The 144,179-nt window shown below is 43.3% G+C and overlaps 1 protein-coding gene across 1 annotated transcript; it reads left to right on the forward strand.

The window, feature by feature from the left end:
- Positions 1 to 2,363: 2,363 nt before the first annotated feature.
- Positions 2,364 to 49,560, forward strand: CDH26 (cadherin 26). Its single transcript, XM_032218618.1, has 17 exons — positions 2,364 to 2,420; positions 13,676 to 13,756; positions 17,554 to 17,670; positions 18,854 to 19,015; positions 23,241 to 23,388; positions 26,892 to 27,058; positions 28,066 to 28,194; positions 30,809 to 30,994; positions 31,158 to 31,429; positions 33,362 to 33,504; positions 35,445 to 35,678; positions 37,576 to 37,806; positions 39,097 to 39,221; positions 40,805 to 40,885; positions 43,303 to 43,401; positions 44,402 to 44,491; positions 48,758 to 49,560. Exons 1-17 carry the CDS (start codon positions 2,364 to 2,366, stop codon positions 48,956 to 48,958), a joined length of 2,523 nt encoding a protein of 840 aa, XP_032074509.1. The 3' UTR covers positions 48,959 to 49,560.
- Positions 49,561 to 144,179: the final 94,619 nt, after the last annotated feature.

The raw sequence follows: 144,179 nt of genomic DNA on the forward strand, positions 1-144,179 counted from the left end.
CTGTGTTATCTCCCTCATGGACAAAAATCATTCTACTTAGTTCAAATTCCCAGTTTCATCTAAAGAATGATGCAAGATATTTTTTAAAAAACTATTCAAAACAAGGTATTTTTCGAGAGAATTATTTATTATATGACATTACAGTAATGTGCACTGTCACTGTAATGAGATACTAATGTTTATAATTAAGATCAACCACCAACATTGAAGGAACCAGCAGTCAAGAAATACACTGCAGAGGAGCACCCAAAACAGCAGGCCTTGGAAAAGATATTCAAACACTGTGACGCATTTATGCTTCCAAAGATCAGAATTGCGCAAGCCATCAGTGTAACAGTGGATGGAAGCCAAAGTCAGAATATCGTATTCACGTTTTTGAACTTGGTTCTGCAGAAGACCCGGTTCTCTGAAAAAGTCTGTAATGATGCCAAAGATGTAGGAAAGAGGAGAAGTTGGCTGCAGCAACATTCATTTTATTTTATTTTATTTATTTATTTGATTTTGGTTTGTCAAGCATATATGAGAAACAAGTATAAGTATGAATATAACATATAAACATATAAGTATAACAGGTATTCGTATATACATAAGAAATGAGTACAAATAGATAGGAACAGGGACAGTAGGCACGCTGGTGTGCTTAGGCATGCCTCCTTACAGACCTCTTAGGAATGGGGTGAGTAGACAGTTTGAGGTTGAAGCTGTGAGGGTTAGAGGATGTAACAATGGAGTCAGGTAGAGCATTCCAGGCGTTGACCACTCTGTTGCTGAAGTCGTATTTTCTGCAATCGAGTTTGGAGCGGTTTACTTTGAGTTTGCATCTATTGCAGTGTTTTTCAACCTTTTTTGTGCAAAGGCACACTTTTTTCATGAAAAAAATCACGAGGCACACCACCATTAGAAAATGTTAAAAAAAAATTAACTCTGTGCCTATATTGACTATATATAACACAAGATGTTATATAGCGAATCAGATACTAAGGCCTAATGCCACAGAGGGGAGAGAAATTCATAAGTTTTCAAGATTTCCTGCACTGCTTCAAACATATACACTTAATACCAATGAATCCACAGCTATTATTTGATACAAGAAGATGGGTATGGAGAACGGAAAGAAATTTAAATTAATAAAAAAAGATGCCACTGAAATCATCTGTTTTAAATTATAATCCCTCTTCCTGACAGTGGATCAATAAAAAAAGATTATGCCCAATTCAAACTGGAAAAATACATTTAGCTCAAAAAAATAAGATCACCATGGTGATGAAAGAACATGGCAAGTATCCCTAGGAATTATCTATCTCCATTTTTTATCAAAGGGCTACCAGCGGCTGTGTGTGCGTGTACGTTACTCCACGTTATAAAGCTGTATAAAACCCCATCCAATAGGCAAATAAGGAAATACCTGTTGCTCTGGTCTTTATTGCAATTCTTGCTTAAGACAACAATAGATTCTATTGTTTCCCCGCGTATTATTATGGCTGAAGCTGAAGTAGTCATTGACAGGTAGGATGTTGTAGTAGATAATTTTATGTACTAAGCTTAGGTCAGAGCATAGGTGGTGCAGTTCTAGGTTGTCCTGGTCCAAAATTTCAAGCCTGGATAAACATGGACAAACCTGAATAAACTGTTACAGTGGCAATGAACACACCACTGGAAGACATGCAAAACCAGATTAGCAATGGAACATATTGGGAGAAAATCTGTATTTTATGTGGTCGCTAGGAGTCGACAAAGGACTCCATGACACATCATTAATCCCCCCCCCAAAAAAATGTTTAGTCTTGCATGGATAAGTACCAGAGAACAAAATTACTACTGGTAAATAGTATGGAAGAACTGTCTGCTCATTATGCTTTTTTTTCCCCTGTAAAAAAACCCAAAAGTTGTTCCCAATGATTTGCTAATTTCTAAATCGGTTTTACTTTTTGATTTTGTCTCCCCTTCCTTATTTTCAAATTTTACTTTTATTGTTGCTTTAAACACAGCAGGCAACAACAAGAGCCTGCCAAGTGGCTGAAGTAGTGGATTCCTCAGTGGGAAGGCGGAGTAAAAAGAAGCCGTGTAACTTTATTTCCTTAAACCGTAACCGATGTCAGGGCAATCCGGCAAAAGGACGGGGTGGGGTTACACACGATCCTTCAGCCCTGGAAACAGCCTTTGCTCTCGCTCTCCCCCGCCAGCTCTGTAGCAGGTGGCCGGTTGATAATCTCAGCGCACCTTCGTTGATCCTCCAGTCTAGCGCGCTGCCCCGGAGTATCTGCCAGCCTCTCTGGGGAAGAAGGCGGCGGGATCGTCCTCCGAGGCTCCGTTAAGAGACTGGCGGGAACCTCAGCAGCCAGCCGAAGCCCGGCGGTACCACGATGCCGGCTTCGCCCCGTCGCAAGTGGGGCTCCACCGCCGCGGGTTTCCTCCTGGCGGTATGGAAGGGGAAGGGATTGGATGGAGGGGAAAGGCGGGGAGGGAATCGGGGACCAGACCCTGATGCTGGAGCCCCGTGATTGACAGTTTGCCCACCGCAGCCGGTTGTGTTCTGGGCAACGCCAGCCAGGGGGTTCCCTGGTGGGTTGCGCCAGGCTCTGGACTGAGAATCTCCTTTTCCAGGCAAAGCCTGAGCTGGCTACAGGTGGCTTTTCTTCATTCCCTTTGTGTGCTGTTGACCTTGGCAAAACTTGGGGTGAGAATGTGTAGAGAGTCCCAAAGGTGCTTTTCCAGGGAGGAACTGGACTATCTTGGTTTTTCTTTCTTTTGAAGGCTTTTAGTTTTACAATTTGGAATGAGCCCGCTTTGAAGGGTTGTGGGAGTAGGAATGGATTTCCAGAGGGAAAAAAATTGCAGACTACAGGAAGCAGAAGCACTACTCTGGTGACCTGAGATAAACACAGATCTGGCCACAGATAAACCTCCAAGTGCTTCAACTACCCTCTTTTGTTGTTGTTAGTTGCAAAGTCAGGTCCAACCCATCGCAACCCCATGGATAACGTTCCTCCAGGCCTTCCTGTCCTCTACCATCCTCTGGAGTCCATTTAAGCTCACACCAACTCTTCTGTGACTCCATCCAGCCACCTCATTCTCTGTCTTCCCCTTCTTCTTTTGCCCTCCATCTTTCCCAGCATGAGGCTCTTCTCCAGGGTGTCCTTCCTTCTCATTAGGTACAAATGTCCCACTGTCTGCAAGGAAGTTAAATCCTTCCATTCCCCACTATCCTGTCCGAAGCTTCTTGGATGAGAAGTGAAATGTTTTCAAAAGAAAAAGACAAAAAAGGCCACTTGCCTCTTGGAAAAGCACTTTGGGACTGGGATGAGAGTATTTGATACGGTGCTTTTCCGGTTACTGTTTCTAGCAACATATTTTTTCCTGGTTATCAAACTTAGTCTGCACTTTTTGTGACAGAGGTCAAAGCTGGCAAATTTGGACGATGTGGTGATGCTCAAAATAAATGCATCCCCTTTGAGGCATTATATATTTAAAGCAACGAATGATAGTAAATCTTGCAAGCTTTCAGTCTCAGGATACTGATGTAAGGAAATACTTTCAATGGATTTTTTTCAATGGATGCAATGGATTTAGGCGTGACCACCTAAGGTAGTCTTATGCAGGTAATCCTCAATTTACAACCACATTTGAGCCCAAAATTTATATTGCTGAGAAATGTGTTAAGTGAGTTTTGCCCCATTTTACGACTTTCCTGTTAAGTGAATCACTTGCACTGATGTTAAGTAAATAACACTGTCATTAAGTGAATCTGGTTTCCCCCATGGACTTTGCTTGTCAGAAGGTTACAAAAGGGGATTGCGTGACCCGGGGACATTACATCTGTCATAAATGTGGGTCAGTGGTCAAGCATCCGAATGTAAATTATGTGACCATAAGGATACTGCATTGGTCCGAAGTCTGAAAAATGGTCATAAGTCACTTTTTTTCAGTGCTGTTGTAACTTTCAATGATCATTAAGCGAACTGTTGTAAGTCAAGGGCTATCTGTACGTTCTTTGTATTTAGTGAAGTCTACATTTCCCCACAGTGGTGGGTTTCTAACCGGTTTACTACCAGTTCGCTGAGAGGGTGTTTTGCACGCACACTGCTTGCTTCGCTTGCTCACTCGCGCACCCCCTACACTTTCCTGTGCATGCACAGTTGACTGAAAACTGTTCTGTGCATGTGTAGAAACATGCTGGCGATGGCAGAGGAGACCTAGGAATCGGTTTGGGTGTTTGTGTGTGGTAGGCCTGGGTCGCTGCTGGTTCCAGTGACCCAGACCGCCATACCACTACTGGCTCGGCCGAACTGGTCCGATCCGGTAGGAACCCATCACTGATTCCCCCCATTAAATTGTTTCAAAGCGTTTTGTCATATCTAATCAGGGGTAAGATTTCTGTCATGAGAGGAGCCTCCTGTTTGCCAAGTTATGGTTTGAGTACAGCAAGCATATTATGTGTATGAGATGGCCAAGTAAGCTATTATTTTTGAGAAGAATGTTTTGTTTAGTAAAACCCTTGGTCAGAATGTGTCTCTGTAATATGGAGCCCTTGAGGTCAGGAGTTCATCTTAAGCTGAAGGAATCACAGGTAGTAACTCAACGTACAACAGCAATCGAGCCCAAGATTTCTTCTGCTACGCAAGACAGTTAAGCGAGTTTTGCCCCATTTTATCACCTTTCTTGCCACGGTTGTTACATGAATCATTGCAGTTGTTAAATGAGTATCACGGTTGTTAAGTGAATCTGTCTTCCCCTTCGACCTTGCTTGTCGAAAGGTTGTAAGAGGTGATCACATGACTTTGGGGAATACTGAAACCGTTATAAATGTGAGTCAGTTGCTAAGCATCCAAATTTTGACCACGTGGCCTTGGGAGTGCTGCATTAGTTGCAAAGGTAAAAATAGTCGTAAGTCACTTTTTCAAGGCTGTTCTAACTTTGAATGGTCACTAAATGAATGATTGTAAGGCGAGGATTGCCTGTAGATTATTTGGTGTCCTAAGCAAGGAGACCAGCTCTTTCTTTACGTCTTCATGCACACGTCTTTATTTCCATCATAAATCAGTGCAAAACAACATTAATAAAAAGTATGATGACGATGTTCCTCCATCGTGTTCGAAGAGGACCTTGGCATCTAACAGGTTGTGGGCTGTCCACGTTGCGTCTGCGGATGTCTGGTAAAGCCTATATGGACACAAAACATTCTGCCAGATGTCGGGCAGATGTGGGTGGGCACTATTGTTGCAGCATTTGCACCTCTGGCTTTGCGGAGTGCTCGCTTCTCTTGTGCTACAGTTGTTCTGCTGCCTCAGATGTCTGGCAGCCTTGGTGGGTCAGCGTGAGCCATGATCTTGTGCCAGGGTTTCCCAGGAGGTGCTGTCGATATTCAGGGACTTGAAGGAGGCTTTCAGCGTGTCTTTGTATTACTTCCTTTGTCCCCCATGCAATTGCTTTCCTTGGGACAGCTAACTATAGAGGAGCTGTTTAGGGATCCAATGGTCCGGAGTCCTTCGGGATTGGGCGGCATATAAATGTGTCTAATAAATAAATAAATAAAAATAAATCCTTGCAACATGGCCTGCCCACCACTGGAACAGTGGTGGGATCCGGAATCTGTTGCCACCGGTACACTGCAACGGGGCTGGGCATCCACCACGTGCATGCGTGCAGTGTATAACCACCGCCCGTGATGCTCCAGCTGCTCGGCGGAGCGTCACACAGGAGCTGTAGGATCGGTGCGCATGCGCAAATGGCCTGGTTGGGTCAAATACAGGTAAGGAGAGCGGGCGGGCCCTCTGGAGCACCGTACCGGAACGGTACCTGGTGCTCCCAGCAGGCATTGGTACGCTCGTACCTGGGTGTACCGGGCGTAACCCACCACTGCATTGGATCCTTGGGATTCTATGGAGGCAGGTGGTGTGGAAGTAGTTCAATTGCCTGGAGTGCCTCCTGTATACAGTTCAAGTCTCACTGGCATACATCAGGCTATGAGAATTATAGCTATTTCAATAATATCCATGAAACAAATCTATGAAACGATGAATGTTCCATAGATTTAAAAATACCCCAAAGTATTTGCCAATAGAATACTGTAATACTAGAATACTGATTTCTTTCTACAAGATTTCTTCATATTAAAACAGAGATCTTAAACAAGAAATGAAAATATTCCTTTACCTCCCCAGCTCAACTAAGAGCAGGGAGATTTCCTCTTTTTATTTTTGGATCGATTATACAGCATGAAGGCAATATCTGAACTGAGCAACGATACAAGTAGACGTGACCATTATTGTATTACGCATCAGTGAGCTCAGATTTTGCAAGCTATATCAAGAAGTTGCCATTAAGTAATTTTGCATTCTTTCTTGGGATAGGACAGATGCTTGGATTAAGGTGCAGGAAGTTTGTCATGCAGTTTTCTGTTCTGTTTCTGTTTGGCATGATGAAATCTTAGATTCCTAAGGTTTGAAATGTGCCATAGCAGTTCATTTCATCGTTTGGTATCAACCTAGGATTTCTCTCATATAAACAACCATTCCTTTGCAAAAGTGAGAAAAAAGAACATTGTAGAGGGTGTCTAAAGTACAGGGCATACAGGTATTGAGTGTTATGGCACAACTATGGAAATAATGGGCATAACTATGTTGTACAATATGATGTATTTAAAAAGAGATTATACATTACCTCTGACCTTCCAGAGGCCCTCCGGGAGCCAGAAACAGATAGTTTCCGAACTTCCAGTTGGCCTGTTTGGGGGCGTTTTTTGCCCTCCCCAACCTCCGGAGGCTTTCCTAAAGCCTGGGGAGGGCGAAAAACACCCCCAATGGGCCAACTGGAAATTCGGAAACAATCCATTATCATCATAATTCTTATTGATGTTGTTTTGTACTGATTTATGATGGAAACAATATCTCCAGCTTCCGGAGGGCCTCTGGGGGGCTGGGGGCAGTGGTGGGTTCCAGATCCTGTTGCAACCGATACGGTGCAACAGGGCCAGGTGTCAACCACATGAATGCATGCACATGCGCGTACATGCATACTTGCCACCCGCGACACTCCGCAAAGCCTTTGCAATGCTTCAGCTGCTCAGCGGAGCGTTGCACAAGCGCCATACACTCCGTGACCGTGTGCGGAAGCCCCGAACAGCTCAAATACCGGTAAGGAGGATGGGCGGGTCGGCAGGCCCTCTGGAGCACCGTACTGGAACGGTACCTGTTGCTCCCAGAAGGCACCAGTACACCCGTACCTGGGGGTACCGGTCATATCCCACCACTGCCCGGGGGAGGCTGTTTTTGTCCTCCCCTGGCTTCAGAACCTGGGGGTGGGTGTGTATGCAGGCGTGGGGTGTGTGTTGCATGTGCATGCGCAGGTGGGCGGGGAGCATTAATTGGTGTGGACATGTGCACACACAATTTTGGCACTCCATAAGAAAAAGGTTCACCATCACTGACCTAGGGGAAAAGACTGTTGTTGGGAGATAAATGTAATTTTATGGAGTAAGTTATCACCACTGTTTTAGTTGGGGGTAGTCCTCTATTCTTTTCCGTGGACTTTCAGAAAACATAATGAATGGAATTGTGGTAGGACTCTTGCCTCCTTAAATTGTTAGATCTGTGAGGTGGTACAGTACTTAAATGACTAAGTCACAAAGAACACCTCTATTTATATAAAAAAATGATTCAAATAATTTCCTTGCTAGTGGCTTATAGCCACTATTTTAGTCCTCAGTAATGGTGATAGGCTTTATAAAATGTCAACAATGGTTGGATGTTGTGTGAAGTTTCTATAAGTTACAAGTGGGAAAATGACTGAAGGAGAATACATCCCAATTGGCAACTGGGGAAAAAACATATGGAAAGTAGAAATGTAGCATACATTTTTCATAAAAAATATGACCTAATCAGTGGTGGGTTCCTAACCAGTTTACTACTGGTTTTCTGAGAGGGCATTTTGTGTGTGTGCTGCTCGCTTCATTCATGCGTATGCATGTTGTGCATTGTTGCTGAAAAGTGTTCTGCGCTTGTGCAGAAAATTGCCAGTGACAGCAGAAAAGTCCCGGGAACTGGTTTAGGGATGTGGCAGGCATGGGTCGCTGCCGGTTCCAGTGACCCAGGCCGCCGTACCACTACCGGTTCGCCCGAACTGGTCCAAACTGATAGGAGCAACCACTGGATCTAATATAGGAGCAACCCAAAATACATTAAATAATTATTCTTAGCCTTTCCGCCGCCATTGGAATGGGAGCCGAATAACCTCTTTCCTAAATTGTGTTATGTCTTTCTTTCTTAGTAATATTTTAGAAACATGTAGATAAGTGCTTCAAGACCTGATTTAGAAATACAAGATCAACAGTGTAGTAATACAACAAGTTAAGCAAGCTTATTGTGCTCAGTTAGACAGAGTTCGTTGCAAATTGACAATTACATTGTAGTTTATATAATCCTTTTAAGAAATGTATAGTCCTAACTAAGCCTTTCTTGCGAAGGGAGATGATTGGGGGACTGACGCAGAACAGGAAAAGCTGGTAATGTGAACAGACCTGACGCTACTTGCTAAAATCACAGAAACACAATAAATGTCACAAATATCGAGGAGGAAGTAAATAAATGGGTTTTGTCCTAATTCACGGTTGAGAAAACCAGGAGCCCATCCTTTAAACATCACTTCTACTTTGAGTTTTCAAACCAACAACTAAATCGGTTGACTCAGGTTTTTTTTCCCCTCAACAAGCAAAATACCATCTCTGTTGTGTCCTGATGTTAAGTCCTGTTGGGTAACACAATACTTGATTATAGGTTATTTCTAAAACAATTTCTTTTCCTGTGAAGCGCTGAAGGCTACATTTACAAGGAAGCTGAATATCAATTTATACTGCATTCAAATTTAGGGAAATAGAACGAATCACCTTGCTTCTTCTATCTTCTACCTCTTTTCCTTTCTCATCTTATGCATCTCCTCTTATGCATTCATTTGATGGCGGTATAACATGGTAATAAATAAATAAAGAAACAAATAAATAAGATGGTAGTATAAGTCTTCAATAGTACAAATTAAAATTAACCATATCCTTGTAATGAGGATTTTAAGCCAAAGTTTGAAAGCTTTTAAGCATGCATCATGGTTAGTAGACATGGTGAAGGCCATCAAAGGTTACGGATTTCCCCTCAAGTCAACCTTGAATCCAAATCAAGGTTGACTCAACCTTCCATCCTTCTGAGGACTGTAAAATGAGGACCCAGATGGTTGGGGACAATCGGCTGTCTCTGTAAACCACTGAGAGAGGGCTGTAAAGCATTGTGAAGTGGTATATAAGTCTAAGGGCTATTGTTATTAGAGCTATAGGCTAGACTGGGAATTCTGAAAGACATCCTGGCAATCAAACAAACTCCATAATATTGCCAAGCATACTATATGGTCTAATTCAATCAGTGGTGGGTTTCAAAAATTGTTCGAACTTATTCTGTGGGTGTGGCTCCTTTGTGGGAGTGGCTTGCCACCCATGTGACCGGATGGGAATGGCTTGCTGCCCATATGACCGGATATGAAGATGCCGACGACACTAGTCAGAACCACCTTAAATTACCACAGCACTGGCATGCATAAGAATATGATGTAAACTTGTTTTTTAAAAGGCATCTTTGGTTTGCATTAAAACAACTTCAACACACGCAATGTTCTGATTGCGCCACAAACGCAGTAATCATCCTTACCTTTCACAGAGGCACTGAGTTTTATAAATATGAGCATGATAGTGTAGAATAATCATATCCAAGGACCAGTGGTGGGTTTCAAAAAATTTTGGAAGCTCTTCTGTAGGTGTGGCCTGCTTTCCGGGTCCACTGGTGGAACCTCTTCTAACCGGTTCGGTAGATTTGACGAACCGGTTCTACCGAATAGGTGCGAATTGGTAGGAACACACCTCTGAATTCAACTCAATAGTGATCTTTATATCTTTATTAAATGAATATTTTATCAAACACTAGCCAACTGTGGGTTACAGGTTTGTGGTTGAATTCTCATGTAATATTTAGCCGGGAGTTTTAGTCTTCATTTAACCAGCATGGTGCTAAATGATAATATAGTTTGTTTTGATGATAATTTCCTTTTGTTTTACTATGCATGAAAGCTGTATTATGTTTAACTTTATATGGTGATGAGTTACTAGAACGTTTCCAACAAATTACAATTAAAATAACCTTGGTTGGCTCAGTAAGGAGACTCAATTGAAGAGAGACTTGTGGTGTGGTGTATAGACCTGGTATCAGCCCTGGAGCCATTTTCCCCTTTGGCACTTCAGGGCTGCCACAGTGGAAAAGGTCAAGCTGAGAAGGAGGAGATAATTGGAGGATAGTAGGCATAATAAAATTCTTTCCCCTGAGAACCAAGAGTTTTCCCACCAGGTCTGTTGTCCACAAAGCTCCCCTCGTCCGGGACTTAATTTTAGACGAGGGGGCAGACCTGGCGTGTATTACTGAAACCTGGCTGGGCCCGGAGGGAGGAGTCCCCCTCGTAGAAATGTGCCCAGAAGGATTTCAGGTGCTTCATCAGCCGAGAGCTCAGAGAAGGGGTGGGGGTGTGGCTATTGTTATTCGGGAGTCTTTTGTTCCTCGTAGGATCCCTGCTCCGGAGCTTGTCGGGTGTGAGTCCCTGCTGCTGAAGTTGGACCTCAAGGGTCAAGTGGGCCTGCTGTTAACGTACCTGCCTCCCAACTGCGTTGCAGCAGCCCTCCCCTCGCTCCTCGAGTCGATAGCCGAGCTGGCAGTTGAGTTCCCCAGGCTTATGGTCCTGGGGGATTTCAACTTGCCTACGCTCGGTGAACACTCTGATGGGGCGCGGGAGTTCATGGCTTCCATGACAGCCATGGGCTTGACCCAGATAATTCGGGGCCCTACCCACTCAGCGGGTCACACGCTCGACCTCGTATTTCTCTCGGAGCAGTGGAGTTGTGATCTTGGTCTGAGGGGTAATGAGATCATACCCCTGTCGTGGTCAGACCACTGCCTACTGAGGCTTGACTTCCGGAGACCAAACCCCCACTGTAGGGAGGAGGAACCGACCAAGTGGTTCCGCCCCAAGCGACTTATGGACCCCTTGAGGTTCCAGACGGAGCTTGGGGTTATTCCTGACACTCTCGCCCACAATCCGGTAGAAACTCTGGTTGCTGCCTGGCACTCGGCAGCATCGGAGTCCCTTGACCGGATTGCGCCACTACGGCCACTCCGAGGTGGTGGATCCCGGAGGCCTCCTTGGTTCACCGAGGAGCTCCGGGAGAGGAAACGCCGAAGGAGACGCCTAGAGCACCTGTGGAGGTCCGATAGATCCGAATCGAACCGAGCACTTTTAACAACCTGCACCAAGGAATATATCAGGGCACTTAGGGCAACAAAAAGAGCATACATTGCCTCCTTGGTTGCGTCCGCCGAGTCCCGTCCAGCCGCCCTGTTTAGGATAACCCATTCCCTCTTAAATAAGAGGGATACGGGGGACCTCTTGCAGGGTAGGGCTGAAGACTATGCCCAGTTCTTGGCGGACAAAGTTGCTCGGTTTCGGTCGGATCTGGACTCCACCCTTGCAGATCCAGCCGAGGTACACGTGGACGACTTGGTAGACCAGCGCTGGGTTGAGTTTCAGGACGTTACCCCCGGGGACGTGGACAAGGCCATGAGGGCTGTGAGTGCCTCCACCTGTGTACTGGACCCGTGCCCCTCCTGGCTGGTAGCTAACAGCAGGGAGGTGACACGGAGCTGGATCCAAGCGGTTATTACCGCCTCGCTTCGGGAGGAGCACTTCCCCGCCGCACTTAAAACGGCGGTGGTGAGACCCCTCCTGAAGAAACCATCTCTGGATCCAGCTGTACTTAACAACTATCGTCCAGTCTCCAACCTCCCCTTTATCGGGAAGGTTGTTGAGAAGGTGGTGGCCTACCAGCTTCAGCGGTCCTTGGAGGAAGCCGATTACCTGGACCCCTTCCAGTCCGGCTTCAGACCTGGTTACAGCACAGAAACCGCTTTGGTCGCTTTGACCGATGATCTCTGGAGAGCCAGGGATGGAGGTCATCCCTCCATCTTGGTTCTTCTTGACCTCTCAGCGGCTTTCGATACCATCGACCATGGTATCCTTCTGCGACGACTGCGGGAGGTGGGGGTGGGAGGCACTGTTCTGCAGTGGTTCTCCTCCTACCTCTCGGACAGGTCGCAGTCGGTGTTGGTCGGGGGACAGAGATCGACCATGAGGCCCCTAACATATGGGGTGCCGCAGGGGTCGGTCCTGTCCCCCGTACTATTTAACATCTACATGAAACCGCTGGGCGAGATCATTCGGAGGCACGGGATAAGATACCATCAATATGCGGACGATACACAGTTGTATCTGTCCACCCCGTGCCAACTCAATGAAGCGGTGGACGTGATGAACCAGGGTCTTGAGGCCGTTAGAGACTGGATGCGGGCTAACAAGCTTGTACTCAACCCAGAAAAGACCGAGTGGCTGTTGTGTTTCCCTCCCAACAATTTGGCTAGCATTCCATCACTCAGGCTGGGGGGCCAAATTTTACACCCCTCAGACAGGGTCCGCAACTTGGGAGTCCTCCTGGATCCACAGCTGACTTTTGATCACCACCTGTCAGCTGTGACCAGGGGGGCATTCGCCCAGGTTCGCCTGGTGCGCCAGTTGCGACCCTACCTGAATCGGGAGGCACTCACAACAGTCACTCGTGCCCTCGTGACCTCTAGGCTGGAATACTGCAATGTGCTCTACATGGGGCTGCCCTTGAAGAGCATCCGGCGACTTCAGCTAGTCCAGAATGCGGCCACGCGAGTGATTGTGGGTGCACCTCGGTTCACCCACATAACACCTATCCTCCGCGAGCTGCACTGGCTACCTGTTGATCTCCGTGTGCGCTTCAAGGTGCTTCTTACCACCTATAAAGCCCTCCATGGTAGTGGATCTGGGTACTTGGGAGACCGCCTCCTGCCGATTACCTCCTCGAGACCGATCAGATCTCATAGATTAGGCCTCCTCCGAGTGCCATCTGCCAGCCAGTGCCGGCTGGCTACTACGCGGAGGAGAGCCTTTTCAGTGGCAGCTCCGACCCTCTGGAACGAGCTCCCCATGGGGATCCGTACCCTCACCACCCTTCAGACCTTCCGCGCAGCCCTCAAGAACTGGCTATCCTGCCAGGCCTGGGGGTAGAGATTGATCTGCGCCCACCCGAATGTTGGATGAATGTTGTTTACTTTTTAATTATATGTAATGTTATATGTTATTGTCTGTATCCCCTTCCCTATGAGTTGTTAGCCGCCCTGAGTCCCCTCAGGGAAAAGGGCGGCCTATAAATAAACCTATTCAATTCAATTCAATTCAATTCAGGTGCAAGAAGGTGGAGTCTGAGGCTGAGTGACCTGGAGACTGTGACCTGATTGGACCATGGGATGAATAGTTCGGTCAAGGGGAGGGAAACCTTTACTTTGAATTAGGGGGAAACCTGAGGGATGGCCAGAATCGGGTTTCCCCAGATGTGCCAATATGATGTGCCTAATGGATCTATTCTTTGAGGAACTCGTTTGCCTTGGAGTTTTGATTCTGTTGAGCTTGTTACTTAGAATCCTGGCTTGTTTATTTTCTCATGAGAGGTCTTAATGTTAGACTCACTTTTGCAATATTTGCATTTTTACCTTAGTGCTTTTTCCTGTCCATTAAGGTTCTTGCCATCCATAACTTCCATTATGCCCTGGGCAATGACATCATTGTACATAAGGATCCACCCAAGAAGAGCAAACAGGTGGGTACACTATTAAATTCTTCAGTGAAGCACATTCATTTGAAATGTAAATACAAGTCATAGTAAAATTATGTTTCATTCGTGAATCTTTGAATTGGGATGCTCATTGTATTCCGAAGTGAAATATGGATTAGATTCACTCAAAGATGAACTTAATCAGAAACCTGGATCAATAAAGTGCAGTTGTTCTATTCTTCTGAAACAGACATGATGGCTTATTCTCTAATCATACCTGGTTTTCTCATGACTTTCTCAACTACCTGTTTTAGCATGACAGTGACTACAGCCAGCAAATCTCTGGGAGCATGATGTTAATTTAAGAAGACTTCAGTTCTGTGATCTATGATTTGCACCCAACCCTCTAAATTTTATTCCCAAAATTCAGGGTCCCAAACCCAGTGGTGGGATTCAGCCAGTTTGCACCTATTCGGGAGAACCAGTTATTAACTTTCTAGGAAGTTCGGAGAACTGGTTGTTGGAAGAAATCTTTTGTTTTTTCCCCCTTTACAGGGCTAAACCTGTAAGGAAGGCAGGAAGGAAACATTCTGATGTTGTTTCTAGCCTAATCTTTATTGCCCTGCATACAGAAACTGCCTCTCTGGTTAACCCTTATTACATTGTAAGAGCTAAGGCAAAGCGCCCATTGACATGAGTGACGTTGAGTTGACCACACCCAATCAGTCACATGACCATCGAGCCATGCTTACCCAGCTGGTCATTAAGGCAGAGAACTGGTTGTTAAATTATTTGAATCCCACCATTGGTCAAACCCCATTGATTTGGGGGAGTTTTATTAATTTTTTGGGGTCCTCATTTCATCCCATCTGCTCTCTGACAAAAGAGAGAAAAAAATGGAGGCTTAGCTGATTTCACATATCTATTTTGCATTTTAAAACTTCATGGGTTTATTTTTTAAATTAGAATGCTGCTAGCTCCATTCCTCAGTTATGTCATCTTACTGAAGGACATGCCCTCTTACCACTCTCGAAAGGTGTTTTTAAATTCCTTTACTTCATCAGAGAGAACAATACCAGTTTTTCTTCTGCCTTAGGAGGTGGTTGCACTTGGCTGATCTTGTTTGGGCTTCAGTGGTTAGAAGAGTTTGACCTAGTTAATCAACAGGGAATCCCAAGATTAGGCTAGCCAAGGGAGTCAAGAACTATCCTAGAAGAAGGCAATAACAGAGGCCTTCTTCACTATTGCCTGGAAAACTGCTTGAATGATGTGGCCAAGTTCAACTTGAAAGAGACCATCCATATCTGCTCTTGTTTTAGGTCCCAAGTTATACATGCACACATCAATTAGAGTATATCAGGAAAAGGTGACTGTGTACCAGTGTGGAAATGAATGAATTGTTCTGTCTAAGTCAGTTACTGTGACACTATTGGAAATATTTCTGCAGGTTTGCAGGCAGAATCCTTCCCATCCTTACCTGGTGATGTTGAGGATCTATCCTGCAACCTTTCTTCTGAGAAGCAGACTTTCTGTCCAGAGTTGTATCTGTTTGTGATTCTGTGTTCCCTATAGCTTAGAATAGAATAGAGTAGAGTAGGGTAGGGTAGGGTAGGGTAGAAGAGAAGAGAAATCTTTATTGGCCAAGTGTGATTGGACATATAAGAAATTTGTCTCTGGTGCATAAGCTTTCAGTGTACATACAAGCAACAAGTGATAAATCATGATCATAATCATAAAATACAATAATCATAAATCCTAAGACAAAAGCAGTCAGTGATAGTCATAGGATACAAAATAAAAGCAAACCTACATAAATCATAAGATACAAACAACAAGGTTATAGTTATAACTTATAGTCATAAGATGCTAAAGGAATAGGTAATAGGAGAGATGAGAATAGTAATAGAGACCTTTTACATGGTTTGACATCTTAGAATATAAGACATCTCACAGTATAAGACAGAGTATAAGTTGTGGGAATTAGTTCTTTAGCAGAGTGATGGCATGGGGAAAAAACTGTCCTTGTGTATACTTGTTTTGGCATGCAATGCCCTATAGGCACAGGTGGCATGCGGCGCCCTCTCTGTGGGCAAGCGAGCCGTCACCCGGCTCAGCTCCACCACGCATGTGCATGTGCCTCCTGCCAGCCAGCTGATTTTTGGGTCTCTGCCGCACATGCGGGAGACGTGCACACATATGGGGGGCATGTGGGGTCACACACACACGCATGGGTGTGGGGGGAGTGCGGTGCGTGCAGGGCCCCCCTCATGCCTTCTTTTTGGTCCCCAAAACAGGAGAAAAAGGTTAGCCATCACTGCCCTATAGTATCATCTTGAGGGAAGAAGTGGAAACAGTTTTAGGTTCAGATGTGAGGGGTCTGTAAATATTTTCACAGCCCTTTTTCTGGCTCGTGCAGTATGCAGATCCTCAATGGAAGGCAGGCTGGTTGCAATGGTTTTTATCTGTAGTCCTAACTATGCATTGAAATCTGTGTCTGTCTTGTTTAGTTGCTGTCCCAAACTGGACAGTTATAGAAATACAATGACAGACTCAATAATTCCTCTGTAGGGATAATGATGACTGTGTGTGTGTGTGTGTGTGTGTGTGTGTGTGTGTATGTGTGTACAATATAAGGAAACTGGATGAAAATTGCAAACAGTGATCTGGAAAGGAGGATTAGAAAAGTTTGTTACTAAATATTATGGATGTTTAGCTAGAAGAGGACATAAGGATTCAGTGCTATTGCAGGATTTTAGAAATATTAAAAGAAATGCTAGTATGTGGTCATGTATTAAATCTTGGTATATTTTATGATGAAGGACGTTTAAACAATTATAGTCCAATAAAAATGGAGATATAAGGGTAACATGTATAAATATCTGAGTTAAAATACTATGGCAGAAGATATAAGTTTGTTTTATTGGAAAGATATAGGTTGATAGATGGAAGAATATAACTTAAAACTAGTTAAACTTAGTGAAATTTAGTAATAATAGATATAATTAAATAAATAATTGATAATGATAGTAATGTATACAATGTGTAGTGTTATGATAAGTAATAATTGGATATGAATATTGAATGGAAGGAAGATTAGAAATCCTTTTGGATTATATACAAAAGTTAGTAAAAAAGAATTAAGTTAGATACAGTTAAGTTTTGATTATTACGGGTAAAATGTTATAATACAGGATATAGTCAAATAAAGGAGGGATAATGATGACTATGTATGTATGTATGTATGTATGTATGTATGTATGTATGTATGTATGTATGTATGATATAAGGAAAGTAGATGAAAATTGCCAACAGCGATTTGGAAAGGAGGATTAGAAAAGTTTGTTATTAAATATTATGGCTGTTTAGCTAGAATAGAACATAAGGATTCAGTGTTATTGGAGGATTTTAGAAATATTAAATGAAATGCCAGTATGTAGTTATGTATTAAATTTCAGTATATTTTATGATGAAGGACGTTTAAATAATTATAGTCAAATGAAAATGAAGATATGATGATGGTGACATGTATAAATATTTGAGTTAAAATACTTGAGTTAATATGAATTATGCTTGATGACTGTGGAAGAGATGCACGAAAACCTTTTGTAACCAACTGATACACTTTCTACAGTATGTAAAGAAGGAAGATTTTATGTGTTGTGTTTGTTTTGAAAATAAAAAAAATCTATTTAAAAAAAAATTAATTCCTCTGTAGAACGGTATCACAGATGGCTTTCAGAATGCTTCAGAACATGAGGTGAACATCTCCTGCTCAGTAGTTGTTTATAGAGGACATGTCACAAGAGATGGCATTTCATATAATTGAATCCTTTCATTCATAGGATTGGGATCCTTCCAGTAGCCTGCGTCCATTGCGTCGCACCAAACGGAGATGGGTGATTACTACTATTGAACTTGAAGAAGAAGGCAAAGGTCCCTTCCCCAAATTGATTGGAGAGGTAAAAACGAAAATGCTGACTTCTTAGCATTACCAACATTTTTTCTCTACTATTGAACATTGCTGATAGTGAGGCCAAAGTACCATATTTTTCAGAGTATAAGACCCTCCAGAGTATAAGACGCACCTTTTTTTTGGGGGGGGGGGGGGAGGAAAATAAGAAAAATAAATTCTGCCTTTGACTACTGGCATCCATGGTATTCATCTGGCTAGTGTCCTGTCAGTATGTGAGAGAGTTGAGTGCTGTTTGGAAACTGAAACAGTATTTGCTGTGTGAGCAACAAGGAAGGAGACAGCAAGGAGCCTGGCTGTGACTTGTTCTGTACTAAAGCTACATACTGTGCTGATCTCTGCAACTAAAACTGAATCTCCTCTCCTCTGCTTGTGTTTTGCCTATATTTACCACATTGGAACTATCACGTTGGAAAACCTGCTTTTGGTATTGTATATTTACTTCATATGTTATATTATATATGAAGAGAAATTATTGAATCCTGCTGAATCAGTTATTTGTGTGTGCTTTCTGGATGTGATTGCTGCTGGAAGTTCTGACACCTCCTTGCAGCAAATAGCGAACAGCCAGGTCATCTTCAGCACATTATTGCAGCCTGATTCAGCATGAGCAGCTGATTGGTGGGTGGATCGACCTCCTGGAATACCACCAATCAGCTGTTCCAGGCTGCAGGGATTGCCACAGATCATCACCTCCTCCATGCCTTGCATTTTTGGCTACATTCGGTGTATAAGATGCACCCAAATTTTCACCCTCTTTTAGAGGGGGAAAAGTGTGTCTTATACTTCCAAAAATATGATAATTAAGCAGCAACATAGGAATTTATGACTTGATCCCACATGTGGGATCTATTATCTCCAGCACATTTGTGGACATTTTCTTCATGACCACGAGGCTCACCCAATTTATACACTTATTTTACACATTTTCAATTAAAAATAAATAAATAAACAAAAAGGTAACAAGCTGCAAAGCAAAAAGCCAGCTTGAGGTATAATCTTTATTGCCAAAAATATTTCTGTGTCCTATATCTGCCTGGAGGTGGTAGTAACAGTAATAGTAGTAATAGTAGTAGTAGGTTATATTAATAATAATAATGATGATTTTTAACTAGAGGAGTTAAGAATACTTAGAAATCTTACCTAATATTTCCAATCTGTTTTGTTTGTAGCTCTTCAACAATGCATCCCCAAATTCATCCATAAAATATTCAATTAGTGGACCTGGTGTGGATGAACATCCGGAATATGGATTGTTTTCTATCAAGGATGATGCCAACGGACTTGTATATGTGCATGATTCTATAGATCGCGAGAGGACACCCTCTTTTCCAGTACTTATTTATTTTATAGCATTTTTCATCTTTTTCAGTCTAACCCATCACAACATGCCCAATAAAGTTTGATGAAAGCTGTAACTGATGATCTGCTTCTGAAAAGCAAGGAGGGAAGGAGTCACACATACCTCTGAATGAATGATGAGTCTAGAGCCGTGATAGCGAAGCTTTAGCACACGTGCCTGAGGTGTCATGCAGAGACATGTTGCCTGGCATATGCAGTGTCACTGGTTCCTCTTCCGGGTTTTTGGTGTGCAGGCATGCGCGAGAGAGGTGGTATTCAGCAGGTTCTGACCACGTCTGGAGAACCGGTAGTGGAATTTTTGAATAGTTCGGAGTACCGGTAAATGCCGCCTCTGGCTGGCCTCGCCCCCATCTATTCTCTGCCACCCGAGTCCCAGCTGATTGAGAGGAAATGGGGATTTCACAGTAACCTTCCCCTGGAGTGAGGTGGGAATGGAGATTTTACAGTATCCTTCCCCTGCCACACCCACCAAGCCTCGTCCATCAAGCCATGCCCACAGAATCAGTAGTAACCCCATTTTGAACCCTACCACTGGCGTGCAATGACCAGTTGGCCTTCATGCGTGCAGCAGTGCTGGAAACGGGAAGCGCTGGTCTTCCATTTTCTGGCGTGAGCATACATGCCAGTCAGCTGATCGTCACACGAGCATGCACGATGGTAACCAGAAGACTAGCTGGCCACTGCACATGCATGCGCCGGAAACTAGAAGTTCATTTTCTGGCACGCGGATTGCCGTTTGGGCAGCTCCTCTTCTAGGTTGCGTCCCAGACAAGTGCATGCTTGTCTGGGACACTCGGTGCCAAAAAGGTTCACCATCACTAATCTATAGAATGGAAACTATTATTGGAAAGTCTTGCTAGTTTGTCCATAGCTTTCTATATCACGTTCCATATGCAGTGTGTGGCATAAAAGGGGTATTCTCAGGAGGCCTTCGTATGATAGCAATAGCAATAGCAGTTAGACTTATATACCGCTTCATAGGACTTTCAGCCCTCTCTAAGCGGTTTACAGAATCAGCATATCGCCCCCACAGTCTGGGTCCTCATTTCACCCACCTCGGAAGGATGGAAGGCTGAGTCAACCTTGAGCCGGTGAGATTAGAACCGCTGAACTGCAGATAACAGTCAGCTGAAGTGGCCTGCAGTACTGCACCCTAACCACTGTGCCACCTCGGCTCTATGATGATAGTTCAGGGTAGGGAGATTCTGTTTTGTCAGTATGTTGCCTGATGTAACCCAGCATTGCATTATGTGAGTCTTTAAAGGTAGAGGTCAACATGATTTGGACCTAAAAATCCATTAATAGCGATGCAGCAACTTCTGTATTGAAATGAATGGCCAGAGCTTTAGCCACTGCGTAGCAGCCCCTGTGATTGTGTTAGAATAGTCCAATTCAGTAATCACTATGGTATGAGTTAGTGTTGCCAGATCAATTTGGGCTAAGTAGGGCCATCATGAAGCATAGGTAGTCCTTGAGTTATGGCAATTCATTTAGTTGTTTTGCCAGTTTCAGGCATGGCTCAGTAGGAATAAAGACAGAGTCCAGATACTTGTCTCGATAAGCTATATGCCTTTATTCAGCTGAATATTATTATTGTTGATTGCAAGTGAGATTAAAACTTTAAAAGAGAAATGTTTGTCAACTTCTAGACAAGTTATGGCTAACCTATTTGTTGCCGTGCACTAAAAGCATGTGTGTGCGCGCACACACCCATTATGCAATGCATGCATGACCCCATGTGTGCTCCACCTCTCTGAGCATGCATGCGCAACCCCTCTGCTCCCTTGCCCACCGCGCATGTGTGCACGACCCCCCTGTGCCCCATTTGGGACCTAGCAGGCCTCCCTGAAGCCTCCTAGGACAAAAAAGGGACACGGGAACATGCACGCTGCACCCCACCCCTGCATGTATACACATGTACCGTTTGCACCCCATCCATGCGCACGCATGGAAGAGACCTGAAAACCAGCTGGTTGATGGGAAGTGCACGGGCATGCATCCTGGAGCTGAGCTGGGGCAAGAGCTTGCATGCCCACAGTGAGGGCTCTGCATGCCACCTGTGGCACACATGCCATAGGTTTGCCATCACAGTTCTAGAGGATCATTTTCTATCTAAGATAGTTACTAATTGTTCATGAAAAAAGGATATATCGTGTTTCCCCGACCCCTGAAATAGCAATAGCAATAGCAGTTAGACTTATATACCGCTTCATAGGGCTTTCATCCCTCTCTAAGCGGTTTAAAGAGTCAGCATATTGCCCCCACAGTCTGGGTCCTCATTTCACCCACCTCGGAAGGATGGAAGGCTGAGTCAACCCTGAGCCGGTGAGATTTGAACCGCTGAACTGCAGATAACAGTCAGCTGCAGTACAGCACTCTAACCACTGCGCCACCTCGGCTCTGCATGACCCCATGCACTTGGCCTTATTTTCAGGGAGGTCTTATTATGTTTGAGGTGCAGGAGGTCCCCTAACCTTGGCCTGTGGCCCGCAGATCAGCTGATCCAGAGAGGCTCGGACGTTCTGCCCCTGTTTCTGGCCAACTCTTGCCAGCCACTCTTTTTGCAGTTGTCCCTAAGAAAAGAGGCATGGTAGCTAAGATTTGCAGGAGCGGCCTCCCTGAGGCCATTCCACATGGATGGCAGGTGCATGTGGAGCACCTGGGGGATTTCTTTCTTCACCAGGAAATGGTGGGGACCGGCTGCACATGCATTTAAATATTTTAGAAGAGGCCTTATTTTGGGGGGAAGGCTTATTTTAGCACATTTGCTCAAAAGTCCAATCGGGCTTATTATCCAGGGAGTTCTTATTTTTGGGGAAACAGGGTTATTTTCCATAGTTAATTTCATAATTATATAACAAGGCTATATCTTAGTACATAACAGTGGTGGGTTCCAGATCCCGTTGCAACCAGTACGGTGCAACGGGACTGGGCGCCCACCACATGAATGCGCGCAGCATGCGTACCTACCACCTGCAACGCCTCCGCGATGCCTCTGTAACGCTCCAGCTGCTCGGCAAAGCATCGCGCAGGCACTGTACACTTCGTGCGCCTGCGCGGAAGCCCCCAAAACTTCAAATGCTGGTAAGGAGCACGGGCGGGCAGGTGGACCCCCTGGAGCACCATACTGGAACAGTACCTGGTGCTCCCAGAAAGCACCGGTATGCTTATACCAGGGCATACCGGTCAAAATCCACCACCAATTTGTTTGCATATCCTACTGTCCAGCTGCTAAGTTACGCATGGGATATTATTGGCCTGTTCTGTTCTTAATTTCATTTGTATCTATTATGTTGTGGGTAACCTCTTAAACTAGATTTTTAAGGGTAGCATAGTTCGTAAGGGTAGTTGAAAAAAGAGCCAATTCTTTGCAGACAACCCGCCCTCCTCCTTTCAGAGGTATTTTCTGACCAGATTCCCCAGTGCCTTTTACAGTGGCAGAGATTTTAAAGTATTTGAAACTTCTTAAAAATTCAGGGAGACCTTTAGAAATGTATCTGCCATGAAAGTACTCCATGGTTGACTGGATAGCACAATCGAACACCAGGAGTTGACCAAGGAAATGTTTAATCACAGTTTGTATTAGATCATAAAATGCATTATAGTAATGTTTATGTCATAAAATTTGCCAAATTTCAATTCCATGGGAGTTGTGGTTCAAAAAGATTTCCTTTGTGATGCACTGTTTCTCCCAGCTGAAGGTTACAGACAAGAGAGTTTACACGGTAGAAAGATGGTGAGCCTTGAGAGGCTAAACTGAAGAGGCTACATTTCATATATAGCAAAAAGGATGATAATTCTCATCTGATTTCATCTAAACTCATCTAAAACCCAGCCCTTGTTTGCTGAACTTTTAAACTCATAGTTTTCTCCAAGCTAATGGCTTTAAGGTATTTAAGATTGAAAACCTAATTATGAGGCCAAGGACTGGTTAGTTCAATTAATTTATTGATTATATTTTAAAATACAGTTCCCTGATATACCTTAAAAGCCTAAAAGGGGGGGGGGACCCCTATAAATCTCTCCTCTGAATTCAACATTTGATCAAGGCCATGCCCACATATATGGCTCTATTTGAACTATTTAGTAAGGCTCCCAGTGATCAAAAGCTTGTCTGTCTTTATTATCAAGAAAAATAATTTTTGCTTTGTCTCAACACTTTTAACCTAGTTTTTTTATTGACTGTTTACTATTTAGATACGTTTTGATGTTCACGATAGAATGACTGGAGTGATACTAGACAATTCCTTGTTCTTCAACATTCGGATTAAGGATATAAATGACAATGCTCCTGAATTTCCCCAAAAGGAATTTAACATTAATATAAAAGAAAACCACAACAAAAGTGAGTATCCTTGAAAATCTGGGCAGTATCAGGCAAAACTGGATCCATTGTTTTCAGTTTTATATAGAAACCAATTTTGTTGTATATAAGTACAATGACAATAAATATTATACTTATTTTACACGTTTTTCTTTTCTTGCCTATGTTGGGATCTAAATACATAACAAAATCTGATGAGATATCTCACAATATACATAAATAAATACATCCACCCTCACACACATTGCATATACTTTCCTGTTTCATTATTTTTTAAGACTAAGCCTAACCCTGTATTATGTCATGCCACTGCCCTGAGAAAGGTTTGAACAAAGTTTTCCCTTTTAGAACCAAAATATGTTATTTTTGACACCTTAGTTCATCTCACCTCACTTCACCTCACCTGACATTATCTCAATTTGAACCTCTCTTCTCCTTCCCCCTCCCCCTCCGCTTCTCTCCTCTCCTTTCCTCCCCTCGCATCCCTTCCCCTCTCCTCCTCACTCTCCTCTACTCCAGGGGTGGGTTCTGGCAGGCACTACTGTTGGTTTGCTTGTGGGTACTCTGCGTGCGCATGCACACTGCAATAAAAATTGTTCTATGCCTGCGCAGAAGTGAAAAACAAGATGGCACTGCCCAGAGAACCGGTTCAGGGGTGTGGCAAGGCTTGGGTCACTGCTGGTTCCAGCGACTCAGACAGCTAAACCACTACTGGTTCGCCCAAACTGGTGTGAACCAGTAGGAACCCACCACTACTTTACTCCACTTTGGAAGGAGACCTTGGAAGAGGAATTCTACTGTCCTACATTGTCCATTGTATAAACCATGTGGTTTCTTGAACCTTTCTTGCTGCTTCAATCTTTATTTTTTTAAAAACTTTCCAGGATTTTTTTTCACTGTCATAGTACAATTTAAAGTCCCTTTTGATAAAGTCTACATTTTTCTTTTTTTCATTTCCACTTACAAATGCAACAATAATACATGATCAGTACTGACAGACCCACAGGAAATATGCAATTGAATGCATCATTTAGGTGCATGCTTCAAGATACATCTTATTTATTTCCTGGTATAAGAACAGTGGTGGGCTACAACTGGTACACCCCGGTACGGGCATACTGGTGCCTTCTGGGAGCACTAGAGGTACCATTCTGGTACGGTACTCCGGAGGGCCCACTCACCCGCTCTCCTTACCTGCATTTGACCCAACCGGGCCATTTGCGCATGCAAATGGAGCGTATAGCCCCTGCGCGACGCTCCACCGAGCAGCTGCAGCGTTGTAGGCGGTGGGTACACATGTGCGTGCACATGGTGGACGCCCGGCCCCGCTGCACTGTACCGGTTGCAATGGGATGTGGAACCCACCGCTGAAGGAAGCAGAACCACGTTGCTTTCCACAATCAACAACGCATCTGTTTTAGTACTGAATCTCAATTTCAAACCTTTATTGTGAGAGTACAACATGTGTACAATGAGATTGGATGAGCCTCCCTTTGTGCACCCCCACAACACAATACAACTCACAGTGAAAGGCAAAAAAAATCCCTAGCCCAATGAATCCTACTAAAAAACACCCCGTCCTATTTTACCACGTGATCTTATTGCATGTTGTGTTGGCCCCGCACGTCAATCGTACTATTGTTGTTGTAGAGTTATGTTTCATTCAGGAGTCTGACAGCCCACGGATAAAAACTGTTCTTCAGCCTGTTTGTATGGCTGCCTATGCTTCTATATGTCCTTCCCGCTGGTAGGAGGATAAAGAAGTGCTGACCAGGGTGTGAGTTGTCCCTGAGGATTTTCCTCAATCTTCTAAGGCAGCGAGCCCTAGAGATGCTGTCTAGTGATATCACCACAATGTTTTGTGCTGTGCTCACCACCCTCTGTAATGTCTTTCTATCCACGGCTGTCAAGCCAGCGTACCACCCTGTAATGCAATGAGTGTGGATGCTTTCTGAGCTATCTGTATATGAGTAGCTCTCTGAGATAGCTACTCATATACGTCCATACCAGTGGTGGGTTTCAAATTTTTTTAGAACTCTTCTGTAGGTGTGATCTGCTTTGTGGGAGTGGCTTGCTGGCCATGTGACCGGGTGGTAGTGGCTTGCAGGCCATGTGACTGGGTGGGAGTGGCTTGGTGCTTAGCAACTAAAATGTTGGCTCAGAAACTCTGGCATTTGAAGCACGCACATCTTAAAGCTGTCAAGTTAGAAGACCCTTGTACCCCTAACCCTTTAGAAAAACAACCCAGGGGTGTTCAAACTTGACAGCTTTAAGACTTGTGGACTTCAACTCCCAGAATTCCTCCTCTTGCTCTTCATCTTGATGATGTGCGGACGGACGGGGGGAGGGAGCTGGAACCGGTTCTAAATGGCACTATAGATTTGTGGAACCTCTTCTATAGAAGAGGTCAGAACTGGCAGGAACCCACCCCTGGTCCAATCTATCATCCCTGGAGAGCAGAATTGAATAAACCCTTTGATAGCAAATTATTCATATTGCCACCAACAAACAACAATGCACTTTTTAACAAGGGTTCAGTACACTTAACATTTCCAGGAAAATAGCTGAAATAGCTAACCCTGTTTCAGTTGGTATCAAATACCACTAGAATTAGCTGGAATTTTCATACTCTCAATTTATCATCTTCAATTATTGTACCTTACTCCCATCTGTTTTTTTTCTTTTCAGGTATTAATTAAATGAATTATAATTAATGTTATTGTACATTGTATATGGACCATTAGTCCATATACAGTATTTTAAGCTGTTGGGCTTTTGCTGTAATAAAGGCCACCTATTTGGCCTTGCAGCCTTCTCTAAAGATGGGGAAAAGGATATTTGTGTTTTATTTTCCTCACATCATATGGAGACTCTAGAAAGAGTGCAGAGAAGAGCAAAAAAGATGATTAGGGGACTGGAGGCTAAAACATAGGAAGAACGGTTGCAGGAACTGGGCATGGCTCGTCTAGTGAAGAGAAGGACCAGAGGCCACATGATGGCAGTCTTCCAATATCTCAGGGGCTGCCACAAAGAAGAGGGAGTCAAGCTATTCTCCAAAGCACCTGAGGGTAGGACTAGAAGTAATGGGTGGAAACTAATCACAGAGAGAAGCAACCTAGAACTAAGGAGAAATTTCTTGACAGTTAGGACAATGAACCAGTATAACAAATTGAAGTTGTGAATGCTCCAACACTGGAAGTTTTTAAGAAGATGTTGGATAACCCTTTGTCTGAAGTGGTGTAGGATTTCCTGCCTAAGCAGGGGGTTGGACTAGAAGACCTCCAAGGTCCCTTCCAACTCTGTTATTATATTATTCTATATTATATTATATCCTTGTCTAGTAAAATTTAAGACTAGATGATCGTATAGTTGGCATTTATGGGTGGAGAGTGACCTTTTCTGCACAGAAACACTAGGTATGGGTAATGTCCTTGCGATGTACACTTGAAAATACATATTCTGTCCATAGATCTCAGTGACACACACAATATTGTTGTAATGTGCTTTAATTTTCCCTGTTGTAGAGGAACCTGTTTTCAAAGTCCCAGCAGTGGATAAGGACCAAGAAGGCACTGAAAATTCTCAAGTGGTATTTTGCCTGGTCTCACAAACCCCTGACCTAAAGCCTCTTCTCTTCACCATTGATTCCACTAGTGGCTTAATACACATTACACAATGCTTGGATTATGAGGTACAGTCCTTACAAACAAAGTTAATATGATGCTTACCTGAGATCTGTATCTTGGCATGCATACTTTCAAGTAAAACCATCCAATAAAATTTGTCTGTCGCCAATGCTTATTGATTCTGTCTTTCAGTCCTGTGGGTGAATTGCTAACCTTAATCCATCACCTTAAACTAAATGCTCATCTTGGCTTTTCGGAGTATTGCGAATGAACAGTTTAGCGACATGGTTAAGTTGAAGGAATGTGGATAGAACTGGTATTTGGAGCCAGGGAATTGCTAAATTTAACTACGTATTAGCAAATCGTTATATTGATCTATTTTCTCCTAGCTGAGCCAACTTCAGAACATGTGAGTTGGAAGATAAAATAAGAAGTTAACACCAATGTCTGGCACACAAATCCTCTTGCAAGATAAGAGACTAAAAATGCTTATTATTTGTATAGACGTTACAAGATAACATTTCAATTTGCCTAACAAAATAGTTCTTCACCAGAGTTTTAACTTATGGCTATAGAATATCATGCAGATACAGAATATGTTTACAGAATGAATGCATGAAACAGATACTTTGATAGATGAATCAAAGCTATTCTTAGCTATCTTTAATCCCTTGTAGAGTGGAGTCTGGGCAACTGAATGGAGCTAGCAGAGTGTTTTAATTGCCGGATGCCCTTCCTGACGCCAATGCAGAGTTTTTGTTCAGCTGATATATTCTCAGTGTGCCCAGAGAGAGAAATATCTGCCTTTACCCAGGATCGAACTCACAGCCTCCTGATTGTGAGATGAGAGCTGTATCTCTAGGCCACCGCATCACTCCAAACTCTGGCATCTTATATAGTCTACATAATCATGAGCTCATATTTTGCCACTCTTATCATTATTATTCAGATGGCTGCATTTTTATGGAGGAATTACACAAACCTTACCCTTTACAATTTCCCCAAAGAATAAGGATAATGTCAAATTTATTTTGATAAAAAGATCCTTTTCTTAAACGTTCGTATTATTTAGGCCAACAGGAATTTCAAACTTGTGATCAGGGCTTCAGACCGCGGATCTCCATCCTTGTCGTCAACTGCAACAATCAATATTGCCGTGGAAGATTCTAACAACAATTTGCCTGTGTTCATTCAAGAAAATGTAAGTTGCTTAAGATTACTACTGACAACATGAAAAACTACTTGGCCCAGGCACAGAAAATAAAAGCATCTTCCTTTAACTCTTATCTGCAGCACAGAGAACAAGTTTTTTTTTAAAGTAATAAAGCATGCTTTCTTTTTGAAATCCTCCTTTTTGCGATGGTTAAGGGCACTTGCATTTTTTGAAATGTTGCTGAAGCGTCGTTTCCATCAATTCAGCCAATATGGTGAAGGGGGAAAGATCCTGGGATCTGTAATTCAGCAACATTTTTAGGCGATATATTGCCCAATTTTGTAAGCCATGTAAGTAGAATAGAATCAGTTTAATTGGAAAGAACAAATTAAGAAGGGCAACCCTGTTCTTGTCTTAAAAGTGCTTTTTTCTTATATATAAATTTTTATTTTTATTACACAGGCAACACATACACAAAGAAACAACAACAACAACAACAAAAGCATCATCACATACAGCATGTCGTTTGGTTACAGGTGTTTTAACATCCATATTCTCGAATAACATTTACCATCACAGATTTTTCATCTAGTATAACTAAATACCTCACTTTCATTGATCAGTATATGTTCAATTACGATTAGTATTATTTTTTCCCAATAATTCATAGTTCCCTTACATTCTTGATTATCTATTTGATAACAATATACCTTTATATAATCCCCATGTGAAAGAAAAGATTTTTTTAACCAACCATTTATATTTATATATCACTATTTTCCATTATACATAATTCCACCAATCAACTATCAGGTATGCTTATGTTCATTGTTATCCTTGTACCTCATGCCTTCAAACAGAAATCTTATTCCTTCATTTTTCAACAAAATATTCTAAATAGTCGCTGCATATATATACCATTTTTTAATTCTTCCCTTATTAAAATTATTTATCAACAACAAGATATCATTGTAATATGTTCTTAAGGTTATACATTATATCACCAATCCTCTATCAAGTATACATAAAATCATTGTTATCCTTATCCTTTTTAAAGTATTTCAATTCTAAAGTATTCAATTCATAGATGAATCAGTTTTTCATTATATTGTTGTTAATCTATTTCACAGCATGATTGTGTTATCATTTAACTCCTTCAGTTAAAACATGAGTAAAACATTTTTCATTTCCAAGTTTTTTCCCCCAGCCACTGATAAAACAAATCCCATATCTTATAAAATTGTTCGTCCTCTTGTTCTCTAATTTCAAGTGTCAATTTACTCATTTCAGCACAGTCCATTATTTTCCGAATAACTTTTTCCTGTTTTGGTATTGTTTCATTTTTCCAGTTTTTTGCAAATACGATTCTGGCTGCTGTTAACACATTTACAATCAGATATTTTAAGTCTTTGTTATAGATTTCTGGTATGATTCCTAATAAAAAGACCTCTGGTTTAAAGTCTAAAAGTGCTTTTTTCAAAGAGGCCACTGGACTTCCTACTTTTTCTTTGAAGGCATTTCGCTTCTCATCCAAGAAGCCTCCTCATTTGAAGAGGGTGCTTTTTTTCAAGAGGCAACGGCCTTCAAAAGTCCAGCTGCCTTTTGAAAAAAATACCTGAAGAAGCTTCTTGGATGAGAAGTGAAACGTCTTCAAAGAAAAACCAGAAAGTCCAGCGGCCTCTTGAAAAAAAAAAAGCATCTTTGGGACAACCATGACTGTGACTATGGAGACTGAGAATCTCCGTAAACATTTAACCCCATTATTGCTTCCTTCAGCAGAATAAGAATTCTGCCGTGACAACTTTCTGAGACCTCATTAACTTATTCGTCCAAATGTGAAGGTTTAGAGCCGGGATGGCGAACCTATGGCACGTGTGCCACAGGTGTCATATGGAGCCCTAGCCCTCTCTCCTGGCACATGAGCCATTGCTCAGCTCAGCTCCAAAGGGCATACGTGCGCACGTCCCGCGAGCCAGCTGATTTTGGGTCTCTGCTGCACATGCAAGAGATGTGTGTGTGTGTGGGGGGGCCTAGGGTTTGGTCCCAGAGGCTTCAGGGAGGTCTGCCAGGCCCAAAACAGGGGGGGGGGAAAGCTGTACCCCCCATGGCCCATTTGTGGTCCCAGGAGGCTTCAGGGAGGCCTGCTAGGCCCAAAATGGGGCATGGGAGGGGGGTCATATCCATATGCGGGGGAGCACAGGGGGGGTATCGCGTGCATGCACATGGAGCAGTGGAGTGTGGGGGGTAATCCACGTATATGCAGGGGTGCGGAGCGCATTGCATTATGGATGAGGGGACACGATTTCGGCATGCCTGGACAAAAAGGTTAGCCATCACTGGTTTAGAGCAAAGAGGTCCTTTTGATTTCTCTCACTGGGGATAGGCCCGTGGTAAAATTATTCTCATCTACGTGGTTTTCCTGAATTGGAAGAATGCATGCATTTCATTCAGAAAGGAAAGCTGACATTTCCCCATGTCAGAAAAGAAAAGGGGTGAATGTTATTGGAATAGAAGGGAACTTACTTTTTTTGCTTCTGATCATTTTAGAGAAGATCCATGTATCTCCTGCCCGCGTAACCCAGAGTCTCTTGGTCATGCTGTTGCAAGACAATGCCAGAAATTATATTTTAGGTGTCAGAGAATTCTTCCTTTGTTTTCCAAGTATCATGCGGACGTCCCGGAAGGTAAAACCCAAGATGATATCCTTCGCCTCAAGGTGGAAGATAAAGATAGTCCTCAAACGCCTGCTTGGAGAGTCAAGTATATCATAAAGAAAGGAAACGAAAGAGGAAATTTTGCCATTGTGACAGATCCTAAAACCAATGAAGGCGTTTTAAGTGTTATCAAGGTAAGTTAGCCTGACAAATATGGAGAGAAGATTTCTAGAGTCACTTCATTGGCTATATGGACAGTGGACATGCAATGCCACTCTTTCGGATAGTATCCGATTTGGAAAGATGGAAGAGAAGTCAGAATATTTCAATGGAAACTTGTGTCTGTGTGTTTTTCAGCCTTTGATTTATAGTACACCTTCTGACAGAAGACTTCTCATTGTTGTGAAGAATGAAGAGTCCTTCTTTATATGCCAGAGAGGCTTTGTGAGCGCGATTGATTCTCCAAAATTGTCTGAAATGTCAGTGAGCATTAATATCACTGATGAAAACGATGCCCCTCAGTTCAATCCTCCAATTCTTAAGCTTTCTCGACAAGAAGGGATGATGCCAGGAACCAGGCTTGTACAATACGAAGCTCGGGATCCAGACACAGGACAACACAAGATGAAGTAAGTGTTGGTGTTCTCCAGAGAACGTTGCTGGAGATCTCTTGAAGTAGCTTTCTTACTTTTACTCCTTAGCAGGGGTGGGTTCTGGCTTGTGTTACTGCTGGTTTGTTCAGGGGCGTGCAGCGTGCCTGATGCGTGCCTGATGCATGCTTGATGCATGCTTGATGCATGCTTGATGCATGCTTGATGCATGCTTGATGCATGCTTGATGCGTGTTTCATGCACGCTCGTGCACACACACAGTAGTTAAAAATTGCTTCTGTGCATGCGCAGAAGCAAAAAACAAGATGGCGCCACCTACGGCACCACCGATAGAACCAGTTCGGGGGGCATGTCCGACTGAGGTACTACTTACTCGGGTGAACTGGTCCGAACTGGTAGAAACCTGCCTCTGCTCTTTAGCAACAAACACCTTCTAGATCAGGGGTGTCAAACTCGATTTCATTGCTGGCTGCATCAGGGTTCTGTTTGACTTCCAGTGGCTGGGGTGGGTTGTGGGCAGGGTGGGTGTAGGCAGCTCGACGTCCCTTGTGTCGAGGGTGCCTGTCGTGGCCTGAGTGCTCTGCCAGCGAAAACGGGCTCCTGGGCTCTGTTTTTGGCTGCCACTGCCTCCTGCAACCCTCTGCCAGCAGCCCTCCTCAGCTCCGTTTTTGATGGCAGAAGCACCGCAGGCCAGTCCTTCGCTGTTTCCAAGATGGCCCCTGTGCCAGATCTAAGTATTCTGTGGACTTGAGAGACCGCCTGCTGCCAATTACCTCCACTAGACCGATTAGATCCCACAGATTAGGCCTCCTCCGAATTCCATCTGCCGGCCAGTGTCGACTGGCGACCACTCGGAGGAGAGCCTTCTCTGTGGCTGCTCCGACCCTCTGGAACGAACTCCCCGTGGAGATTCGGACCCTCACCACCCTCCAGGCTTTCCGCAAAGCCCTTAAAACCTGGCTGTTCCGACAGGCCTAGGGCTAAAGAGCTGTTGCCCCCGTCTTGAATGGTATGACTGTTGTGTGTTTTAAATTATGTATTGTTATGCTTTGTTTTTTTAATTTTTGTCTGTATTCCCCTTCCCTGGTTTGAGTTGTGAGCTGCCCTGAGTCCCCTTCGGGGGAAAAGGGCAGCATATAAATGTAATAAATTGAATTGAATTGAATCTAAGTATCCTGTGGGCTAGATCTGGCCCCCGGGCCTTGAGTTTGACATCCCTGTTCTAGATCATAGCTTTTTCAGTGGAAGTATCCACGCACAGAATTCATTTTTCAGGTAGTTTTGCCAAACTTATTTTTGTTACTTTTTGACAGAAGGAATATCAATCATTACCACCACCATCACTTTTTAAATAAAGTATCAAAACAACATGCATTTGAGGTGGGTGGGGGGGAGTTAGTAATACCCAACTTTTCAAAGCAAATCATCTGGACCTAATGATTTAAAAGTGGGATGAATTTGGCCAATTCCACCTTGTGAGGCTGATCAGTTTTATATTTGAGTAAGATGTAAGGATCTGTTATAATCTCACTAAAAATTTCAGATTTGAATAGGTCAGGAAACATTCTAATCTAGTCTAGAAAGGCTCATGCTGTTGCTAGAATCCATTCCCCTAATTCTTGTCTATGGATATTCTCAGTTGCTAAAAGAACACAAACAACCAGCTGCCTGCAAGGAATATTAACCCTTCAATTCCCCATCATCCAGTCAGAGCTGAAGAAGCTTCTTGGATGAGAAGCGAAACGTCTTTAAAAGAAAAACCAGAAAATCCAGTTGCCCCTTGAAAAAAGCACCTTGGGGGTCCCTTAATTCTTGTGTGGGAAATTAAATCTCATAATTACACAGTTCAGAGGAACTTTCATCTGTTCTTTTTAAGATTAAAAATTTATTGATCTGTTCTTCATATTCTTTGTTTGTCACACATGTTTAAAATGTTTGCTTTTTAAAAAGATATAAAATAGTGTCAGATCCAGCTGGCTGGGTAACGATCGATGAAAATTCTGGAATTGTGACAGCTGAAAAAATTATTGACAGAGAATCCCCATTTGTGAACAACAACACGTACACCATTGTGATTCACGCCACTGATGATGGTAAGTTCATTCTCTTTGTTTAGAATAGAATAACAGAGTTGAAAGGGACCTTGGAGGTTCTCTAGTCCAACCCCCTGCTTAGTCAGGAAACCCTACACCACTTCAGACAAATGGATATCCAACATCTTCTTAAAAACTTCCAGTGTTGGAGCATTCACAATTCTGGAACCAAGTTGTTCCATTGATTAATTGTTCTGTCAGGAAATTTCTCCTTAGTCCTAAGTTGTCTCTCTCCTTGATTAGTTTCCACCCATGGCTTCTTGTCCTTCTGTCAGAGTCTTTGGAGGATAGCTTGACCCCCTCTTCTTTGTGGCATCCCCTGAAATATTGGAACACTGCTATCATGTCTCCCCTAGTCCTTCTTTTCATTAAACAAGATATACCCAGTTCTTGCAACCGTTCTTCATATTGTATGTTTTAGTCTTCAGTCCCCTAATCATCTTTGTTGCACTTCTCTGCACTCTTTCTAGAGTCTCCATTCCTTTTATTTGTGAGTTCTTGAGCTTGGGCAAGGTAAAAACTCAGCAAGAATTCAAAGTAATCTTAATACAGTTTTGGAACTGGTTTTTCTCTATGTGTGTTGTAGAAGTTGTAATGCTAGTATCTTTTTCAGAGGTAGCCTTTTCTAGGTATGGTACAAGTGTTGACACAGTTCCCTAGCACATAGGTATGGTACAATTTTGACGCAGTTCCCCTAGCACATAGGAAACTTCACTAAATTTCTGATGTTTGCATTCCTATTTGTAGAATTTATGCTTCACTATGTAATGCATGTAATAGCTCAAGAAATTTAAATTTTAGCCTATTTGGATGTGAATAATTTTGACTTTTTTATGATGATGGAGGATTTTTATTGCTGTTGTTAAAAATAATAGGATGCTTTAAATACCTACAAAGGAAAATATGAACAAAACGATAAGGGTTTCTTCCATATATTTTTAAGATCAGAAACTGTCTTAAAATACTTTTCTGGTCATAAACCATTTTTTGAAACTAGTTCAACTCTGGCCACTGATCTGTCCATTTATTTTGAAAGATGCCCAGTTGGGATGATGGATGAGGACTTCAAGTTTAGAACACATAGGATTTCTATATTGATAATAGAGGTGGCCTCTCAAAGACAGCGATGTGGAAAGTTTGTTGAGGAGGTCAAATGTCTACCGTAATAGTTAAAATCCATCATTATGGATTTTGGGGCATTACATTTTTTTCAGAACTATTTTTACCTTTCAGGTTTTGTGGTGGGTTGTGCTTCAAAAGACAGATAAGAGCCAGGGGTGGGCTGCTGGGAGTTCGCAGGGGTTTGGGAGAACCTCTAGCTAAGATTCTGTGCAGTTTGGAGAACCCCCAAATCCCACTCCTGGCTGGCCCCACCCACCCTGCACCTCTCCTCCCAGAAATCCCCACGTGGTGCCCATTTTAGATGCAGATAAGTGCAGGGTGCACGCAGAGGCTCAAGGAAAATGAAAAACGGGTCTACCGTTTTCAGCCTCTGGAGGGCCTCTGCAGCACGGTGAGGTCGTTTTTGCCCTCCCAGAGGCTTGAGGAAAGCCTCTGGAGCCCTGGGAGGGCACCCCCCCTCCACTGTGGTGCAGGAGACCAACTAGGCCATGCCTACCATGGCCACACCCACCCAGCAACAGGGCAGAGAATGCCTTGCTAAAACCCTGGATAAGACCAAAAGAGGAAAAACAAGTGGATAGATAATGGCTAGAATGATGATGATGATTAATGTCTCCATATATTTGACTGTTTTCTTCTTGTATTTTATTTTAACTAGGAGGCAATTTACAGCTTCTTCTAGAATTTTTCAGAATTGCATGCAAGCCAAATTACGTAGTCTAAATTATGTAGTTCTCTCTAAATTTGAAGATTCTGTCCTACGTCTGTATTTTTTTCCTTTTAAAATAATAAAATCAAATTATTATTTTTTCTCCCAGGTGTTCCACCATTAACTGGCACGGGTACCATTCAACTTTATCTTTCTGACTTGAATGACAATGCTCCAATGCTAGTTACAACATCTTTGACCATCTGTGAGGGAGATGAAATGGGTCCTTTCCATATAAAGGCTGAGGACAAAGACTCCTATCCATTTGCAGAACCTTTTATGTTCAAATTGGAAGATGCCTTAGAGGGTACTGAAAAGTTCTGGACGCTGGGAGAGAGCTCTGGTAAGTGACTGCTAATTGGGGATTATCATATTCTTTTATTTTACCTCTTGGCAATGTTTCTTCTGGGAATGGAGAAGAAGCATTGAAGTCTCAAGGATCATCAGTCCTTTAAGGAAGGCTGAATCAAAAAGCTAAAGCTACTATACATAATTGATACTTTATCGTTTGGCCCCTAAATCTTTTGGGTGCCAGGGATAGGTTCCATTGAGGGCAATTTGTCCATGAACCAGCGAGAGCGTGGTTTTGCATGTGGCCTGGATCCCATGTGTACACGGATAAAGGCTTTGCTTGCTTGCATGACCTAGTTCCTGGCATGCCGTAAACTGGTGCTGGTTCTTAGTCTGGGGATTGTGGACCTCTGGTTTAAGCCATAATAACAGAATCTTGAAGGCCTGTTTTGAGTTTCTCGGTCTGCCATTTTAGAATAAAACCAAGGTGGGTTTATTTTGAGTTTCTTTCTCATATTCAGTTCAATTTCCGGACTGTGCAATCATTTCTCTACAACTTCCCTAACAGATCCATTCCATTCCATTCTATTTCCATTCTATTCTATTCCATTCCCATTCCCATTCCCATTCCCATTCCCATTCCCATTCCCATTCCCATTCCCTATTCTATTCTATTCTATTCTATTCCATTCCATTCCATTCCATTCCATTCCATTCCATTCCATTCCATTCCATTCCATTCCCATTCCATTTTATTCTATTCCATTCTATTTCCATTCTATTCTATTCCATTTCCATTCTATTTCCATTCCATTCCATTTTTCTATTCTATTCTATTCTATTCTATTCTATTCTATTCTATTCTATTCTATTCTATTCTATTCTATTCTATTCTATTCTATTCCATTCCATTCCATTCCCATTCCATTTTATTCTATTCCATTCTATTTCCATTCTATTCTATTCCATTTCCATTCTATTTCCATTCCATTCCATTTTTATATTCTATTCTATTCTATTCTATTCCCATTCCCATTCCATTTTATTCTATTCCATTCTATTCTATTCCATTTCCATTCTATTTCCATTCCATTCCATTTTTCTATTCTATTCTATTCTATTCTATTCTATTCTATTCCATTCCATTCCATTCCATTCCATTCTATTACCCTTCTATTCTAAGGTCATATGACACCTTCTGCAACCTTCTGACAAGCAAAGTCAATGGGGAAGCCAGGTTCATTTAACTGTGTTGCTAACTTAACAGCTGCAGTGCTTTACTTAACAACTGTGGCAAGAAAGGTCATAACAAGCCAGAAGCAGAGTCTGGGTCCCAGCAAAACCCCTTTTATTTACATGACGGTGAATTCCTTACATTCACAGTCCACAAGGCTTAGCAAGCAGTCTTTCAAAGGATTGTTTAACAAATACAAACCTTATCTCGTTTGGCAAGCTGTCAAATAACTAGTTCCAAACCATGGGTTGGTTCTGACTAGCGTTACTGCTGGTTTGATCATGGACGCGCTTTGCACGTGTTCTGGATGCGCACTAGATGCACACTGGATGCATTCTGGATGTACGCTGGATGTGCGCTGGATGTGCTTGCGCAGTTCAATGGAAATGGTTCTGCACATGCACAGAACTCCCAAAAAAGATGGCGGCAGCAGCGACTGGGGAGCCAGTTCATGGGCATGGCCAACCTGGGTTGCTGCCGGTGTGACCCAGGCCAGCATACCACTACCAGTTCACTGTCCGACTCTGCTGTCTTAACAGTTAATAGTTAACTTAACAGTTAAGGGCAAAATTCCTTAACTATTTCACTTAGCAACAGAAATTTTGGTCAATTGAGGTTGTAAGTCAAGGACCACCTATAGTACCGTAATGAACTTAGCAAGGACATAATAGTTGACCTTTGGTATCCATTTCTCTTTCTTCTCTCTGTTTTATAGATAATTCTGTTGAGCTTTTAATCCTGAAAAGTCTCCCTCCGGGCGAATACTTTGTGCCACTCCTTATACAAGATTTACAAGGGTTTTCCAGGCAACAGACTCTGGATCTCCAGATCTGCTCTTGTCCTGATGGGATTACTTGCGAGCAACGCACTTCATTGGAAACTGCATCACTGGGTATCAACGGAGGAGCAATTGGCGCAATTGTGGCTGCATTTCTATTACTGTTATGTGAGTAATGTTGTCTTGTTATTTTGACTTGTGGAAGAGCAATAAGCCAAGGATCGCAATTTGTGTGAAGTCTAGATTAAGTACTTCTACTTAAGCCATTTAGCCATTTCCACTGTTAGGATTTACCAGTTGGGAAGGATCAGTCATCATCTGCTATCAAATGTAATCTTAGTTAAGCCAGATTTCAGAAGAATTATAATTGGTTATGATGTGTAAAGTAGACCACATCTTTTATTTAATTATAATTTATTGTCACATTCTAATCATATATACCGTTTGTATTTTAGTTCTTAAAATCATTTTATAGTCTGCTTTTGGGTTGTTGAAGATGTAGTATAAAATCTATCTATCTATCTATCTATCTATCTATCTATCTATCTATCTATCTATCTATCTATCTATCTATCTATCTACCTACCTACCTACCTACCTACCTACCTACCTACCTACCTACCTACCTACCTACCTACCTATGGTACTCGCTCTGTGCCATGTAAAAGCAGCTAGTCCTCTTTTTCTTAGATGCAACTATTGGCAAAGACTCTCATCCTGAATTAAAAAGTATCCTGTCCCATCTCCTTATGAAATAATTTGGTCTTCTTTCTTCTGTGGTTCCAAGAATTCTTAGAATTAGGAGCCAAAACACAAAATCACTGCACCACCTTGTGATGACCCAAGAAAAAAACTTTCACTGAAACAGTTCTACTAGGCAGAGCTCCAACTAAAATGTGAGCAACTAATAAGATGCTTGAGAAGGGTGTTGAAGAGATGAGGGTCCTTAGTGCTCTCTGAATTGGCTTGTTTTCTTGCAGATGTTTCATTACTCAAACTGAGTGGTGCAGTGGCCTAGAGGTGGAGCTCTCTCCTCACAATCAGGAGGCTGTGAGTTCGATCCTAGGTAGAGGCAGATATTTCTCGCTATTGAGAATATATCGGCTGGAAAAAACCTCCGCATTGGTGACAAGAAGAGCATCTGGCCAGTAAACACTCAGCTCCATTCAGTTGCATAGACTCCAGCCTGCAAGGGATTATGGGGCCATTAAAAGAGGATGATGTTTCATTATTCAAACTAGGTAACATCATCAGTGCTAGTAAGGGGTACGGTTTGCTGTTCTGTACTGTGACACTGATGTTGTTACCTAGTTAGGGTAATGAAATGTCTACAAGAAAACAAGGAAGCTCAGAGAGCACCAAGGTCCCCTCATTTCAACCCTGAGCTACAAATATTCTCCTTTATTGGTGTTGAAGAGAGTTGTCAACATTGCTTGTTTCCCCTTTCCTTTTATATAGTGGGCCTGGCTCTTCTGGTATTATGTTCCTGCCTCTCTAAAGTGAAGAAAGCACCTACATTGATTCCATACGAAGCAGGCATCCAAACCCTGATCCACTACAATGAGGAGAGTGAACATATTTTGGTGAGAAATAATATCATTGGCTACTTTCCTTGACATTTTAGGGATTGATGCCATATTTCTAGTATAATAAGCCTGTGCATCATAGTAAATTGTAAATTTAATGAATTTATATGCCGCCCAATCATGAAGGACTCCGGGCGGCTTACAAAATACAAGACTAAAAAAATAAAAAGTTAAAAATAGGGAAAGAGAGAACAGATTAAAAAGCAACACATCATACACTCAATCTAGGTGGGGCTGGACTTCATTCATGAGGTCAACAGCCCCAGGCCTGCCGGAATAGCCAGGTTTTAGTGGCCTTTCGGAAGGCCAAGAGAGTGGGGAGGGTCTGGATCTCAGGGGGTAGATCGTTCCACAGGGCCGGAGCAGCTACAGAGAAGGCCCTCCTCCAAGGAGCTGCCAGCCGGCATTGTCCGGTCGACGGCACCCGGAGAAGGCCCATCCTGTGAGATCTTGTCAGCCGTTGGGAGGTATGTGGCAGAAGGCGGTCTCGCAGATATCCGGGTCCTAGGCCATGTAGGGCTTTAAAGGTGATAACCAGCACCTTGAAGCACGTTCGGAGACCGATAGGGAGCCAGTGCAGCTCGCGGAGGATAGGTGTAACATGGGTGTATCTAGGTACACCCGATATCACTCACGCGGCTGCATTCTGGACCAATTGTAGTCTCCGAACACTTTTCAGGGGCAGCCCCACATAGAGCGCGTTACAGTAATCAAGCCTTGAGGTGGCGAGGGCGTGAGTGACCATTTGAAGTGCCTCCCGGTCCAGGTAGGGCCGCAACTGGTGCACCAGGCGAACCTGGGCAAAAGCCCCCTTGGTCACAGCTGACAGATGATGTTCTAGTGTCAGCTGCGAGTCTAGGAGGACACCCAAGTTGCGGACCCTCTCTGAGGGGTGTAAAATTTCACCCCGCAGGCTAAGGGATGGAATATCTGGACTATCCTTGGGGGGCAACATCAATAGCCACTCGGTCTTGTCAGGATTGAGTGCAAGCTTGTTCACTCCCATCCAGGCCCTGACAGCTTCCAGCTTTCTGATAGTCTAAAGGAGATTTCATTGAGTTCATTGGAACATATGTGAAGACAAGTATTAGTACTCCAATGGCAGGGTTCCGACTGATGGCCTAATAAAAGCAGGCACCCTAAGCCATTTAGCAAGAAAAATCCAGTTATTTATCAGGAGCGCCATGTTAGCACGAACTAAGTGAAGCCAGCCCTGACTTTACCCAGTTCGCACTTTGCCTCTGACCCTGTTGGCCCCCTCCCCTGAAAGGGTCTCACCCCTCACATTCCCCAGCGAAGCAATTTCGCGAGCTGTAGAAGTCACTCCCTCCGGCCCGTTGTGAGTCTCCGTGGAGACGGCCTTGACTTTGGCCAGCTAGGATGTGTTTTGTTTTATCTGAGGTACGAATTCCTTGGTGCAGTTGGGAGACATGATTTCCCATCCTCCTGCCTATGGCAACTCGGGAGCAGGTCAAGAAAGCTTTGCGAGTTGACAGACAGATTTTGAAGTTTTAGACAATAGCAGGTCTTCCGAAAGGCTTTCTTTTACTTTATCCATCTGACTTGTTTGTCACTTATAGAATGCACCTGACTCGGGAAACCAAGCAACACCATCCTCAGTGCATGGGCAAAATGTGAAGCAAACGCAGCACGTTTGTGAGGTAATTGGAATGAAGGTTCCCCCTTCAATGCTTACAGAAATTATCCAATAAGGAGCCAGAATAAAAGGACTAAGATGATTTCCACTCCAACATTAGTGTCTCCTTCCCACCCATGTCTGAGGCACCTATAATCTTACTTTAAAAATGGATTGGTGGATATAATGTATAACTCTAAGCATATATTATAAAGATATTTTGTTGTTGATAAATAAGTTTAATAAGGAAGTAATTAAAAATTGGTATATATATATGAAGTGATTATTATTTAGAATACCTTGTTGAAAAATGAAGGAATAACATCTTTGTTCGAATGTATGATGTACAAAGACAATAATGAACATAAGCATACTCAATAGATGATTGGTGGGATTAAATACAATTGATATATAAATATAAATAGTTGGTAAATCTTTTTTATATTGTAAAAATATTCAGAATGGGATAAGTGGTTATATAAAGGCATATTGTTATTAAACAGACAATCAAGAACGTAGGGGAATTAGGATTATTGAAAAGAAAAATAATAATCGTAATTGAATATGATTGATTGATTGATTTTGATTTTTTTTTTTTGATTTAGTTTATTTGTATGCCGCCCTTCTCCGGGAGGGACTCAGGGTGGCGAACAACTCAGGGGGGAAAAGGGGACATAAAACACAATACACGTAATTAAAATACACGAGAATCACACAGCCATACAAGCCGAGAGGGGAGGGGAACTCATCTACCCCAGGCCTGCCGGCACAGCCAGGTTTTGACGGCTTTCCGGAAGGCCTGGAGAGAGGTGAGGGTCCGGATCTCCGCGGGGAATTCATTCCAATATACGTTGTACAATGAAAGTGAGGTATTTAGTTATATTAGACGGAAAATCTGTGATTGTATATGTAATTGAGAATATGGATGCAAAAACACTTGTAACCAAACAACATGCTGTATGTAATGGATGAGAATTTTTTTAATGTTTTTTTTTTTTTAATGTTTAAAAATAAAATAAAAAAATTGCAAAAAAAATGGATTGATGTCAGGGGTGGCTCTCAAATTTTTTTTACTACTGGTTCCATGGGCATGGCTAGATGGGGGGACATGTGACTGAGTGGGCATAACCAACTTGACATCACTCACGAACACTCAGTCATATGCCCCCCTCACCAAGCCATGCCCACCAAAACGGTGGCGAAAAAGTTTTGACATGGGGGTGGGTGGGTTTCCAGTCTCATCGGAGCTAAGGGACTCATTTTCGGACAGCGATGGCTCTTCGGCTTTGAAACGGAGATGAGCACCGCCCCCTAGAGTAGGGAACGATTAGCACATATGTGCAAGGGAAACCTTTACCTTTAATCTTTTTGAAAGACATAGTAGTACATATTAGTATAGGGATCTGAGTCAGATGCTTTAATTCACCTATCATTGGGCACAATTGTATGAGAATTAGGATTATTTCATATAGAATAATTCCTTTAATCCTGCAGTTGTATCTAAAAATGGTCTCCAGAATTCCTTCTATACTTTCCCTCTTTTTTAACTACCAAGAAGAGGTAGGACAGTTTAGTGTCAAGCAGAATTTCTTTGGCTTTCAGCAGTAACAACCATAGAAGTGGTCAGAGAGGGCAAAAAGGCAAAACTGGGATTGTGCCATTATGACGCAAGACACACCCCTTTGGTATTTATATTCGGACATCACTTGTATGCATCAAAGTGGTGGAGTGTGGGATGATGTGGTGTGTTGCTGCTTCTAACATTTGCTATACAATACAATAGCAGAGTTGGAAGGGACCTTGGAGGTCTTCTAGTCCAACCCCCTGCCTAGGCAGGAAACCCTATACCGTTTCAGACAAATGGCTATCCAACATCTTCTTAAAGACTTCCAGTGTTGGAGCATTCACAATCTCTGGAGGCAAGTTGTTCCACTAATTAATTGTTCTATCAAGAAATTTCTCCTCAGTTCTAAGTTGCTTCTCTCCTTGATTAGTTTCCACCCATTGCTTCTTGTTCTACCCTCAGGTGCCTTGGAGAATAGTTTGACTCCCTTCTCTTTGTGGCAACCCCTGAGATATTGGAACACTGCTATCATGTCTCCCCTAGTCCTTCTTTTCATTAAACTAGACATACCCATTTCCTGCAACCGTTCTTCATATGTTTTAGTCTCCAGTCCCCTAATATGACTGGTAGGATTAAGAGGTATCATCTGCAGATATCCACGTCCTTTCCTCTGACTGGCCATGACTGGGGCAAGAAGAAGACAAATCTCATAGGTATTCAGCTGCCAGAAAGGACTAACTTAGAGCAGATAGTCTTCGGGAAGATAAAGATTTTATTGGGAATTCTAAAGATTCTAGATCCTAAAATATCCAAAACACAAAAAATGAGGTGTAACTTGATTATTTTATAAGTTCCGTTTACCCTTTTGTTCTCTAAAGAATGTCCCTGCAGTGATACAGATGAAACATATAGAAAACCACCAAAATCGTAATGGAAATGTAACTTCACCCTTCAACACTATCAAAGCTTGGAATCAGGTTAGATACATCATGTGAATTGGGATTAGAAATTTATTGGTAAAGGGGGAGGCAATTAATGGTTTTCTGAGTCTTTCTGAACTGCAGAGTAGGCGGGAATGTATTACAAGCAGGAACCAAGGCTGACAATACCTCTTTGTGGAATGGTTGTGTAGATTCTTTGTTTTAATAACAGAATACAGAATAACAGAGTTGGAAGGGACCTTAGAGGTCTTCTATTCCCACCCCCTGCTCAAGCATGATACCCTATAACATTTCAGGCAAGTGGTTTGTCCAATCTCTTCTTAAAAACCAATCTCTTTTAAAACGGCTGTAAGCCTATGTTACAAATTCAAATATTTTCTGCCTCAAAATGACCCATAATTGGTGAAACTGGAATTTGGCTGTCAAGTTGGAGCAGATTCTGGAGGTGTTGGACAAATGACCAAGAAATTGCCCAGTTCTGTATTATACAATTAATGAAATCCTTCCTCTCACTGTTTCTAATAATAGCTTTGGATTCATCAGCTTAGACAAAAGATATACCGTATTTTTCGGAGTATAAGATGCACCTTTTTCCCTCAAAAAAGAGGCTGAAAATCTGGGTGCATTTTATATACTGAATACAGCACTTTTTGCCTCCTGAAACCCCGCCCTTCACCAAAATGACCTTTAGGAGGCTTCCAAAGTGATCCTGGGGGCTGGGGAAGGCAGAAATGAGCCAAAAAATGGGCCGTTTTATGCTCAATTTTGCCCCTCCCCAGCCTCCAGGAGCACCCTACAAGCTCTTTAAAAAAAACGAGCCCGTTTTCACAAAAAAACGGGCCGTTTCTGAGAGATCTGCAGAGTGCAAAAACTTTTTTTAAAAAAATTTGCCTCTTCAAAATCTTGGTGTATCTTATACTCCAGTGCGTCTTATACTCTGAAAAATACAATATTTGAAAGCAAAGTGATAAAATGAACAGATGGATTTTAAGTTGGAATTGATTGTGAAGGTCCTTTTTTTCTCTTCTTTCCATAGCTGGAGCCTTTGAATCATCAGAACATTCAAACATACCAGAGAAATCTACACGAGAAGATTTCAGAAATAGTAGCTGTTGTCTTAAAACAAGTAAGCCAACCGCAGGGCAAACAGAGGCTTCTTTTTTCCAACGATGTAGAATGACAAAACATGGGATATGTTTTGAGCATGGGTTCAACCACCAGATTTAAGGTTTCCTAGGGGTTTCCCTGCTCAATCAAATTGCCTGTGATTTTTTTTCAGGTTGCGAAAGATAAAAATAGATACCTATTTTGGAAGTGAAGTGCTTATTTGTCACATGAAGAAATCTGAGGCTTGAAGGTTAGGATCGCAGCTGCTATATAGGAAAATTTCTATAGAGCTCATTCCTTTCCATCTGCCATTCTCCATATGAAATGTCACTCAACACCGTCCCTGATCCCACTCTTAAAGCATTTTTTTTTCTTTTTATGACCCTTTGTTTCGGGATGGATGACTGGAACTCAGCATTTACTGGCCGGTTGCCCTTCCTGACATCTATGCAGAGTTCGCAGCAGATATTTTCTCTTTGTGCCCTGATGGAGAATTTACAATCAATTCCTTTTTTGTTTCATCTATATCCCATTTTTCCACCAGCAACAGTAATGCAATTCTTGATGACATGTTTAAATTTACATTCAAGTGCTCTAATTTCTCCAAACACCATGCCCCATATTTTTTGTGCACTATCACAATCCCACCACAACCTCTTTCTTACACCTCCAACAAATATTTGTATATTGACCATTTAAATGCATTTCAAATGTTATGTGCCTGGTGCCATTTTTCCAAAATCAACAATAGAATCAAGGCTAATAAAGACTTTTTCACTCCACAGTGGAAAAAAGTTAATTTTTTCATACTTGCCACCATGAAGATTTTAAAACTAAAACTATATTCCGGTGCTCTGTACAGGTAGTCCTCGACTTATGACCACAATTGACCCCGAATGTTGTTACTTAGCAAGACAGTTAAGTGAGTTTTGCCCTATTTTATGACCTTTCTTGTCACAGTTGTTAAGTGAATTACTGCCATTGTTAAGTTAGTGAAACGGTTATAAAGCGAATCTGGCTTCTCCATTGATTTTGCTTATCAGAAGGTCGCAAAAAGGGGATCACTTGACTCTGGGGGACTGCAACAGTCATAAATACATTCCAGTGGCCAAGCATCTGAATTTTGAGCATGTGACCAGGGGGATGCTGCAATGATCGTAAGTGCAACCCCCCCCAGTCATTAGCCCCTTTTTCCTTGTATCAAAGATTCTTTTATTACATTTTAATTTTCCTTTATACAATCACTTAAATACTGTTCAGTTAAAAAAAAAAGAAGCAATAAACAACTCATAACACTTCTATCCTACATACACCCTTCCTTCTACCCCTCCAACTTTCATTTCTCCCTTCCAACAATCCCCTCTTCTACTTCCCCTCCCCCTCAGCCATTCCTTTCTCCCCTTCCCACCATCTCACCCTCCTTACATTCCCTTCTCACTCCCTCTTAATTCCCCACTCTTCTTTCCCTCTACACCTCGCTTCGGTGTATTTCTAGTATTCATTGGTCTATTTGTTTTGTACTAAAACAAAAGAAAAATAAAAGGAAAAGAAAGAAGAAAAGAAAAGAAAGAAAAAAAAGCAACAGTATCCAAGTGCATTCATTGTTCTGAAAATTGAGTCTATATTTCCACCCTCCCCCCCTCCCACCCCCTGAACCCCCCTCCCTGACCCCCTTCCGATTTCCCAGGTCCCATTCCCGGCATCGTTCTTTATCAAGCAAAGTCTGGAGTATATTGAAACCAAATAGATTAGAAGTTACAAAAAAAATAAAAATAAATAAAGAACAAAAAAGAAAAAAATAATAAAAAGAAAAAAAAGGGGGGAAACCCCCCCCCAAGAAAGAGAAGTCAATATACTCTCTAACATTAAACACAGCTTCTCATTATTTTTAAAATCTTAAACAATGTCTTTACCTGCTTCCGCATATAAATTCTATACCTCCCATCCTGCCTTTACCCGTGTCCGCATATATATTTTATCCTCATCCATTGCTCCTCTCATATTTACTCCACCCTCATGTAGACTCTCCAGATAATCTTTCTTAACCTTGTATTCAAATAACAATTTATACAAAAATCAGCTTACATTCTGGATCAAGGTAATCTAATTGAACTTTCACTACCCTTCCATCTACCCCACGCCACCCGACTCCATTCATCCCAAACCACAATCCAAGAAAACTATGATCTCCGCTCTCCTCGCCCCAAAGAATAGATCATGCGCAGTTTAAATTAAGATTCAAACAAGTCTTATATAAGTCCCATACAATATATGACCAAATTCAGCACCGCTTCTTTCAGTCTCAATATCTCTTCATCGGTATACAGCTTTGTCATTTTATACCAGACAGGAGTCCTGAAATTTTATTCAAATTAAAGATTTAAGAAGTATTTTAAAGGCATAGCTGGATCTTTATTCTTTACTCTTCTGCCCTTCCGGAAGGGGAAAGCAACACCCTCCGCCTTGTAGCCACGTGTCCCGCTGCTTATCTTCTCCTTCTCCTTGTCTTTCTCCAAGTCCGGGTGAATCAGGAAGTCCCGCCTTCAGAGTTTTGTAGTAAAAATCTCGGGCTTCGCAAACAGAATTGAGACGATATTTTTGGTTCTCAAATGTGACTGTGATACCAGATGGCACTTCCCATTTATATTGTATCTGAGAATCTCTGAGTTTTTCAGTTAAGAAAGTGTAGTCTCTCCTTGCTCTTAATATTTGAGATGGTATTTCTTTAAAAACAATCAAGTCCTGTCCATCGATTCGCAGCCTGTTATTGTAGAACTTCTGTATTATCGCATTTCTGGATTCTCTTGTGGTGAAATATATAATTATGTCCCTCGGAAGCTGTCGTTGTTTTGCTACACACGAGTTCTGGCGATAAATTTTTTGAATCTGCCAATCAAAGTTAAATCCCGGACTTCCCACCGAACGTCTGAAAGCCTCAAAAAAGGTCTGTTTCAAATTCTCCTGTTCCTTTTCACGCAGTCCTCTGACTCTTATTGCAAACGCAGTCTTATTGTAATTTATCATAACGAGTTGTTTTTGAGCATTTTCAACTTCCTGTTGTAACGTTTGAATTTTAGATGTCAGATTAGAATTAGTTTTTTCCAAAAGTTCCAATTTGTCCTCCATTTCAGAAACAGTCTGTCATAACAGTCATAACTCTGATCGTATCTTCCCTTGTTTGAGCAATCTTGGCGTCCAGTTTATCATATAAGTCCGATAAAAGTTGTTTAATTTCCTGTCTGAACTCTTTAAGGGTTTAGCCCCTTTTTCCCATGCGGTTGTAACTTCAAATGATCACCCAACGAATGGCTCTAAGTCGAGGACTACCTGTAGGGCACAGCTTTGTGATTAGTCTAAATCAGAGATGGTATTCAGCCGGTTCAGGTGAACTGGTAGCAGCAGCTGTGGGAGGCTCCGCCCACTAGTGGTGGGATTCAGCCAGTCCGCACCTATTCGGGAGAACCGATTGTTAACTTTCTAAGTAGTTTGGAGAGCAGGTTGTTGGAAGAAATCTTTTGTTTTTTCCCATTTTACAGGGCTAATCCTGTAAGGAAGGAAGGAAACATTCTGGTGTTGTTTCTAGCCTAATCTTTATTGCCCTGCCTATAGAAATTGCCTCTCTGGTTAACCCTTGCTACATTGTAACAGCTAAGGCGACCAGAGCAATGTTGAGTTGGCCATGCCCACCAGAGGTGGGTTCCTACCAGTTTGCACCTATTCGGTAGAACCGGTTCGTCAAATCTACCGAACCGGTTAGAAGAGGTTCCACCAGTGGACCCGGAAAGCAGGCCACACCTACAGAAGAGGTTCCAAAAATTTTTGAAACCCACCATGTGGATCTTGTAACTTGACAGCTTTAAGACTTGCATGCTTCAATGCCAGAGTTTCTGAATAGCTACTTGGACCGACCTAAGTACTAATTCATAATTTCATATCTGGTCACATGGGTGGCAAGCCACTCCCACAAAGGAGGCCACACTCACAGAGTAGGTTCCAACAATTTTTGAAACCTACCACTGATGCCCACCCAGACACATGACCACCGAGCCATGCCTACCCAGCTGGTCATTCGGGCAGAGAACTGGTTGTTAAATTATTTGAATCCCACCACTGCCGCCCATCCACCCTCACTTAATGTGGGACCTTCTGCGCATGTGCAGATGGTGGCATGTGCGAGCGAAGCGACAGCACACAGACACACATTCACATTTGCGAACCAGTAGAGGAGGTAAGTAAGTGGATGCCACTGCTGTTCTAAATGTTTGCTTTCTTTCTTTCTTTGCAGAAATGTGAAGACATGGCCAACCTGGAGGATGATAGAGTTTCTTATGTCCCACGTGTTTATGCAAGGGAAGGAGCATTGGAAAAAAACGAATCTTCATGGTCCCTTTTCATCCTAGAAGATGACAAAAACAGCTTGCCTGAGGATTTCCTGGGTGTCTTGGAACCCAGATTTATTCCCCTTGCGAAAATATGCAGTGAATGATTGTTGTTTTGGGCCTCTCCTTAGCAAAAGTTTTCTAAATTAATTTAGAAAATGGGACTTCTTTTATATGATAAAAAGTGCCCTAGAACAGGTGTTTACAACCTGTGGGCTGCAGCTGTTAGGGTCCCGACAGATGCCCTAATTAAATCATGAGCTTCGAGCCAAGCTTCAAAAGAAATCATTTATTAGGAGCTTCATGTTGGCACATACCCAAGTGAAGCCAACTCTGACCCCACGTAATTTACAACCCCAATCATGGCCCTGTTTCCCCTTCCCAGGGTGTATCATCAATCACATTGGCCAATGGGACAATTTCACAGGTTGTAGAGCCCACTCCCCTCTGGCTGCTGCAAGTAACCCTGGGATACAGCCTTAAGAAAGATAAGTCTGGAATGTGCATCTGTCTGTGCTGTTGTGCCGTTTCATTGATTTCCCATCTCCCCTTTCCTATGGCAACTCGAGAGCAGGCCAGGAATGCTTTGTGAGTTGACATTGGCCTACTACCGGATTGCAGGCTATTTGCCGCTAGGCCACATGAGTGTACAGCCCCACTCATGCAAACCTCATCCCACATCAGGGGTGGGTTCCTGCCAGTTCTAACATCTTCTATAGAAGAGGTTCCACAAATCTACAGTGCCGTTTAGAACCAGTTCCAGCTCCCCCCCGCCTGTCTACACATCATCAAGATGAAGAGCGAGAGAAGGAATTCTGGGAGTTGAAGTCCACAAGTCTTAAAGCTGTCAAGTTTCAACACCCCTGAGGTTTTTTTTCTAAAGGGTTAGGGGTGCAAGGGTCTTGTAACTTGACAGCTTTAAGACTTGCACACTTCAATGCCAGAGTTCCTGAGCCAACATGACTGGAGGAGGAATTCTGGGAGTTGAAGTCCAAAAGTCTTAAAGCTATCAAGTTTGAACACCCCTGGGGTTTTTTTTCCTAAAGGGTTAGGGATGCAAGGGTCTTGTAACTTGACAGCTTTAAGACTTGCATGCTTCAAATGCCAGAGTTTCTGAGTCAACATTTTGGTTGCTAAGCAAGAGCGTTGTTAAGTGAGTTTCACCACATTTTACAAGTTAGCCACGCCCACCCAGTCACATGGCTGGCAAGCCACTGCCACCTGGTCACATGGCTGGCAAGCCACTCCCACAAAGCAGGCCACACCTATAGAAGAGGTTCTAAAAAATTTTGAAACCCACCACTGTCACAGGTGCCCATGTCCCCACTTATGCTATCCTTGCAGCAGGCATCTGCGGCACCACTCCTGCTATCCTCATTATGGGAGCTTCCTGCCCCATTCACACAAGTGTCTCCATGAACGTTGCAGGTGCACACATACACACACAAACCCACACATGGACATGCACTTGCCCCTCCCATAAAATCATCCCCTCTTTCCTCCCTCTCCTGCTCCGTGTCACCCACCCAGTAAGGTTGGGGACTAGAAAGGTTAATATTGTATGCCTATTGCTCCTGTGAGAGAATAAGCATGTTCTGAAGTCTCATCTTCAGGTCATTAGAAAAAGTTTTCTTTGAGACTAGATAAGTGTCCGTGGACGTCTATATAAAATAATTTCCAGTTTTGAGTTACTCAGCTCAGTTACTGCATCCTTCATTTCTCCTCTACAATTGATAGCAATAGCAATAGCAGTTAGACTTATATACCGCTTCATAGGGCTTTCAGCCCTCTCTAAGCGGTTTACAGAGTCAGCATATTGCCCCCAACAACAATCCGGGTCCTCATTTTACCCACCTCGGAAGGATGGAAGGCTGAGTCAACCCTGAGCCAGTGAGATTTGAACAGCCGAACTGCAGAACTGCAGTCATTTGAAGTACCCTGCAGTGCTGCATTTAACCACTGCGCCACCTCGGCTCTGTGATTGACCACTTCCCCATAGCCATCCTACGTCATTATTCATGTGCGGTGAGAATCTTGTATGCAAAAAGATGGAAGCATACTAATTCCCACCATGGAAGAATGAATGGTAAAGATGGAGTTGGCAGAGGCAGCAAATCTGATTGTATTAACTAGAATTTATTTACTTTCATTCTACTCGGAAAGCATTTCTGGATTCCCCCCCCCTCCGATTCTGAAAAAAAGTATACTTTGATTTTAGGTTTTGAAGGTGGGAATGATTTTGTTGTTATAAAAATGACTTGAAATGTTGAGAAATGTAAAGCAAAAAGTTGAGGTTGTAATTTTTTATTTTTGTATTTTACTGTCCGGAAACGTCAGAAATTACTATTTTTTCCTTCCTTTCTCTCAGCACCCTTCTTCCTTCTCCTAGCTTTCTATTGTTTTGTGATCTAGTCTTTCGTTTTGTACTTTTGTCTTATAATAAACGATAATATTTTTTTTTAAAAAAAATGTGCTGTCAAAAGACAAATAATTCTGGATTTTAAAACATAAAGGGCAAATGTGGCTGAATTCTTGAGAAGAGGGGATCATGCCCATTCTGTGATTTGTTCTAATTTATGCAGAAGACTTTCTTGATGAGAAGTTTCTTTAGAAAACTGGCTGGATGACTTTGGACCAATCATACCCTCTTTCTCAGCCCATCCCACCTCACAGGGTTGTAGTTGTAGGGCAAATAGTATTAGGGATGTTTGCTGCTTTGAGTTACTTATAAAGTAATAAAGGAAAAATGAAAATCAAATGAATGAATGATTGTGGCCTTCCAGCAGCCAGTGGAGCTGGCAGCAGATTCAGATAGTGAGGAGGTTGGGGAGGAATATGGGCCAGTCCTGGAGGCTGGGGAAGGCTCGGACAAGGGCTCTGTGTCAGAGGCAGAGAGGGGGCCAGAGCCGTATGCCAGTTATCAGCTGCCTTCAGAGTCAGACATCAGTGAGGCAGAAGAACAGTTGGAGCCTGCGCAGAGTTGCCAGACGAAGGGAACAGCTAAAGAACAGGGGTCAACTTGGGAATAAGGTCACAGGTGGATGATGAATGGCCCCTCCCAGAGGAAATAAAAGAGGAGCGAAAGGGGAGTGGAGATTGCAGGAGACAATAGTTTGCTTAATTGATTCGTGACTCTCCGAGCCTCCTTGCCAAGTTTTGAAGATATCAGCCTGTCAGCTCTCCAAGCCAGATAAGGTCTGTGACTCCCTTGAAAGACTTTGCTGGATGTGAATGAGCAGAATTCACAGTAAATTAATAAAAGGGATTTTTGCGGGACAAGGAGTTTGTTTCATGCTCTTGGGAAGCCTAGGCCAGAACAGGAATATCTTATTCTAGCATGCAGGCAGAAAATCATGGATTGATATTACAGGAAGACAAAACCTAGTTGAACAACAAGAGCAGATTGGAGAAGAAGAAAGAAACCAGAGAATTGGAAGGCTTTCCCGTTGCATATTCAGGCTGGCGCTAAACAGCCATCTGTCTGGAATCCCTTGATTTGGATTTAACATTGAGCAAGGATTGGATCCAATGGCTTAACTGACCCTTCCAATGTTACGCTTCTATGATTTGGGTTGTTGCATTTTGTGGATGGACTCACTTGTTTTGGCCATGTCATGTGAGTGAATTCACTGGGGAAAGCAATTATGTTTGGAAGAATTAATGGCAAAAGGAAATCAGGATGCCAAAGAACGCAGTAGCTGGACACCATCGAAGCTGACATCAACCTGAGCATAGAACAACTCAAAGAAACAGTCCAAGACTGGAAGATGTGGAGAGACTAGGACAGTGGGATTCAACTGGTTCGGACTGGCTTGGGTGGACCGGTTGTTAAATTACTCCCCCTTTCCACTATCAAAGTGGATCCTGGGCACTGCGCTGCAATGGAGAAAAGGGCAACGGAACAGCCAGCATGAGGGAAGGAGAGGGCACTTTCCCTTTTCTCCCTGCTCCTCCTCCCCACGTGTCGGCTGGTCCATTGCCCATTTCTCCATTGCAGCGCAACACAGCATCCAGGATCCAATTTGATAGTGTGTGTTTAACAATCGATTCGCCCAGGGAGTTGGCCATTGTGGGAGGCTCATCTCACATGTGCAGCGGGAGCTGGTGGATGGAGGTGGATGGCGCCACCCACAACAGCCAACCTGACCCTGGGTGAACCAATTGTTAAATTATCTGAATCCCATCACCTGGTCCTGGCCCATAGTATCACCAAGAGTTGGACATGATGGAAGGAACAACCCATGATCAATCATCATGGGTTGTTCCTAATTTTACATCATTGCGGGAATGTGTAAAAGCGCACCTGGTTTTATGGCAAGCAAGTAATCTTTTCCATGGCACCGTTCTCAAGTTTCACAGCATACTTACTTATGATGAGCAGCTGCCTGCACCAGATTTTAAGCAGCAGAATGTGTGTTTGTAAAATAAGCAAATGTGTTGCTGGTATGGATTGGTATAATTTGCACAAAAGGTAAATGTTCTGAAACTCAGCTGTCATCCTTCCAAGAAGAATAAACAAAACGACAATTAAAAAAAAACCCATCCTAACAAATCATTTTTAGAAAGATTTAATGTTGGATGAATCATTCATTCCCGTAGTTTATTTGAAAAAAAAAAAAAAACATACTCCCACAATTGTAAGGATGGCAAGCTAGCAGTGTATTATGCTGCCTCCATGTGGCACATTTAGCTAATCCACTTTAAAAAAATAATAATATTCTGTTGCTTTTAAATAATAACAGAAAACCAAAAAGGAACAAACACAGCTGCATACATGATCACAAAACACATACCTGCTTAAAAGGTGAAAAATACAAAAGAAAAAATGTATAATGTAAACAGTTACAATTCTATATCTAATTATCTAACACAAACATATCTCTATCCATCCATCCATGTCTGTCTGTCTGTCTGTCTATCTATCTATCTATCTACCTGTCTGTCTGTCTGTTTATCATCTATCATCTATCTATCATCTTTCTATCATATATCATCTATCATCATATCACTATCTCTCTCATCATCATCTCTATCTCTCTATCATCTATCATCTATCTATCTATCTATCTATCTATCTATCTATCTATCATCTATCTATCATCTATCTATCTATCATCATGTCACTCTATCTCTCTCATCATCATATCTGTCTATCTATCTATCTATCTATCTATCTATCTATCTATCTATCTATCTATCTATCATCTATCTATCTATCTATCTATCTATCTATCTCTATCATCATATCACTATCTCTCTCATCATTCTATCTATCTATCTATCTATCTATCTATCTATCATCTATCTATCATCTATCTATCTATCATCATGTCACTCTATCTCTCTCATCATCATATCTGTCTGTCTGTCTGTCTGTCTGTCTATCTATCTATCTATCTATCTATCTATCTATCTATCTATCTATCTATCTATCTATCTATCTATCTCTATCATCATATCACTATCTCTCTCATCATTCTATCTATCTATCTATCTATCTATCTATCTATCTATCTATCTATCTATCTATCTATCTATCTATCTATCTATCATCTATCTATCTATCTATCTATCTATCATCTATCTATCATCTATCTATCTATCATCATGTCACTCTATCTCTCTCATCATCATATCTGTCTGTCTATCTATCTATCTATCTATCTATCTATCTATCTATCTATCTATCTATCTATCTATCTATCTCTATCATCATATCACTATCTCTCTCATCATTCTATCTATCTATCTATCTATCTATCTATCTATCTATCTATCTATCTATCTATCTATCTATCTATCTATCTATCTATCTATCTCTATCTAGCATCATCCTATCTATCTATCTATCTATCTATCTATCTATCTATCTATCTATCTATCTATCTATCTATCTATCATCTATCTATCATCTATATCATCATATCACTATCTCTCTCATCATCCTATCTATCTATCTATCTATCTATCTATCTATCTATCTATCTATCTATCTATCTATATCATATCACCCTATCTCTCTCATCATCATATCTGTCTGTCTCTCTGTCTGTCCGTCCATCCGTCCATCCATCCATCCATCCATCCATCCATCCATCCATCCATCCATCCATCCATCACCTCTATATCACATATAACAATCAAAAACTGTGCTTCAGGAACCATTTGAGCTTCAGTTGAGATGCAGATAACCCAGACTCCTCCTCAAGAAGCCTGCACCCATTTTCAATAGTGAAGGCACACAGGGCAGAAAACCACCTGAGCCAAGAAGGTCCACACCCATTTGCACTATTCAGGTGAACCTGAGGACACAGATAAACCTCCAAGTGGCCTCAACGACCCTCTAAAAGAATGCAAACAACCAGCTGCCTGCAAGGAATATAAATCCTTCCATTCCCCACCATCCAGTCAGAGCTGAAGAATCTTCTTGGATGAGAAGCAAAACATCTTCAAAGAAAAACAAGGAAGCCCAGTTGCCTCTTGAAAAAGCTCCTTTGGGACAGCCATGACCTGGATGACTGGGAAGCTCCATAGATGTAGTGTCTGGAGTCTTGTTGTTGAAAAATATCTCAATGTCCCGTTTGATAGATCGTTCTGTGGATCAATTCCATTTGTGCCTCATTCACTGGGGAGATGCAGCATGGCTAAGCTATTGAGTTGAGACCAGGGATGGGTTCATGAGCTTCCCTGAAGCCCCCGGAGTGCAAACGAAATGGCCCTATGGGCAAACCGGAAGTTCAGGAATTCACTTCTGGTTTGCTCGGAGGGTCCGAAGGATTCAGGGAAGCCTCCTGAAGGTCCTTGAAGCCTTTGGAGCTCTTAAAATGACCCTCCGAGCAAACCGGAAGGGACTTTCAGTTTGCTCAGAAGGTCATTTTGACTTATCCAGAGGCTTCAGGGAAGGTCCCTGAAGCCTCCGGAGGGCCTCCGGGGGGCGGGGGCGGCTGTTTCACCCTCCCCAGGCTCCTATAAAGCCTCTGGAGCTTGGGGAAGGTGAAAAAAGGATGCAAAAAATGGGGGGGGGGTCGCACCTGTAGTGCACATTGCATTATGGGTGTGGCATGCCCACACATGACCCCCCCTGCGTTCCCCCACTTATGGCACATGAGCCAAATAAGGTTCACCATCACTGGTGTAGGGTCTCCTGTTTGGGTTGGGGGATTGAATTAGAACAGTGGTGGCTAACCTTTTTCCCATTGCATGCCAAAAGCGGGAGGAGCACAGGTGGATTGTGCGCAGGTGTGCCCACACCCATAATTATATGCACAAGAATCCACCCCGTATTCGTGTGTGACCCCCCCACCTTCCCTCTGCTTTTAACGCATTATGGACCCATTTTTCACCCTCCCCAGGCTCCAGAGGCTTTCTAGGAGCCTAGGGAGGGCAAAATTGGCCTCCTCTGCCCTCTGGAGGCCCTCTGGAGGCTTCAAGAGGCTTCCCTGAGCCTCCAGAGGGAGAAAAATGGCCCAACGCGCAAACTGGAAGTCCGTTCCCAAACTTACAGTTTACGTGTTGGGTTGTTTTTCACCCTCTGGAGGCTTCAGGGAAACCCCCTGAAGTATCCAGAGGGTGAAAAGTGGCCCTACAGGTTACCCGGAAGTTCAGAAACAGACTTCCGGGTTGCCCATAGGGCTGTTTTTCAGCCTCCAGAGTCTTCTGGGAAGCCTCCTGAAGCTTCCAGAGGGCGAAAAATTGCCCAACAGGGAGAAAAACAGTCCAATGTGCAAACCGGAAGTCCGTTCCCGAACTTATAGTTTGTGTATGGGGTTGTTTTTTGCCCTTTGGAGGCTTCAGGGAAAAACGGTCAAAAATGAAGTTCGAAATCAGCTGGAGCTCGCGTGCCCTAACAAATTGCTCCTCATGCCACCTGTGGCACACATACCATAGGTTCGCCATCCTGGGACTAGAAGGCCTACAAGATTCCTTCCAACACTATTAATCTGTTAGGGGAGAAATTATCAGCCTCGGTTTGTTTATTTTATAGTTTATATAAACTATATGTTTATATTTTATATTGAGCACATGTTATGGGATAAATGGGATAGATTCATAGCAAGCAATTCAGGATACCAGACGAATCTACCTTGAAAATCCAGACTCAGCAGTGCTAGGAGGAATATCTGAACTGGTTGGTGGAGAAGGACAGTAGGGCATCTAGCAGGCAGATATTTAGAGGTGGAGAAAACCCTCCCATGATATTTATAACGTTCCTTCACTTGAGCATGTAATGAGAAAACACAGGCTAGACTTATAAGGATTGTGATAGCAACTGCTTGAATTTAGACAATGCTACAATTAGACCAGAAGATGGCACCCATTAGTTTACTAAAGATGGAAGGGAAGGGAGCTAGAGCTATATGGAAATTCAACTATTTTTTCTCTCTGCTTTTCTAAATGACAGTCATTTTCAAAGAGCTCCTCTGACGATTGTCCCATTCACTGTCAACCGCCTTGTTGCACCTGATGAGAAATGAACAGGTACGCTGTTGCCTCCGCAGGCAGTTTTGCTGGAAGGAAGAATCTTCGCAGGGAAACGTGGCTGAGAAGAGGAGCTGCAGGAGAAGATGGATCTCAATTGAGGCAGACAATCTGCTACCTTACAGCAATTCTCCACCCGCTCCACCTTCAGGAGTTCTGCTGAAGTTGCCTCCAAAGACTCATTTGCGAAGCGATAGAAAGAAGGGATTATTAAATGCATGGGATTTTAATTGCGTAATCTGCATTTAATGACTGCAACTTGATTTTAAATAATTTAAGATTAAATTCAGCAGGGGATATTTTGGGAACCGAAGTTCTGCATGGCTAAGAGTGGAACTAGAAACGGATGCAAATGGTTGAACTTCAGTAAACTCAGAATGAATTCTCAGCCACTCGTGACTGGGGTTGCATCTCGAGAGTAGGTTTGGGCTGGCTACTTCAAACCAAAGTATTAAGATTTGCAAAAGCCCCCCCCTCCCCCCATGCTGGGCCAGATAATTTCCAGTGAGGATTAGTCTCTGCAGTTCCTTGTGTTAGCAAGCCCCTTGTGGTGCTGATGGATTAATCCGATTTTTGAAGGAGACAGTTATGTGAGCATGTTCTGAGAGAGGTTTGGGTAGCCTACAGTTCAAAGGCTGGACATTGATTGTGTCTGAACATATGAATGCTGTCTTTCTTCTCTTCAGAATATAGCTGTGGTGCTCCCAAGTAGACAGTGTGACAGGGCCAGTGGTGGGGTCTGGATCCTGTTGCAACCCGTATGGTGCAATGGGGCGCGGAGTCCACCACATGAATGAGTGCAGCACGCGCAATCATACTTACCATCTGCGACACTCCATGATGCCTCCGTGATGCTCCAGCTGCTTGGCGGAGCATTGCACAGGCGCCGTAAGCTCTATGCGCATGCGTGGAAGCCCTGAAGAGTCAGTGGTGGATTTCAAAATTTTTTAGAACCTCTTCTGTAGGTGCGGCCTGCTTTGTTGAAGTGGCTTGCCGGCCATGTGACCGGGTGGGGGTGGCTTGCTAGCCATGTAACTGTGTGGGCATGGCCAACTTGTAAAATGTGGTGAAACTCACTTAACAAATGCTCTTGCTTAGCAACCAAATGTTGGCTCAGGAACTCTGGCATTGAAGCACACAAGTCTTAAAGCTGTCAAGTTACAAGACTCTTGCACCCCAAACCCTTTAGAAAAAAAACGCAGGGGTGTTCAAACTTGCTAGCTTTAAGACTTGTGGACTTCAACTTCAACAATTCCTCCTCTCGCTCTTCATCTTGATGATGTGCAGATGGGCGGGGGGAAGGAACTGGAACCGGTTCTAAACGGCATGATAGATTTGTGGAACCTCTTCTATAGAAGAGGTTAGAACTGGCAGGAACCCACCCCTGCGAAGAGCTCAAATACAGGTAAAGACGGTGGGCAGGTGGGTGGGCCCTCCAGAGCACCGTACTGGAACGGTACCCCGTGCTCCTGGCAGGCATTGGTATGCTCATACCAAGCCGTACCGGTCATAACCCACTACTGGACAGGGTACTCTGACTCCATATCAGGGAAAACAAGAGGCTTTTTGTGTGCAACTCCATCATGTCTGTCTGTCTGTCTGTCTATCTATCTATCTATCTATCTATCTATCTATCTATCTATCTATCTATCTATCTATCTATCTATCTATCTATCTATCATCTATCTATTTCTGTTTGTCTGTCTGTCTGTCTGTCTGTCTTTCTGTCTTTCCGTCCATCCATCCATCCATCCATCCATCCATCCATCCATCCATCCATCCATCCATCCATCTATCTATCTATCTATCTATCTATCTATCTATCTATCTATCTATCTATCTATCTATCTATAAATGGCTGTGTGTCTGTGTGTGTGTGTGTGTGTTTGTGTGTGTGTGTATTCCAGTATAACTCTGGAACGCCTTGAGCAATTTCAGCCAAACTTGGTACACAGATTACTTACTCTCTGGAAACAAATACTGTGAGGGTAAGATACCCCTAGCACCCCTCAGGATGTGTGTGTTCTGTTGTGCCTTAAAATGGCTTCTACCGTACTGCCTTGAAATGACTTTTACTGTACAATGCTCGCTGTGGAGTTGCCATGGTAACAACTTTCATAGTACTCCACAAGGGGGATTCCTCTGCTAAGGGGGAAAATCCAACATTAAAAATTGTGGCAACGTTCATGGAAGATGGGGTTGGGATAAATAAATACCCAGGCAGCACTGAGTAATCAGCTAGTTGACTATATAAATCGTCTCCCTTTGAATTTGTAAATAGAGTAAATAGTTTCATATTTGCCAATTGATGATGTAATTGTGATTGTGCTTTTAAACATTTCACCCCACACTGAATAAGCATAGATTTAAAAAGCTACGGAAGCGTAAAGGAAAAAGTAGTGAAAAGAAAGAAGACGCAAAAAGAGAACAAAAAAGAAAGAAAAAAAATATCTAAAGAAAGTGTCTTCCAATCTTTGCAGCAGTTACAAACACAGTAATTGCCATCTTCACCCTCTCAAATTGCATATCTTGGTTCCCTTCTTTTCACAAACAAACCTTTTAAAACAATAAAGCCTGAAATTTCCAGATGATTTTTGCCCTTTTCCAGCAAAAAATTCCATAAAGACTTTCCAGATTTTTATAAAAGTAATTACAGTTCCTTAATCAAGCGATCAATCACATTAATTTAGGCATTTCTGCAAACTTAACCATCTTCACGATCCATTCCTCACAACATTCCCCAGAACAAATATTTGTGTTTCCCTGTTCTAAAACCTGCACTTCACTTGTGAAACCTGTTCCTCGGAGCCTAGTTGGGAGGCATTTGCTTTTCTGATCTTGTTATGGTAAAAACATCAGTAAAAAGCCAAAAACAATAATTTTGCTACTTCTGAAAATATCCTGTTTACTTCTGTATGTTGTTCTGTTCTTTAGCTAACCATATGCTTAGACACTATGTGGCAAAAAAACGAGGCTTCCTCAATCTGTTCTCCCTGGTGGGATGCTTGCTCTTAAATCAAGGCCAGAGCCATACTCTGGGGTGAGAGAGAGGTCTCCTAGTCTCCTGGCAACCGTATAAAAACTTCTCAAGAAGTTTCTCCACACACACTGCCTTGCTGGGGGCAACTCAGTTCAAAGTACTGATTCTGCATGTTCTTGGAATATTAATGTTTATGAAGCAAATGAAACGATAGACCCAGTTTTCTCCAGATGCCGAATATATATTGTAGAACGTTAGCACCCACCCCCCTCCTAGAAGAATGAAATATTTTTTGAGGAATATTAAAAAAAAAGCAGGATAAAATAGTTCCCCTAAAAGAGAAATAAAAAATATTAAGGGAGACAGAAACTCAGAGCCTCAGTTCCCCCCTCCCCCCCGCCAGCAGATATTTTGTGCCCATTGAGGATGATTGGTCCAGCCTATCTTCAAAACAAAGGACGTTCAGCTCCAGGATGATGGGATTAAGACATGACCCTTCAGGACATTAATAGGATTAACCCACTAATCCACAGAGCTCACTACCTTGCACAATCTCCTAAGGACATTGCATCAGCCGTCCAACCTTCAACCAAACTTAGCTCAGACAAACATGACCCCCTACAAGGCCCCATGGGAATCTGACAACAGCCAATAGAATACATGTTCTTGCACAGGCACAGGAACAGAAAGCTCCAGGTCAAAGCCCAAGAGAAGGTATAAAAACCCCTCAGTCTCAAATCCATGTGATCAGCTGTCCAGAATCACAAATCCATGGGGTTCTGCTTAAGTGAGCCGAGGTGGCGCAGTGGTTAAATGCAGCACTGCAGGCTCTGCAGTTTGGCTGTTCAAATCTCACTGGCTCAGGGTTGACTCAGCCTTCCATCCTTCCGAGGTGGGTAAAATGAGGACCTGGATTGTTATTAGGGGCAATATGCTGACTCGGTAAACCGCTTAGAGAGGGCTGAAAGCCCCATGAAGCAGTATATAAGTCTAACTGCTATTGCTATTGCTATTAATCATTAAACCATATTTCCAATCAGCCTCCAGCCTCCATTTTGTCACCAGTGTTTTTCTCCAGGCTTGGAACGGAACCAGATGGATGTTTCTTCCAATGATATTATGGATGTTGGCTGTTTTCAAATGGAAAAGATATGTGATTTTTTTTAAAGCACAGGAAAGACAAGGAAGCAGGCCGCTGCCGCTGCTATGTTATAAAGCAGAGAGGAAAACTCATAAAGAGGAACAGCTGGATTGAAGTTCAAAATCCCACTTGCTCAATTCCCTTTGATCTCTTTTAAACCACACCCAGCTGCAGGAGGAAAGATGCACAAGTCAATATTTGCAGTACTCAGCTAGTTGGAAAACCTCCAGCCCAATCAAATTCCTCCTTTAACCCACTGGCTCCCCACTGGGAAACACGACGGGTCACCTAAGCGCTGGATTACCATGGATCTGGTTCCATTGACTTCAACGATCTGTGGTTTCAAGTTTCTCAGGATGGAATGGAGTCCTTTGTGAATTGCATCGGGCCCGGCAGCTCGGCGAGTTCAAAGACAGTTCACCTGCCTTACATATCGTGAAAGAGTTACCAGGCTATTAACTTGAAGCTTCGACTTCAAACAAACCATTTTGTATCATTTGGGAACAAGATGACCTTAGGGAAAGAAGAGAAGAAATGGGATGTGTTCTCTGTTGCTAAGGAGATCAGCTTGGGGAAGAGAGAAAAAAAAGATGCAATTGTATATTGAATTGGTGAGCTGATGCTGCTTCATCCCCTTTTCTGCTATTATTTTAATTGCCTGAACCCTAACATTTAAGCTGTTATTTATACAGACTTCTTGCTTTCAGCCATTATAGGCATCCCACTGCTAAATCTTCAACCTCACCCCCTATGGGTCCACAGGATGGTACTAATTTATTTGACTTCCAGATGAAGTCCAGAATTTCGTGGACTCCAGGGGCGTTTCTGCCCTCCTGGTAACCTTTTGCGATTCTCCAGAATGCTTTGTAAAGTCTCCCAGGGAAGACAGAGGGAAGAAGACATTCTCTCCCCCACCCCCATCCCTAGTTGATGTCTCCCTGGTTGTTTGGAAGCCTCTGCAAAATGAAATTGCAGATGAGGATATTTTGGGGATGAGACCAGGGGGACGAGATTGGAGAGAGACAGGATGCAGGAGACGTTCATGTGAAATCCTAGAGCAGGCAACCAACCCATCCTTCTGCCTGTTGCCAGAAGCAAATCATTTAACTGGAAGACAAAATACTTCCCACCTACAAATAGCAGCTGAAGTTGAAAGCTGAAAATGAGAATGTAATTACAGGAATGTGATTACTTTTAATTTTATCTATGGAGAGAGGTGGGAGGGGAGAAGGGAAGAGAGAGATGGAGAGGGAGAGGGAGAGAAGGAAGGAGAGAGGGAGGGAGGGAGAGCAGGGAGAGAGGGAAAGAGAGAGATTGGGAGGGGAGAGGGGGAGAGGGGGAGAGAGAGGGAGTGAGAGGGAGAGAGGGAGGGAGGGGGGGGAGAGAGAGAAAGAGAGTGGGAGAGGGAGAGAGTGGGAGAGGGAGAGGGAGGGAGAGAGGGGAAGAGAGAGAGGGAGGGAGAGAGAAAGGGAGAGAGAGATTGGGAGGGGAGAGGGGGAGAGAGAGATGGACACGGAGGGGGAGAGAAGGTGAGAGGATGAGAGAGGGAGAGGGATAGAGGGAGAGGGAGGGAGAGAGAGGGGGGAGAGTGGGAGAGGGAGGGAGAGAGGGAGAATGGGAGAGGGAGAGAGGGAGAGAGAGAGAATAAGAATAAGAAGAAAAAGAAGGAGAAGGAGAAGGAGGAGAAGAAGAAGAAATATATTAATGCACATTCATAGGTTTATTTGAAAAATTAATACAATTAAATCAATTTGAGATTAGGAAGTGTAGGCTGCATCTTGTGGAATTTAGGAAATGTGCCTTTTCCTTATCACTTAGCACTTGCCCTGTGGGACACTCATCTTTTTGAGATCCAGCAGGTTGCTAGACTTTTAACCCTCCAGAAATCTGTGAAGAGCCAACTCTTCCCTCAAGTGCTGGGCAGAGGTGGCATTCTGCTGGTTCGCACCGATTCGGGTAAACCATTAGTGGTGGTGGCACTAGGCTCCGCCCACCCACCCTGATGTCATCACGCACGCTCTGTGCAGGTTCACACGCTCCTGCTACCGAATTGGTACTGAAGATAACAGGATTTCATGCCTGGTGCTGGGGTAGGGCATATATGTATGTATGTATTAAGAGTGTGTGTGTGTGTGTGTGTGTGTGTGTGTGTGTGTGTGTACCCAGAGTTGTTGTTCTAAGATAGAGAACAATTCAAGTCGAATGAATGAATGAATGAATGAATGAATCAGTGTGCTGGAATATGCCTTTTGATTTTGCACAATTTCCTCCCCCCCCCCAGCTCTTTGTTGCCCTACCTTATTTTCAGGAGGCTTGTAAAGTTCTAATTTATTCTAAATTTTTGAAGTAGGACTGCCCTGTGTAACGATGAAAGGATCATGTGCTGCCCCCTGCTGGTCAATATCACAGACAGGTGCAGCAAGCAGAGAAGCGGGAGGAAACAATGAGTGGCGAGGAACCCATTATAGGCAGGCTGGTTTCTTGTCATGCAAATTATAGCAATTAGCTCACTCCACCGTTATCATGCAGGAGTTCATTTCAATCACCCTCATTCATATGCAAGGCCAGGATTTACTAGGTGGGATTGTTTGATCAATTTTTAATGACTTAATTGAGAAATGCAGGATCAATCTTCTACTGTATTTCTAACCTTTATAGAGGGTGGAAAGTACTGTGGATGTAGGCCCCATCACTTTCAAAGAGGGGGCACTATAAACCCATTATTAGATGGGCCTGTTCTCACACTTGAGTTACACATTACATATACTGTATGAATGACAATAGGAAACACAATATTTTAATTCTGACATTACAACCTACCTTCCTTCCTTCCTTCCTTCCTTCCTTCCTTCCTTCTGTAGGAAGTTATCACCCAGCCCTCTCCCAGAAAAATGAACTATCCTAGGAAATATTGAAAAGGCAGAATATTTCTCTGGATGTGAAAAGAAAGAAGCATGTTTTAAAAGACAGAGTAGCTTCCTGTAGCTTCCTGCCCATCCCCACTTTTGTCAATGGGCCATTAAGAAGGCCAAGCTAGTCCACTTTACATAATAAAGGCTTCTCCACTGCAGCTGCAGGGGGATGGGAGTAAAAGCATGATAATATTGGCCCTTTACTCAACTGACCACATGGCATCTGAGAACTCAACCAAACCTGGATTCAAAACACAGCCTAGAGAGTTGCCCCTGCATGGCCCCATGGGAGTCTGACAACCAATCAGAATACATTTCTTACACAGGAACAAGAAACAGAGAGGTGGGACTGAACAGGTTATAAAAAGCCTAGCAAGCCCCTCCCTCAGCCCTTCTCTTCTTCTCTACCAACATTGAAGCATGTTATCACCTTTTCTGTTCAGGACTCAAGCCATGTGGTCCTGTCCAACAATAAACCATCTTTCCAAGCAGCCTCCATGTCTCCAGTGTCTTTTTCCCCACTTGGACCTGAACCCAGAAGGACATTTTTTTCACTCCTTCCTTCCTTCCTTCCTTCCTTCCTTCCTTCCTTCCTTCCTTCCTTCCTTCCTTCCTTCCTTCCTTCCTTCCTTCCTTCCTTCCTATCTATCTATCTATCTATCTATCTATCTATCTATCTATCTATCTATCTATCTTTCTCCCTCCTTTCCCCTCCCTCCCTCCCTCCCTCCCTCCCTCCCTCCCTCCCTCCTTTCTTTCTTTCTTTCTTTCTTTCTTTCTTTCTTTCTTTCTTTCTTTCTTTGCTATCATCTGGATTCTGGGAAATATGAGCTAAACCTTCTTTTCTGAAATGTTTTCTGTGTGGGTTGACATTTTGAATATATAATGTTCACAGCAATTGATGGGAGGTCATTGCACTCCGATTGGGAACATGGCTCTGCAATATGTAGTAAACTTCCTCACTGCATAATCTGGGACTAGTAAAATAACTAGAAACAGATGAGCAGCTGATGAGGGAAACATGAACTAGAGAATGAAAATGCATCTCAAAATTCCTACCATAGATTATTCAGTGCAGTTAAACTTGAAATAGTATATTTCCAGTTCTAGGAGATTCTAATAAATCATGGAGTTCATTCCCCAGTTTATTGTTATTTCCCTACTAGTAGTTTATGGTCAGATGTCTTTTGAATCATCTGGCCCCCATTGTGCCAAAATAATTTTGTGAAGGCAGGTTTTACAGCACTTCAGTAATGGCTGGCTGATGTCACTTCTTCTGAGATAGACAAGATCAGGCAACAGAAGTTGCTAGAAGTTTTGGAAAGTAATTTAATGTGGTTAAGATAGCGCAGATAGTGAATCTTGAAAGCTTGTCAAAGTCCTTTCTATTTCATCTTATTTCTAGAGGAAGTTGCTTTCAGTTTCTCATGCTTTCTACTTTTCCAAGGCTGACATTTCTTTTTCTACAAGTTCCACATTCTTTTGACATTCCGTTAAGATACTCTAAATCACCGATGGAGAACTTCCCTTTCAGCCTCAGCACTGAACAAACACTTCCAAATTCACATAAAGCAACATTCTTTAATTGAAGAGATCTGGAGCATGCCCATTTAGTTGGACCTTGTGAGATGGGTAGAAACCAGTGGTGGCTGAAATGGTAGTGGTTTGGCGGCCTGGGTCACTGGAACCAGCAGCGACCCAGGCCTGCCACAGCCCCTCCCCCAAACTGGTTCTCTGGGTGGCGCCAAAGGAGCCACCATCTTGTTTTTTGCTTCTATGCATGAGCAGAACAATTTTTATTGCACTGCACATGCGTGTGGGGTACACCCATAAGCAAACCAGCAGTAGTGACTGCCTGAATCCACCCCTGGTAGAACCAACTGGGGAGAAGTGGTCCCATAAAGAACCCCCACCCCCTTGCAATAGTTTTATAGGTGACAACCAGCACTAAATGAATAAATTTTACATTGTTGCTTGCATTTTTTTTAAAAAAAGCAAGAAACAGCTTAGATATAAAAAGGCCTATATATTCTAGAGTTCCTTCCTAATTACCCCTTTTGGGGAGTTTTATATTTTTCTATTGCATTGCCCAATTTGCAAACACATTTTTGTATTTTGTTTTCAGGAACACAGGCATTTTTTGCCAGCCTTTCTTTATAATGCAGGCATTTGTCATACTCCCCCCCACCCAATGGGGAATGACAATTGCACAATTTAGAAAATGGCAACTATTGAAGCATCACTCTATATCCACTTCGAAAGCGTCAATTGGGCAAGTTTGCATTACAATGCAAAGAAAAGACACATCTCTGTTATTCCTAATATTTTGTGTTTCTGCTATATGAGCCCCTGAAATCCATTTAGAAGCAGCAGCTAGAATTTCTATTGCCTCTAAGAGTAAAATTATTAGTGACAGCCAAATGATGCCATCTTCCTTCTACATTCTGGTGTCTCCTTTTCACCCTCCCCAGCTAATTTCTATGCTAACTGGGAATTAGGGAGTTTTGCAACTCCACATATCTGGGAAAGGAGGTTGGAGAAGGCAGATCTGAACCCACTGAAATCCTAATGATTGTGCATTTTTCCCAATATTGCCTCTGAATGTTTATACACTGGAATTATTGTCCCAAAGGTGTTTCCTTGGTTTCTTCCTTGTCAAAGTTTAGCCACATTGGCGGTTTATCTGTTGGCAACTTTAGGAATTTGACTAGTTTTCTTTTGAAACCTGGCTCAAGACTCATTGATCAATTAGGGCGTCTTTCGGAAACCTGACATCTGTATCCTCAGGGTCATCTGAATCAGAGTGCAAATTGGTCTGGAACCTTCTTGGTACTGTTGAAAGGTCTGTGTTGTAGATAAGAGATAAGTGGTGTCGTATCCCACCCCCTCTTTTGAGAGAAGTCCGTTCAATTTTAATGGACTCTTGGACCCCTCTTTCAAACCAGTGGTCTCCGTCCACAATGTGGATTTTGCTGTCTTCAAAAAAGGGACCATGGCTGAATCCTGTCCTGATGGGTTTGTTGTCTGATGGGTTTGTTTTAACGGCGCCTTTGGGACATCCATGACCTGGATGACCAACAATCTCCATAGATATTGGAATGATTCTATCAGCAACACATAGTCCATGACTTAGAATAACTTAGAATGAAACATTTGCAAGAAAATGTCTATGGAGGTTTTCAGTCATCTAGGTCATGGGGATGGGACATTTAGACATTTTTCAACAACAAGACTCCAGACACTACATCTATGGAGCTTCTCAGCAAAGGAGCTTTTTCAAGAGGCAACTGGATTTTCTGGTTTTTCTTTGAAGTCGTTTTGCTTCTCATCCAAGAAGCTTCTTCAGCTCTGACTGGATGGTGGGGAATGGAAGGCTTTGTATTCCTTGTAGGCAGCTGGTTGTTTGCATTCTTTTAGAGAGTTGTTGAGGCCACTTGAAGGTTTATCTGTGTCCTCAGGGTCACCTGAGTAGTGCAAATGGGTGTGGAGCTTCTTGGCTCAGGTGGTTTTCTGCCCTGTGTGCCTTCACTGTTGAAAACAGGTGCAGGCTTCTTGAGGAGGAGTCTATGTTTTCTGCATCTCAAACTGAAGTTCAAATGATTCCTGAAACAGTTTTTGATTGTTATATGTGATATAGAGATGATAGATAGACAGACAGACAGACAGACAGACAGTCTGTCAGCCTTCCAAGTATCATGTAGAATTAAATCAGAGTCCAAGGCAAAATGATCCTTAAAGTTCCAAGTTAATAAATCAGACATCTTAGCACATCTATGGAATCCCAATTCTGGAAGTTACATTGGATTCCCACCCAGTTGAAAGTTTATGATCTTGTCCCCAAACCCACAAATCCATCACATGGTCCAATCTTCTTTTTCCATGCTGGCATCTCCACCCAGCTGGTTCCGGTCAGGAGCAGAGGTGCAGAGACAAAAGATGACCTTGAGCTTCTAGAAAAGAATGACAAGAACACATTCCACAATTCTACTCCTTTCTATTCCCCCCTCCCAACTGCTACACTAATGAAATAGCATAATGAAATAAGAGAGAGTATGGCAGGCCAAAGATCCTAAAAGGGATATAACTGCAGGCCTGACACAGACAGACAGACAGACAGACAGACAGACAGACAGACAGACAGACTATTGGTTTTTCTTTGGAGAAGTTTCATTTCTCAACCAAGAAGCTTCTTCAGCTCTGACTGGATAGTGGGGAATGGAAGGATTTATACTCTTTGCAGACAGCTGGTCATTTGCATTCTTTTAGCAAGTCATTAAGGTCACCTGGAAGTTTATCTGTGTCCTCAACTTACAACCTTGAAGAGGAGGGGGAGGAGCTGCCTCCCATGGTGGATCTCAGAGCACACAGGGTAGAGAACTGCCTGTATTCTACTCCTCGATTCAGCTTTCCTTTGTTCTAATATAGTCTATTTCATGGCTCACGTGGGAACCTGGAGCATTTTTCAGCACCAGGTGTCCAAAGGACAGGCAGAGAATGAAAAGCACATGATTTCTAGCTCTCTGCTATTGCTAATGGGAATTTCACAGATAACGCTCTACTGAAGATTTACTCCTAGAGGGTGGCTTCAATTCAGCAGGTAGACCGAAGGAACAATAAACAGGAAGCGAGTTACTTTCCTCCAGGAACATCTGGAGGTCATTACTCAAGTCCTCGCTATTGAATATGTGATTCCATGGTGCTTCCCAACCACAACAAACATGTGCAAACAGGATAGCAAATTGCAGGGTAAGAAGAGTGAAGGACTCATCGGTTACAACGCTCAGTTGTTGTGCAGCGAAATGCCTCCTGTTGAATTAGGAGGTGGGGAAGCCTACACAGAGCCAGCGACATTAGTCACCGAAGCACTGTTATTTGGAAGAAATTCTTCCTGGGTGTGTCTCTTAACCTTCCTTTCCAGCCCTCTCCAATTTGGTGCCATCACCTATGAATTGATAGAGGAAGAAGAGAGAGCTGAGCCTCAACTCCGGTTTCCACTCAGCTGCTGACGTGGGAGAAATTCATTTAATTTACATTTGAATACCAGCTTATTGCATTTGACATTTTGAACTACATGTAGTCTGCCACCTATGGCCGGTTGCTTAGCAACCGCTCAAAGTTATGGGGGATCCCTCCAAAGGTACTTACGGCCTAGTTTTGAAGTGGCAATGTTGGCCCTCACCCCATGCTCCTCTGACCACATTTTGGGCACTTGTAAGTGATTGGGATTTATGGCCATTTCCGACACTCTGCAGTCATGGGAAATGGGATGTTAGATACCTTAACATCCAAGAAGATCAATCAGCTGTTCTATGGCACAGCCATCTCGTTTTGCAAAATTTATTTACCATATTTTTCAGAGTATAAGACACACTGGAGTAAAAGATGCACTAAGATTTTGAAGAGGCAAATTAAAAAAAAAGGTTTTGCACTCTGCAGACCTCCTAAAAACAGTGCGTTTTTCACAAAAAATGGGCCCGTTATTTTTTTTAAAAAAAGGCATGAATAGCCTTTAGGAGTCTTGTAGAGTGCTCCTGGGCGGGGGGCAAAATTGAGCAAAAAACAGCCCATTTTTCACTCATTTCTGCCCTCCCCAGCCCCCAGGAGCACTCTGGAAGTGTTCTAAAGGCTATGCACGGCCATTTTGGTGAATGGGTGAGGTTTCAGGAGGCATAAAAATCCTGTATTCAGTGTATAAGACGCACCCAGATTTTCACCCTCTTTTTTGAGGGAAAAGGGTGCGTCTTAGACTCCGATAAATAGTTTACTAAATTGACGAATATTTGCTTCCCAGTAGATGGCACTCACTCCTTGCAGATTCACAAGGCTTTCCCCGGTGTTTCTTTTTTCTTTTTTCTTTTTGTTTAATAAAAGCATCTTTTCAACTCTTGCAAAATTAGCCATTCCAAACTGGTAATGACAAAGTGTGGATGCATATAATTAGTGTCCTGTCAACGTAGGCAGGTGGCCTTTCTGACCAGTGTCCAGATGCCGGGATCCAACATGCTTTAGTAGTGGGTAAAGATTGAAACCAGGTGTGAGAAGGGACTCTTGCTGGCTCTGCAGGAACAGCAGGAACTGACTTGCATTCGAGCTTTCTCCCTGCTGCAAATGGTTCAAAGTTTAGCTGCACATATACCAGAGGGTGTAATGGTGGTGTACACCCTCATCGGCTCTAGAATGAATTACTCTATTGTGCTTGTTCTGACTGAGGCATCCCAAGAGCATGAAGCAAACTCCTTGTCCCGACAAAAACCCCTTTTATTAATTTACTGTGAATTCTGCTCATTCACATCCAGCAAAGTCTTTCAAGGGAGGATTTACAGTCACAGACCTTCTCTGGCTTGGAAAGCTGACAGCAGATATCTGCAAAACTTGGCAAGGAGTCTCAGAGAGTCACAAACAAAATAGGTGAACTAATTGTCTCCTGCAAACTCCACTCCCCTTTTGCTCCTCTTTTATTTCCTCTGGGAGGGGCCATTCATCGTCCACCTCTGGCCTAACTCCCAACTCGAAACCTGTTCTTTAGCTTCATCTGGCAACTCTGCACATGTGCACACTGGGAACAGGCTCCAGCTGTTTGTCTGCCTCACTGATGTCTGACTCTGAAGGCAGCTAATAACTGGCATATGGCCCTGACCCCCTTTCTGCCTCCGACACAGAGCCTTTCAGTTGGGTGACTCTGGGCCAATCACCAGGAGATTGTAAATTCTAGTTCTGATTTAGGCATGGGTGAGTACTATTTTGTACCCAAGCCTTCCCCAGACTCCAGGACTGGCCCATGTTCTTCCCCAACCTCCTCACTATCCCCCAATACCTTCACAACTGTATTGTGTAATGGTCTGAAGTTGCAACTGTGCAAAATAGAACTAGTTTGGTCTAATGATTAAGAGACCAGGCTATACATCAGGAAACTGTGGTTCAGGGGTGGGTTTCAACCGGTTCGCGGCGGTCCCTGCGAACCGGTTGGTTGGTGAACCCGGAAGTAAGTAACTTCCGGGAACAGCAACTGGCCCACCCGCCCGCCCGCGCTCCTTACCCAGTTTTGACGAGTTCTGCACTTCCACACATGCGCAGGACGCATACAGTGCCTGCGCGATCCTCCAGGAGCAGCTGGAGCATCGCACAGATGCTAGTATGCATGCGTGCACCACGCGCGTGCATGAGGACGCCGCCGGCCCCGTTCCAAGTGAACCGGTTGGAACAGGGCGAGAAACCCACCCCTGCTGTGGTTAGTCCTGCCTTAGGCATGAGAGCCAGTTGGGTGACTTTGGGCCAATCACCAGGAGGTTGTAAATTCTAGTTCTGATTTAGGCATGGTTGAGTACTATCTGTACCCATCCAAAAGCCGACAAGATTGAGTAACGCTGCTCTACATGCTCCACCTCTTTTTTGCACATCCCAAATGGGTGGAGCTTGCATCCAAATTCCTGGGAGTGCCACTACTTCATACAGGTTTCCAAGTCTAATTCAGGATGTTGGTTTTTAACCCTCAAAGCTTTTTATAGTTTAGTTCTGGTGTTCTTACAACACCATCTCCCAGGACCATCTAGTCCAGGGGTATCAAATTCGATTTCATTGAGGGCCTCATCAGAATTGTCTTTGACCTGGGGTGGGTGGGCAGGGGGGGTGTTGTGGACTCAGAAAGTCCTCGACTTTACGACCTAGTGGCTAGCAACTAGCCAAGCCGCGCCCTGATTGGCTAAGACGCGGCTTGGCTAAGCGTGGGCCTCTAGGGGCACGCTTATTGGCTTTCCCTGCTTGACAGCTCCATATAAATAGCTGTCAAGCAGGGAAGGTGCAAAATCGCCTGTAAATAGTTCTGACCTGTTAATAAACACTTCTGCGTTTCTCCAGTCCTGGCTCCTGCCTCATCCTTCCTGCCGATCCTCTAAACGGGGCATGGCAGAGGTGGGTTCCTACCAGTTCGTACCTATTTGGTAGAACCGGTTCGTCAAATCTACTGAACCGGTTAGAAGAGGTTCCACCAGTGGACCCAGAAACCAGGCCACACCTACAGAAGAGGTTCCAAAAATTTTTGAAACCCACCACTGGTCCTTGTATATGATTATTCTACACTATCATGCTCATATTTATAAAACTCAGTGCCTCTGTGAAAGGTAAGGATGACTACTGCGTTTGTGGTGCACTCAGAACATTGCGTGTGTTGAAGTTGTTTTAACGCAAACCAAAGATGCCTTTTAAAAAACAAGGTTACATCATATTCTTATGCATGCCAGTGCTGTGTGTGAGGTAATTTAAGGTGGTTCTGACAAGTGTCGTCGGCATCTTCATATCCAGTCACATGGGTGACAAGCCACTCCCATCTGGTCACATGGGCGGCAAGCCACTCCCACAAAGGAGGCCACACCCACAGAGTAGGTTCGAACAATTTTTGAAACCCACCACTGGGGCATGGCCAGAGTGTGTGTGGCAAAGTCAAAACCTTGTGGTGGCCCGAGCACTCTGCCAGTGAAAAACACATTTCTGAGCTTGATTTTTGGCTCTGACAGCTTCCTGCCAGTGAAAACAGAGGTCTGGAGGACTGCACATAGCCTTTCTGAGCTCCATTTTCACTGACAGAGGCACTGCAGGCCGGTCCTTTGCTATTTCCAGAGTAGCCCCGCAGGCCAGATCTAAGCACCCCGTGGGCTGGATCGGGCCCCCGGGCCTTGGGTTTGACACCCCTAATCTAGTCAAACAAACTACTTTCTTCTGGAATGCACTTCAGATTTCCCTATCTGGCCTACAGCCCTCCTTGGTTCCTCCCATCCAAGTATTAACCAGCCCTTTCCCTGTTTAATTTTCAAGTCCAGGCAAAGCCACACCATTTCTGCCACTCCCAGGAGTGGTCATACTGCATTCAGACAGATAAAGTGGCAGGTTCCTACCAGTTCGGCTGAACCGGTAGTAACTTGGCGGCCTGGGTAGCTGGAACCGGCAGTGACCCAGGCCTGCCACGCCCCTGAACCAGTTCTCCTGGCAGTGCTGTAGATGCCGCCATCTTGATTTTTGCTTCTGCGCATGCCCAGAGTGATTTTAGTTGTACTACCCATGCATGCGCAGTGTGCATCAAGTGTACGCGCGCCTGGTGCGTCCCTGAGCGAACTGGCAGTATTCTCTGCCAGAATCCACTCCTGAAATAAACCATATAGCTGTAGAGTACTGTGTGCTTTCTGAACTTGGTTTTCTCACAGACATTTCATTACCCAACTAGGTAACATCATCAGTGCTAGAAGGCAGTGGAATTTGCTCTTTTTTATATGTATATATATATGTATGTATGTGTGTGTGTGTGTGTGTGTGTGTGTGTGTGTGTATGTATGTATGTATGTATGTATGTATGTATGTGTGTATATATATATATATATATATATATATATATATATATATATACACACACACACACACACACACATATATATATATATGTGTGTGTGTGTGTGTGTGTGCGTGCATGCGTACGTACACACACACACACACACACATAAAGAGCCGAGGTGGCGCAGTGGTTAAATGCAGCACTGCAGGCTACTTCGGCTGTTCAAATCCCACCAGGCTCAAGATTGACTCAGGCTTCCATCCTTCCGAGGTGGGTACAATGAGGACCCGGATTGTTGTTGGGGGCGATATGCTGACTCTGTAAACCGCTTAGAGAGGGCTGAAAGCCCTATGAAGCGGTATATAAGTCTAACTATTGATATTGATACACACACACACACACACAGTTGCCCTGTCAGGGTTTGCGGGAGTGTTGCTTTCTTCTTGGCAGTTCCTTGGTTAGGCTGTTGTTTACAAGGACCCCACAATTCAACCCTGAGCTACAAATACGATCTTCGGTTGAAACCACATAACTGCTTAATGTGACATCCTGCGCCTGCAACTTGCTGAACTACAAATCATCCAACTTTACATCAGTGTAATCTTGCATGGAGAGCAATCTCTTTCTGTACGCACAGCAGTGGGATACCATCGCTTTATTTTCCTTTCCCCTTCAAGAGTTGAGTTTCTCGCAATCATATATATTTCGTATCGAGCAGAGAGGGAAAATACAGTGAATCTTCTTAGCTTCTCTGCTGTGCTCAATGCTCAAGCCAACCATCAATAATTCAACTTAGGTCAGTTTGGATTTCTGAGAGGCTGTGTGTATTTTCTGGCTCCAATTTTGTCTTCAGTTGCTTTTGTAGTGAGGTTGCACAGGCTAGAGATACAACTGGGAGCCTGCCTCGGGAGCGCACCACTTCAAAGCAGAGAGGAGTAATTCTACAGCATGCAGTAAATGCCTGTATATTTCTGTTCAGAATAAATTAGTCCGGGATATCCTACTGAGTAAATCTTGCACACTTGGACAAATCCAAAGTTTTCTCCCGTGTGTGGTGGGGCTTTTGCACACCTTTTTTCATAGTTAGACTCTCACAAAATCTGCTTTAGCATATTACACTCTTTTGCTTGTGGGAAAATCCATGATGGATTTCTCTTGACATCCCGAATATGTACTGAATATTATGTATTTCTCCCCCACCCCCTTTTTATTGATTTGCTATTAACTACATTTCTTAGTGCTTTATAAACATTGTGTTGTCTGGGTATTTAATTTGCTTAACAATACAAATTACATTCTTAATCTACATCCTGTTTTCCCCAACCATTGGTAAAATAAATTCCATGTTTGATAATATTCTATGTCCTCTTTCTGCTTAATTTTAAATGTCAATCTATCCATTTCTGCACAAGCTAGTATCTTCTTAATTATTTCTTCATCTTGTGGTATATTTTTCCAGTATACAATACAATGCAATACTGAATATTATGTATTTCTGTGCACAGGGATTTCCCCCCTCCCTCCCTGATTAGGCAAAAGGGGCATTCTGTTGTGACATGGCTGTACTCTGGTGGCCTAAAGTAACACAATCCACAAACAGCTATCCTTCTTGCAGCTTCCATGGCTGTTTTGAGAAGATCTAATACCTCCAGGCTAAAAGCTACTGAGAAGACAAAGTGCATGACTGGGGAAGAGACAATTCTCTCAACCTTATCTCATTTTCTTCTCTTTTATCTTGGAGGAATAAACCCCATCCTTCTAAACAAAGCAGTCAAGCCAAACACACCTTTGTTATAAAAGTTTGAATGGAATCCGCCTGTCAAAGTAATGAAACTGAGAAAGGGAGGGTTTTTTTTTTTGCCAGACAGGTATATATCATAATAATCAGTGCATTATGAATGTCCTCTGTGCCTGGTGCACTTTATCACATCAATAAGAGCCGCAACATCATCTGGAATGGCTGAATGTTCAAACTGTTCCATGTAAAATGATGCCATTACTATACCAGCCAGGAAAACAAACCTTTGAGAAGGCATAAATTCCACCCAGGAGATATTTTTTCACTTTGGTGGCTTCCAATTTTTCAGAGTAGTTCCTCGGGGTTCCAAATGCTGCCCTTTGGAAGAAATATATTTCAGCACTCTTTGGCAGAGACGGCCCGCATCCATCCCTTCCTTAAACCTGGCTGTCTTACACACGCTCCCAGATTTCCATCACTGGAGGTTTTTAAGAAGAGATTGGACAGGCATTTGTACAGAATGGTACAGAGCAGGGGTGAAATTCAGCAGGTTCTGACAGGTTCTGGAGAACTGGTAGCGGAGATTTTGAGTAGTTTGGAGAACCGGCAAATGCCACCTCTGGCTCGCCCCAGGAGTGGGGTGGGAATGGAGATTTTGCAGTATCCTTCCCCTGCCACGCCCACCAAGCCATGCCCACAAAACCAGGAATAATTTTTTTTGAATTTCACTACTGGTATACATTCTCCTCCTTGTGCAGGAGGTTGGATTAGAACAGGGGTATCAAACTCCAGGCCTGGGGGCCAGATCTGGCCTGTGTGGTGCTTAGATCTGCCCCGCGTGGCCACCCTGGAAATAGCGAAGGATTGGCCCATGGCGCTTCTGCCAGCCAAAACAGGCTCCCAAGCTCCGTTTTCAACTGTCACAACCTCCTGCAACCCTCTGCCAATGAAAATGGAGCTCGGGAGCTGGCCGAGTACTCGGGCCACCACAGGCACCCTGAGCCAATCAGGCGCGGCCTGGCTGTTGCTGGCTGTCATTCGTAACTGCGAGGACTAAACATACCCCTGACACAAGTGACGTCGAGTTGGCCACTCCCATCCTGGCCACACCCATCCCAGCTCTCCAAGGTTAAACACAGCCCTGATGCGGCCCTCAATGGAATCGAGTTTGACACCCCTGGATTAGAAGATCTCCAATAACTCTGATTCTTGTTCTGATCTCTGTCTCTCTCTCTTTCTGTCTCTCTCTCTCTCTCACACACACATTTTGATCACATGATCACTGGGATGCTGCAATCGTCCTAAGTGTGAAAAATGGTCCTAAGTCACTTTTTTTCAGCGCCGTTGTAACTTTGGACACCCACTAAACAAACTGTTATAAGTTGAAGACTACCTGTAGATGAGTTTGCACTTAAAAGTTAAATAATTCAGTGGATTAAAAGGCCTCCTCCCACCTTCAAACATCTTTTTATTTTTATTTATTTATTTGTCAAGGCAACAGGTATTCTTGTAGACATGGACATTTTCACATCTACAAATAGATGGATGTAAATAAATGTAACATGGCCATGAACCCACAAAATGAGCACATATCTTGCCATTTCCAACATGCATTCAAAAGCTGTGTCATCCTCACTTAATGCAGGAAAGCAATCACAACTACACAGCTTAAGTTGTGTTTTGCACCCAAAATCCTTGGGTCAAAGCAAGCTGGCATCCTGGAAGACCCATTGGAGCTTATTTTGCTAAAACCACAATGTCTAATTGAGTTTTGTTTGCATCTGGCCCACCTCCCAGTCGATCCTCAGATCCAGAGCAAGTGCATCCATCACTCAGTGCAGCGAGCAAAAACCCCCCGTACAGTTTGATGTTTATTTATTGAACATGAACAAACATCAAAAACAGTTAATTGGGAAAATGGGACGAAAAACAGATGAAAGCAAGCAGGGAGGGAGACGGGAACAACAGGCAGGAGATAAAAGGTGTGAGGCTTAATTAACAATGATCCACCTCCTCAATATATCTCTATCAGAAGACTCAGAATTTTCCAGAGCTGCTAGAAACAAAACTGAAGGTAATTAACAGGCACAGGCCCCAAAGGAAGGTCTTTTGGCTTCTCCAGCTTTAACAGACAATAGAGATGACACCAGTTGTTCCCATCTCTGTTCTGGACCTGAGAACGGAATAATTTGATGGATGGGGAATGAGGCACCCAACACTAAATAGTGCAATCTGGAATTCTATATATATAAAAGCCAAATACCACTCACTCATCACTGAATTTCCACAACCGTAAAGCCTACAAACTTGAAATTTGGCACGTATGTTCCTCTCAGCTTCTAGGTGCTTCCTAAGAAAGGATTTTTCAAAATTAGTATCAGACCATTAGTATTTCTTATACAGTAATTAACACGCTCTGATGCTAAGGAGTTCTACTCCCCCTCCCCACCTGAAAAGAACTCTGTTCCAACTGCCAGTTGCCTCACATTCCATTACCTCAGTTCAAACTGGCAGGCATTCCACTCCTTCACTCAGGAGCGGTTTGGGCTCCTTACAGAACTAAATGTCGGTACCTCACAAAAATGTCTATGCCTTCCACCTATGAAACTGCTTTCAGACTCATGGTGGCAGGAATGATATTCCTTTATGTGTTTCAATCACCAACCACCACAGAGCCAACGGATTGAACTGGAGTGAACTGGATTTCTCCTGCATTGCCCAATCACATAGTTTTGTTGTGAAGCACAGGTATCCAGCTAGTAATAAATAACTGCAAAACAAGGCTCAGTGTCCCTAGGTGTCACTGGAACATAAAAACATACAGGGGGTCATTGACTCATGACTGCAATTGGGACCCAAATTTCAGCCCTAAGTCGTGATGATAATATGTCGAGGCACCCATGTGACTGGACCCAATTGTATGACCTTTGGTGGTTGTTAATAGCAATAGCACTTAGACTTATATATCGCTTCACAGTGTTTTACAGCCCTCTCTAAGCTGTTTACAGAGTCAGCCTATTGTCCCCAACAATCTGGGTCCTCATTTTACCCACCTCAGAAGGATGGAAGGCTGAGTTCCACCTTGAGCCTGGTAAGATTTGAATTGCCAAATTGCAGGTAGCCGGCAGTAAGCCGAAGTAGCCTGTAGTACTCCATTCTAACCACTGCAACACCACAGCTCTTAAGTGAATAGGTCTGAATCATAAGGTTGTTAAGTGAATCGTGCGGTTGTAAGGTTCGCACCCATTCTCCCAAGTTGGCAGTGGTTTCTTTTGCCTAAAAATGACCAAAAGGTAAAAAATGTCACAAATTGTAGTCATATCACCACAGGATGCCGCGAACAATTGTAAATGTGAGCTGGTTGATAAGCTTCTGAAATGCAGTCATTTGAACACAATGGGAGGAACATTGCAACATTAGGAGTTGTGGTGGCGCAGTGGTTAGAATGCAGTACTGCAGGCTAATTCTGCTGACAACCGGCTGCCTGCAATCCCACCCAGCTCAAGGTTGAACTCAGCTTTCCCTCCTTCCGAGGCTGGTAAAATCAGGAACCAGATTCTTGGAGGCAACAGGCTGGCTCTGTAAACCGCTTAGAGAGGGCTGTAGAGCACTGTGAAGCGGTATATAAGTGCTAAGTGCTATTGCTATTTTGTAAAGTCTGGAACTGCTTCATGGGTTGTAGACAGTGGTGGATTGCAGGTGGTACGCCCCGGTACGAGCGTACCAGAGCCTGCCTGGAGCACCGGGTACTGTTCCATTATGGTGCTCCAGAGGGCCCACCCGTGTTCCTTACCTGTCTTTAAACCCTTTGGCGCTTCCGCACATGCGCATGGCATGTACAGCATCTGCACAATGCTCGGCCAAGCAGCTGGAGTGTCTCAAAGGCTCGCAGAGGCATTGCTAGATGGTAAGACGCATGCACGCCTGCACACATTCATGTGGAGGATGCTGGCCCCCTGTTGCAACCGTATCGGTTGCAACGGGATCTGGAACCCACTACTGGTTGTAGAGCACCCTTTCCAAGGCTATCAGAACTCCAACAGTTCGAGTTAGCTGCAACCTCACATTCCAAGCCCCATTCAGGCACAGCCAGCATCTTGATCTTTTGATTCCCCACCCCGTTGCTGATTCCCTGGGTCAGGGTTCAACACTATAGTCAAAGATCTGGAACTCAACTTCATAAACCGAGGACCATCTTCTACATTCATAAGGTGCTAAAATCCTGGGCTATGGAATGATGGCTTTATATACTGAGGGCATCACTGAAGACAAATGAATTTTGCTTAAGAATGAAGATGAATATACATGTCCAAGGATAATGCTGCAGGATCTAATCAGGATCGGTCACCAGAGGTTTTGTCTTCTGAGTGTTCAGGCTCATGCAGGAGTCCATCTTCAGGGAACTTGTCCCTAGTCAGCTAAAGAAGCTAGCTCTCTTCCTTTACTAGGACTGGAGGCTAAAATATATAAAGAATTGTTGCAGGATTTGGGTATGTCTAGTTTAATGAAAAGAAGGATTAGGAGTGACATGATAGCAGTCTTCCAATATCTCAGGAGCTGCCACAAAGAAGAGGGAGTCAAGCTATTTTCCAAAGCACTTGAGGGTAGGACAAGAAGCAATGAATGTAAACTAATTAAGGGGAGAGGCAACCTAGAACTAAGGAGAAATTTCCTGACAATGAGAACAATTAACCCGTGGAATGGCTTGCCTTTAGAAGTTGTGTTTGCTTCAACACTGGAAGTTTTAAAGAAGAGATTGGACAACCATTTGTCTGAAATGGTATAGAGAATTTCTTTCCTGAGCAGGGGGTTGGACTAGAAGACCTACAAGGTCCCTTCCAACTCTTCTATTCCATTCTACTCCATTCCATATTCCATATTCCATATTCCATATTCCATATTCCATATTCCATATTCCATATTCCATTCCATTCCATTCCATTCCATTCCATTCCATTCCATTCCATTCTATTCTATTCTATTCTATTCTATTCTATTCTATTCTATTCTATTCTATTCTATTCTATTCTATTCTATTCTACCCTACCCTACCTTTCCCTTCCCTTCCCTTCAATACCCTACCCTACCCTACCTACCCTACCCTACCCTACCCTACCCTACCCTATCCTATCCTACCCTACCCTACCCTACCCTACCCTACCCTACCCTACCCTATCCTATCCTATCCTATCCTATCCTATCCTATCCTATCCTATCCTATCCTATAATATAGTTTTGCTTAAGACCTGGCTTTTTTTGTCCACTGTGTTTTGCATCGCTTGGTATTCTACTCTAAAGGCAGGCAAGCATTTTGCATCAGTGGACAAGTTCGGGAGTTTTGAGAGCTTGTTACGGGCACATTACAATATGACAGGCTTGTGCATTCACAAAACGACTGCCACAAGTCTCCATGCCTGAATGGAAAACACTCTTTGATGAGAAGGCAAGCTTTGGCCCCTGATGGATGTGCATAATAGATGCACATAAATATTGAATATAAATAGATTTTTTAAAATCCCTACACTTTATAAATGCTCACCCCTTTAAGGATCCCAAACCTTGAACTTTTCCTCGGGAATTTATTTGATCTCATTTTGCAGAGGAAACAAAAGTATATATTTTATTTTAAAAAAGTAGAGCACCGTTGGGTAGAGGTGGGGGTAACGCAGCTCGCTGACGCATAAAGAGCTCAGCCTTGGCAGGCTGTGAGTCTGCACTTGGCAGATGGTAACTACGTCCTTGTGCCGAAATAGAAGAGGCGGCTGATGCTACGGTTGTAAATAAACAGGCCTCGTAGGTGTTGCTGTGTAAAAGATCAGAAGGGTTACACTGCTTAGAAGGAACAGGGATGCGCACTAATGCACACACACACACACATATTTAGGCTAGCCTTTAACAAAAAGATTAGACATCTGAATACTTATGGTATCGGTGAATTTATTATTCCCGCTTGCAATTTGTATACATACATACATACATACATACATACATACATACATACATACATACATATATATATATATATATATATATATATATATATATATATATATATGCACCAGTGGTGGGATTCAAATTTTTTACTATTGGTTCTGTGGATGTGGCTTTCTGGGCATGGCTTGGTGGGCACGGCAGGGGAAGGATACTGTAAAACCTCCATTCTCTCCCCACTCCTGGGGGAAGGTTACTGTAAAATCCCCATTCCTCCCTACCCCACTAACCTGCTTTCCTGTTCAGGGCAACAAAAGAAGATCAGCTGGGAGGCTGGGAGGTGGGGGGGGGCAGCCTATTTGCCGGTTCTCCAAACTACTCAAAATTTCCGCTACTGGTTCTCCAGAACCTGTCAGAACTGGCTGAATACTCCTTGTGATGTGGACGTTTACAAAGAGAGGTATCTACTTTCCACCCTGAATGTTTACTCAGAAAAGGTAACTTCGTGCTTACGACGCTTCATCCTGAGCCAGGAAGTTAAATACAGCAGAATTCTGGGATTTGAAATCTACAAGTCTTAAAGTTGCCAAGATTGACATCCCTGAGGAAAATCATACTAGGATGTCAGAGTTAATATTACAATTAGTATCAGTGCTAATACTACTCTAAAAACTTTCTTTTTTATGACCCTGTAATCCCCTAATTCGGGGTAGAGTTGGGGCAACTGGATGGAGCTGAGCATTCTATTGGCTGGATGCCCTTCCTGATGCCTACAGAGAGTTAGCAGCAAATATTTTTGCTTTGGTCCCCAGCAGACAGAAATATCTGTCTCTACCTAGGACTGAACTCTCAAGCTTTTGAGTGGGAAGCGAGCATCTTCACCTCTAGGCCACCATGACACTCTAACTCTAATACCATTCTATTGTAAGGTTATAGTATTGGAATCTTCCAAGTCTGCATGCGCTTCTCCCCTCCTTTGCTTTATCTATGAGGACTAGGGAGGGTTTTGTCTGTCTTTCTTAGGTTACTTTTTTGTCTCAGATTCAGATTCCTTTATCTGATTGATGCCTTGATTGCAGCTCTTCCGCCTGTTCCTTAGGGTTATTCCTGCTTCCTTTTACGAGATAGCAGTCTCAATCATACAATCACACCCTGAGTACTTTTTTATGTGCAATACAAATAAGAACAAGCGAGGACTTGAATCATGTGATTGCGGACACAATCTTGATTTTTTTTTTGACCCCTTTCCCTTGGAGGCTTCGGGAATGGAAGCCACAGCCAATTCACCATGGTCAACTCACCACAATCAATTCACCACATTCAATTCGCTGTGGCCAACTTTCTACCGCCAATTCGCTGCAGCCAAGTCACCACAGTCAACTTGTTATGGCCAATTTTCTGTAGGACAACTCGCCACGGTCAACTTGCCGCAGGACAACTTCCTGTGGGACAATTCAACAATTCAGTTTAATTATTTAAAATAATTTTAAAAACATTTTATTTTTTGTCATTCACTTTTTCCATCCTTTCTTTAATGATTCTATTCCACTGTTTCTTCAATATTAGAGTAACTCTTGTCCTGCGATGAGTTGTCTCATGTTGAGTTGGCCATGGCAAGATGTTCTTTTTTTAGAAGTTTTATTTGTTTTATTTATATTATTTTCCATTTCCATCAAACAGTGTGTGATCTGGGTACATTTATTTTAACAATCATAATCCACATATTTGTTGTTGTATTCATTACAATAATATTAATAATATAACTATGACAATAATACATAATTGCATCATCTTTAAGTTATCTCAACATTAATATTTCCTCTTTTTATATCTCCTCCTTTCTAACTTCTGTTTCTAATGTCTAAGCATTGATCAAATAGATCCCACATCAAAAAAGTATTGAGTCTCTTCTTTATCTTTAATAATAAGTGTTAGCTTGTCCATTTCTGTGCATTCTAATATTTTATTAATTACTTTCTCATCTGACGGGATCTCATCGTTTTTCCATTGTTGTGCAAATACAATTCTGGCTGCAGTTAGCAGTTGTAAAACCAAATAAATAGTCTTTTTATCGTATTTTTTTCTGGTAGGATGCCCCCCAAAATGTCTCTGGTTTCAAGTCTATATGCTGCTTTGTCATTTTTTCCAACCAAATATGTATTTTCATGCAGTATTTTTTTTAACTTTTGGGCAAGTTCACCACATATGATAGTATGAACCCAATGGTTGATTACATTTCCAACATTTAGTAGATCTATCTGTATACATTTTAGTCAATCTTGCCAGTGTGAAATGCCATTTATAAAACATTTTTTACAGATTTTCTTTATATGCAGTTGACATAGTCAATTTAACATTTCTATCCCATACTTTCTGGCATGGCAAGATGTTCTGTGGTGAGTTGGCCATGGCAAGTTGGCTGTGGTGAATTGGCTGTGGCGAGTTGTCATAGATGCCAGGGTTCCAAATAGCATCCCAAAGTAAATCAGAGTCCAAGGCAAAGTATTGCTCAAAGTTCCAATTTATTAAGTGAGTCACGTTGGCATATCTGAGAAAACCTGAATCTGAAAGCTTCCCAGTTTTTCTCACCTACTTGATCTTGCCCCCACAAGTCCATCATACGCTCCAATCTTCCACTGCCATGCTGGCAGTCCCACCCATCCAGTTCCGGTCAGTTGCAGAGGTGCCAAGACAAAGGATGACCTTGGCTTTCTAGAAAGAATTCTATTATGGCTTCATATCATCTAACTCCATACAATCCCCCTCCCATTTTCTCACAATAGAAAATGCATAGTAGAATCATAGAAAGTGTGGCAGGCCAAAGATCCAAAAGAAAAGATGGCTGCAGGCCTGACAATAGGCCTTTCTGGAAAGGGGTTCTCTCCCCAATTTGCTTTCCTTCGAGTTATCCTCTTTACCAAAGAAGGAAGAAAGTCATGGCCAGATGTAATACACTTGATTTTGTCTTTGGTATGAGAACAGCTGCTAATTTGAAGCATTTCATTTAACAGGGGAAAAAAAGAGGATTTTTTTTTTGGCATATTGGATTAACTCCTGCCTAGAATGATGCATTGACTTGGAATAACATTGTTATAAAAAAAAATCACCCAAAGTGAAATTTGATAGGATCAGGGGTGGGTTTCTCGCCCCGTTCCAACCGGTTCGGTTGGAACGGGGCCGGCGGCGTCCTCGTGCACGTGCGCGGTGCACGCATGCGTACTAGCGTCTGTGCGACGCTCCAGCTGCTCCTGGAGGATCGCTCAGGCGCTGTATGCGTCCTGCGCATGCGTGGAAGCGCAGAACTTGTCAAAACCGGGTAAGGACCGTGGGCGGGTGGGCGGGCGCGCCCTTCGCCATTCCCAGAAGTTACTTACTTCCGGGTTCGCCGACCAACAGGTTCGCAGGGACCGCCGCGAACTGGTTGAAACCCACCCCTGGATAGGATCCAATTTTGAGGAGGTGAACAGAAAAGGCCTCCTTGGGCAAAACACCTGTGAACTTTCAAGGAAAGCCAATTTTTTTCCTAAAATCTACTCTTCTCACAACTGCTTTGGTCCATCCTTGGACTGTCAGTGAATTATGCCCGAAGCTAACACTGAAGCACATTTGAAAATCTTCCTTGGGTGATAAACATTGATAAATTAGGATTTCCCTGGAATGTACTAATGCACCTATAGATACAAGGGATATAGATATATAGATTGGAAAAAGTTGATTTGGGGCCCTGTTTGATTTCTGACCTGAAGAGATTATTACTGCTCCTTCAGTTTTAATTGAACATATTTAATAGGACTCCTAGATTGCTATGCAAACATGTAAATTATTTAGCAGAATCAACAAACCTATCGATATTTGTGATGTAACTCTTGATTAGAAAGCTGAGTGGAAGGAGTTGGGAATTAAAGAATGTTGTGCACAAAAATATTTTCTGTCCTCAAATACATAGGTAAAGGTAAAGGTTCCCCTCGCACATATGTGCTAGTTGTTCCTGACTCTAGGGGGCAGTGAGCATCTCCGTTTCAAAGCCAAAAGGCAGCACTGTCCAAAGACGTCTCCATGGTCATGTGGCCAGCATGACTAAATGCCGAAGGCACACAGAACGCTGTTACCTTCCCACCAAGATGGTCCCTATTTTTCTACTTGCATTTTTATATACTTTGGAACTGCTAGCTTGGCAGAAGCTGGGACAATTATTGGGAGCTCACTCTGTTACACGGCGCTAGGAATTCGAACTGCCGAATTGCCAACGTTTTTGATTGACAAGCTCAGCGTTTTACCCACTGAGGCACCGTGTCCCTTTCAAATGCATATATTTGGTTAATTAGTGTACAGTGCAAATACCAAGGAACTAAATTGGCTGAGAATATATAAAAGCAGGAGAGTCTCTTAGCATTATCTAGCATTACAAAGTTAGGTAATATTATGTTTGTTACCCTATCTGCCTCTGAAAATGGTGTCCAAAAGAAGAACAATGGGCAGCAAAAGCATCTATTGTAAATCAAAACAATTACATATTAACAGAGTTGTAGGTCATCTAGTCCAATCTCCTGTTCCAGCAGGAGACCCTACACCATTTCTGACAAATGGCGGTCCAATATCTTCTTGAAAGCTTCTAGTGATGAAGCTCCCACAACTTCTGAAGACAACTTCTGTTCCATTGGTTGATTGTTCTCACTATCAGAAAATTTCTCCTTATTTCCATGTTGAATCTCTCCTTGTTCAATTTCAATCCATTAATCCTTGTCTGGTCTTCAGGTGCTTTGGAAAATAGATGGATCTCTCTGTGGCAGCTCTTCAAATATTGGAAGACCACTATCATGTCTCCCCTGGTCCGTCTCTTCACTAGACTAGTCATGCCCAGTTCCTGTAACCGTTCTTCATATGTTTTAAGTTAAATTAAATTCATTAAATTAATCATACAATTAAAATAATCATACAAATATCAAAAGAAGGAGGATTTACAATGCAGTCTGAAAGCAGGTTGTGCATGGAGCAATTTGTTAAGCTACAAAGCATTTTTTTTTCTGGATGGAAAAGAATGTTTTCAGTTGTTTATATGGAATAGCACAGGAAATACTTATCCTTTTCTCCAGAAAATAAATGCAAATATTTTATGCCTATCTTTGGATTTGCAGACAGATGCAATGGTTGGACAGAACAGGCTTTTGATGGAAAACACTGTATGTGAAGCTGACAAGGATCCAAAATATTCTGCTTTGCCCAGACCTATTCTTTATCCATGAAGTCCATTCCTTTCTTTTTCTGCCCTACAGTGCAATAATAAAAAAAAACAATAGAGAGTTCATACTGAAATACACACATCAAAAACACTTTCTCTCAAAATAATACATCTATAGCTATTGTCGTTTGTAAAACAAGCATTTGAAAACATAACCTCCTGCATCTCTTAGGCAGAATACACCGTCAGCGCATTCAGGAAAACTACAGTAGCCTAAATTATTTCTGATTTCCCTGTTAGTTCAAGAGAGTATATATTTGGTTTGCATAGTTTATATCAGCGTTTGCAGAGACTGGATTTCTCAAGCACCCTTAATGCAGTGTAGAGTCACATAATACTCTTTCTGACACATTGGAAGCAAGCAAGCCAGGGGTTGGCACTAAAGCCGCCATCATCATCATCATCATCATCATCATCATCATCTCCTCCTCCTCCTCCTCCTCCTCCTCCTCCTCCTCCTCCTCCTCCTCCTCCATATTTGGGAGGTTATATATCTGCAGCATGGGAGACTGCACTACTGTTATACTGTAGATTCCCAGGCAAATGCACACTTTGGGGACATAATAATTTCATTGTGGTATTTGGGATGAGGGTTATTTATCTGTTTTAGCAAAAGAAATGCCACTGGGACAATGTATGTTTTTTTTCCCTTGATGCATCCTGCACAGCAAAATTGTTGAGCTAATTGAATAATGATCTTCTCCAGAGTATAAGCGCAGTCAGACTGAAGCGTAGAGCTATTCCTTAATTCCTTCATCTGCTTCTTAAGTAAACATAATAGCTTTTCAGGACCATGCTTACTGACCTCATGAGGGTTTTACTTAATGACTGTTTTCTTATCTACTTGTCACTGTTCTGTACCATAAAGGTTGAGATTTTTCAGGCTTAGGTGGAGAATCTCTTAAGTAGAACATGAATCTTCTTTTTCTGAATTCCAATGCAGTCTGGACAGGTAGGAAATTTCATGTATGGAGGCATCCTCATTTTGATTGATATTTTGTAAGAACATCTATAGCCTTGTTCCTCTTCACTTCCTCTATGAGTAATAGATGACCCAACTGTCAGAACTTTGCAGAGATGCTACTTCTAGTTAGGTCAGTGAGAGAGACAGCTACAGAATGGTGAAGGCTAGATTTGAGACCCAGTTGCTATAAAGACTGGAAGGAGAAGAGAGGTGCTGATCTTACCATTTGGCCAAAAGTGTTTCGGCAGTAGAGGAGGAACTGAAAAGCAAGTTTGGAGACCCCTGCTCTAGGGCATATTTCTCAACCTTGGCAACTTTGAGATGTGTGGACTTCAACTCCCAAAATTCCTCAGTCATCATGGATGGCTGGGGAATTCTGGGAATTGAAGTCCACAAGTCTTAAAGTTGTCAAGTTTGGAGATCCCTGCCCTGGAGCTTTCCTAAAAGGCATAAAATCCATTTCCATGTATCATCTTGTCTGGTTTGCCAGGAATATTTCTTTTGTTCTTCTGGCCACTCTGACTTGTTCAGCAGTGTCCCAATTTTTCTGTGATTTTGATGCTTCAGGTAAAGGTAAAGGTTCCCCTTGCACATATGTGCTAGTTGTTCCCGACTCTAGGGGCCGGTACTCATCTCTGTTTCAAAGCCGAAGAGCCAACACTGTCGAAAGACATCTCCGTGGTCATGTGGCTGGCATGACTAAACGCCAAAGGGGCACAGAATGCTGTTACCTTCCCACCAAAGGTGGTCCCTATTTTTTGCTTTGCATTTTTACATGCTTCTGAACTGCTAGGTTGGCTGGGACAAGTAATGGGAGCTCACTCCGTACGCAATGCTAGGGATTCAAACCGCCAAACTACTGACCTTTCTGATCAACAAGCTCAGCCTCTTAGCCACTGAGCCACCCTTTGGATGTTTAGGTTTATCCAACTTAAGCAAGAGCATCTGATACTCAACTTTGGTATGCTCAGTGAGCAGATTCTAAGGAGTTTCTAGGAGGTGCCTTGCACCAGACAGGTGTGAAAGGAAACAAAATAAAACAAAAGCACAACGGACATCGGAATAGGAGAAGACATTAAGGGAGCAGTCTGAATTGACAGACTTTCTAGTTTTCTTCAGGAAAGATCTTTCATCTGCAAATCTCCTGCTGTGGCTTGGACTGCTAGCTTGAGCCAAGGCGGATGGAAAGTTTACTAACAATGTGTAAGCAACTGGTATCTCTGAGAGCAGAGTACAAAAGCATCTTTTTTTCCAAAGAAAAAGAATGTGTTCTTTGTTATTTACACATTTTTTCCCCTGAGTTGAGATAGTGATCTCTGTTGCACAGGGGTGGGCTTCAAAAATTTCACCAACTGGTTCTCTGCCCAGTTGCTGGGCGGGCGTGGCCATGGTGGGTGTGGCCTAGTCAGTCTCCTGCACCATGACAGGGTAGCCATTTTTGCCCTCCCTGGGCTCCAGAGGTTTTCCTCGAGCCTCTGGGAGGCTGAAAACGGGCTCACCCAGGCTCCAGAGGCTCCCTGGAGGCTGGAAACGGGCCTGTTGTTTTGCCCTCACCAAGCCTCCGTGCAGGCACTGCACTTCCTTGGCATCCAAAATGGGCTGTGTGAAGATTCCTGGGAGGAGCGGGGTGGGCGGGGCCATCCAGGAGTGGGATTTGGGGGTTCGCCAAACTGTATAGAATCTTTGCTAGAGGATCGCCCGAACCCAGGCAAACCTGAAGCAGCCTATACCATTGCAGAATCTTACACCCCCAGTCTCAGGCTCCTCCCGGAAGTCAAGCTCTTCTCCTCCTTTCCCTCCACCGATGCAGGAGACACAGGCAGACCAGTCTGAGGAACAGAGACTATAGCTGTTTTTTTCCTAGCTCCTCAGCCTGCCTGCAGTCAAATTCAGAAGCCTCTCCTGCAGAAGGCAGATTCAACACAGTCACTCCAGGATCTTCCATGAAGAGGGAAAGGTCCACACATACCCTCCGCCGCATCTCCCAAAAAAGACAGGATCTGGAAAGTCTAAGAAGCCAGACAAAGCTGGCAGGGCCTCCTCTATGACTCAGCAGAACCAGGAAAAATGGCTACCTGTCCTGTCAAGGCAATAGAAGTCCGATCCAGAATGGAACAAAAGCCCAAACTCAGACAAAGAAGCTCATAGGACCCCCCCCCCCTTGCACCAAGGGGTGCCCCCTTCTTTTAACATATGGCGCCACGCAAAAAGACTGCCCAGCAAGGTTTCCTACCTTGGGCAGTTCCAGGCACCAGGGATCAGCAGTGGCAGCCTGCCAAAAACTAAGGTGTATCTTATACTCCAGAGTGTCTTATTCTCTGAAAAATATGGTAAATGCATTGTCCATCATCCTAACAGTCCATCATACAATGTAAATATTTTGGGTGAATAACAGTTTTTAAGAGCAATGAGGTTTAGCCATCACTCATTCATGAAACTACAAAGAATATAATTCTTGCTTCCCCTGTGTGTAAAAGAGAGTGTCAACTTGCAAAGCATCCCTGGCCTGCTCTCGAGTTGCCATAGGCAAGGGGGATGGGGAACTTTTGATGCAGCACGGCAGCAGTGGTGGGTTCCGGATCTCATTGCAACCAGTATAGTTGCAATGGGGCCCGGTGTCGTGTGCGCGTGCACGTGTCTTACCATCCAGCAATGCCTCCACAAGCCTCCACGGCACTCCAGGTGTTCGGTGGAGCATCACACAGGTGCTGTATGTGCCATGTGTGCGCAGGGAAGCATCGAAGGGTTTAAAAACAGGTAAGGAGCATGGGCAGGTCCCCCAGAGCACCGTACCCGAATGGTACCCGGTGCTCCGGGCAGGCTCCAGTACACCCGTACTGGGGCGTACCACCTGCAACCCACCACTGCATGGCAGCCACAAACAGAAGCACATTCCACACATATCTTTCTCAAGGCTGTGTTCCAGGTTACCCGCAGCAGCTGGATGGGCATGATCTCTACAGCTCACAAAAGCCCTCCTTTGGAGAATGTGATTTATGACACACCCTGGGGGGAGGGGGGGAAACAGAGTCATAATTGGTTCATAAATTATGTGGGGTCAGAATTGGCTTCACTTGGGTACATGCCAACATGCTGCTTCTAATAAATAACTGGATTTCTTTTGAAGCTTGGCTCGCGACTCATGGTTTAATTAGGGCACCTGTCGGAATCCTGACAGAGAGATCTCTTTCCCCGAATTTGGCATGGACATGCAGAAAGGAAAAATAAAAGTTGCAGGTTCTTGCTTAAAGCTTCTGGAAGGAAAGGTACTTAGAGGATCTTAGTTCTGTACTGGCTGTTGCTCACACAAGGAAGATCAAGGTGAGGTAAGCCTCAAGTATACTCAGGTAAGAAAGGGGCAAATTTAAATGACCAGAATTTTACCTAGAATTGGGAAATCAGGGTTTAATCCACCACCCAAGTAATGATATGAGCCACGGTGGCTCAGTGGTTAGAATGCAGTACTGCAGGCTACTTCTGCTAACTGCCAGCTGCCTGCAATTTGGCAGTTCATATCTCACCAGGCTCAAGGTTGACTCATCCTTCCATCCTTCCAAGGTGGGTAAAATGAGGATGCAAATTGTTGGGGGGCATATACTGACTCTGTAAACAGCATATGAAGTGGTATATAAGTCTAAGTGCTATTGCTAAGTGCTATTGCTATATGATCTTAAATGTGCTAGTGAGATAAAATCCTGGAATGATAGAAGCAACATACCATACTTTTTGGAGTATAATATGCACTGGAGTATAAGACGCACCAAAATTTTGAAGAGGCAAATTTTTAAAAAAGTTTTTGCACACTGCAGACCTCCCAAAAATGGCCTGTTTTTTTTGCAAAAAACAGGCCTTTTTTGTCAAAATAAAAAAGGGCATGTATAACCTTTAGGAGGCTTGTAGAGTGCTCCGGGGGGCTGGGGGGGAAATGAGCAAAAAACACCCCATTTTTTGTGAAAACAGCCTATTTCTTGCTCATTTTTGCCCTCCCCAGCCCCCAAGAGCACCCCGGAAGCCTCCTAAAGGCCATGCACAGCCATTTTTGCAAAGGGGGCGGGGTTTCAGGAGGCACAAAATGCTATATTCAGTGTATAAGACACACACATATTTTTACCCTCTTTTTTGAGGGAAAAAGGTGCATCTTATACTCTGAAAAATACGGTATCTCAAGATAACCCCATTTCTGCAATAACTGTCATCCTTTTGGACAACCTCACTAACTAGTGATGGAGCTTTTAGTATGAAGGGTGTTGACATTACCAATGCATATCCTGTTTTCTTGCTTCCATTCCATGTTACTCTGATCCCCTGATTTCCTTCCAAGGAAATGAGTGACAAAGCCTAATGAATCATATACATCTTGATATCCAAACAAGGAGAAAAATGGTACATCAACATTAGAAGATCTTATAAGACTCAAAAGCTCACATGAAGTTCAACGGTTCCTTCTTCCAGATTCCCTAGAAGTCCTGCTCTGTCTATTAAATGAGTAGGCCATACTGTCTGTCTGTGATTCTCTTATTTACCCGGGTGGGAAATATGGACCCTAAGGAAGTTCCTGCTTCCCTACAATTTCTTTCAGCCAGATCATATCCCTCTGTACAACTAAAGATGCCTTAAACCCAGTGGTGGGTTTCAAATTTTTTTAGAACCTCTTCTGTAGGTGTGGCCTGCTTTGTGGGCGTGGCTTGCCAGCCATGTGACTGGGTGGGCATGGCTTGCCAGCCATGTGACTGGGTGGGCGTGGCCAACTTGTAAAATGTGGTGAAATTCACTTAACAACACTCTTGCTTAGCTCAGAAACTCTGGCATTTGACGCATACAAATCTTAAAGCTGTCAAGTTACAAGATCTTTGCACTCCTAACCCTTCAGGGCTAGGAGCTAGGAACCCTTCAGGGCTAGAATCCAGGGGCATTCAAATTTGACAGCTTTAAGACTTGTGGACTTCAACTCCCAGAATTCCTCCTCCAGTCATGTTGGCTCAGGAACTCTGGCATTGAAGTGTGCAAGTCTTAAAGCTGTCAAGTTACAAGTCCCTTGCAACCCTTTAGAAAAAAAAAACCCAGGGGTGTTCAAACTTGACAGCTTTAAGACTTGTGGACTTCAACTCCCAGAATTCCTCCTCTCGCTCTTCATCTTGATGATGTGAGGACGGGCGAGGGGAGAGAGCTGGAACTGGTTCTAAAGGGCACTGTAGATTTGTGGAACCTCTTCTCTAGAAGAGGTTAGAACTGGCAGGAACCCACCCCTGCTTAAACCTGTTTCATTTGCAGGTTGGAATGAGATAGAAGCAAAATCCGAGGGCCCAGCAGAGAAAAAAAAAGTCAAAGGCAAGTATGTGCCATGTTTAGGAAAGACTTTCAGAGTAAGATAACCTCCGAAGTTCCAAAAGAAGTCCAAAGTAATTACAATCAGCACAGGCAGCAGCAGCTTTCAAACTTTCTGTCCTTGAAGATCAACTTGACACAACTATTTAAAAGACGAGTGTTTGTCTTGAGGTCTGACACCAACTGAGTTTAAGAGAAGCTGGCTCGCCCTTCCTGATCTTAGCATCAGGGGGTCCACGGAGTATGTTTGCAGGATCCGCTTCCTCTGAATTTTGGCTCTGGGTCAAGGTGAGTATATGCCAACTTTGCTTCTTCCCTAGGCCTCCAAACTCATACTTAATGGCTCAGGTATGATGGCCCCCTGCTGAAGGATAATGTTGTTCATCATCAAACAACATTTGCCATGAATCTGCCCTTGTTTGATGTGTTTGGAAAGAATGAAACCAAGGCCTTACTGATTCTTGAAGACAAGGTAGAATCTTCTCAGGAGGCTTTGAAGTGAACATTTATGCTCTATTATTCATGATGCTTGAAGCAGTATTTTTAGCAATGCTTATTATTGTTGCTTTGCTTTACATTGCTCTTAGACTTACTTCTATTTACTCTCATCTATACTGTACTTTCTCTTGCTTTGTTCAGATGTTAGGTGACACTAAAGAATGCTAAATCAAAGCCTTGAGTGAGTTAAAACATTTTACAATCTGTTCCCTCCATTCCAAGTCCATTCTGACAAGATGCAAACAGCTGCATAATTTTCTGACTTAATTGCTTCCAATCAAAAGTATCAAAGAGCTCATTATTTCCACGTTTTTGTCTTCTTCGCCCCAATTAACAGGTAAAGGCAACAGATGTCCAACCAGAACTCGAGGAAGTTGAAGCTCTTCTGACAATCACTGATTTATTACATCTGGTGTCTTCTCCTTTTTTTCTCCTAACAACAATCTTGCTGTTAGATATAGCATTTCCATCCACCGAATTGTTTCTTTAATGGTTCAGAATAGAGACCAAATCACCTGGTGCCCTTCTTTCCATCTCTATTATGATGCCATTCTGTACATAAAAGGATTAAGGTTGAAAATAACTGAAGACCACACCTTTTGAGGCTCATGCCAGTGTTTCTCACCATTGGCAACTTTAAGTTGTGTGAACTTCAACTCTTAGACTTCCCCAGTCAGCAATGTTGACTGAGAAATTCTGGGAGCTTCTCAACCTTGACAATTTAAAATTGTCACGGTTGAGAAACTCTGCTCCATGCTAATTACCCACAACATTTGCATGGGAAGTTCTGTAATTTTCGAGGTAGACCAGGGTTGTCAAACTCGATTTCATTGAGGGTCGCATCAAAGTTGTGCTTGACCTTGGAGGACTGGGGTGGGCATGGCCAGGCTGGGGGTGGCCAGCTTGACATTACTCGTGTTGGGGGTACCGGTCTCCTGTTTTTGGCTGCAACTGTTTCCTGCAATCCTCTCCCAATGAAAATGGAGCTCAGGTAGGGCTGCTCCCTGCCATCCCAAGCTCCGTTTTCATTGGCAGAGGACCCTGGGCCAGTCCTTAACTGTTTCTTGGTTGGCCCCAGAGGCCAGATCTAAGCATCTCATGGGTTGGATGCAGTGGTGGGTTCTGGATCTCATTGTAACTGGTACGGTGCAATGGGGCCGGGCGTCCATCACATGAACCTCATAGCAGATGCGCACACGAGTGCACACACGTGCAGTATGCACATTTGTACTTACCACCATGATTCTCTGTGATACCTCCGCGACACTCCAGCTGCTCGACGCAGCGTCGCGCAGGCGCCATATGCTTCGTGCATGTGCGCAGAAGCCCCAAACAGCTCAAATACAGGTAAGGAGCATGGGTGGGTGAGTGAGCCCTCTGGAGCACTGTACTGGAGCGGTACCTGGTGCTCCCAGCAGGCACCAGTACGCCCCTACCAGGGCGTACCAGTCGTATCCCACCACTGGTTGGGTGCAGCCCACGGACCTTGAGTTTGACGCCCCTAATGTAGACAGATACATAGAAATACATAGAAAATATACATTGTGGACTGTTGTTCATGTCTCTTGTTTTTGCCTGCTTTTTGTCCCAATTTGTCAATTAACTTTTTTGTTGCTTGCTGATGTTTAATAAATAAATACCAAGCTTTACTTTGGCTAGCAGTAGTAAGCAGTATTCATGCTTTCTCTAATCTGTGATGCAGACTGTTTGTGTCTATGTAAGATGCAAACTAAAGAGGAAATTACTCAGAATAATTTTAAGTACCTGTTGGACAGAAAAGGAGTGTGGTTGAACGGGGACTTGAAAGCGGAATGTCCCCGATCCAACTGGAACATCTTAATCATTCCTGCACACTGGTTAACCCCATTTTCTGGACTGTACAATAGACTGAAGCATAAAATATCCATATGGTGTCTTTGGATACTTTAGGCTGAAATGCGATTGACTAATTCATGGTTCATTATGTCGTATTACCATCACCTCTGCCTGATAAATTTTCCAAATCTACAAAATTGTACAGAACACAGCTTGACAGGCTTTTGTTTGTAAGCGCAGGTGTCCTTCCACTGACCATCTTTAGAATCTTAGCTCTCCAAACGTGGTCCTTTCTTTGTGTATTCTACAGTTTTCTTTTCCTGTCGAATAAATCTGTTTCTGATAAAACCCACTCTTTTGATAGCATTAGTTGCTTTGGACAGCAATCCCCCCTGCCCCCTATTTCATTTCACGGACCTTAACATTTTTGAACTGAGCTGAATTAACATGGGATGGAAAAGGGTTGAAGCCCAGATAAAGGGTTATATGTTAGGCATGAAGAATCAGGAACACAAGTTAAGTTGCAGTTCAACTGATTTATTGCTCGTGCCTAGACTGTACATACAAGCATCTAATCAACTAAAAGTCAGTACTAAATTGGGGCTAGATTGGTGCTAGAGTTAACAGAATTATAGAAGAGCTGGACTTGGACTATTTCTGGAAATATAATATTTTCAGGATGATTCCTCAGAATCAGAATAGGGTTGGAAGGGACCTTGGAGATCAGCTAGTCCAGCCCCCTGCTCAAGCAAGAGATCTTATACCATTTCAGACAAGTGGCTGTCCAGTCTCTTCTTAAAAATCTCAGTGATGAAGCACCCACAATACCTGAAAGCAACTTCTGTTCCATTGGTTAATTGTCCTCAGTATTAGGAAGTTTCTCCTCAATTCCAGGTTACTTACCCTCCAGTGGTGAAATTCAAAATTTCTGTGGGCGTGGCTTGGGCATGGCTTGGTGGTAGTGGGTCATGTGACTGGGTGGGCATGGCCAACTTTTTAAAAACTTTTTTTAAGCATTTTTTAATCACCGGTTCTCCTGTTCATGTTGTGCAAATGTTTATAAGATGAATTGACTAGCTTTGGCTACATCGTACAAATAGAATCTATATAAAATGTTCTATAGGTGGCATTGGGGGTGAAATCCAGCAAGTTCTGACAGGTTCTGGAGAACTGGTAGCAGAAATTTTGAGTAATTCGGAGTACCAGTAGTGGAAATTTTGAGTAGAATTTGAATTTGAATTTCCTTTATTTGTATGCCGCCCTTTTTCCCTGGGGGGACTCAGGGCGGCTCACAATTCAAAAAGGGAGGGGGGGAAAGACAAACAGTATTCCAGTATGGAAACAATACAACATATTAAAAGAGAGCACAACAGTCACACAATTCGGGTGGGGTTGGGTTTGAGTAGTTCGGAGAACCGGCAAATGCCACATCTGGCTGGTCCCAGAGTGGGGTGGGAATGGAGATTTTGCAGGATCCTTCCTCTGCCACACCCACCATGCCATGCCCACCAAGCCACACCACGCCCACAGAACTGGTTGTAAAAAAAATTGAATTTCACCACTGGGTGGCATCTACCTCCAGCCAGGCTAGCCAAAATGTATAAAAAATTATCACCTAAATGCTGGAAATGTGATGAAACACCGGGCATGTACTACCACATGTGGTGGTCATATAGCAAAGCAAAAGAATATTGGCAAAGGATTCGAAGGTGTTTGGAAGAAATGACTGGGCAGAGATTGGAATTCAAACCAGAAATGTTCCTGTTAGGAATTATCAAAGAGGATTTAAGCAGAGGGTTAACATATTTAACACTACATATCATAACAGCCACAAGAATAGTTTATGTCCAAAAATGGAAGAGTGGGAACATACCTAAAGAAAGAGAAATAATAAAAAAAATACTTGACTGTGCAGAATGTGATAGACTGACACTAGAACTGAAAAATAAAGGAGAGAGATTATGAGATTTGGAGTCGATTTTATCAGTGGTTGGATTTAAGGAAGTGAAGTCGGAGCGAATAAGCACAAAAATACATAGATTGAAATAAGAGGCAATATAGGTAAATGTTCTGTCCCCCTTTCATGGCTTGTTAACAAACGGCAAGACAAATAAACTTAAAAGGAACTTTCTTTATCAGTTCTCACTTCAAACTGGCTTCGAGCCCAAAATAACATAAATACAGTCTCTGACCAAATAACGGAATGAAACAAAACAACTCTTACAAGTAATGCACTTCTCCAAGTGTAGCCTTAAATCAGGGTTACAGGAAACACGAAAGCACTTATCCAAGTGTAACAAGCAATGTTGTACACACGAAGGAACGTTGACTCCTGCGACTAGGGCGTGGCAGCATCCGTCCTTTTATCTCCAAACCTGCCTCTAACAAGCCCCAGCTGCATAATGAATCTTGTATCCCGAAAAGACTCACAGCAGACATCTGCTGAGTCACAACAGGTAAGATATTATATAATTGTAACTGTAATCGCAAGCATGTAGAAGAGATTAAGTATGTATATAGACCCATACTTTTCAGACTATAAGATGCACTGGAATATGACACACAAGATTTTGAAGAGGTAAACTTAAAAAAAAAGCTTTTGCACTCTGCAGGCCTCCCAAACCCTCTGCATGCCTCATTTTTTGTGAAAAACGGAGCATGCAGAGAGTTTGAGAGGCCTGCACAGTGATCCTGGGGGCTGGGGGGAAGGGCAAAAATGAGCAAAAAAGGCCCGTTTTAGGGGGGAAAGGAATATGCATATGCTTTGGGAGGCTTGTAGAGTGCTCCTGGGGGATGGCAGGCAAAACGGGCAAAAAAACGGCTCATTTTCACTTGTTTCTGCCCTCCCCAGCACCCAGGAGCACTCTGGAAGCCTTCCAAAGCCTATGTATGTCCATTTTTGCTAAGGGGGCGGGGTTTGGGGAGGCCAAAAAATGCTATATTCAGTGTATAAGATGCACAAAGATTTTCACCCTCTTTTTGGGAGGAAAAAGGTGCGTCTTATACTCCAAAAATAGGGTAATAGTAAGTAGTAATGTGTATTGAATACACAAGAGACTTGTATGGTGGAGAGATCACCAAGATGGTTTCACCATGTCCAACTTTTTTTTTTCTTTAACACTAAAAGTTTTAATTTTTTTTAAAAAAGATGAATGGACAATTGTTTTTTATTTCTTTCGTATTAAATCCTCTGATTGTTCCTTAGAAGATTCAACTCCGTCTGCCTTTGTACAAGTGATGAACATTAATGGCCAGTTCTTGTTTCGCTTTTTATTTCAAAGCCTTGCTTTGGCTTGGGGGAAAAAAAATCACTGGGAGATCTAAAAGATTGAAAAAGATTGTAATCCTTCCTGCGAACAAAAAATGGTGACAGTCACAAGGATTTGATTCATATTCCAGAAATGAAACCTGTAGAAACTGTTTGAAGATTTGAGTTCACTAGGAGCTTGGTTAGCGAATGTGCTTCTGAGATCATGAAAAATACTGGGTGATTAAGTAGCAGAAAGTACTGTTAAAAATAATGTGGTGCTCTTAATATAATTGCCTTACATGTGGAACGTGGCTTAGCTGAGCTATCAATGAATGCCAGCAGATATTCATTATAACGGAAGTAAAAATTAGATTTAACTACATAGCATAGGAAAGCTTATCTAAGCTATGCCTTAAGGAAAAGGAACCATGAGAGAAATCAGAAATATCCTTGCTTCTTCGAACCATGTTTAACTGACAATAGGCCAGGTTGACAGGGGCAGTGTGAAGATCCTTTCTCTTATATTTACTCTTAAATTCAAAATGGCTGATACTGTAGATGTAAGGAAGTGATAGAGGCTCCAACAAAACCCTCCTTATTTGGAAGGCAGACATGAACCGGACAAAAAATGGTTGAGGAGGTAGTATGGTTTCCTTTAGAAGCATAGGTAAAGGTAAAGATCCCCTCGCACATGCATGCTAGTCGTTCCCGACTCTAGGGGGCGGTGCCCATCTCCGTTTCAAAGCCAAAGAGCCAGTGCTGTCCGAAGATGTCTCTATGGTCATGTGGCCGGCATGACTAAATGCCGAAGGTGCACAGAGTGCTATTGCCTTCCCACCAAAGTGGTTCCTATTTTTCTACTTGCATTTTTACGTGCTTTTGAACTGCTAGGTTGGCAGAAACTGGGACAAGTAACAGGAGCTCACCCTGTTATATGGCACTAGGGATTCAAACCGCTGAACTGCCTGATCGACAAGCTCAGTGTCTTAGCCACTGAGCCACCATTAGAAGCATACTTGATATCAAACCAAGAAGGGTGGTAATATCATCCTAGTGAGGCTTAATTTCCCCCTTCTCCTTAAAACCAGGTCATAATGGTTTTCTTGCACTCTAGGCAATTTGGCAACAGTCTCAAGTCAGGAAGATCCTATTCAAAGAAGTAGGGAAGCCACTACCTGTCCCAGGTCTGGTATGCACATGCACACAAAATACAGATTCAAAGCTTGAATTGCTTTGAACTGGCAGGCAGAGCCTATATGCAGAAGCACACATGATTTCAAACATCTCCATCAGATGCCAGTTCAGAGGAGTAAGAGGAGTTGGAGACGGGACCATCTGATGTGGATGGCATGGTCCCCTTGAATGGAGAGTCCAGGGCAGTGATGGGATTCAAATAATTTAACAACCAGTTCTCTGCCCTAATGATTAACTGGGTAGGCTTGGCTCCGCCACCTCGCACCCCGCCTCCTCCGACCCCACCGCTGTGAAGAAAGAAATGCACGCGCACACACACACAAATTCCTCACAATAAAAAAATTAAATTACAATAAATTTGAATCCCCCCCCTCCCTCCGTCCGATCCACATACCTTTTCCAGCTGTGGAAACTCTCTCAACTCTCCTCTTGTCTCTCTCGCCCAATGTAAGCGTGCTCAATGTAAGCGTGCTCATAAGGCATGATTCGCTGCTCCCCGATCAGGAGGCGGGAGAATCAGTGCCTCCTTGCATATGGAATTTTTTGCTTTTTAACTCTTTCTTAACTTTTAAAAGGCGAAAAATTCCTTATGCAAAGGAGGCCCCGAGTTCTCTGGCCTCCTCCTAGTTAATACTGAGAGCAGACACCAAGGCACTGTGACTTGAAATCTGGTAGCAACTACCCTGGCTTTAATTATTTAAAAAAAATTATTTAAAATTCTTTCCTTTCCCTGAGGAGACTGGTGAGGCCCTGCCTCCCTTGCCTCTAGTGACTGCATGTCCCTGGCTCCACCATACTCTTTCTTTTAACCCCACAGCAGATCATTGAGATAGATTGGAGTGGAACTCACTCAAGTTATCCAGTAACAGTCTCAATCCAACGTATTATCCACAGTTGAATTCATTCTCCTGATTTCTGGAGGCAACTCATCTGTATCCTCTCTGCGGTTGGAGTTTCAAATTTGGGGAGTAAATTAAATTCCTTTCTGAATGACTTCTCTAGGCCTCCAGATTAAAGCTCATCATCTAACTGACTTCAAATTTATCCATCTTTCTAGTATTAGAAAACTAGATGAGCGTTCTTTATGAAGGTTTATTAACAGTCATGCTCAGTCTCATATAGATTATAGACCTCTTATTAATTCCCACGCAATAACTTCGTTGTGAAAAACCCAGCCTGGTAAATCATATTGGGGATGATTAATTCAGCAAGCAAAAGAGCTTAAACCTACCAGAATAAATCTTGAAAGTCATTGCGGGTTGATGTTGGAGCAGCTTTTTAATGAAGGTATTAGGTAAATAAGTATCAGATGCAGCTCTACCAAGACTGCTGGCATCATATTGCTGTTTTAATTAGGGACACAGCATTTTGTTTCAGCAAACATTTGCAAAAAGAACTTTTCATAGCATTCAAAAAACTTTTCCTCTCGAAGAGAGTTGACTTTCATCTTGTTTATTTTATTTTTAGGTCTGTTTTTTCTAATTCTACAGAATTTACTGTGTGTTTATGCCTCTCTGTATAAAAGAATCATTAACCATCCAGACTAGGAACTCAAATATTTGGGGTTCAACACTGTCCCATCCTGGAAACTATAATGCAAGGAATGATACCTGAGTATTGTTATTTATTAAATTTATATGCTACCCATTTTACTGTCAAGTGACTTTGGCGGGCTTGAATATTGTATATTTTATGCTCAACCCCAATTTACCTTTTAATATAATCCTCTACTTACAACCATTCATCTTGTGACCATTCCAAGTTACAACAGCACTGAAAAAAGTGGCTTGCAAAGATTCTGGTGCTCGCGGCATCCCCACAATCACACAATCAAAATTTGGTGTTTGGCAACTGGTGTATATTTAGGGTGGTTGCAGTGTCCCTGGGTCACTTGGTCCATCATTTCAAGCCATCTTCCAACAAGCAAAGTCAATGGGAGAAGCCAGATTCACTTAACAACTGCATGAATCACTTAACAATTGCAATGGTTTGCTTAACAACCATGGCAAAAAAGGCTGGCATGACTTACTTAACAACAGAAATTCTGATCCCCATTGTGTTGTTGAATGCCTGATCCATGGTGGATTCAATTTTTTTTACTATTGGTTCTGTGGCTTGGTGGGCGTAGTGTGGCTTGGTGGGTGTGGCTTGGTGGGCAAGGCAGGGGAAGGATACTGTAAAATCTCCATTCCCTCCCCACTCCAGGGGAGAGACAATGTAACGTCTCCATTCCCTCCTCACTCCATGAGAAGGACACTGTAAAATCTCCATCCCCCTCCCCACTTCAGGGGAGGGATAATGTAAAATCTCCATTCCCTCCCCACTCCAGGAGAAGGACACTGTAAAATCTCCCTCCCCTCCCCACTCCAGTGGAAGGACACTGTAAAATCTCCCTCCCTCCCCACTTCAGGGAGGGATACTGTAAAATCTCCATTCCTTCCTGATCAGCGGGGACTCAGGAGGCAGAGAATAGAAGGGGGCGGGGCCAGTCAGAGTGGGTTTTGCCAGTTCTCCAAACTACTGGAAATTTCTGTTACTGGTTCTCCAGAACTGGTCAGAACCAGCTGAATAGCACCTCTGCTGTAGTTCAATTGCATGCTCTTCGCTCAAAAGTCTACGGAGGAAAGAGGTTAGTGGTAATGATTTTCATAGACACAAGGCCCCCTCTGAAAATGACTTCTTAGAACTTCTCAGTTGGGTCCTATGACAAAGTACATACAATTGGTTATTCTACCATCATCATCTTTTAATGACCCCATCATCCCTTATAGGTTAACTGAATGGAGCTGAGTGTTTACTGGCCAGATGCCCTTCTTGTCACCCATGCAGAGTTATATTCAGCAGGTAAATTCTCATCGTGCCCAGAGAGTGAAATATCTGCCTCTACCTAGGATTGAACTCACAGCCTTCTGATTGTAAAGCAAGAGCTCCACCTCCAGGTCACCACTCCACTTATTGGTTATTCTACAATGGCATGGTATAAAACTCTACTAAAACAATGGCTTCTGTCTGCTCATGGATGGATTACCAATCCTATTTCCGAGGAGTCCTTGGTGCTCTCTGAGTTTGCTTGTTTCCTTGCAGATGTTTCATTACCCAATCACCAGAACTGATGATGTTACCTAGTTTGGACAATGAAATGTCTGCAAGAAAACAAGCATGCTCTTAGAGCACCAAGGACCCCCCACGTCAACCCTGATCTATAAATACTGTGTTTCTTTTGACCCCCGAAATAACCGCTTGGCCTTATTTTCAGGGAGGTTTATTATTTTTGAGGTGGCAGGAGGTGGCGAGCATGGTCACTTCATGGCTGCTGCTGTGTTGCAATATTTTCAAGGAAGGGCTTATTTTAGCGCATGTGCTCAAAAGCCCAATTGGGCTTATTATCCAGGAAGGTCTTATTTTCAGGGGAACAGGGTATTTTCCTTTAGTAATCCTATTTATATCATCCTATGGTTATTCAGATAAGTATTTCTCTCTTAACTGGATTTAAACTACATAAATTTTTGGGGTGGATAGCGGCCCTTTAAATCTAGTCAGAATTCCAAAGACCATGTTCCAAAAAGAGAAGATTGGGAAGAAAACCAAGTTTTGATTTTTATCAAATATGCTTAAATACCATCAGCTTTCTGGAATTGATTTGATAAACCTACCTCACTCCCTTTTTGCATAATCATTTTTCTTTGTATGGCATTAAATTTTTTATTTTTCCACGGAAAAGGTCTGTGGCCTGTATTCAGGATTTTGAGTAATCTCGAAATGTAGATTGTGTATCTCTGATTCTGTTGTATTTTTTAAAAAATTAATCCTCTCCCTCAAGGCTATTCACATATATAAAAACCTGTATAAACAGATGATAAGAGGCAATAATTAAAACAGAATAATTTAAGTAGAAGGAGTTCAAACAGCTGACCCCATGCCAGGTGTTATAACACCTCCAGATGATCACAGAAAGATATATATCTATTTCATTTTTAGACAAGAAATCTTTAAACTATTGCTGTTCTCCTGTGGACAATTAGCAGAATCATATCTTAATAGAGGCCTTGTATCATCTTTTATGGGCATGCCAACTTATGTGCAATTAAGTTTAGATTGTATAATAAAATGCAGTGACATTTTAGCCTGGAGTTTATGTCCCAAGAAGAAGTTCTGAATGTTATTTTCAGAAGGCTTCATGATGGGACCCACGGAAGAGAAATCTTTGTGCTCTAGCCTTAACAGGTGAAGAGACAGCGGGCAGGAGGCAAGCAAGTAGGAAGACTGGCTGGTTAATATGTAGGAATTAAGCAGAGCTGTAGGATTCCATGTTATTTCGTGTTTTCCTCCTCTTTCTGCTTTCTGCTCTAAAGCAGGAAGAGAAACAAAAGTTCAAGGATTTCCCGCTCAGTTTGAACGGCCAAAAGAGGGTCTAGCTCCTCCATTTTTGGGATGAAATGGAGGAGCAAAAATGCAGTTTAAAGAATCATCTTAAGAGACATTGAAACATTCAGAATTCTTCAACTTCAAGACCAGATAAACTGAGGTCAATAAATTTCTGTTGGAAGAAATGTCCATCAGGGTTCAGTTCCATGTGGGGAGAAAGATGCTGGAAGCATGGAGGCTGTTTGGAAAGATGGTTTAATGGTGAAGAGAGAGAGAGAGGGCGTGGCTTGGTGTGTGTGTGGATCATGTGACTGAGTGGGCGTGGCCATGAGTGACAATCAAGTTGTCCACACCCACTCAGTCACATGACCCCACCTAGTCACACCACAGAACTGGTAGTAAAAAAATTTTGAATCCCACCACTGCCCCTACATAACCCCTACAACAGCCAATAGAATACATGTTCTTGCACAGGAACAGGAAGTTCAAGTGCAAAACCCAAGAGAAAGTATAAAAAAAAAACCCAACTCTCAATCCATGTGGTCAGCTGCAACCAGAACCACTCATGTGCTTCTGCTTCATCATTAAACCATCTTTTCAATCAGCCTCCAGCCTCTATTTTGTCTTCAGTGCCTTTCTCCTGGCTTGGAACTGAACCAGATGGATATTTCTTCCAACAGTTCTCATACATAAAGGGTTTCACCACCTGATTGCACCTGTCCAGTGAAATGAATAGGCAGATTTCCCTTCTTTAAAAAAACCAACTGCTCACTCCTAAAACGTCCTGCTCGCTCACATGCACACTTAACAGTGGTTGAGTGGGTTTATAATATTCCCCAGCAATTCCCTTCACCCCAAACTCAGAACTGTTCCAATTGAGTCCAGCCGAAGGCATTGCCAATGAGTCCACGGGGCACTTGAAAGTTTCCCAAACAAGACAAATCCACCAGGCAAAATTAAATCCCCAACCCAAGAGGATTTACAAGGCAAGAAAAGTCCAGAGTTCACAAGGCATGATCCAAAGTCAAGGCAAGGTGTCAATCCAAAGTAAGGCAGGGATCACAATGACTAGGAAACACACAACTAGGAAATGAATACATTGTTCCCAGCATCGTCTCCGTCTGTCTGCTGGCATCCAGAGAGGCCTCTGGGGAAGCATCTGAGCAAATCATCACAGAGGTGTGCAAACAAGCCCCCATTAAAGCTGCAAAAGAGCCCCCCAAAAAGCAGCATGTAAGGTATCCTTTTCTGTCCAGGAATATTTTCTGTGCAAAGTGCTTCCATGCTGAAGAAAGGTTTCTTTTTTTTCTATCATTTTGCTACCCTTTTCTAGAACATAATATACTTGTCCTACTTCTAATATGGCATGTGGACATTGAGAGAGGAGGGAGGGAGGGAGAGAGAGGGAGGAAGGGAAAGAGGGAGATAGAGGGAGAGGGAGGGGGGAGGGAGGGAGGAAGTGGAGGGAGGGAGAGAGGGAGGGAGATAGAAAGAAGGAGGAAGGGAGAGAGAGGGAGGGAGAGATAGAGAGAGGGGGAGAGAGGGAGGGGGAGGGAGGGAGGGGGAGGGAGGGAGGGGGAGAGGGAGGGAGAGATAGGGAGGGGAAAAGAAGGAGGAGAGATAGAGATAAGGAGGGAGGGGGGAGGGAGAGAGGGAGAGAGGGAGGGAGAGATAGAGAGAGGGTGAGAGATAGAGAGAAGGAGGGAGGAAGGGAGAGAGAGGGAGGGAGAGATAGAGAGAGGGGGAGAGAGGGAGGGGGAGGGACGGAGGGGGAGAGGGATGGAGAGATAGGGAGGGAGGAGGGAGAGAGATAGAGAGAAGGAGGGAGGGGGAGGGAGGGATATATAGAGAGAGGGAAGGAGAGGGAGGGGAGAGGGAGGGAGGAGATAGGAGAGGAGAGAGGGGAGGCAGGAGGGAGAGAGGGAGAGAGATAGAGAGAAGGAGGGAAGAGGGGAGATGGATAGAGGAGAGGAGAGTAGGGAGGGATGAAGGAGGGGAGGGAGGGGAGAGAGGGAGGAGGGAGAGGGAGGGAGGATAGGGAGGGAGGGAGATAGAGAGAGGGAGGGAGGGAGATAGGAGGGAGAGATAGAGAGAGGAGAGAGGAAGGAGGGGGAGAGAGAGGTAGAGGGAGAGAGGGAGAGAAGGAGGGAGGGGCAGGGAGAGGGAGATGACTGCTCTTCTGGATCTTGAGGGGTAGTTGGCTGTCATCTGGCTTCAAAGTGTATTTATTTTCATCCGTTATGTTTCTTCTTTTCAGCTCCGAGGGCACCGGGAAAAGTAAAATATAACCCTTCAGAACAGGATGAAAGAGTTATATTCATCACTGGTAAAGCTCGAGCTCAAAAGATCTGGCTAAAGAGGAAGGTCAGATTCTTGTCCTGAAATGGGAAGAGAAGGCCAAGGATGACAGCTGAGTTTAAACGCTCGTGATAGCCTGGGAGGGATATGAGGGTATAGAATGTCTAACCACAGGGTATGACAGTCAAGTTGGCAGCCACCAATAGTGGAACTAAAGCTGCATCCGTTTTTATGTCCAATACATTTTTTAAAAAAAACGTTGGGAGCTTCGGTCACAGGTTGTGGCCATCAGCTTTATATTGTGGGATCATTCATTCAGAGGTTTTCTCTCTGGGCTCCATCCACAGAACTTCACAAATGAGAATACTTTTCAAGGCCTCCTTGCTGACCCAAATATTAGGATAGGTCAATCTGGAGTTATAGTTCAATTAAATAGTGTAAGTTATTTCCTGAAGGAAATCACCTGGAAAGACAGATACTGAAGATGGAAGCTTGAAAACACTTGGCCACCCTAATGGAAGAGAGGACTCATTGGAAAAGGACCACAGTGTTGGAAAAATTGAAACGCAAAAGGAGAAGGGATGGCAGGAGAGGCTGAGGTGGATAGATAGTGTAATTGACGAACAAGAATGAATTTGGCCCAAATCTGAGAGACAGTGGGGGACAGATGTCTATTATTTTTGGGATGCAGAAGGTAGCGAGCATGGTCAACCTCCATGGCTGCTGCTGTGTTGCAATAATCTTTTTGGGAGGAGGGCTTATTTTTGGGAGAAGGCTTATTTTAGCGCAATGCGGCTCCAAAACTGAATTTGCCTTAATTATTCAGGGAGCTGTCATTTTCAGGGAAACAGGGTAGAAGTAAACTATGAAGTGCAACTCACACAACAGGGATAACATCAAGATTGTATGCACAACTACATTCTGTACTAGTTGTAAGTTTCAAGTAATCTTCAAGGGCAGCCCCATGTATAGGGGGCTTAGCAATAATTCAAAGGGGGAATGGCACTCTTTTTAAAAAAAAACTGGACAAATGACGAAAGTGGTTTGGGACTAAAAATCTACAGGATATTGTTGAAGGATGAACTTATCTGAAGTTCTAGCTACAACTAAATAAAGCTAAATTACAAAAAATACATTGGCCTAAGATCAGGGGTCTCAAGCTTGGCAACTTTACCACTCTTATGAGGGGCAACTAATATGAGTTTTGTTACTTGTTAACTAACATAGTTAGTTTGTATTTTTAATCGATTTACTATTCTTTCTTTTAAAGTGACTGTTCAAGTTTTATTAGCTTTTAACATTCCTAAACTGATAAACACGCTGGAGGCCAGTCCTGATAAGACAAGTTTGTTAGTACAAATTGGGGTCTGGCTTATCTCTTGTGCAACCCCTAAACACCTTTCTCCTTACAATTTATTCCCTTCAGACCTCATTTTAATAAACATGTATGGTATTATCCTGTCCAATCAACTTTACTCTTTCGGGTTTCTTTGTTATGTTAACTATTAAAGGGGATGTAAGCTAAAGATCAGGGTTCCTCTTTGAATGAGAATCCCTTTTGTCCTGAATATTCTGATAAGTTTGTAATAAAATGATCTTCCTGTCTCAGTTGTCTCATTGGAAATATGCACACTGAGGCACGGGCCTGAAAAGTCATATTTGGCCATATGTGGACTCCAACTCCAGATTCCTCAGACAGCATGTTGACTGCAGATTTTCTGAGGTGAAGTCACCAAGTCTTAATGTTGCAAGTTTGGAGACCCCCCCTTGCCCTAAAAGGATTCGTGTGTCAGCGTTCCAAGTATCTTGTAGAATTAAATCAGAGTCCCCAAGGCAAAACGATCCTTAAAGTTCCCATTTAATAAGCAGACATCTTAGCACATCTGTGTTAATCCCAATTCGGAAATCCTCAGAATTCCACCCAGTTAAAAGTTCATGATCTTGTCCCCCACCCACAATCCATCACATGGTCCAATCTTCTTCCAAGCTAGCGTCTCTACCCAGCTGCTTCGGTCAGGTATAAAAAGATGCGGAGACAAAAGATGGACCTTGGCTTCTAGAAAGAATGATAACAAGACATTCCCAATCCTACTCCTGTCTATTCCCCGCTCCCTCAACTATCCTAATGAAACAGCATAATGAAATAAGAGAAAATTGTGGCAGGACAAAATCTAAAAGGAATATATTGCAGGCCTGACATCGTGCTTATGAGGAAAATATCCACAAAGCCATACCAGCTCAGAGTTTGAACACATGCGTTCTCTTCAGAGAGCAATTTCATGAACGAGGGGAAACGATGTCTACCTGGACCTGTGGAGAGTCATGACCAATCATTATTAATAAAACTAAGGCTAGAAGGATCAACGGTTGGACTCCACCTAATAAGTCAACATCCCAGGAAGTGCTTAATTGTCTATGCAAGTTCTCCATTCAGCCATTAGGTCCAATGTAAATCAAGCTTCCCTGAAAACATGACACACTGCTGCCATTCAAGCTAATGTTACCTCACGGCCTTTGAAACGATTTTGCTGAAACCCAAAGTAATTACTATATCCCACCAAAGCTCAGCTCTTGTTTATCTGTCTTCTCCTCTTTGTGGAATGCTGTAAATATTGCATGAGGATATGAACAGAGAAAGGCTGTTATATCCATTGCTTTTTAGAATTCACTCATCTTTTTCAAGGGATGCACTGTATAATGTGATCTGATAAGTGGGTGAGCATGTCTATGCATACGTGTGCATTCCAATTTTTAATAAAAAAAAGTTATAACAGACTGTAACAGTCTAGAATAAACTGCTTTGTCATCTGTAAAATATAAGCAGCCAAAATCCTCAAGCAATTCCTCAGCAGCAACCAGAGCTTATGATACCCGTTTTGTTCAGTTATGTTTATTTTCAGCATTTAAGTCACTTCTCTACCAAAGGACCTTTCTCAGTTAAAAATAATACTGTAATACATATTGGAAATAAATAGTTCTTTTGTTAAAAAAAAGCCTCATCAGCAGGACGTCGGGCAATCAAGAGGATGAATGCATCGTTCTCTTTTATTGTTATTATTTGCTCTCTTAATGGAACTGAATTTTTGCAACGTGGCAGAATATTCCCAGGTGAACATTACAATTCTCTCTGCAAACTGAAACAGTCCCAATCCATATTGGATATGCATATATCCATACGGATGCACTTATTTGTGTCAATGGGGAATCCTTACTTCTAGACCCCATAGGTATCTTCCTAAGAACATGTACAACAAACCAATTAGCTGCAATAATGGAAACAAAATAATTTCAAACCAGAAGGTGGACATGGACATGCATTCAAAAAAAACCATGCTTACACGATGGTTTAGTAGTGGGAGAGACTTCAAATGTAATTTACCAGATTCCCTACATGATTACTCCTGTGACTATGTAGGACTAATGCGGGGAAAGTTAACCACCAGATTACAGAAAGAACATGAGTGAGTGGTTAGATGAGGAAACCCAAACTCTTGGAAGCCTTATATTGCAATTAACAATGAACAATATTCAATCTCACAGCTATTAGGATGGTTGGCTGATCAGGGACAAAAATAGCCAGGGAAATGATTGAAGCCTGGGAAACAGGCCCTTTGTCAACCAATAGGAGAGCTGATTTACCACCAGTTTACCAGATACTTAGGAGCCAAGGGTGTGGTGGCATAAGAAATAACAATTAATGATATAAGGACCAAGGTGGTACAGTGGTTAGAGTGCAGTATTGCAGAATGCTTCAGCTGACTGCTAAGCTGAGTTTGGCAATTCAAATCTCACCGGTTCAAGGTTGACTCAGCCTTCCGTGCTTCCAAAGTGGGTAAAATTAGGACCCAGATTGTTGGGGGAAACATGCTGACTCTGTAACACGCTTAGAGAGGGCTGTAAAAAGCCCCATGAAGCAGTATATGTCTAAGTGCTATTGCTAATTGTTACCTCCCAAAGGCCATTAAATCCCACAGATTAGGCCTCCTCCGGGTCCATTACTGGCCAATGTCATCTGGCTACACCCGGGGGAGGGCCTTCTCTGTGGCAGCTCCGGGCCTTTTGGAACGAACTCCTCGCAGAGATTCGACCTCTCACCTCTCACCCAGGGCTTTCCGCAAAGCCGTTAAACCTGGCTGTGCCGGCAGGCCTGGGGTTCCCTTCCCTCTCGAATCGTGTGACTGTTGATTGTCTTTTTAAATTCTCTTGCACCTTGTTTGTTGTATTTACTTCTTGTTTACCCCCCCCCACCTTGGGTTTGTTAGCCACCCTGAGTCCTCTGGGAATAGGGCGGCATATAAATACAATAACCTTAAACCTACATGACTTATAGCCAGCCATCAACACCCCTAATTAACGATGAAAAGCGTACACATAACCAGGTACCAGAGGTAGGTTTCCAGCTTTTTTTTTACTATCAGTTTTCTAGTGCATGCAAGTGCCCTCGTGCGCACATGCAACCTTTCTAGTGCATGCGCAGGTGGGTGGGTGGAGCTTCCCGCCACCCGCTGCTACTGTCTTGCCCGATCCAGGCCAAACTGGGAGCAACCCACCTCTGCCAGGCACCATATAACAAAGTGTATGGAACACCTCAGTGCACACATTCTGAAGAGAGAGAAGGCCCAATGCTTCCAAAATCTTGGAGACAAAAACCTTTGGTTCTAGTGAAAACACAGATTGGATCCCGCAACATTATCCCAGGACACATATATTTGCCTTCATTTGTCAGAAGGTGGAATAGTGAGATAGCAAGAAGTTCCTGCTCAGTCACAGAAGGTCACCAGGTGGATACATTTCTGTCACAGCCTAAATATCTCACAAGATTTTTAGTATGGGGGGGAAAAACCAGGGGGAAGGAGCCCTGTGTATACAGCTTTGTGTTTCTGGAGTAAGGCGAAATATCAAAAGAGGTAACATAAACAGAAAATGAGATATTATAGTAATAGCAATAGCAGTTAGACTATATACCGCTTCATAGGGCTTTCAGCCCTCTCTAAGCAGTTTACAGAGTCAGCATATTGCCCCCACAAGTCTGGGTCCTCATTTTACCCACCTCGGAAGGATAGAAGGCTGAGTCCAACCTTGAGCCGGTGAGATTTGAACTGCCGAACTGCAGATAGCAGTCAGCTGAAGTGGTCTGCAGTACTGCACTCTACCCACTGCGCCACCTCGGCTCATGTAATATGAACATGATATTCAATACATGATATTGAACTTTCAAATGCAAGAGTTCAAGGATAGGAGGCACGATGAATGCTTCTGCACTTTTTGAAGTCGTTTTGCTTGCAAAGGGAGGTCTGAATCGGTCTACTGATCATGGGGGTACCTAGGTGCTCTCATGTTACACCCCTTTTAGGTGGCCTGCACTGGTTCCGGTTGTCTTCCGGGTGTGATTCAAGGTACTAATGTATGACCTTTAAAGCGCTCCATGGTTTAGGCCCAGGATACCTGTGAGAACCACCTACTGCCACCAGTAGCATTCCACCATCCAGTGCGATCCCACAGAGTTGGCCTCCTCAGGGTGCTGTTGACCAGACAGTGTCAGCTAGCGACCCCCAGGGGGAGAGCCTTCTCTGTGGGAGCGCCTTCCCTCTGGAATGAGCGGCCCCTGGAGCTTCGCATAATCCCCGACCTCCGGTCCTTCCGACACGCCCTAAAAGTTGGCTTTTCCAGCAAGCTGGCCTGGCCTGAATAGAATAAAATATAGGATTAATTTGGTTGTTAATTTTATTTAATTTTTAATTTTTTATTGTAAATATCAATTGGGGTTTTTTTTTGGATACTTTATTTATGTCCTTTTTAATTTTGTAATACGGTTTTCCTTTTATGTTGTACTCCGCCCTGAGTCCTTGGAGAAGGGCGGAATATAAATACAATAAACCTAAACCTAAACCTACTGGGCGCTCTCTGGCAGACTCTGTTGCTTTGCTAGCTCTAGGGTGATCCACAATGAGGGGGTCAGAAACATGGTAACCATGTTCTATGGTTCAACAAATGCAAAAGGGATGGAGCATTGGTCACATAGCCATGGCTACCATCTTGACTTGTTAACCACCCTCACCCCAAATGCCCCTAGCTATGCTAAAAATCAAGAATATAACACTGGCATATTTTATGGTTATTTTGCCTCCAAGGCTATTGATGCTGTTCTGGACCCGGCGTGCAACCATGCCAGGGGCCAGTCAGCTTTAAACTTCACGCTTTAGGATTGGTGTCTCTCAGATCAATTTATTAACAGGAATTCTTAGTAGCAAACCTACAGTTCAATATTAGATACATCTGACTTGATCTGTCCATTGCGCGATGTGAAAAGACTATGCTTTCCATTCCTCTGATGAATGGGGGTGAGGAAACATGTGTTTATCCCATTGTTCTCAAATAACACAGAAACCTCTTCACGGACCGTCCGGTCATAAACCAATTTTCCCGGGAGAGAGGGCCCGATATCCAATCAGGGAACACAGATATGGTCCATGTTATGGAACTACATTTCCCACAGGCATTCTGCCTACATTTCCCATAAGGTAGTTACATTTCCCATGAGGTAGTTTCTTAAAGGAGCAATTCTTAATTCTTATACTAGCTATATACTGTTGAGGTCAGCACACTCCCCGCCTGGAATTATAAATTCCACTACTTACTAACTTTTAACTAAAGGTGAACAAAGATATGATGTAAAAAATGCAAACTTGACTATCTAATCAACTGAGTTACACAAAGTGAAGGCATGACTATCTGATTAATGCATAACATCAAACATGTAACTAACTGACTAATTAACGGAGCATGCAAACCTAACTGATTAACTGGGTTACACAAAGCATAGCATCAAACAGTGCAAACAATCATGTAAACACAAAGCATGCAAAGCTTGAGGTTCAATCTTCTAGTTCAGTCTTCGGTAACAGCAGTTCTGGGTTGCTGATTGGTCTGGTGTAGAGCTTCTTGGTGGAAGTCTGCTTTGCGACCTGAGCTTCCATTTGGCGAACTAGTTCATCATTACTAGTAGGGCTTGATGCACAAGTCCCATAGGCTGTGAGTTCTAGTGGGCACAAGTCCCTTAGGCCATAAGTTCCAATACATGTCTTTAGGCACGAAGTTCCCAACTGGCGACAGTTCTTAATTCTTATACTAGCTATACACTGTTGAGTCAGCACTGATGCTTTAAAGCAGTGTTTCTCAACCTTGGCAACTTGAAGATAGGAATAGGAATAAGTTTATTTATAGGCCGCCCTTTATAGGGCAGCTAACAACTAATAGGGAGGGGATACAAACAGTAACATATAACATAACACATAATTAAAAATAAACAACATCATTCAGCATTTGGGTGGGGGCGAATCAATCTTTACCCCAGGCCTGACGGATAGCCAGCTCTTGAGGGCTGCGCGGAAGGTCTGAAGGGTGGTGAGGGTACGAATCTCCATGGGAGATCGTTCCAGAGGGTCGGATGCTGGCTGGGGAATTCTGGGAGTTGAAGTCCGGACATTCTTCAAGTTGCCAAGGTTGAGAAACACTGCTTTAAAAGAATAATAATGAGGTGTTGGAAATGTAGAAAGTTAGCACCCACCCCTCTCATAGAAGAATGAAATGTTCTAGGAAATATTTTAAAAAAAAGGCAGAATATTATACCTCCCCTGGATGAGAAAAGGAGAATATACTCTTGAAAGCAATCCACACCTTTGTTAATAGCTTCGGAAAGACTGGGCCACCTTATCTACAAGACAAAAGAGATCTTCAGCCTCAGGGTTGATAGGATTAGCCCTCACTCAAGATCCAAACCAGGACAAAGCCATTAAGCCATAATAGGAATTGCCAAACACCCTTTCAGAACACAAGTATCTTCGTTACAATCACCCAGCACAGGTCAATCAAGTTTGACTCTACAAGGTTAGCTGTGACCCCTACAGCAGCCAACAGCTTGCCACAGGAACAGGAAGCTCAAATTCAAAGCCCAAGAGAGAGTCTCTTTCTCTCTCTGAAAACTACCGGAGGTTATCAAAAAAGCCACTCCATCGCCACCCTCTACTTCACACCAGCCATGCACACGCGTCCCATTTCCTGATGCGTCACTCCTCTTGGACGTACCCAGGCACTCCCTCCAGTGCAACAGGCAATGGCTTTCGTGCGCAGCCAGTGTGAGAACAGGCTGGCGACAGCAGAGGCTTTTTCGGCGACCTCCGATAGTTTTCGGCAGCCTCCAGCCAGCCGTCGCCTCTTTGCCAGCTGCTTCCCGGCAGCCTGGGAGGCTTCTTGCAGTCACACTGAAGAAGAGAACTTGCCTCCCAGAGTCTAGACTAACCACAGTGGGAGGAAGGTAAGCTGCCCGAAGAAAGAGGCGTGGTGGGGGAGGAAACAGGGTTAGGGTTGGGGCTGCTGATGGAGGGGAAACGTGTGTGACTGGTGAAGGGAGAACGGGTGGTGAGCAGGCAGCAGCTCCGAGGCAAGGTTGGAGCCGGGGAATAGCTTATTCCCCCCACCCGGCGAGGTGGGTGACAGCTCTGGGGCCTCAGGGAATGGCCCGTCCCTGACTCCTGACCAAAAGCGAGGGCGAGTGGCAGTGGTGAGTTTCAGACAGTTCGCACCACTTCGGGAAAACTGGTTGTTAACTTTCTCAGCAGTTTAGTGAATTGGCTGTTGGAAGAAATCATTAGGGCAGAGAACCGGTTGTTAAATTATTTGAATCCCACCACTGGGGACTGTGCAGCATGCTTACTTACCTTTGATGAACTGAGCAGAGCCGGTGAGGCATGGAGGCAACTGGCAAGGGGAGTAGCTGGGCCGTGTGGCGAAGCAAAGTCAATATATATAGGGATGGGCGGGGTGAGAATCAAGTAGGCGGGTGGGGTGAGCATCGAGTGGATGACTGGGTGGGGTGTGTTGGCCAGCCTGAAGTTGCTACCGGTTTGGCGACCCAGGCAGAATTTCCCTTACCGCTTCGCTCCGGACTGGTGCAACTGGCTGAATACTATCTCTGTTTAGCGGTCATAGCGGGCTCTGTAATGTTGTCTGAGCTCCCAGGTTTGGTTGAAGTTTGGGATGCTGAGATGATGCAATGAAGAGACTTGTGTTCTGAAAGAGTGTTGGGCAATTCCGTTAGGCTTAATGGCTTTTTCCTGGTTTGGATCTTGAGTGAGGACGATTTGCTTATGAATAGAGCTACCTAGAATACTTTGGCTTCTTTTAATAAGCTCTTTATCTTTTAAGTGCTGACATCTGCTGGGGGCAATTAAGGAAGGTGGGGGGGCTGCTTTCCATGAGCATGTTTTCTCCATTCTTCATCCGGGGAATATAATATTCGCTTTTAATATTTCTCAGAATATTTCATTCTTCTAGGAGAGGGTGGATGCTAACTTTCTACAGAACAACGCTATGAAAATGAATGGCCAGGGATTATATGCTGGGCATTCAGTGTGTAAATTGGAGTGATGCACCCATCTTGATTGTCGGTGGGTTGAATATTTTTTGTATTGAGTTTGGATGCCGGAGCGGGGTGGGGTATCAATAGAAAGGAGACAACATTCAGTTTAATCTACATCAGAACAAAAACGAACAAGGTAATTTTTACTGCCGCTGCAAATTACGCCTGGCCCTTGTTTTTCCTACTCCAAGTATAGTATTTTATATCCCCCATTCGATCAAGAGAACCAACTGATAGAACGATCCCTGCTTAATATTTTTCCTACTACAGGTTACACTTTCAGTGTGCTGAAATAAATTGCTTCCCTTTAATGATTTCTCCCTTATTGGTTATTAGGGAGGGAGAAGTGAAAAACAGAAGGGGCTTCCAGCTGGAGGCTTCACTTAGCATTTAATATTACGATGCAGAAAGGGCAAAGGAACAAACAACTTTCTACACGATTTGAGTTCACATCAAATGCAAGGTGGGCCCTGCATTGAGCATGTGGTTTTATATACAACATATTTATATTTGCAAACATAAAATTAAAAGTTAATTGAGCCACTGTGCTATAGCTTTCTTGAAAATGATGTGGCTTGTCTGGCTGCATTACATTTCAGCTTCTGATGCTGGACCTTTGAGATACGAGAGTTGGGCTGATTCCTAGAACATACGTAAAATAACAGAGTTGGAAGGGATTTTGGAGGTTCTTCTAGTCAAACCCCCTCCTCGAGCAGGTTACCATATATCCGTGTATGGCGAACGTATGGCACATGTGCCATGAGTGGCAGGCGGAGCCCTCTCTGCGGGCATGTGAGCTTTGCCCCAGCTCAGCTGTGCCGCGCATGCAGGTGTGTCTTCCACTGGCCAGATGGTTTTTGGATATCTGCCACACATGTGTGTGTGGGGGGGGAGGGGGCACCTGCGGAGATGCATGCACATGCATCTCATTTTACTGACATGGGAAAAATGAAAGGCTGAGTCAACCTTGAGCCAGTTAGGATCGAACTAGTGGTAGTCAGCAGAATTATCCTGCAATGCTGCATTGTAACAACTGCACCACAGGTCTTACCGCCCCCCTTACTTCACTTCCTATGTAGAGACAGCAATAATCACACAGGAGGAGAGGAGGAGGAGGAGGAGGAGGAGGAGGAGGAGGAGGAGAGGAAGGGAAGAAGAAGTAGGAAAAGAAGGGAGGGAGGAGAAGAAGAGGAAGAAGAGGAGGAGGAGGAAAAGGGAAGAGGGGAGGAAGAGGAAGAAGGAGGAAGGAGGAAAAGGAGGAGGGAGGAGGAGAAGAAGAAGAAGAAGAGGAGGAGGACGAAAGAGGAAGAGGAGAAGGAAGAGGAAGAAGAAGAAGAGGAGGAAGAAGAGAGGAGGAGGATGGTAGGGGAAGAAGACGAGAAGGAGAAAGAGGGAGAGGAAGAAGAGGAAGGGGAGGAGGAGGAGGAGGAGGAGAGGAAAAGAGAAGGAGAGAGAGGAGGAGGAGAGGAGGAGGAGGGGAGGAGGAGGAGGAGAGAAGAACCACCAGCATGGATCTGTTTTTTGTAGTCTCCTATTGTGGCATTGCCTAATTAATAAGACATATCTGTTGGAACACTTCCACAAATAAGTCTGAAGAGGCATTTTGTAAGATTTTTGGATCAGCATTATGCCCCCAATAGCTTCTGTTTCCTCAGAAGCAGGTTTGTTGAAGCCTGATTCTTGTGATCATTTATTTACATGCACTCTGCTCAGAGAAGCCATTTCTTAGGTATTTTGTATGCATATCAGATTCTGACAAGTGATTGTCAGCCGGCTGCATTTTGCAACTACATTCGACATATGGAGTATGTTTTATTGTGTCAAAAGCTATGCAATATCACCAGACAATGTAATTTGGTAATTGAAATGCTTTGAGGCTCATTTCTTTCTGGCTCACGGGAAGATATATTAGAGACACATTTACAGTTTGTATATTTTTAAGACTGGCTGAGAGCGATCGGTAATTCATTTCCCTACTCCCCACCATGTAGAAATAAAAATACAGATAGCCTAAGGCCAACTGTTGCACATTATGAGCAGAAGAGGCTAAAACTGCCACCAGATCTGAAATATTTAACTCGAAGCAAAAATGGACCCCAAGAACGGTGCATTATTTTTTATTCTCCCTATTAACTTGCTCACCTATTCATCATTAAAACGAACAAACAACCTGTTCAGAAATGGATTTCAGAGATGAAATAAAATTGAATTTAACAAATTATGTCAGCCGCACAAACCTACAGTTTGAATAGTCACGGATCCTATAATAATTTTTATTGATGCATGTAATGGCTTATGAAGGTGTGTGTATGTGAAACGACCTGAGATTAATATTCTAACTGTTTCTATCATTTTTGATTAGTCAAGCACAAGGAAGAGTTCGAATAAAAGCTACAAGATCCAGGCTAGGCCCAAATTTAGACCCCCTATGGATGCTACCATTGTCTCGATCTCTTTGCTGCCCTCAAATGATCATTTAGATGTCAACAGTTCTGAGGACCTTATTTAGGCACTGAAAAAAACATGAACAAGGAGATACAAACTTTTTGGCAACTGGGTACCATGGGTGTTTCAAAAAGGTATTGTATCTGTATTCCTCAGTGTTCCTCAAACTTGATGGCTGAGGAATTCTGGGAGTTGAAGTCCACACCTAAAGTTGCCAAGGTTGAGAAACACTGCTGTAGGCACTTTCAGGAAACAGAAGATGGAATACATGGCCACTCAGACAAAGCCATTTACCTAAAGCAAAATGTCCCTGGTTTGTTGTAGTTAACCTCTCTAGCCCAGAGGATGCGTCCAGCTTATTTTTATTTGGTTTTAGGTGGGTGCAGATCCGGGGTGAAATCCACTTACCTTTGCTACCAATTCGGTAGCAATGTGACCGCACGCAGGACCTTCTGCGCATGCGCAGGGGCGTGATGACGTCTGGGCAGGTGGGCGAAGCCTGCTACCAAGCACGCCTGCAAAGGTAAGCAAATAGCAATGGGGGGTGGAGAATCCACTGTGCCCCACGATTTAGATTAGCTGATAAGCAAGAAATCCTGCTCTTTCTAGCTAATACAAATCACGTGTCATAGCTGATCCATCGGAAAACCGGTTCGCCTGAATTGGTAGCCTTTTTTTACTACCGGTTCAGTCGAAGCAGACTCTAGAAAGAGTGCAGAGAAGAGCAAACAACCAGGGACTTGAAGCTGTTAGGGGACTGGATGAGGGCTAACAAAATCGTGCTCAAACCCAGATAAGACCGAGTGGCTGTGTGTTTCCCCTCCCACCAATTCGGCACATATTCCACCTCTCAGGCTGGGGGGTCAAACACTATACCCCTCAGACAGGGTCCGCAACTTGGGAGTCCTCCTGGATCCACCACGCTGACTTTCGAACACCATCTGTCAGCTGTGACCAGGGGGGCATTTGCCCAGGTTCGCTGGTGCAGCCAGTTGCGCCCCTACCTGAACCGGGAGGGGCTCTCACAACAGTCATTCGGGCCCTTGTGCCTCTAGGCTGGAGTACTGCAATAGTGCTCTACATGGGGGTCTGCCCTTGAAGAGTATTCCGGCGACTTCAGCTAGTCCAGAATGCTCCAGTACGCTTGCACGCGCTGGCCAGCTGATTTTGGCCTTGATTTTTGGCCTTTTTTTGCCCTCTGGAGATTCCGGGAAGCCTCCTAAGCCGCGGAGGGAGAAAAATGGGCTGAAAGAAGCAAAACAGAAGTCCGTTCCCGAACTTCCGGTTTGCATGTTGGGCCATTTTTTCACCCTCCCCAGCTCCTAGAAAGCCTCTGGAGCCTGGGGAGGGTGAAAACAGACATACTGGTTGGAAAATGGGCTGTTCCGGAGAGCCTGCAGGAGGGGTTGGGGAGGCTATTTTCGCCCTCCCCAGGCCTCTAAGAAAGCTGTGCAACGCATGCGTGGGCAGTGGGGGGGCATGTGTGCTGCGCAGGGGGTACAGCATGGTGTTGCATTTAATTTGGGAGTGGTTGGTTTTAACATTCGATGGTAACAGGTTCCCTGTCACTGATATAGGGTTTCCTGCTTAAACAGGGGTTAGACTAGAATATCGCCAAGGTCCCTTTCAACTCTGTTATCGTTATTCTAAACTTTATCATGCAGGGCAAGATAGAGCAGATGCAAATATCAGAAGGACTTTGGGAGAAAGAAGAATAACACAGTCTGCAATAGATTGTAATAGTTGAAATTAGTGGCAGGTACTATAAAACATTTTTTATTGCTGCAGTGGAAGAAATTGGCTTCAATTTTCTTTCAATTTTCATAAGTCTCTTTATCCTACTTAGGCTCTGCAGACAGAAAATGTTTTCTGTGGACAGTCCTCAAATGCAAAATTGTAGTCTTAGGTGTCCTAATGGAAGCTCAAAAACACAACATCAGGATGTGGAGGGTTGAGCAACACTTTGTTGGCTTCCAAGATGAGAAAGCAATTAAGGAGGTGATTGACTCAATTTCTTTTTCCATGCTAAATATAATGGAACAAAAGTGGTGGTGTTTTTCTTCTTCTTCTTTTTCCCCCTTATCCACTGCCTTTTAAGAAGATGCCTCACCGGTATAAATGCAGAAGCATTTTTCTGCCTTGAATTTCAGTCGCTAACCTCTTGAGTGCTGAGGTTAAGCCTTTGAAGAAGTTTGGCAAGAGTCTTTCAGATCTTTTTTTTTGTGTGTGTGGGGGGGGGGGGGGGGATGATAAACAAAAGCTGTCTTCCATTGATTTATCTAACCCACCTGTCGTGGTGAGGGACCGAAGCCATACCTGAGACGCCACGTACTTAAAAGGGGAGATGTTTGCAGGAAGAAAGAGGTACCAATTAAAGGTGTCATGAAGTTAATGAAAAATAATAGAGCGATTGTTGATTGCGGCACTTGCGGTGACTTTCAAGCTGGCCATTAATGGAGCTCATAAAGTACTCATCCAGCGCCTCGGTGCCTAAATTCATCGACACATCTTTTTCCAATTTAGTTGGGCTAATTCGTGATTTAATGAAAATGTCTGTAATCATGTACTTTATAATACGAGAGTTGTAGTTTATTAACTCTGGACTATGTCAGACCTCGATGGAATGTAATTGCCCCAGCTCTCAAGGCAGCATGACACCCCATGAATATATCTCATTTGTTGTTGTTGTTGGTGTTGGTTGTTGTTGTTGTTGTTGTTGTTGTTAGAGAGATTCTGGCATTTGAAGGCAGGTAAACAAGATCTGAACTAAATAGTAAACTCCAGCTTTTCACAGGAGGATGCCCAGCTGCTCCCGGTCTGAACAGCATTTGCAGATTCCTGACATTGTTCGATGCCATTTCAGATTAACAGCAGAATGAACAGAGTTGGAAGGGACCTTATAGTCATCTAGTCCAACCCCCCCCCCGTGCTCAAGCAGGTGACCCTGTCAGCTCCGGCCAGCCCAGAGGCCTGAGCTGCCATTCAGGGGAGAAAACCAGGCATTGCCAAGACTCACCAGAGTTCCCCTCCTCCACAAGCAGTCCCAGCTGAGACACCTACAATGTTCTTGATAACTGACTGAAAACAATCCATGATTAATTGCCGGGTGGTTTTCATTCTGGGTCATGAGGTGATGTGTGCAGCTTATCCTAATTACCAAGTAACTATAAAAGGTGGTGGAGAGCAACCGGGTGGCAGCTCTGGCAATTTATTCATTGCCTTAGTGCTTTGTTGGTCAGTTCATGCTGGAGGAAGAAGATAAACTGCATTTTCAAAACCATCTCTGTGTTTGGCTGTTTTCATTAACCCTTCGGAACCTGACAGTTTGTCAGAGCTCTCAGCAGAGCTTACACCAGAGCTCACACCATGGCTGAAGGTACAGTGCTTGGGTTGGAGGCTGTGGGCTTGGAGGAGTCTGCCGTGGCAACTGATATAATTGTGCTGAAGGCTGTGTCAGGGCCAGCAGGAGAGGCAACATTGGATATAAGTCTAAGGACCACTTGGTGGCATGGAAGCCTACAGCAGAACCTCTAGAGGCTGATGTGGGCCAGGCCCATGCAGGAATAACATGGGATTGGTGTCTGGGCTTGCCAGTGGCTCAGGACCACAAAGGCTTACCACCCATGCTCCCAGCTCACCTCTTCTGGAACCCATTTCACCCAATGGTGTGAAAGGTGCAGCTCAGACAATGATTGGAGTTACTCCACTGTGGCAGCCAAACTCTACAGATGCTGCAGGAAAGGTTTGGGGAAGTGGGCTTTCGAAATAATGGAGATGGCAGTGGTCGAGTGGTCCCCTGGAACATGGATCCCAACGGCAGAGGGTGTTGTTGGACAGCCCAGCATAACCAATCCAGAACGGTATGGTGCCCAAGGGGCTGCAAGAGTAGGAGATCAGCAGTCCAAGCTAGGTTTACCGCAAGCTGCCTGGGACACCTGCGGGAGAACGAGTGGCATGAGAGAGCTATGCACCCCAACCTCTCCTTATCTAGAGGGGGTCTCTAGCTGGTCATGGGCCCAGAGTGATGGGATGCTGGGACACACTGCAATACAGGCTACTTTTGATGGTAGCCCAGAATGAGTGGCCTTCTTCTTAGGCCAAGTGTTAAATCACATGGATCGTTACGGCCATATGTATATGTCACAGTGGGACATAGTGATGACCGTGATTGCAGGTGATGGACAGAGAGGCTGCTGACTGGGTTGCTGATCTGTATGGGGATCATGCTGTGGAACTCCGGGTACATTAGTCTGTTCCTGATGACACTGCGGGAGATGTTTAAAGATACCACCAGGATACAGTGGGCGGAAGTGGAATTGTGGCCTGCAGGATGAGGTAAACAAGTAGCCAAATACATCAGAGAGTTCCGGCATCTGGCTGACAAAGTGAAGATGTGGCCAGAGAGGTTGTGCATTACTTCAAGGCTGGTCTTGACTGAACATTATGCCGGGCCTGCATCTACAGAGGATTGCCACCTAGACTGAATTAGCTATAGAGTTCCATGAGGATTAGCCAGGAAGGGAGTGGGGTACACAAAGACAAAGACTGCCACAGATGCGTCCTATCGGATTTGCCCCGAAAACCATGTAACTCACAATGGTCACTATGGTGAAACCTCTGTCCCTGATGGCATCCAGCCATCCAGCCACCCATAACATGTTTTTGAGGCAGGAGGCATAGAACGGCAGTATGCCATGAGACCGGTCCTACAGTGTCTGTGGCACACCAAGAAAAAAAAAGGGAACAGCCAGGAAGAGTATGAGGGGTGGCCAGAAGAAGTTACATGGGGTGAGCCAACCAGTTCCTACACCAGTTGGCTCCAGCCCATCGCGTGATATGCTCAATACCATGGAAGTGACAGGGAAGAGGGTTCCAACCTTATTTTTTTTTTAAAAAATATATATTTTATTCATTTTCAGATTCCATTTTACAGTCACTTATATACTGGATATTTGCTATAAGAAAAGAAATAAAATAAAATAAAAAAGAAAACACAACTCATCATCAGTCACAACCCCACCTGACACTCCATCCTCCATACACCCCATCTTTCCCCTCCAACTTTCCTTTCCTCCCTCTAACACTCCCCTTCCCTACTTCCCTATCCCCTCAAACTTCCCTTTCTCCCCTTCCTCCTAGCATTCCCCTTACGCCCTCCTTACATTCCCCTCTTACTCCCTCCTTGCTCCTCCCTCTTCTTTCCCTCTACCTCTCCCCTTGGTGTGTTCCTTTATTCAACTCTTATTGAGCTATAATATGATAAAAAAATAAGAAATAAAAAATGAAATAAACCAAGGAAAAAAAATATAAAGAAAGAAAAGAAAAAAAAGAAAGAACAACCGTATACAAGTGCATTCTTCTTCTTATTGAAACTATATGAGCTCCCACCCACCCACCCCCCCATAAATCCCCATCCCTAGTCCCCCCGACCTTCCCAGGGCCCACACCTGGCACTGCCCTCTGTTAAACCCCTTCTAAAGTATCTTATGATCGTATGAATTCAAAATAAAAGTAATATATATAAAAAAAAAATAGATAAAAAAGAAATTACAAATTATAAAAAGGAAAAGAAAAGAAAAGAAAAAAAAAAGGAAAAAAAGAAAAAAAGAGCTCTTGGTATTAAGCTCAGCCCCCCATCTTTATTTATGTTTAGACAGTATAAATCATTCTATATGTATTCTATTCTCGTCTCTTGCTTCTTTGTTATTTACCCCAACCTCCTATAGACTCTCCAGTTCATCTTCCTTAACCTTATTTTCAAATAAAAATTTACACAAATTTGTGCAAACATCAGTTTACGATCTAGCTCAAAATAATCTCACCAAGCTTTCCCTTCTAGTAAGATTTAAGCAGCGTGGATCTTTCCACATATTCAAATAATACTTTACACAAGAATCAGTTTGCATTCTATCTTAAAATACTCTCATCAAGCTAACCTTATATTCAAATAAAAATTTATAGAAGTTTATGCAGACATCGGTATACAATCTAGCTCAAAATAATCTCACCAAACTTTCTCTTCTAATAAGAATTAAGCAGCATGGATCATTCCCCATATACTTTACACAAGAATCAATTTGCCTTCTATTTTAAAATAATCTCATCAAGCTTTCCCTTCTAATAGGATTTAAACAATGTAAATCATTTCACATGCATTTTACCCTCATCCTTTGCATTTAAACAACATAAATCATTCCGCATTCATTTTACTCTCATACCTTGCTTCTCTGATGTTTACCACTATTTCCCATAAGTTCCAACCTTATGATAACTAAGCCTATCAAACTGTTTGTGATACCAGTAGTGGTGGAAGCGGCCAGGCAACGACAATGTACAGCCCTGATCAATTCAGGGTGCACTCCTTGCCTAATGAATGCCACAGTTGCTGATACTCTGGGGGTGGGCCTCAGGATGTTGGCTAGGCCGATCCGTTTCAAATAGATGGATGGGTTGGTATTGGGGGCCAACCAGCCACGCATGTAACTGATCAGGTAGTATTGCAGATAGGGCCCCATTGGAGGTCTTGCGGTTTGTAGTAGTCCCAAACATTATAGAGTAGATTGTACTAGGCCTGGTGTGGTTGGACAAATGGGGACCCACGATATGGTGGGGTGTGGTAGTAGGCATCTCAGAATAGGCCTCAGTCCTGACCCCCCTCTTCATGAGGTCCAAACCACGGCCCAGGGCCCAGTGGGATTGCGAGCTACAGTGCCGTCAGTATATACAATTGGGGAGGAGCGATTCCCTCAGATATATGCAGACTTAAGAGATGTATGTAGCAAACAGGAATGTGATACTTTGCCCCCTCACCACCCCATGGATGGTGCCATGGAACTACTCCCTGGGCTACATTGCCAAAGCTCCGGATGTATTCTATGATCCCGCAGGAGCTAGCAGAAATGAGGGCATATATAGAAAAGAACTTAAAAGGGGGCTTTGTTCAGCTAGCTTGATCAAGGGTAGCTGTCCCTGTTTCTGTTCTGGGAGAAAAAGGATGGTGGCTTACGCCTCTGTGTTGACTTCCGGGGCCTTAATGCCATCTGTTGTGGAACATCTGTACCCTCTTCCTTTAATGAAGGACATGCTGGCTAGGTTAGTGGAGGGACGTATATTCACAAAATTAGATTTAAGGGAGGCATATTATAGGGTACGCATTCGGGCTTGTGACGAATGGAAGACAGTCTTTAATTGTCCACTGGGCAGTTACCCGTTCTGGGTTATGCCCTTCACACTGCAAGGAGCCCCAGCGGTGTTCATGCAGCTAATTAATGAGGTGCTGCATGAGCATCTGTATCAAGGGGTGCTCGTCTATTTGGATAATGTCCTTATATATACCAAGACCATGGAGCAACATGTAACTCTTTTATGTCAAGTGCTTAAAAAGCTGCTGGACGCACATTTATACATTAAATTATCTAAATGTGAATTCCACAGGATGCAACTGTATTACTTTGGGTTCTGTATGTCACCGAAAGGGGTGGAGATGCACCCCGCGAAGGTAAAGGCAGTGTTGGATTGGCAGAGTCCTAAAACCCACAAGCAGTTGCAGATTTTTTTAGGGTTTGCCAATTTCTATCACCATTTCATCCTGTCCTTTGCCCAAGTGGCCTTCCACTAACTGGCATCTTATGTACAAAACATCTCATGACAAACCCTCGACCGGGAAGCCCAGTTGCATGGACAACAGCGTGTCAACAAGTGTTTGAGCATCTGAAATCCCTGTTTGCCCAAGAGCCAGGACATTGAAACATCCAGAGCCCACTAAACCATTTGTGGTTCAGGCAGATGCCAGTGATGTGGCTGTGGCCACAGTCCTCTTGCAAAAGAACAATGAAGGAGTCCTACAGCCATGTGCCTACACCTCAAGGAAGTTGACAGGGACCAAACACAACTGGCCCATTTGGGAGAAGGAAGTGTTCGTGATCTGGTGGGCCCTGTTGATGTGGTGGCATTTACTAGAAGCGGGAATGGATACCCTTCAGATCTGGATGGACCACAAGAATTTGGAAGCCCTCCAGACCCCACAAAGATTGTCGTCAAAACAAGTTAGATGGGGCCTTATATTTTCAGTGATTCAACTTCCAATTAAAATTATACCAGGGGGCAAGAACTTCTCAGCTGATGCCCTCTCCCACAAACCACAGTATCGCAATAAAAGGGAGGATCTAGTGCAGGCTATCATCCTCACAGGTTAGGGTGTTAGCATCCTCCTCACAGGCTAGGGTGTTAGCCACTCAACAGGTCCCACAGGCACCAAACCTGTATGCCCAGGGGGAGGACCTCTCCAGAGCAATCCAAGCACCCTGTGACCAATGGTGCTGCGGAGAGGGCAAACACCATGGTGAGCGCTACTTAAGGTGTTATGTCCAGTACCAACAGACCGATTGGGCTGAACTCCTCTCCTTGTAGAAGTTGCATATAACAATGCAGTGCACAAAGGTATGGCTACAGGGTAGGAATTTGTCCCAATTCCAGAATGTCCTCAAGTGTGCCCAGATGACATGACCTCGCAGGAGTGGGTAGCCTGGATGCAAAAAGTTTGGAAAGTGGTGAGGGATGCATTATGTCACCTTTTTGCCACATATAAAAAGAGTGCTGATAAAAGACGGAAGGTGCAAGGACCTTTCCATATAGGCCAGAGGGTATACCTCTCCACTAAATATCTCAGACTGCCATTGCCATGTAAGAAACTCGGACCCAAATTCATTGGGCCTTTCCCAATCATGCAAGTTATTAACGCGGTCACAGTGCAGCTAAGACTCCCCCCTCTACTGGGGAAAACACATCCAGTCTTCCACTGCAGCCTGCTCTGATCAATTCAGGCATCTGATATCAGAGGAGGTCTGCTACGGCCGCTAGACCTGATTACTATAGATGGGGAACAGCACTATGTAGTGCAAGATATACTAGATACCACATGGCACAGGGGACAATTACAATACCTTGTTTTATGAAAAGGTTATCCCCTGTCGGAGACATCATGGGTTCATAGAAAGGACTGTAGGGGGGCCCACCTGATTCTATAGAAGAGAATCAATGCAGTTTAGGGTAGAGCTGTGGAGTTTTTGGTACTCTCTGCACTTAGTTATTCACTTGCAGACATTCATACCCAATGATTATAGTCCTAACCAAGGACCTTAACAATTATTATGTCAGACCTGGAAGCCATCTTTTACATTGGGCCTTCAGGCCTGCCACACTTTCTGCTGTGGGAAAATGGGAGGGGGGATTGACGAAAAAAATGTCCTTCTGGGTTCGGCTCCAAGTGGGGGAAAAGACACTCTAGACATGGAGGCTGCTTGGAAAGATGGTTTATTGGTGGACAGGATCACATGGCTTGAGTCCTGAAGAGAAAAGGTGATCACATGCTTCAATGTTGGTGGAGAAGAAGAGAAGGGAGGACTGAGATGCTGAGTCCCTGGTTTTATGCCCTCTCTGGCCTTTGATCTTGAGCTTGTATTCTGATTGGTTGTCAGACTCCCATGGGGCCATGCAGGGGCAACTCTCTAGGCTGTGTTTTGAATCCAGGTTTGGTTGAGTTCTCAGATGCCATGTGGTCAGTTGGGTAAAGGGCCAATATTATCATGCCTTAATCCCATCCCCCTGGAGCTGAAGTGGAAACCCTTTATTATGTAAAGTGGACTAGCTCAGGCTTTAATGGCTCATTGACAAAGTGGGGATGGGCAGGAAGCTACAGGCAGCTATTCTGTCTTTTAAAACATGTTTTCTTTCTTTTCACATCCAGAGAAATATTCTACCTTTCAATATTTCCTAGGATATTTCATTTTTCTGGGAGAGGGCTGGGTGATAACTTCCTACAGGATTATACAGAGTATGGGTGAGATATAGTCTAAATAACATTCCTTCCTCCTGAGTGTCAAGGACAATTTGCCCTGCAGCTGTGATGGGGTGACTGGAGATATCTCCGTTTTGGAAGGTGCCTGATTGGGCCATGTGATGGACATGTGGGTGCTGGGCAGGGGCTTGAAGTTTCTTTTGGGTGGGGAAAACTTGGAAACTTTCAGATTCGGGTTTTCCCAGCTGTGCCAATATGACATCTCTAATAAAATGGAACTTTGAGGAAACTGAAGCCATTCATTAGGGGTTCAGGCTAATGACATATTAAGGTAGCATTTAAAAATGTAGCCAGTTCCAAGCTAGGTATTTGTAATTCGGGTGTTCACATCTGTACTATTACTATTATTTTATTTAATTATACCAAGGAGCCCTGGTGGCAGAGTAGTTAGATTGCAGTACCACAGGCAAATTCTGCCCACAGCCTGGAGTTTGATCCTGACAGGTTACAAAGTTGACTCAGCCTTCCGTCCTTCCGAGATTTGTAAAATGAGAATCCAGAGGATTGGGGGCCATATGCTGACTCTTAGAGAGAGCTGTAAAGCCTATGAAGTGCTATATCAGTCTACATACTATTACTATCATTTAACTATTACTATTATATGGTTCATCACACAATCAGACGGATTATGTGATTTCTTGATGCCTTGCCTTCAGAAGTTGTGCATGCTCTGTCACTGGAGGTTTTTAAGAAGAGATTGGACAACCATTTGTCTGAAATGGTCTAGGGTTTTCTGTTCAAGCAGGGGGTTGGACTAGAAGACCTCCAAGATTCCTTCTGACTCTGTCACTCTGTTATATCTCGTAATAGCAAGCCACAATTTTTTTAATCAAATATGACCCATGCCAGAAAACCAGAGCTGGGTTTCACATTTTATTACCACCAGTTTGTGGTGTATGTGGCACCACCACGCATGCGCCTGGCCTTCTGTGCATGCGCTTTGCTTGCACATGTGCCTGGCCTCAAAAATGTGCCTAAATAGGATGGCATAGAGGTGGGCGGTTTCTGTTACTGGTTCGGGCAAACCGGTCCGAGTCAGCTGAATATCACCTCTGCAGAAAACCATCGACTCTTTTTCCTTTTGACTTTAGACTTCTAATTCCATTAAAAGAACTGAGGATTAAGAAAGAAAAAGGCTGAATTTAGACTGTTGTGGCCAGGGTAAAGGGATTGAATCATCGCAGGTGTATCAATGAGCTTAGTGTTAATTAGAAGAGCCTCTTTGAAATCAAGGACCTGTACATTAGTTATGATGAAATCATCCATTGATTTCAATGGCCTTATCCTAAGCACCATCAATCATCTTTCTCTCTCCCTGTAACTATGGCAATATGGATATTTATGTGATGCTCCCTTGTTTTCATGCTCGTTGCTGCATAAGAAATACAATAATACAACAGCAGAGTTGGAAGGGACCTTGGAGGTCTTCTAGTCCACCCCCCTACCTTGGCAGGAAACCCTATACCATTTCAGACAAATGGCTATCCAACATCTTCTTAAAGACTTCCAGTGTGGGAAACTTTTATGCATTCATAGAATAACAATAGCAATAGCAGTTAGACATATACCACTTCATAGGGCTTTCAGCCCTCTCTAAGCGGTTTACAGAGTCAGCATATCGCCCCCACAGTCTGGGTCCTCATTTCACCCACTTCGGAAGGATGGAAGGCTGAGTCAACCCTGAGCCGGTGAGATTGAACCGCTGACCTGCTGAACTAGCAGTCAGCTGAAGTGGCCTGCAGTACTGCACTCTACCCACTGCGCCACCTCGGCTTATAAACATGGTCATAGAATAGGTCATTAGAAACATAGTCATAGAATAGGGTTTCTACCACTTTAATGTCTCATTACCGGATGTCCATCGTGAGAGATGTTAGCGCACCATTTATTGCAAATACTGAACTGCATTTTTTTGCATGTTTTGCCTTAATGTACAGTAGGCCTTCTGAGCAAAGGAACTTATCTCCAGAAAGGTGGAAACTCTACTGAAGAGGCCAGCTCACTGAAGGAGGGAAGCCATCTGTCCCAGTCCCTTACATGCTCATTGCCTCACAATTTTCATCGATGGGAGGGTGGAAGCAGAAGATCAAATGCTGAGGCCAACTGACTGGTTTTGTCAAGGTTCAGCGACTGAACATCTGTGCTGAAAGATGTGGAAACCCAATTTTTCTTATGGCGTGTTTCTTGTAAATGAACGTCATTTTCCTCAAAGCAGAAACCACTTAAAATTATATTTGGTTGCCTTATGTTAATAGGTTTCTGGAACAGCATCTTTCTAATTTCCCGCACTGGTACGTCCTTGTCATGCCATCTCCTGGCCATGAAATGAGTCACGCTGTACGCCGGTATGAGTGGCTGTGCTGTCTCATAGCAACAGCCGCTGGGGCAGAAAGTATCAAGAAGGAGGGGTAGGAAGAGAGAAGACACTTGACAAGTATCGTCACTGTTTTCCAGAATTCTCAGGGAAGAGTCTCAGTCCCGAGCTTGAGATTTTCAGCACTGAAGTGGGAGTAAGTCCTTCTTTGGGACATTGAATAAAATGTGAAAATGATGAGGATACATATTTAGCCCCACCCCTTTCCTTGTGACCTCCCCATCTCAATGAGCAGTGCCTGTTGGAAAGAAGGAAATGACCGAAGTTCGGATTGGTGAATGAACCTCCATTGACTTCTGTGGAAGATGAAACTCCTACTACTTTAGCCCTTCCCTCTCTGTATTTTTCAATCTTGGCAACTTTAAGAGGCTTGAACTTCAACTCCCAGAATTCCTCAGCCAGCATGCTGGCTAAGGAATTCAGGGAGTTGAAGTGTGCACCTCTTAAAGTTGCCAAGGTTGAGAAACATTGGTCTACCCCAGGGGTCAGCAATCTTAAATATTCAAAGAGTGTGGTTGTATCACGATTGGTAGATTGGTGCTGATTGGTGCTGGCTGTGTGTCTATTGTTGTTTCATGTTGTAACAGCCTGGTGGTGGGTGGGGCTTGTTTGTTGACTAGGGCTGGTTTTCAGATGTCTGGTAGGCGGGAGGTATCATCACGTTTATTCATGTTGTGGGGTTTTTTCTCTATTTTGATGGCTTCCATAATTATTCTCTTGTTGACGTGTTCTGTTTTGGAGATTAATTTGGTTCTTTCAAAATTAATTTCATGTCCTGTTGCTTTAAGGTGCTGGAAAAGGGAGGAAGTTTTTCCTTTTCTTCTGACTGCATTCTTGTGCGATGCGTGCATTTATTCTCCTATTAGTTTGTCCATGTATGTGACAGGGCAGATTTGCATGGTATTTCGTAGACTCCTTGGTTTTCTAGCTGGATTTTGTCTTTTTTCTTAAGATGTTGGCTAATTTTTGGTCAGTGTTGAAGGCTGTCTTGATATTGTGCTTGTGGAGAATTTTGCTGATTGTATCTGTGTTGCCTTTGATGTAAGGGAGGAGGGTGATGCCATTGTCCTGTTCTGTGTCTCAGTTTTTGGGGGGAGTCTCCCTTTGGATTAGGTTGGTAATTGTTTTTCTTTGGAATCCGTTGGAGATTATTATGTTTGTGAGCGTGTGTAATTCAGTTTTCAGGTGGTCTTTGTCGGCTAAGCATTTGGTTCTGGAGATGGGGGTCTTGGCTACAGAGTTGATCTGTGCAGGGTGGTGATGGGATTGTGCGTTTAAGTAGCAGTTGGTGTTTTTTTTTTTTCGGTAGATGGTGTTTCCTAGGGAGCCATTGGGTTTTTTGTAGATTAGGACATCCAGAAAGGGAAGTTGGTTGTTTGCTTCAATTTCCATAGTGAATTGTATTTTGGGGTGTAGGCTGTTGAGATGTGTGAGGAAGTTGTCCAGTTTTTCTTTCCCATGTGGCCAAATCACAAAAGTGTCATCAACATATCTAAACCAGTGTTTGGGTTTGTGTTCATATTTATCTAAGGCAATAGTTTCGAAATGTTCCATGTATAAGTTTGCGATGATGGGTGAGAGGGGTGATCCCATGGGTGCTCCTTCTATCTGTTTGTATCTTTGTCCATTATGGATGAAGTATGTGTTGGTTAGGCAGTGGTTGGTCAGGTCCAGGATGTGTTTAGGGGGGTTGTGTTTGTTCTGGATAGCTGTCAAGGCACTTGGGTGAAGAGGGATACGACATCGAAACTCAGAGTAGGTCGCTGGGTGGTAGGTTTTGTTTCTTTATTGTTTCTATGAAGTTAAGTGAGTTTTGTATGTGTAAGGTGATGGATTCTGTATAGGGTTGGAGTTGTTTGGCGAGGAATTTGGCAAGATTCTGTAGAGGTGAGCCTATGGAGCTGACTATGGGTCTGAGTGGTGTTCCTTCTTTATGTATCTTGGGGAGGCCATAGAGCTTGGGGCATCTGGATGATTTTTCTCTGGGGATGATTCTTTGCTGGATCTCTTCACTGATGGGAGAGGCTTTTATTTTGGATTTGGTGGTTTTTTCCAGGTAGGTGGTGGGGTCTGTGTTTAGAGGTTTGTAAATGGGATCTTGGAGTAGGTTGGATAGTTTGGCTTGGTAGTCAGATGTGTTCATCACCACTGTGGCATTACCTTTGTCTGCTGGGAGAATGATTATGTTGTTGTCTTTCCTCAGGTTGGTAAGTGCTTTTTCTTCTTGTTGTAAGTTGCTTCTGGGTGGATTACTGGAGCAAAGGACATTGGTGACTGCAAGTCTGATTTTATTGGCTTCAACTGGGTTGATTTTGGTGAGGGTAGCTTCAACTCCGCATATGATGTCTTCAGTGGGGATGTGTTTAGGGGCGACTACAAAGTTGAATCCTCTGGAAAGGACATTGGTTTCTGTTGTGGTGAGGGTCCTGTCTGATATGTTGTGTACCAATCAGGATGCAACTACACAGCCAATCAACCCACTTACAGAAACAAAGCCAGCACTCCACCTCCACCAAGATTTATAGAAAGACAACAGCTCCGACCATGCCTTACACTACAAGCACGAATCCGGAAACACCAGCCTGAAGATGGCGAGTGGGCCCAGCACCAATCAGCACCAATCTACCAATCATGATACAACCACACAACCAATCATTTCACTTACTGAAACAAAGCCAGCACTCCACACATACCCCCACCAAGTTTTATAGAAAGACGGCAGCTCTGACCACACTTTAAGCCCAAAACCCAGCCTGATGATGGCCTCCAAGGATCACTGCTGGGAATGGGATGGGAAGAATTCCACTCTGCTTACTTTCCATGCTTGGCTTATTATTATTTTTCTACCCCAACAGAATGTTAGAAAGAAATGATGGGAGGGGGGATTGTACGGATGCTATGTAGCCATAACAAAATTCTTTCTAGAAAGCCAAGGTCATCCTTTGCCTTTGCACCTCCGCACCTGACCGGAACTGGATGGGTGGAAGCTGCCAGCATAGCAGTGGGAGATTGGACTATGTGATGGAATGGTGGGTGTGGGGGCAAGAATTTGAACTTTCAGCTGGGTGGGGAAAACCGGGAAGCTTTCAGATTTGGGTTTTCCCAGATGTGCCAATATGGCTCTCTTAATAAATTGGAACTTTGAGCAATACTTTCCCTTGGACTCTGATTTACTTTTGGATGCTATTTGGAACTCTGATATTAACCCGAATCTCCATTAAAATACTTCACCAGCTACCCTGACCTTCGGGGTGTTGTCCGGGGTCCTGAGACCCAGCACCTACCTGAACCCGGGCGGCATAAAGACTCAGGGAAAATGGAGGAAGAGAAGAAGCCCACGGGGGAAGGACAGGTTAGCAGAAAGCCATGCCAACATGAAATTGATTATCTCCACTGTCAATCCCCATCCTTTCTCTCTAGCCTCTGTTTCCAGTCATCGCCAACCACTCAACTTTTCCTCAAGGCAACGAATGATGGAAGCTAACTGATTTTATTCACCTTGACACAGCCGGAATAAGACAGACCTAGACTTCTCTTTCTCATCAGCAGGGGATGAGATGAAAGCAACATCACGGGGAGTTGGCATTAAAAAACAGATTGCAGGGGCATGCCTCGGCCGTGATTAGATGCGAGTGGGATAAAGTTCTAGGGTTTTTGTGAGTCTTTAAAAGAAGAAAACCAAAAGGGAGGGTGACATGGTGATGTCACTGTTGCCTTTCTTTTTTAAAAGTCCTTTATTGAATGGGAGGAGAGTTGGGAGTTCATCCAGATTAGACGTGAACAGTTTTGTTTGTGGGCTAAATTTGTACGCCCAAAGGAGACTGCAAATTTCCCATCGCCAACAATGTGCATTTTGCTGCTGGGTTTTCACACCTGTTAGGCAAGGCTGAGCAAGTCAGAGAGATGGATCTGAAGGCCTCGCATCGTACTGAGCTGCGAATTGCTCTAAAGTGAAATTTGAAAGAGGGGAGACGTTTATTCTCAGCTCATGCTTTTATCCTATTTTGGAACTGTCATGCTGGGCATAAGCAGAAAAGGCCTCCATGTTAAGAGAGTTCTATTGCCTAATTGGAATGCAATGCCTGCATTTTGGCTTCTATACAAAGAGGATTAGCCACAGTGCCAGATATCTGTAGCTGGACAGACACATGGACAACCTGCTAAATGTGAGCCAGCCCGGAGGCTATGAAGATTGAACTAAAAAGGTACCACATGGCATTTTTACAAAGTTATGCTCCTCAGTCAGGGACACATCTAAATCAAGCACCCGTTCAAAACTCACCTGGTCCTGCATAGTGTCCTCATAAACAGAAGCGCTGTTCTAAAGGTGGTTGGATGATTGAGTCCATTTAGTTTAGTTTAGCTATTGTCATTGCCCCTCGTACAACGAAATTAAGTGCCATCTTCAGTGTATATTATAACTATAAAAACAGAAACATATTCTTCACATTCTGTATAATTGAATTGAAAATCCCTGATATTGCATCAATATTGCACTATACAGTAGAATTCAATATGGTTATTGCCCTGGGATGGAAGCTGTTTTTCAGCCTATTTGTTTTTATTATCCTGTACCGTCTACCAGATGGTAATAGTTAAAAAAAAGGGTGCCCAGGATGAGATGGATCTTTAAGAATGTTTTAAACTTTCTTAAGGCAGGGGGGGGGGCTATAAAGCTCTTCCAGAGAGGGGAGAGGGCAACCAATGATCCTCTGGGCAATGACGTTAACCCTCTGGAGTGCTCTCCTATCTGCCACTGTGCAATTGGCAAACCACACACAGATGCAGTAAGTTAAAATACTCTCTATGGTGCAGTGGTAGAAGGTCACCAGCAGTTTTTCATTCAGTTGTTGTTTCTGAGAAGTCTCAGGTAGTATAATCTCTACTGGGCCCTTTTGACCAGTGCTGCATAAACATAAACTCTTTTATGTTTATTGGGCATCTGTACACGAACCTTGATTTTATGGATTGCTATAAGCTTGTAGAATACTCATAGTTAGTGGTGTGCAGTCTAGCAACCAAAATTTGATTGTGGCTGGGGAAAAATGCAGTCCCATTTTCGGTTCATGACTCTGTCTAGACCAGAGATTATATTTGTTCTGCTAGTTGTCTACAGATAATGTAGCACCATCCCCCCCCCCGCCCCCCAACCCTTCCTCTACTATCATTTGTAGCAAGTTTTAATCAATCCTTTAGATCTGGTTTTGCCTTTCCATAATTAAATCAAGGAGAGTATCTGCACTATTACGCCATCTAAATTGTTTAATACATTCTGAGCTGCAAGCTGGTATCCAACTGCATTCATTTGGTATCCATCTGCATTCACAGCACATTTTTTGGGGAGAGCCTTAGTAATTGTATAAATAAAACAAATGTAATCTTGCTACCCTTGTTGGTACTGCAAACAGATAAACTTTTGCATTATAGTAAATACGTTTTGGGAAAAAATAACCAAATTTATCTTTCCATTAGAATCATAAAAAGGGAGAGGCTATCCTAAAGAAAGTTAGATTATCAAATCTATTTATTGGATTTCTGTATATGAACCCCAATTTTATGAATTTTCTCTAAGCTTGCACAATGCTCATATTTAATGACTTGTGGTCTAGTAACCAAAACTTGATTGATTCCGGGGGGAAAAAGTCTCTTCTTTGGTTCATCTCGGTCATGCTTGAAATGCACTTATGCTGTTGCAACTAATATTGCTTCTCAACTTTCCAAAGAACTAGGGGGGAGGGAAGGGTTGGAGGGAATGCAGGCTCCAGGCTTCAAGGAGAAGAGCCTTGAGAGCCAAGGACACTTCGGCAGGTGTTTTCCAAGACCAGAGACTTTTTCTCATAACAATACAATGACACTGAATTGGGACCTGCACTAATAGGGGGAGGGGGAATTCCATATTGTAACTATGCTGGTTTGCATGGTCTTTAGGTAGAGCTGGTTTTGCCTTCATCTGAGCCGAAATGATGTATTCAATAAAGTTTTGCATTAAGACATTGGAAGGTATTTTTTAAAAAATGTTTTTTTTTTTAATTTTTTTAATCTCTTAGGATACAATTACAGGTATACATTCTGTTGTGGCCCGGCAGGAGCTGTTGGAGCTGCCGCCAGTCTTCGACAGCAAGGGGTCTTATGAGTTGGCCCTGGAGGAGATGGAGGATCCTGGACAGGGTGCCGACTCCGAGCAGGGCGAGGTGAGACTGGTTGGCCACCAGGTGGCGGCGGAGCCTTGGATCAGAGAGAGTGATCAGGAAAACACTTGTGAGTTGTTTCAGGATGCATGCCGTCGAAGGGCTACTCGGAGGAAGGAAAAACTGTGTAATGATGATTGCGTTTAGCTGATGCTGATTAAGATCCTCTCCTGATTATAAAAGAGACTGTTTGTGCCACGCCCTTTTGCAGGAGTCAACGTTCACGATTAGAGAAACCAACTTGGAGAAATGGTTTGCTGGGAGAGCTTGTTTGCATTGACTAGGTTTGGAGTAATTGTTGCCAGAGTGCTTATCTCTTTATTTATTTTGGGCTTGCAGCCAACGAGAGTCTTGACTGATTAAAAGAAACCTTTTTAGTTACGTGGGTTTTGGCTTTCGTTCCTGGATGGAGGAGGGGGGTCAGAACACATTCATATAGTTATTATTCTTGTTTGTATTTATCACTTTTACACATTTATTTTTCCATATAAAAAGTTGAAATATACATTCGGGGTTGCTTTGTTACCATACATCTATTTTGTATTATCAGCACCCCACTTTCCCTTTCTTTTCCCCCTCCCTCCCTTCTCTACTTCCTTCCTTCCCCCCTCTCCTTTCCCCTTCCTTCTTCCCTTACCTCTCCCCTACTCCTCTCTTCCTCTTCCCCTTCCGACCCTCTCTCCTTCTCTTTCTATCCCTTCCAGCCTTCCTCTCCTTTCCTCTTCCTTCCTACCCTCTCCTTCCCTCTCTTCTCCTCTCTTCCGCTCTTCCTTTCCTTTTCTGTTATTGTAGTTATCTCTTTTCCTCTCTCAACTGGTGTATTCCTGGGATGGTATTTCCGCAAGCCCGGTTATACTTTTATACTTATCCTCGCCCCTTCCCTTTTCTTCACTATCATGTCCCAACTATTTTTTCCATCTATGTCTCATTCTTGAACATATACTTGTATATTAATACTTTCTTTTCTACTTCCCCCCTCTTCCCCCTTTTTTATTTAATAGTGTGTCGTCTGGGTTCTCTCTCTCTCTCTCTCTCTCACTTTCTTTCCTAAATTTCTTTCTCTAACTAATCATAGAATCTTCCCCAGGACATTGGAAGGTGGGTGAGTGGGCTTGCTTTGCTTGGGTTCATCAGTCGGAATATTGACAATTTACCTCCCATGCAAACATTATCAATTAATTTAAATAAGTAAAATTTAAATACAAGTAATCCTCAAGTTATGACCATTCATTTAGCAACCTGTTGTGGCCCAGCAGGAGCCGTTGGAGCTGACACCAGACTCTGACAGCGAGGGGCCCTATGAGTTGGCTCTGGAGGATGTGAAGGACCCTGGACAGGATTCCAACTCCAGGCAGGGCAGAGAGGGGCTGGTTGGCCACCAGGAGGCACCTGAGCCTTGGAGCAATGGGGAGGAGACAAGGGAGTGTGATCCTGACATCATGCATTGGAGCAGTGGGGAGTAGACAAGGGAGTTGGTCCTGGATGCCTGGCAACGGAGGGTTAATAGGCATAAAGAACAGTTACAGGAGACAATTGAACTCAGCTGGTGGTAATTAGGCTCCTCTCAAGACTATAAAAGGAATGGCTTTGCACACGCTCATCGCAGGAAACAACGTATTTACTAGAGCTGGAGAACTCTTGTGGCTAGCTTGGCAAGCTGGATTGCTGCCAAGGTTAGTCTGTGCTGGATTGTTGCCAACGTCTAGTCTGTGCTGGATTGCTGCCAAGGTCTAGTCTGTGTGTTAATAAATCCTTGAAGTATCTTTGTCTTGGCATGCTTTGGTATAGGACGAGGGAGGTCAGAACACAACCACTCAAAATTATGATGGTGCTAAAAGGACTTACAACCTCAATCTAAAATCATGGTTGCTGCAATACCCTCCCTCCCCATGGTCACATTATAACCTTTACAACTGACCATAGGGATGGTGCAACTGCTCTCACCTGCCTATATTTCTCTACCATAGTGCCCTACTGCATTCCTTGGGCCTGCTTCCTACCTGGCTGGTTCCCTGCAGGATTTGGGCCTGTTTCCTGTGCTGCTGGGTCCCACAGCCTTAGTCCTCCTGCCCACCCTGCCACATCTTGCGCCTCTTATCTATTCTGAAAAAATCCCCTTTCCAAAAAAAAGTGCCCAGCTGATGAGATACGCAGCTCTCCTGCAGATGTGGTCACGTTTGTGTGATCTCTCAGAAAGCAGGACCCCCCAAATTTGGACTTTGGAAAGTCATGCTCCTCTGAGAGATTGCATGAACAGCATTCAATTCAATAATGGTAGAGGCTGCACAACACATATTAATAGTTTGGATTACTCTGAATTGATTTTTTTTTCAAGTGGATACCACAATAATTTGTGAATCAATGCATAATTCTCACTTGAGACATAAATGGTTTAAATTATCAAAATCTGGATGCATTATTTGAAAACAGAACTCTTTGTAAGAAGTCTGCTGGAGAAGGCAGAAGGAAAGAAAAGTTAACTATCAGAAAGGGGAGTAGATTTGACACAGCATCATAAATCCTGAAAGACTAGGTTTAAGGACAGATTATCTTGGATAAAGTTCATCTACTGTAATCACTAAGAGTCTCAACATTGATTTGATGTCTCATTATCTATCAGTATTGATATTGAGGTTTGCAGATCCTGGTGTTCCCAAGGGAGCATCATCCAGCACGAAAAGGGAAGCAAAGGCAGATTTAAATGTGCCACTTTTGCAGATATCCAAAAAGATAGTTGGGTGATAGGAAATTTATATGGAGAGATGGTGGTCCAAAGTCTCGTAAGATGACTGAGATTGCTCAGTGGGCAGGCACTGCTGATTGATTATTGGAAGAACAAGTCAGTAGTATTGTCATGCCACAGCATATAACTTTTATATACTGTAGTTGCTCTCTAGCCCCATCTAGTGGTGGGAGGAACCAATATGCCCCAACATAGTATATATACTGTTGTGGCACTCTATCCCCATCTAGTGGCCAGAGAGACAAAATACCAAGCATATTGTTTGAAGCTGACCCAACCGTTTAGCTAGCAGTCTGCACTCTCAAACCAAATGCACGCTGGGAAGCCAGGCTCCATTTTCCTTTAGCATTTGGAGAAGGCAGAGGCACAAGAAGAATCCATCTTAATCTGTGGCACATGGCCATCCAAGGACAAACCCATCCCACACACAGAGCATTGATAGCAAGATTTAAATTACTTGTATTTATCAATTGTTATGTTCAGCAGTAACTCAATACTGCCTATCTTGTATTTGGTTCTGATTGTATATATTCCTATTTTCCCCATTGTCACCATATCCTGTTCTTTCAATAAAGCATTCAGATCTATGCGCACTGTCTGTTTTTTTGGAGGATAGGTGGGTTTAGTAAGAGCCGAGGTGGCCCAGTGGTTAGAGTGCAGTATTGCAGGCTACTTCAGCTGACTGCTAGCTGCAGTTCAGCAGTTCACATCTCAACAGCTCGAGGTTGACTCAACCTTCCATCCTTCCGAGATGGGTAAAATGAGGACCCAGATTGTTTGAGGCAATATGCTGACTCTGTAAAACTGCTTAGAGACGGCTGTAAAAGCACTATGAAGCGGTATCTAAGTCTAAGTGCTACTGTTATTGCTATTAGCTGCATGTCGAGCTGCACACAGACTAGCATGTAGTGAGGACAGAACAAGTAGGGAAGGCAGAATTTTGAAAGATGGTATAGCAAACTGGTCAGAACTCTGAACAGAAGTATTTGGTGTAATAATTTTGAGGAATGTTTTAATTTTTATTTTAATAAAAGCCGGTCGATTCAGTGATACTTGATATCCATAATGCCTTCTTCGGGCTGCACTCACAGAATATGCTTGCCAGAGCAAAAGATTATCACATCACCCCAGGATCATGTAAATGTCATAAATACATGCCAGTTAGCCAAGCACATGGATTTTGATGATGTGATGATGGGGATGCTGCGAAGGTCATTATAAGTGAGAAAACCGATTATAAGTCAAATGTCTTGGAGATTCTCAGGGATTTGGATGCAGGGATAGATGGGGAACTCATCAAATTTGCAGACGGCACCAAGCTGGCAGGAATAGCCAACACCCCAGAAGACAGGCTTAAGATACAGAAGGATCTTCACAGACTTGAACTGAAAATGAAGTTCAATGGTGAAAAAAGTAAGGCTCTACATTTAGTTAAGAAAAAACAAATGCACAGGTATAGTATAGGTGGTACCTGGCTCAGTAGTAGTAATTGTAAGAGGAAGCTTGGAGTCCTAATGGATGCTCACTTAAATATGCTGCAGTTGCCAAAAAAGCCAACAGACTTCTGGGCTGCATTAACAGAGGGATAGAATCAAGACCAGGTGAAGTGTTAATACCACTTTGTAAAGCCTGGGTAAGACCATTCTTGGAATACTGCATCCAGTTTTGGTCGCCACAATGTAAAAAAGCTGAGTTTCTAGAAAGAGTGCAGAGGAGAGCAATGAAGATGATTAGGGGACTGGAGGTTAAAACTTATAAAGAACGGCTGTCGGGAATTGAGTATGTCTAGTTCAATGGGACACAGTGGCTCAGTGGCTAAGACGCTGAGCTTGTCGATCACAGAGATTGGCAGTTCAGCAGTTTGAATCCCTAGTGCTGAGTAACGGAGTGAGCTCCTATTACTTGCTCCAGTGTCTGCCAACCTAGCAGTTCAAAAGCATGTAAAAATGCAAGTAGAAAAAATAGGAACTACCTTTGGTGGGAAGGTAACAGCGTTCTGTCCACCTTTGGTGTTTAGTCATGCCGGCCACCACATGACCACAGAGACGTCTTCGGACAGTGCTGGAACTTCATCTTTGAAATGGAGATGAACACTGCCCCCTAGAGTCGGGAATGACTACCACCTATGTGTGAGGGGAACCTTTACCTTACCTTTAGTTTAATGAAAAGAAGGATTAGGGGAGACATGACATTAGTGTTCCAATATCTCAGGGGCTGCCACAAAGAAGAGGGAGTCAAACTTTTCACCAAAGCAACTGAAGGCAGGACAAGAAGCAATGGGTAGAAACTAATGAAGGAGAGAAGCAACTTAGAACTAAGGAGAAATTTCCTGACAGTTAGAACAATTAATCAGTGGAACAACTTGCTTCCAGAAGTTGTGAATGCTCCAACACTGGAAGTTTTAAAGAAGATGTTGGAGAGCCATTTGTCTGAAGTGGTAGAAGGTTTCCTGTTTAAGCAGGGGGCTGGAGTAGAAGACTTCCAAGATCCCTTTCAGTTATGTCATTCTATTCTATTCATCCAGGTCATGGTTGTTCCCAAAGGTCCTTTTGTTTTTTCTTTGTTTTGTCTTGAAGGCCTTTTTCTTCTCATCCAAGAAGCTTCAGTCAGAACTGAAGAAGCTCCTTCGATAAGAAGCAAAATATTTTCAAAGAAAAACCAAGGAAGTCCAGTTGCCCTTTGGGAAAGGTATGTATCTTTGGGATAGTCATAAGGCACTTTTCCCAATGGTGTTGTAACTCCGAATGGTCACTAAATAAATAGTTGTAAGCCGAGGACTATCTATACCAGGGGTGGGTTTCAGGCTGTTCGTGGCGGTCCCCGCGAACCGGTTGGTCGGCGGACCCGGAAGTAAGTAACTTCCGGGAACGCCGAAGGATCCTCCCACTCGCCTGCGTTTCTTACCTGGTTTTGACGAGTTCTGCGCTTCTACGCATGCGCAGAACGCATACAGTGTCTGCGCGATCCTCCAGGAGCAGCTGGAGCATCGCACAGGCGCTAGTACGCATGCGTGCACTGCGTGTGTGCACGAGGATGCCGCCGGCCCCGTTCCAACCGAACCGGTTGGAATGGGGCGAGAAACCCACCCCTGATCTATACCCTTGCTCATTACATACAAGGCATAGTTAGATATAATGTGAAAGGATTATGGGAAAGAAGCAGCAAATAGTTTCCCTTTTTCAAATAAGGAGCAAGAAAATCTTCTCTGAATCTTCTATTACACTTTTCATTTACAAATTGAATAATTTACTGTGGAAACAAGTATGTTGAATTTTGTCTCTCCCTCTCTCTCTTTTTCCCCTTAAGCACAAAATATATGAGTGTACTTTTTAGACTTTGGAGAACATTTTTAAGGAAGTTGAATCAGCAAGACATTCTGTGACATCTTGAAATAAATTGGTTGTTGCTTGGGTGAAATTAATTTATTTGATTAATTAGTCCTGGGGCTGTTTGTTTATTTTAGAGTTTCCTTGACAAACACTGAGACTGCATTGAATAATTAAGTGTAGCCCACTTTAAATGCTCATAAGAAGCTGAAACAAATCAATTTCCCTATACTGTTATTGTTATCCCACTGGGATGCTTTAATTAACACAACTCAAAACCATTTGACTGAAAAGATGAAGGAAATCACGTCTCAAAGAAGGAGGGAAGCGCAAGTCTACAGGAGAACTGGGCCCAGTAAAAAAAAAAAGAGAGAGAGATGTTTTCCTTACAGCAAACAGACAACAAAACTTTGCTTTATTGTAAATGAAGATAAATAAAGTTTAGTTTAGGAACAAAAAGGCAATGAACCGTCAAGAGGCATGGAACAAATTGACCTCAATTAATTGTTCAATCAATTATAAAATACAGCGTAAATGCAGCCTTTCCATCATGTACAACATTCAAAGCAGCTTATGAAACTCTAAGAAAAATGGTTAAAAAATAAATAAATGCAGCTGCGTATTTGTTTCATCAGAGTCTCATTTTCCCCCCAGCTCATTATTTCAATTTCCTGCTGCACCAGTTTATGTCTTTTTAAAGTCAGTATAAAAATCTAGATGTGTAGTTGAACTATTTCTACATCATATTTCTCCAGATATACCTATTCTGTACATCTTTACCTAAGGAAGAAGATGCAGAACCAGTCTGGTATAATGGTGCTATGCTAGAAACTAGGAGAATGTGAGTTCTAGTCCTATCTTAGGCATGAAATCAGCCCAACTCCACCTCACAGGATTGTTGTTGTGGGGAAAATAGGAGAAAGAAGGACTATTACAGGCGTGTCAAACTGGTGGCCTATGGATGCGTCACGCACAGGCTATGCCCAGCTCCGCAAAGCAAAAAACATCATGATACATCACATCATGTCACATGATCAAGTTTGACATCCTTGGACTATTAGGTACATTGGCTGCTCTGAGTTATTTATAAAAATAATAAAGGGCAGATAAAAATAAATATACATGATTGATGTAGATCAGGCCTGTCAAACATGAGTTTGACAGTTGAGTTGTGAGCCGCCCTGAGTTCCCCCAGGGAAAAGGGCGGCATACAAATAAAGCATCTCAATCTCAATCTCAATCTCAACATGCAGCCTGCAGGCCGGCTGCATTATGCCCTGGCCACACCCACACCCAGTTTAGCAAAGGGGGAAAAATCATGTGATGACGCCGTGACGCCATGAGTTTGATGCCCCTGATGTAGATAATGCCTTTCTAATAAAGCTTGCTTCAGTGCACATTTCCCCTTAACATTTTATTTATTTACTTATCAAATTTAGACACCACTCATCTCACCATCCTGGTGATTCTAGGCAGTTTACAGATACAAATGATAAAACCATATAAAAGACAGAATTAAAAATGGGATGAA

The sequence above is a fragment of the Thamnophis elegans genome, chromosome 5, assembly GCF_009769535.1.
Source record: "Thamnophis elegans isolate rThaEle1 chromosome 5, rThaEle1.pri, whole genome shotgun sequence".
NCBI lineage: Eukaryota > Metazoa > Chordata > Lepidosauria > Squamata > Colubridae > Thamnophis > Thamnophis elegans.

What these genes read in the sequence shown, in the direction of transcription:
- CDH26 (XM_032218618.1), top strand. Translation starts at nt 2,364, where the DNA reads ATGCCGGCTTCGCCCCGTCGCAAGTGGGGCTCCACCGCCGCGGGTTTC. An exon ending in CCGCGGGTTTCCTCCTGGCG is followed by an intron (nt 2,421 to 13,675) that starts GTATGGAAGGGG and finishes CTGTCCATTAAG; the next exon opens with GTTCTTGCCATCCATAACTT. An exon ending in CTGTGTTCATTCAAGAAAAT is followed by an intron (nt 28,195 to 30,808) that starts GTAAGTTGCTTA and finishes TTGTTTTCCAAG; the next exon opens with TATCATGCGGACGTCCCGGA.